This window comes from Chelonia mydas, chromosome 23 (genome assembly GCF_015237465.2).
Source record: "Chelonia mydas isolate rCheMyd1 chromosome 23, rCheMyd1.pri.v2, whole genome shotgun sequence".
NCBI classification, from domain to species: domain Eukaryota; kingdom Metazoa; phylum Chordata; order Testudines; family Cheloniidae; genus Chelonia; species Chelonia mydas.
Window position 1 is genome coordinate 7,811,000 of NC_051263.2, and position 137,224 is coordinate 7,948,223.

General features: G+C 61.9%; 5 protein-coding genes across 11 annotated transcripts; 3 read left to right on the forward strand and 2 right to left on the reverse strand.

Annotated features, from left to right (window-relative positions):
- The first annotated feature begins 21,686 nt into the window (after positions 1-21,686).
- On the forward strand, positions 21,687-40,624 carry GPR4 (G protein-coupled receptor 4). Of its 5 annotated transcripts, XR_006287254.1 has the most exons (4): positions 23,453-23,639; positions 28,971-29,049; positions 38,258-40,249; positions 40,577-40,624. XR_006287254.1 is itself a non-coding variant. In XM_043534784.1 (3 exons), the coding sequence occupies exon 3, from the start codon at positions 38,552-38,554 to the stop codon at positions 39,653-39,655; it is 1,104 nt and encodes a 367-aa protein (XP_043390719.1). In that variant the 5' UTR covers positions 21,687-21,933; positions 28,971-29,049; positions 38,258-38,551; the 3' UTR covers positions 39,656-40,262. The 5 variants fall into 5 exon arrangements, 4 of the variants coding, with proteins under 4 accessions (XP_043390719.1, XP_043390720.1, XP_043390718.1 ...); XM_043534784.1 differs by lacking the exons at positions 23,453-23,639; positions 40,577-40,624 and adding an exon at positions 21,687-21,933 and having other exon boundaries at positions 38,258-40,262; XM_043534785.1 differs by lacking the exon at positions 40,577-40,624 and having other exon boundaries at positions 28,971-29,124; positions 38,258-40,262.
- A 7,061-nt stretch (positions 40,625-47,685) lies between these two features.
- Positions 47,686-49,733, forward strand: OPA3 (outer mitochondrial membrane lipid metabolism regulator OPA3). The gene is made up of 2 exons (XM_037884476.2): positions 47,686-47,893; positions 49,181-49,733. The coding sequence occupies exons 1-2, from the start codon at positions 47,752-47,754 to the stop codon at positions 49,501-49,503; spliced, it is 465 nt and encodes a 154-aa protein (XP_037740404.1). The 5' UTR covers positions 47,686-47,751; the 3' UTR covers positions 49,504-49,733.
- Positions 49,734-56,839: 7,106 nt separating this feature from the next.
- On the reverse strand, positions 56,840-71,655 carry LOC119564388 (vasodilator stimulated phosphoprotein). Its single transcript, XM_037884638.2, is given in 14 exon segments — positions 56,840-57,795; positions 58,063-58,120; positions 58,671-58,746; positions 59,706-59,751; positions 60,070-60,121; positions 60,368-60,428; positions 60,768-60,895; positions 61,185-61,244; positions 61,246-61,421; positions 61,886-61,923; positions 62,473-62,536; positions 62,779-62,947; positions 63,779-63,950; positions 71,503-71,655. Coding segments are annotated over 14 exon segments (1,173 nt in total). The 5' UTR covers positions 71,538-71,655; the 3' UTR covers positions 56,840-57,757.
- Positions 71,656-93,152: 21,497 nt separating this feature from the next.
- Positions 93,153-98,593, reverse strand: PPM1N (protein phosphatase, Mg2+/Mn2+ dependent 1N (putative)). Its single transcript, XM_037884306.2, has 5 exons — positions 97,148-98,593; positions 96,141-96,258; positions 95,736-95,847; positions 95,456-95,516; positions 93,153-94,697 (listed from the first exon to the last, which is right to left on the reverse strand). The coding sequence occupies exons 1-5, from the start codon at positions 98,051-98,053 to the stop codon at positions 94,668-94,670; spliced, it is 1,227 nt and encodes a 408-aa protein (XP_037740234.2). The 5' UTR covers positions 98,054-98,593; the 3' UTR covers positions 93,153-94,667.
- A 3,025-nt stretch (positions 98,594-101,618) lies between these two features.
- Positions 101,619-123,856, forward strand: RTN2 (reticulon 2). 3 transcript variants are annotated; one of them, XM_037884494.2, is made up of 11 exons: positions 101,619-101,814; positions 105,811-105,855; positions 107,255-107,743; positions 109,655-109,909; positions 111,437-111,532; positions 115,975-116,182; positions 117,676-117,814; positions 121,161-121,230; positions 121,397-121,443; positions 122,055-122,113; positions 122,930-123,856. In XM_037884494.2, exons 1-11 carry the CDS (start codon positions 101,784-101,786, stop codon positions 122,970-122,972), a joined length of 1,482 nt encoding a protein of 493 aa, XP_037740422.1. In that variant the 5' UTR covers positions 101,619-101,783; the 3' UTR covers positions 122,973-123,856. The 3 variants fall into 3 exon arrangements, with proteins under 3 accessions (XP_037740422.1, XP_043390712.1, XP_037740424.1); XM_043534777.1 differs by lacking the exon at positions 111,437-111,532 and having other exon boundaries at positions 109,652-109,909; positions 122,930-123,696; XM_037884496.2 differs by lacking the exon at positions 111,437-111,532 and having other exon boundaries at positions 101,620-101,814; positions 122,930-123,709.
- Positions 123,857-137,224: the final 13,368 nt, after the last annotated feature.

Genomic DNA, 137,224 nt, shown 5'->3' on the forward strand with positions numbered 1-137,224 from the left:
GCGGCCAGATCAGCAGGGGAGGGACGGAGCTGGGGACATGAGCTGGTGAGAGCCCGGAGCCAGTGGGTGGCACTGGATGCCCAGCAGGGCTTGCACGGGGGCACTGATCTCCCAGGACTAGTGCACGGGGCGATTTGATGGGCGCCCAGGGCAGCAAATGGGGCGCCCACCTCTCCCCCCAAAGCCCTCGGTGGTGCTGTGGTGGAGTCCGATGCCCCTCCTGTCCCCAAGCAACTGGGCCCCCCTTGGGACCAGGCCCGTCCGGAACGTGAGGTGATTTCGGGGAGCGGGAGCAGGGACCAACAGCTGAGTGACGGTGCCACCCCCTCCTGTAGAGGTTTACGGCATTGCAGCCCCCAGGGCCTGCCAGGCCTTTGAGACACAAACCAGCAGGGCGGAGGGAAATGGCTCCTTCTGGCTGGCGCTGCCCAGAGACCCTGGTGATGGGCCCCGGCATGAGCCCCAGGGACCCAGAGAAGATCCTGGCTCCGAGCGCTGGAGAGGAAATGGTCCAAATGGTTTCGAGGCACAAGATCTTGGGACGGTGGCGATTTACTGTCTGCGCTGTCAGCCGGCTTCCAGCTCGCCCTGCCAGAGCCCTTCAGCGCACGGAGCAGGTGCCGCGTCCCCCTCTGCCCCCCAGGGAACATCTGCACCAGCTGCCCCCGTCCTTGGCAGTGCCACGGGCATTGGGCATGCAGAAGGGTGCAAGGGGCGCCGTGTAGCCCCATCCAGCCCAGCTCTCGCCGTCCCCGCCAGGGATCCACGAAGGGAATGGGGGCGCTCGGCTGGTGCAGCGCCGGCAGGGCTCCCCGTTCCCCCATGCTGGCAGTGCTGTGGCATGAATCCCAGGCTCGGGCGGGGGAACCCCCAGCGGGAGACCACAGGGCAGCCCGGCCCACGGCTGGGACTCGGGCAGCTTCCTCTCGCCGGCCCCTCCGAGAGGAGCCCCAGTGCCGCCGGGGGAGAGCTCCAACGTACGCGCACCCAGCTGGCCCTGGCACAGGGGCGTTCGTTCAAGGGTCCCTGCCTGTTCCCCTGGGCCACCATCGTCCCCCCAGGAGCAGGGCAGCCCCTCAGCCTGCTGGGAGGGGGAGGAGCCCCAGGAGTTAGAGCTGGGGCTGCGGGGCAGAAGCCTTTGCTGGGCAAGGGGGCAGGCAGCTGTGGGGGTGGTGAGGGACCCCCGACATTCAGACCAGTGTCCGATCTCCGCGGCCTCAAGCTGTGCACTCACCCGCCCTGCCCTGAGGGGCCACACGCCTGGAGCCCAGCTCGCCTGTGGGGGGTGGGCAGCTCTAGCCCCCCTCAGCCACCGCGTGAGCCCGGGCCGGGCTGTGCTCCCGAGGGGCAGCTGGCAGAGCCAGGCCGTGGCTGGCAGAGGTGCCGACATGCGGCTGGGGCAGTGACGTTGGCAATATTTCTAATGTGCCCCGATGGGCCGGTGACGCGCTGAGCTCGGGGGCAGCAAGGGCGGGGGGAGGGCTGCTTTCCCCCCCTCGTTCTGCATCAAAAGAGTGAATATTTTCAAATCAGCTGCGGGGCGTGACATGCCGCGGGGCTGTGTCTGGGGAAGCCTTGCCCCAAGTGACCCCTCTGGCACCAGCTGCTGCGACCTGACCGACCCGCTTGCAAGCCCGGCTACCGAGGCCACTGGCTTTGAGAGCACGGGGGCGGCTAACGCCAGCTCACCGGAGGGGGCTGGTTCCCAGGAGCTCCTTGAGCAACTGCCACAAAATTTGCTCCGCCCTGGGGTGACCAACCAATTTTCAAGCCCATCCCCCACAGCGTGGGAATTTTTGAGCCCTCCACAAGTTAAAGTGTCTGGGACAACCTGTGCACGAGGAAGCCTTTCGCCAAATCCGCCCCCCCCCCCCCCACATTACTGACACACTCACCCTGCCCTGACAAGGCCCACCCGTTGTCACACCAGTGAGGGGAGTTTAGAGCAACTTTCTGAGCTTGTCACTGCCACAGACCCCCCCTCGTCCCCCAGTCACAGCTGACAGTCACCTGCAAGGGCGGGACCCGAACTCGCATCCCTGGGGTGGCGTTTGTGTGCAAGGGCTACGGGCCGGCCACTTGCACCAGGACGTGCCAGCCGGCTGCGCTCACCCCCAGCGGGTCTCTGCAGCGCATGCCCCGGGCTGGAGGCCCGTCAGGGCAGCGCCCAGGTCTCTGCGGCCAGACTGAACAGCCGTGAAAGCCTTAGCTGTCAGTCACCCTGCCGGGGAGTCCCTGGAGTGAGGCCTGTTCCCTGCCCGCCCTCCACCCCCTGAAGGGCCTGGGCAGAGGGTCTCAGACATTTCATCTCACGATCGCCCCATTCCATCACAGGGCTTTGTTGCTGAGATGCAACCACTTCTGGAGTGGGGCTGTTTATATAGGAACCCTGCACCCCAATGCAGCCACCTCTGGGGTGGGGCATGGGGGCTGTTTATACAGGGTCCCTGCACCTAGACGCAGCCACCTTTGGGGCAGGGTGCATGGGGTGTTTATACAGGGCCCCTCGCCCAGCACCAGAACTGGATGGTGACAAGCCCGTATTCACCCGAAGTGGGTCCCATGGGGCAGCAGGAGGTTCCTGGCAGGGCATCCTCCCAGGGACACCCGTGATTTGTGGCCCATTGTTCCCAACCAGGAAGCGACTCGGGCTCCTACTTTCCGGCTCAGAGGGGCTGGCCGCTGCCTGGAGCAGGATGCTGTCCTGGCTCTTGGCTGCCTCCTGGATCCTCCCTGCCCCATACTCTGCCTCCTGCAACACCCGGCTGCCTCAGGCCCCGCCCCTAGGGTCCCCCCTCCCGCAGGCTCCACCCCCGCAGGGTCCCCCCCTCCCCCAAGCTCTGCCCCTGCAGGTCCCCCCTGCCCCAGGTTTTACCTCCACAGGGTCCCCCCTGCCCCAGACTCCACCCCTGTGGCCAGGCTCCACCCCCTCAGGGTCCCACCTGCCCCAAGCTCCCTCTGACTGTGGGGGGAGCCCGGCTCAGCCTGGGGAGGAGTCTGGGATCTAAGTTCTCACTTAGAGCCGGGGCCCAGCGTGTGGGATTTAGGGGCTTTGCTCTGGAAGTCGCTGGGGCATTGGGGTTCCTGGGGTGGGGCCTTTCTGAGATCACTCGGAAGGGGGTGGGGGGGCTGCCAGTATGAGAGGCACAGGGCCCATGCAGGGAGTGCACTGGGGGTGCAGGTACCATGAATCAGGGAGGTGCAGAGCGGGGTGTCACGGAGTCCCTGGGCGATGCTCTGGAACTGCTCCCTACAAAGCCAGGCAGGACTCTGGGGAAGTCTCCTTTCTGTGAGCAGCCTGTCTACAGGGCAAACAGCTCACACAGCTTCCACCTTCCTGGGTCTGACCTGGGAGCATTCAGCATCCTCTGCCCCTCCGTGTGCTTCCCACAGCGGGACCGCCCAGGCGGAGTCCTGGGGGGCCAGAGGGTCCTGATTCCTTTGTTCTCCAACCCTTTAGCTCTCACCTTGCAGGGGGGAAGGGCCCAGGCCATCCGTTGCCAGGAAAAAGGGTGTCTGCCATTCTCTGTGTCCAGACCCCTGCACGCACCTGCCCTCTAGGGCTTATCCCACCACCTAGAGACTTAAGAACTGCATAGGGGAAACTGAGGCACCCCCACACTATTCAGAGGAACCATTAAGAACAGTCCCACTTCGTCACATCTCTCCCCCCTTCAAGATCAAACTGAGTGGGGTCACTTTAGCCAGTGACCTGGGGAAGTTCGAAGCCACCAACGTTCCCATGGATGCCCCAGCATCTCTCCCATTCCTTGGTAGGAATTACACCAGGCCCTTCCAGTTTCACGCCCTCCCTTAGGTCGGAGGTGGTCGATAGCACTCACAGGCCGGATGTGGGAAGGTTTATGTGTCCTGTGCCCTTTGGCCACTCCCAAAACCCCAGGGGGTCAAACTGGGATTGGGTCTTCTCCCCAACAAGCTGGCCAAACACAGCCGCTTGGTTATAGGACTGTTTAACTTTCTTAACAGCTTTCACTTCATCTGAGACCTTCTCAAAGCTCTCCACACTGGATCCTTCAACAGGACAGTCAGTGGATCCATTCACAACAGAAAATTTCTTGACTGTTAGGAGCTGAAACTTGCTTGATTAAATCACTTTCACACCCTTCAGTTGCAGTAAACTGCTTGCAAAGACCCCGTGAGGATTCCTTTCCCTAGGGCTTTTCTATGCAACAATTCACCCCTCACAGAAATTCTGCTCTTACCCTCTTTACCTAGGGCTTGCTTTAGAGGAACACTTTCCTGAGCAACAACAGACTCTTTCTGGGTCTCCCTTACATTCAGAATTCCCTCTGGCCCATCCGGTGGATTCCTACACAATCCCCCTTCCAGGCAAACTTAAAGACTTCCTAGATAAAAGGTCAGAAGCATTCTCCTTCCCTTTGCCACACACAAGTTCAGGAATCTTTTCCTTCTTGCTACAGGTTTCCCACCCTCAGTAGGTAACACAATCACATCACCTTCATGCTCTGCTTGTGCCCTGGCTAGGATCTCACCCTGATTAGACAGAGTTGCTCCACCCTTTCCCAACAACACACTAGCAACAGGCAAAATACAAGCACCAGAATTGTCTGGTCTCTGGGATTTTACATAGACACTAACTGGATGCAACCTAGTTACAGGGCCATTCTCCCGAGCAGACACAAACTTAGGACCCTTCCCTTCCTGGGCTTTAGCTGAATCCAGAACAAACTCTGAGACAACTGCATCATCCTCAACCATCACAGGCTGAAAGACCCCTTCTCTCTGCTCCACAGACAAAGAAAAGCTGGACACACTTTCTCCTTTCCCAGACACACAGCTTGGGATCTCATTCCCCCTGTCCCAGCACACAGGGCTGGTCACAGACAACTGCTTGGAGACCGGGGTAGCTCCCTCCACAGGCAAGTCAATACCCTTGACAGACACAGGCACATTTCCTTCACTGTCCCAATTCTCCACCCAGCTAACAGGTAAGGTCCAGGGACACTCATCTTCCACTCTCCTCGCCTTCCCACCCTGCTGATTAGACACAGCCATCAGCTCACAAGGCTGCCTAGGCTCATCCAGACTTTCCTTACCAACACCTTGCCACTCCCAACAGATCCCCTGCCCTGCCTGTGTCTCCCCCCACTCAGCTGGGGTCTCAGCTCCCACTGTGCTCAGCGCTGCCCTTGCTGGCCCAGTGGGGTTAGGCAGCGAGCTCCCTGCTTTCCTCACTGCATCAGAGGCAGCCTGAGCCCCCTGAGCCCCCCTCTCCGGTGTGCAAGGGGGCGGGGAGCATCTCTCTGTCCCACCCCGCCCCAGGGGTCTGGTCACAGGCAGGCAGGTAGCCTGAGCCTAGCAGCTCCTCCCCCCCTGCCAGCCAGGTCATCTGCATTTTCACTGACCATTTCCCTCTCCACCGATTGGTTCCCTGAATTCAAATTCAAACCCTTGGGAGTTACAGGAGCAGGGCCTGGATCCTGTCCCAAAGAGACACAGTCATCCCACAACAGGGTCTCGCAGCTGGTGTCCTGGAGCACCCCAACGACCAGCCAGCCCCACCCCTCCTGGGTCTGCACAGGGATCTGGGCCATAGGCAGGGCGAGGGGCTTCATCCCTGGGACCCTCACACAGCCCCTCAGTATCTGAAGCTGCACCACCCAGGGCCTGACAACAGTTCTCTCTGTCCCAGGATCTCGCCATCCCAGGAATATCTCCCCATTGACCATCACCTTCCGCTCCCACTGGAGGTCCGAGGGGCCTGACCCCAGGAAACTCCACACAGACATATTGGTTGGGGTCAGGAGTGGGAGCCCGTCCACCTCCCCACCCATCTGGCTGACGGAGTCTATGGCCTTGGGACCCAGCAAGGGAGCTAGACACCAGGGCTTTTCCGCAGGGTCCCCCTGGTTCAAATTGCCAGCCTGCTCAAAGGCAGTGAGGTGGCATCCACATCCCCCCGTCCTTAACCGGGGGCAGCAATTTAGTCTCGAGGTTCCCTGTGGAATTGGCCCCCCGGGGTCTATCCCCACTCACCCCGGGGAGGTCCCCTAGGCCGCTCCGCTCCACCACCGTCAGTTCATGCTGCTGCTGCTTCTGCAGCTCTTTCTCGGGCTCAGCTCCAATCCCGTCCGTCTCCGATCCCCCGATGGGGAACCCCATCGTGAAGACCCTCGTCTGGTCGGGGACAGAAATCTTGGGGATCCCTGGCTACCACTCCAGCTGCTCCCAGATCGTGCTATTGCCCCATTTGGGGTCAGGAATCTGTTCCTTAGAGCGGTCATCCCCCTCCAGCTGCACGATGAACTGTGCTCTGGTGAACTTTCCAATGCTCAACCCTCTCTTTTTGCACAGGGTTACAGTGTCCTTCTTAAGGAGACGGTGACAGACCATCACTCTGCTCTTCCCAAGTTGTTGTGGACTCACAGGCCTGTGTGCTCTCAGCTCCCCACGGTCTCCAGGGAGAACCCCTAGTGTGCCAGCCCTTCTCGAGGTCACCACCTCTTTGCCAGGGTCGAGCGGCAGACTCCTCCACCCCTTGGACCACTCGCTGCAATCCCCCAGGGGACCCTGTTACTGCATAGTCCTTCTCTCTGGTCACACACTCCCAGGGGTTAACCGCCCCCTGAAACCGTCTCTCTCTGAATCTTCAGCACACCTGGTCCCCGTCAATCCCCCTTCGTTTTACTGCTCCCCAGTCACTTACTGCAGGAAGCGCCATCCACGGGGTGCAGTACATCCCACCTCTGCCACCAGTTGTCACGGAGTCCCCGGGCGATGCTCTGGAACTGCTCCCTACAAAGTCAGTCAGGACTCTGGGGAAGTCTCCTTTCTGTGAGCAGCCTGTCTGCAGGACACACAGCTCACACAGCTTCCACCTTCCTGGGTCTGACCTGGGAGCATTCAGCATCCTCTGCCCCTCCGTGCGCTTCCCACAGCGAATCCACTCAGGCGGGGCCCGTGGGGAAGCCAGAGGGTCCTGCCTCCCAACTCCGCAGTCAGACGTGACTCTCAGCCAGCCAGTAAAGCCGTGCGAGCTGTGTGTCCTGCAGATAGGATGCTCACAGAAAGGAGACTTCCCCAGAGTCCTGCCTGGCTTTGTAGGGAGCAGTTCCAGAGCATCGCCCGGGGACTCCATGACAACTGGTGGCAGAGGTGGGATGTACTGCACCCTGTGGACGGCGCTTCCTTCCGTAAGTGACTGGGGAGCAGTAAAATGAAGGGAGATTGACGGGGACCAGGTGTGCTGAAGATTCAGAGAGAGATGGTTTCAGGGGGCGGTTAACCCCTGGGAGTGTGTGACCAGCGAGAAGGACTATGCAGTAATGGGGTCCCCCTGGGGACTGCGGTGAGCAGTCTCAGGGGCAGAGGAGCCTGCGGCTTGGCCATGAGAGAGAGAAGGACTTTTGCAGAAACAGGGTTCCCCTGGGGATTGCAGCGAGCAGTCCAAAGGGCGGAGGAGTCTGCAGCTCGACCCTGGCAAAGAGGTGGTGACCTCGAGAAGGGCTGGCACACTAGGGGTTCTCCCTGGAAACCGTGGGAAGCTGAGAGTCCACAACAACTTGGGAAGAGCGGAGTGATGGCCTGTCACCGTCTCCGGAAGAAGAACATTGTAACCCTGTGCAAAAAGAGAGGGTTGAGCACTGGAAAGTTCACCAAAGCACAGTTCATCATGCAGCTGGAGGGGGATGACCGCTCTAAGGAACAGATTCCTGACCCCAAATGGGGCTATAGCAGGGTCTGGGAGCAGCTGGAGTGGTAGCCAGGCATCCCCAAGACTCCAAGGAATTGCTGCCCCTGGTTAAGGACGGGGGTGGGGGGATGTGGATGACCACCTCACTGCCTTTGAGCAGGCTGGCGATTTGAACCAGGGGGACCCTGAGGAAAAGCCCTGGTGTCTAGCTCCCTTGCTGGGTCCCAAGGCCATAGACTCCGTCAGCCAGATGGGTGGGGAGGTGGACAGGCTCCCACTCCTGACCCCAACCTATATGTCTGTGTGGAGTTTCCTGGGGTTAGGCCCCTCGGACCTCCTGTGGGAGCGGAAGGTGATGGTCAATGGGGAGCAATTTCTGGGGTGGCGAGATCCTGGGACAGAGAGAACTGTTGTCAGGCCCTGGGTGGTGCAGCCTAAGATGCCGAGGGGCTGTGTGAGGGTCCCAGGGACGAAGCCCCTCGCCCTGCCTATGGCCCAGATCCCTGTGCAGACGCAGGAGGGGTGGGGCTGGCTGGTCGTTGGGGTTCTCCAGGATACCAGCTGCGAGACCCTGTTGTGGGGCGACTGTCTCTCTTTGGGACAGGATCCAGGCCCTGCTCCTGTAACTCCCAAGGGTTTGAATTTGAATCCAGGGAACCAATCGGCGGAGAGGGAAATGGTCAGTGAAAATGCAGATGACCTGGCTGGCAGCAGGGAGGAGCTGCTAGGCTCAGGCTACCTGCCGGCCTGTAACCAGACCCCTGGGGCTGGGTGGGACAGAGAGATGCTCCCCGCCCCCTTGCACACTGGAGAGGGGGCTCACGCTGGCTCTGATGCAATGAGGAAAGCAGCGAGCTCGCTGCCTACCCCCACTGGGCCAGCAAGGGCAGCGCTGAGCACAGTGGGAGCAGAGACCCCAGCTGAGTGGGGGGAGACACAGGCAGGGCAGGGGATCTGTGGGAGTGGCAAGGTGCTTGGTAAGGAAAGTTTGGATGAGCCTAGGCAGCCTTGTGAGCTGATGGCTTTGTCTGGTCAGCAGGGTGGGAAGGCGAGGAGAGTGGAAGATGACTGTCCCTGGACCTTACCTGTTAGCTGGGTGGAGAATTGGGACAGTGAAAGAAACTTGCCTGTGTCTGTCAGGGGTATTGACTTGCCTGTGGAGGGAGCTACCCTGATCTCCAAGCAGTTGTCTGTGACCAGCCCTGTGTGCTGGGACAAGGGGAATGAGATCCCAAGCTGTGTGTCTGGGAAAGGAGAAAGTGTGTCCGGCTCTTCTTTGTCTGTGGAGCAGAGAGAAGGGGGCTTTCAGCCTGTGACGGTCGAGGATAGTGCAGTTGTCTCAGAGTTTGTTCTGGATTCAGCTAAAGCCCAGGAAGGGAAGGGTCCTAAGTTTGTGTCTGCTCAGGAGACTGGCCCTGTAACTAGGTCACATCCAGTTAGTGTCTATGTAAAATCCCAGAGACCAGACAATTCTGGTGCTTGTATTTTGCCTGTTGCTAGTGTGTGGCTGGGAAAGGGTGTCGCAACTCTGTCTAATCAGGGTGAGATTAGCCTAGCCAGGGCACAAGGAGAGCATGAAGGTGATTTGATTATGTTACCTACTGAGGGTGTGGAAACCTGTAGCAAGAAGGAAAAGATTCCTGAACTTGTGGGTGGCAAAGGGAAGGAGAATGCTTCTGACCTTTTATCTAGGAAGTCTGTAAGTTTGCCTGAAAGGGGATTGTGTAGGAATCCGCCTGATGGGCCAGAGGTGATTGTGGATGTAAGGGAGACCCAGAAAGAGTCTGTTGTTGCTCAGGAAAGTGTTCCTCTAAAGCAAGCCCTAGGTAAAGAGGGTAAGAGCAGAATTTCTGTGAGGGGTGAATTGTTGCATAGAAAAGCCCTAGGGAAAGGAATCCTCATGGAGTCTTTGCAAGCAGTTTACTGCAACTGAAGGGTGTGAAAGTGATGAAGTGAGCTGTAGCTCACGAAAGCTCATGCTCAAATAAATTGGTTAGTCTCTAAGGTGCCACAAGTACTCCTTTTCTTTTTGCGAATACAGACTAACACGGCTGTTACTCTGAAACCTGAAATTAATCAAGAAAGTTTCACTTCCTAACAGTCAGAAATTTTCTGTTGTGAATGGATCCACTGACTGTCCTGTTGAAGGATCCAGTGTGGATAGTTTTGAGGTCTCAAATGGAGTGAAAGCTGTTAAGAAAGTTAAACAGTCCCATAACCACGTGGCTGCGTTTGGCCAGCTTGTTGGGGAGAAGACCCAATCCCAGTTTGACCCCCTGGGGTTTTGGGAGTGGCTCAAGGGCACGGGCCGAATAAACCTTCCCACATATGGCCTGCGAGTGTATCGACCACCTCCGACCTAAGGGAGGGCGTGAAACTGGAAGGGCCTGGTGTAACTCCTACCAAGGAATGGGAGAGATGCTGGGGCATCCATGGGAACATTGGTGGCTTCGAACTTCCCCTGGTCACCGGCTAAAGTGACCCCGCTCAGTTCGATCTCGAAGGGGGGAGAAATGTGATGAAGTGGGACTGTTCTTAATGTTTCCTCTGAATAGTGTGGGGGTGCCTCAGTTTCCCCTATGCAGTTCTTAAGTCTCTAGGGGGTGGGGTAAGGGTGTATGATCATTGCAGAGCCCTAGAGGGCAGGTGTGTGCAGGGGTCTGGACACAGAGAATGGCCGACACCCTGTTTCCTGGCAACTGATGGCCTGGGCCCTTCCCCCCTGCAAGGTGAGAGCTAAAAGGGTTGGAGAACAAAGGAATCATGTGCCCTCCTGGCCCAGGAAAGGGACAAAGCCCAGAGGAGGAGGGGCTGGAGAGCGTTTCAGTTTGGGGCTGGCTGGGACATGGAGTGAAGTGCAGACGTGGTTGTCTGGCTCACTGCCCCCCAAAATGGACCCAGCTGAGGGGTCCTGTTCTCTGCACCGACAAGCTCTGTGTTAGACCATGTTCCTGTCGTCTAATAAACCTTCTGTTTTACTGGCTAGCTGAGAGTCACGTCTGACTGCGAAGTTGGGGGGCAGGACCCTCTGGCTTCCCCAGGACCCGGCCTGGGCGGACTCGCTGTGGGAAGCGCACGGAGGGGCAGAGGATGCTGAATGCTCCGAGGTCAGACCCAGGAAGGTGGAAGCTGTGTGAGCTGTGTGTCCTGCAGACAGGCTGCTCACAGAGAGGAGACTTCCCCAGAGTCCTGCCTGGCTTCATGGTGAGCAGTTCCAGAGCATCGCACAGGGAGTCCGTGACACCATGGACTTGTGCACGTCCAACTTTTCTAAATAGTCCTTAACCTGTTCTTTCACCACTGAGGGCTGGTCACCTCCTCCCCATTCTGTGTTGCCCAGTTCAGCTGTCTGGGAGCTGACTTTGTCTGTGAAGACAGAGGAAAAAAAAGGATTGAGTACTTCAGCTTTTTCCACATCCTCTGGCACTAGGTTGCCTCCCCCATTCAGTAAGGGGCCCACACGTTCCCCGACCTTCTTCTTGTTGCTAACATATCTGTAGAAACCCTTCTTGTTACCCTTCACATCTCTTGCTAGCTGCAACTCCAATTGTGCTTTGGCCTTCCTGATTACACCCCTGCATGGTCAAGCAATATCTTTATACTCCTCCCTCGTCATCTGTCCATGTTTCCACTTCTTGTAAGCTTCCTTTTTGAGTTTAAGCTCACCGAAGATTTCTCTGTTAAGCCAAGCTGGTCCCCTGCCATATTTGCTATTCTTTCTGCCTGTCGGGATGGTTTGTTCCTGCACCCCCAATAAGGCTTCTTTAAAATACAGCCATGCCCCTGGGCTGTGGGCTTTGTTTGGGACCAGAGGTGCTGGGGGTGTGGCCGCACCCCCGGACTTGAAGTGGTTTCCATCCTATCCAGGGTGTACAGTTTGGTTCAATGGCCCACATCACCCCCACTATACACGTTGTTCCAGCAATTTGTCCTGCTTGGGACAGTACATCCCTGCTAGGCATCCCCCCACCCTGCCCAGCTCCTCAGCCCCCCGGCTCTGTCCCACCCGGGGCACTTTCCCCAGCTCTGGTGGGGGGCGCCCCTTGCGGGCACTGCCCAGGCCCCCAGAGTGGGACTGTGCTGCAGGGGCTGTGGTGTGTGCTCAGCTTCTGCTCACAGGCCCCGAGTGGAGCAAACTCGCTCGGATGAGGGCGCTTGTCTGGCGCTGGGACTGGCCCCGCGCTGGCTGCAAAAATGCCCCTGCGCGCCGCGCTCCTTCTCTAGGGGTGCGTGGTCTGCCAGCCGCCAGCACCCACGCGGGGAGGGCCCAGCCTTGACCGAGTGACAGCTGCTGAGCTCTGCGCTGGGGTGGGCCCCACAGACCCTGCCAGCCGCCCCAAGGGTATGGCCAGACTGGATTTGATGGACCCAGGCATGGGGCTGCCAGGTGGTCCTCGGAGGTGATTCTGGGCTGGATCCATCCCCCTGCTGGGGAGCGATGGAGCCCCCAGCCCCACCCCTGGGTGTAATGGATGCTTAACTGTATTATACCGGGTAACCACCTGCTGGTGCTGTGTGCGACATACCATATTTACGCTAGCCTCAGTCATATGGTACGGGCAGAGCATTAGATACAGTGACCATATCTGGTCTGGCTCTCTCTGAGAAGGAAGCTCTGTAGCCAGCCCGTATCTGGTACAGGAACCTGACCTGCTACCAGCAGCCCTGTAACCGACCGTGTACAAGGTGTACGTGGCCTGGGTTGGAAGTTAAAACTAGCGCCCGAGAACAGAACCAGCGGGAAAACAGCGACAAAGGTTAGGACGGAGGAATCCCAGGCACCGCTACAAACTGGGGACCGACTGGCTAAGCAGCAGTTCTGCAGAAAAGGACCTGGGGATTACAGTGGACGAGAAGCTGGATATGAGTCAGCAGTGTGCCCTTGTTGCCAAGAAGGCCAGTGGCATATTGGGCTGAATTAGGAGGAGCGTTGCCAGCAGATCGAGGAAAGTGATTATTCCCCTCTATTTGGCACTGGTGAGACCACACCTGGAGTATTGCATCCAGTTTTGGTCCCCCCACTACAGAAATTATGTGGACAAATTGGAGAGAGTCCAACAGAGGGCAACGAAAATGATTAGGGGGCTGGAGCACATGACTTATGAGGAGAGGCTGAGGGAACTGGGGTTATTTAGTCTGCAGAAGAGAAGAGTGAGGGGGGATTTGATAGCAGCCTTCAACTACCTGAAGGGGGGTTCTAAAGAGGATGGAGCTCGGCTGTTCCCAGTGGTGGCAGATGACAGAACAAGGAGCAATGGTCTCAAGTTGCAGTGGGGGAGGTCTAGGTTAGATATTAGGAAACACTATTTCACTAGGAGGGTGGTGAAGCACTGGAATGGGTTACCTAGGGAGATGGTGGAATCTCCTTCCTTAGAGGTTTTTAACTCCCAGCTTGACAAAGCCCTGGCTGGGATGATTTAGTTGGTGTTGGTCCAGCTTTGAGCAGGGGATTGGACTAGATGACCTCCTGAGGTCTCTTAGAATGCTAATATTCTATGAAAGGTTGCAGGATGGCACCACCATACCACTCTTCAGCACCCCAGAGAACTTCAGCTTTGAGAAATCTTCACAGCGGACAAACCAGAAGCAGTATGGTGCAAGATTCTGAATTGCTACAAAGCGCCACCAGGAAACTAGAGATATTCGGGTGTCATCTTTAATTTACGCTGTGGAAAGCAGACAGAACATATCTTTAAACCCTTCGGTTTTACAGAAGACAATCACAAAGATGACAATGAAAAGGCCTGGCAATGTTTGACAGTTTCTTTATACCTCTGAGAAATGGGGGGTATGAAAGAGCATGTTTCCGCCAGCGAATTCAAGAACAAGGGGAAAATGTTGAATGTTTTATAAGAGCTCTGCATGTGTTGACTGAAAACTGTAATTTTCAGAATGAAAAACATGAAAATATCAGAGCCAGGCTGGTTAGTGGACAAAAACGGACAAAAATAAAAAACAGACTGACCCCTACGCACAGCTAAGCAGTGCGCAGGAGCAACGTGAAAAACCTGAAACTTGCATAAAAGCTGCAAACAGCATGAAGGCTAAAAATAACTGTGGTAAGATCTCTGACGCTAAAAGGGACAAATTCCAGGCAACACTGAAAGACTTTCAGCCTATGGGCCCGAGGTGTGGAAAAAGCCATAGCCCGACGGATGGATGTATCGCCAAAGGCACGAGTTATAAAACGTGTGCAAACTAGCGACGTTTGTCAGCCATTTGCTGTGCCGAAGCAATATTCCAGACAATCACAGGTGGTTGTTTCTGGGATCTATCACATGTGAGGACACAGAGCTTTCCCGGAGAGTGAAACTGAATATTCATGGCAAGGCTATTGACTTTAAAACTGACTCAGGAGCTGACGTCAGTCATCTCAGAAGGAGCTCACAGTCACCTCCAACGCCTCCCGGAGCTGGGATCACCTGACGCAGCCCTGAGTAGCCCTGGAGGGATCCTGAACTGCAGGGGCCACTTCACCACAGAAACAACTTCCAAGGACAAAAGCTTTGCATTCGGAGTGCATATGACCAAAGAACCACGGAGCGACCGCTCTCTCAGCCACAGTGCGGCAGCCAGGATGGGCCTAGTGAGACAGGTGGAAGAACTCAATGGGACCCGAGAAGCCGGGGGTGCCAAGGGGCCATGGACTGTCCACTTTTCACTACGAGCTAGGCCCCCTGCCCCTCCTCTTCCTTCCGAGACCCCGCCCCATGGCCAGGCCAGAAGTGAAGCCTGACTCAGGGAGCCTGGGCAGCTGTGGGAAGCTGTGGACCCTCCACCTGCTCTGGGTGGAGGGACTAGGGGCCAGGGACACGGGCCAGGGGTTGTTCTTGGGGCCCCCACCCCGGTTCTGGCTTCCAGCTTATCCAGGGGACGTGGCCTCGGGGGAAGAGGAGGGGCAGCAGGGCCTCCCACTTTTAGGCAGAATCTGTCATCCCGATGGTACCTTTGGACTTCTGAAAGGAGATCAAGCACCAATCACCTGAAGAGACAGTGCTGAGCCATATAGCCTGCACACACCTCCTAGCCCATTACTTCATCAAGCAGGCACTGAGTTAAAAAGAAGGGAGCAGATTGGCATAATGGTGCGTGCCCCCATGGTACCAGCTATATGGGGAAAAAACAAATCTGTTCTTGGTGAAGCCGTTGTGAGAGGAAGATGTAGCTTCCCCTCACTGGATGACTTCCTCTGCAAAGTGGCAGGAGCTGCAGTATTCTCCCAGCTCAAGTGGATTTTGGCAAATTCTTTTAGCCGAGGAGAGTTCTAAATTGACAACATGGATCGCAGCCTTTGGGAGATTTTGCTTTTGAAGGTTACCTTTCCGGATTATCAGTGCACCTGAAATTTTCCAAAGAAAGATGGCGGAACTGCTAATGAACACAAATGGAGCTGCAGTTTGTATAGACAATATTCTGATATGTGGATCTTTGACGGAAGAACGCAACAAAACCCTCAACAAATTCCTAGCCCTCCTCGACTAGTCTGGACTGACGCTACGCAAGGAAAAGTGCAATTTCTGCCTACCCCAAATTGAGATTTTGGCACAGACAATAAAGAATGGAATCAGCCCGAGCCCTGAGAAAGTAAAAGCAATTTGAGAACGGAATGCACCAAGGAATGGAACCAGAAGTGAGACATGTATTGGGGATGGTAAACTACCTTGGTTGCTACCTACAAGACCTTTCTACAGTGACAAAACCCTGGAATGAACTGTTACGGTGCAACTCATCTTGGCTATGGGAGGCCAATCAGGAAACCGGCTTCTGAAAGGTGAAAGAACTGATCGCAACAGCTCCAGCTCTCCAGTCCTACAAGGTGAACAAACCCACACTGGGCAGTGTGGTCACAAGCAGCTGAGGCCTAGGAGGTGAATTGTGGCAACAACATGGCTCGGGGTGGAAGCCAACCGTGTTTTGCTCTCGCACCCTGCCACAAGCAGAAGAGCGACATGCACCGATGGAACGGGAGTGCCTGGCAAGCGTATGGGCAGGTGAGACCTTTCACAGAGATCTGTGTGGACAGGATTCCTTTCACTGATAACAGACCATAACCCACTGGTAACCCTCATCAACGGGAAAGACCTGGATCAAGCTGAGATGCCAACGTCTATTGCTAAAGTTAATGTGATTTAATCCAGTTGTTAACTGTGTTCCGGGGGAAAACCATACAATATCAGGGTTGGAAGGGACCTCAGGAGGTCATCTAGTCCAACCCCCTGCTCAAAGCAGGACCAATCCCCAATTTTTGCCCCAGATCCCTAAATGGCCCCCTCAAGGATTGAGCTCACAACCCTGGGTTTAGCAGGCCAATACTCAAACCACTGAACTATCCCTCCCCCAGCTGGTAGCGGAGACTGTCACGGAGCCCGGCATCTCACTCAGCTACTCGTGAGCTGGAAGAGGAGATCAGGGTGTATGTGGATGCTGTGGACACAGACGCACCGGTGCATAGGTGCTGACTTTCTAATGTGCCGGGGGGCGCTCCCGCACAGCTCCACCTCAGGCCCCAGCCCCGGCCCCCCTCCTCCCAAAGCCCCACCCCCACCCTACCTCTTCCTGCCCCATCTCTTCCTGCCCCACCTCTTCTCACCCCATTCTGCCCCCTCCCCCAAGCGCACCTGGCCCTTGCTCCTTCCCCCTCTCCCCCAGCGCCTCCTGCACACTGCAGAACAGCTGATTCGTGGGAGGTGCTGGGGGAGGGAGAGGTGCTCATAGGGGGGCTGCCGTGGGTGCAGCCCCCCTGTTTCCGTGGGTGCTCCAGACCAGTGTCAGAAAAGAGACGACTCCAGCTATAGAAAGCCACCGTGACAGACACACAACTTCAGGAAGTTCTAAATCACGTGAGGCGCGGTTGGCCCAGGTGTCTAAAGGGCACCAAGGAACTGCTTTGCCGTGCATGGACGATCAGGCAAGTCAAATGGACTCATGATTAAAGGCAATTGCAGCGGAATTCGAAACGAAACGAGAGGAGAAATGCTAAACCTCAACCCTGAAGGACATCAAGGATTATCTGAATGTCATGAATGGGCCAACCCGTCAGTACGGTGGCCGGGCATTAGCGAGGACCTAAAGAAATAGTGTCTGCATGTGAACATTGCAGAACGAACAGACCAACCCAACCCAAAGAACCTTGAATAACCACACCACTACCCCGGACAGGCCTTGGAAAAGACTAGCTGCCGATTCAGAGACATCATTACCCCGTCATCAATTCCAGGTAAAAGGAAGTAATGTACTGAAAGACATAACATGTTGCAGTGTTTTCGAGAAGCTGGGGTACACTTTTGCTCACTCTCGTACTGAAGGACAGCTAGTGACAGACCCGGCCCACAATTCACTGCAGCAGAATTTAAGTCATTCTGAACGAAATATGATTTTGACCACATTCTTAGCATACCCACAAGCGAATGGAGAGGCTGAGAGCACTGTGCAGACAGCCAAGGACATCCTACACCATTCCTTGTTCTTCAACCCTAATAGCAGCTACTGGCTGATGGGGAGACAGCTGATCCAGTTCTGGAAAAGAATCTTTCTCCAAAGTCACCAGACACGAAGAGACTAGTAGCCAAATCGCATAAAAAGGCAAAAAAAAAAAAGCTTATGAACTCTTGTATAAGAGACGTCACTCATTAGAGACCTGCCCAGTGTAGAACCCGGTGACTGTGTTCAGGTCAAACTGGATGGAGAAAAAAACTGACAACTCCCATTGTTATAAAGACAAAGAATTCAGGGCCCGGATTGAACATGATGGAGACCAATAGTGGAGAGGTCAACAGAAACCATCACCATCGACAGCAAGAGCGATCGGCAGAGCAATGTGGATAAAAAGATCTAGATAAGTTCATGGAGGATAGGTCCATCAATGGCTATTAGCCAGGATGGGCAGGGACGGTGTCCCTCGCCTCTGTTTGCCAGAAGCTGGGAACGGGTGACAGGGGATGGATCACTTCGTGATGACCTGGTCTGTTCACTCCCTCCGGGGCACCTGGCACTGGACCCTGGGTCTGACCCAGTCTGGCCTTTCTTATGTTCTAAACTCTACCAATGGCAGCTGCAAACAAGACGACGATGCTTCAAGGATCCCAAACCGACCACAGCCCGCCGATGGCCTCATGGCCAAGTCGTTACGCGTTCAGGTCGTGTAATTAGAAAACCAGCATGATTCAGAGACACGTGACAGACTTGAGCCACAGTGAACTTCACAGACAGCGTGAAAATAGAGCGGATGGTAGGAAGGTGGAACTTAAAGGAGGAGATGTCAGGGCAGCCATGAAAATCACGTCACACACTGTGAAATCTGGTCTCCCCCATGAAATCTGGTCTCCGGCTGCCCAGCTCTGAAGGCAGAGCGGAGAGCAGCGGCTGCTGGCCGCGTGGCCAGCTCCAAAGGCAGTACCGCCCGACAGCGCCGGCACAGAAGTAAGGGTGGAAATACCGCCACCCCCCTACGAAAGGTTTGCCGGTCCCCTTTTGGGTCAGAGCCCCCTGCGGTGACATCACACCTTTTTCATGGGTTGATCACACGTCCGCGAAATTTGCAATGTATGTCACGACCAACCTGCAGAAAAAGGGTGATTTCTCCACGACCTAATCGACCCCAGTATGGGATGTTAAACTGTATTGCGCAGCTCAGCCACTAGGTGGCGCCGAGTGCCACAGGCCGTATCGTAGGGAACCCCAGCGGAGCGTTTCAGGGGAACCTCCGGGGGCATCCCTCTGGCAAGGCAGCTCCGCGGCCCAGGGCCGGGAGCCTGCAGGCTAGTGCCAGCCCAGCGATCTGTCATGTCAAGAAGTACATGGCACGGGGTGATTCCCGGCTGGATCTGCTCCCCATTGGGGAGCGATGGGGCCCCCAGCCCTTCCCCTGGGGGCGATTTCTGGCCAGGGCCTCAGGGCTCTCTGCCCAAGATGGTCCTTTGCCAGGCTGGGTGGCAGGGCCCCCGCACGATTCCATTTCAATGGGCAGGAAACACATGCTGGGATCACTGTGAATGGGGGGCAGGAGGGGAGAGGGGATCCCCTGACCCAGCCCCCGGGCCTCTGCTCAGCACTGGAGGGGCTGGACAGGCAGGAGCTGGCTGGGGAGGGGATTCCAGCCCCTGGAGCAGCTGGGGAATGGAGCAGGCCCGAAGCAGGTGCTTCCCCCAGCCAGGCACAGTCCCACCAGCAGCGGAAGGGGACGATGAGTCAGTCCCCCCGGCCTTGTCTGCACAGGGTCCAGCCACGCTGCTGGAGCCAGCCCAGTGCCAGCGCTCTGCACTGGGGCACCCAGCGAGCAGGGCTGGAGTAGCCACCCCGACACAGCATGTCCCTGCTGGGCCCGCGTCGCTCCAGCTCCCTCACGGCCTGCAGCCCACACATGGAGCAGAGCCCGGCTCAGCACAGCCTCTGGGAACTGTGCCCCCACTGGGCCCCCGCCCCACTCCCCACAGCTCAGTGCCCCCCTCTGAGCACCCGAGCGGCTCCCCGCCGCCCAGCGCCCCCCGCTGAGCCCCCGCCCGGACCCCCACAGCCCAGCGCCCCCTGCTGAGCCCCTGCCCCTCTCCCTACAGCCCAGCGCTCCCCGCTGAGCCCCCGCCCCGCTCCCCGCAGCCCAGCGCCCCCTGCTGAGCCCCCGCCCCACTCCCCGCAGCCCAGGCCCCAGCACCGCACTGACTATGGAGGCAACGCACCCCTGGCTACGTCACTCACCCGGCTCTGCCGCACTCTGTGGTTTCCAGGGAGGCGCGTCCTTTGCCCCCTTGTCACTTCCAGGCCGGGAACAATCTACTCATTGTTGCAGAAACTTTGTTTATAGATACTTTATGAGCTGGAGGAAATGAATCCTCCATGACCCGATGGCTCATTACCCGGCCTCCAGCCCAAGCCCCTCTCACCCACCATCAAGGTTCCTGCTGCACTGCTGAGCACCGACCAGCTCATGGCACAGGGGGCATGGTGGAGGCGGGGAGCTGCAGGCGGGAACATGTTTGTCTTGTTGACCATGGGGAAATGATGTACGTGCGGTTAACCAAGACTCCTGGCAGCGGGTAGGGATCTAGTGGTCAGAGGAGGGGGTCTGGGCACCAGGATTCCTGGGTTCTATACCTGACTCGGGGAGGGAAGTGTTCTGTAGTGGTTGGAGCAGGGGGGCCGGGACTCCTGGGTTCTATCCTTGACTGTCACTGACTCCCAATGTAGCCTTGGGACCCTCCTAGCACATGTGTGTGTGAGGGGGTGAAGCTGGTTTCCTTCCTGTCCCCACAGCTCTGGGGCTCCTTGGCTGAGAAGAGGGAACAGCCCCCCTCCCCCCCCCCCATGGCAGCTGCTTTTCTGAGAGACTACCTCCCATGGGGGGGGGGGGGGGAGATCGGGGTTACTAAGGCGACGGAGGGTCTGCCTGTCACAATGACTCAGTCCCCTAATTTACATAGCCCCACCCCTTCAATCAGTGGGCGGGGCCATGGCAGGTAAATCCATCAGTTGAGCAGTGGGAGAGAGACCCCACCTTCCTCTAGGGCTGGGGCAAGAGGGTCAGTTCCCTCCCCACAGGGCTCTGGCAGCAGCATGGTTAACCCAGCCTCCTTGGGCAGCACTAGGCAGAGACCACGGCTGTCCCCAGAGGCTGCGATGGGTTAGTGCTGTGGATGGGACCCAGGCAGGGGTTGGGGGAACAGCCTGCTCCTCACAGCCTGGCACAGAGAGGGTTAATTCCTGGAGCCCTGCAGAGCAAGGGTTCATCCCAGGACAGGTTGCTTGGCAGATTGGAGCTTAATCCCTTCTCCTCAAAGTTCAAACCCCATGCCTGGCGCTGAGGGGGTTAAACTTGGCGGTGGCGTCAGAAGCCTGGCACTGCAGCGGTTAACCCTGCCCCGCTCCAGGAGGCTGGTGCCAGGAGGATTAACTCCCCAAGGATGGGCTATTTCGCAGGACAGAGGCCCTGAGTTCATCCCTGTATGAACTAGGGCCAAGCTCACCATCCCATGGTAATTCTCCTCCTTGATACCGACATACCCCATCTTTCCCATTCGCATGTGGCCAGCTTCAGCTGCCAGGCATCAGCTCGTGTTCCACCTGGCTCGGCTAGACTGAAGAACCCAGGGTTAAATATTTGTGTCATCCCCCCCCCCCCCCCCACAAGGGGTACTTAGAGACTGCGACCAAGTTGCCCCTTCATCTTCTCTCTGTTAAACTGAAGAGATGGAGCTCCTGGTGTCTCTCACTGCAAGGCAGGTTTTCCAAGCCTTTGATCATTCTGGTGGCTCTTCTCTTCTCTCTCTTTATCAATGTCCTTCTTGAACTGTGGGCGCCACCACTGGGCACAGGATCCCAGCCACACCAACTGCAGAGGGAAAATCACCTCTCTGCTCCATATGCATCCCAGAATCCTGTTAACTCTTTTGGCCCCAGCATCGCCCTGGCTCAGCTGATTGTCCACCACGATCCCCAAATCTTTGTCAGTCGCCGCTTCCCAGGATAGAGTCCCCCGTTAGGTAGGTATGGCCTATCGCCGTTGTCCCTGGGTGGATCCATTTATATTTAGCCATATTCAATGCTTGCACCCCGTTGACCAAGCGGTCCAGACTGCTCTGTATCAGTGACCGGCAGACGGACACTATTTCCCCAAGCTTTGCGCCATCTGCCGACATGATCACTGGTGACCTTATGTTTTCTTTCAGTGCTCTGATAAAAATGTTAAATAGCTTAGGGCCAAGAACAGGACCCCACTTGATACCCACCTGCTAAGTGACAATTCCCCATTTACAGTTACATTTTGAGGCCTGTCGGTTAGCCTGGGTTTAAGCCATTTAATGGTCCCCATGTTCATTTTATATTGTTCTAGTTTTTTAATCAAACTGCCAGATGCCTTACTGACATCTAAGGATATGACATCAACACTGTTACCTTTGTCAGTCAAACTTGTGATTTTGTTTTTAAAAAAGATATCAGATTAGCTTGACAGGATCCATGATCCATGTTGATTGGTATTAATTACATCACCTTCCTTTTATTCTTTATTAATAGGATCCTGGATCAGCTGCTCCATTATCTTGCCTGGGATCAGTGTCAGGCTGACAAACCAATAACTACCCAGGTCATCTCACTTGCCCTTTTTAAATATTGGCACAAGATTCACTTTCTTCCGGTCACCTGGAACTTCCCCAGTGCTCCAAGACATATTGAAAATCCACATTAATGGCCCAGCAGGCTCCTCAGCCAACTCTTCTTCAACTCTTGGATGATATCCAGACTTGCTGATGTAAAACTTTCTAACTTTAGTAAGTGCTATTTAAATTACTCATTGGCACAGGAAGCTGTCACCACATGGGTTAGATCACTTCAAATTGGGGAGGCTGGCACAGAAAAGGATAACCCTGGTCCAGACCAGGGAAGCTGGTATGGAAGTAGTTAACCTGGCTCGCTGGAGAGGCACTCCAGGAGTTAAATCCACTTGCTTACTCGGGGAGGCTGGCTGTGAAGGAGGTTGATCCTGCTGGCGCTGGGAGTTTGGCATTGCAGGGGTTAACCTCGTTCGGGAAGGCTGGCAGTGAAGAGGTTAACACCACTCGCTGGGGAGGCTGACAGTGAAATGGTTAACCCCGCTTGTTGGGAGTCTGGTGCTGAAGGGGTTAATCACGTTTCCTCGCCATGCTTGTGCTGAAGGGGTTAAACCCGCTCACGGGGGGGTGGGGGCGGCGCTGCAGGGGTTCACACTGCTCATCAGGGGCTGACGCTGCAGGAGTTAACCCACTTGTTGGCGAGCTCGGCAACACGGGTTAACCCGGCTCACGGGGAGTCCAGCAGTGAAGGGGTTAACCCGCTGGAGGGAGGCTGGCAGAGACGGGGTTAGCCTGCTGGCGGGGGATCGGCAGTTCACGGGTTAACCTGCTTGTGAGGCCAGTAGCGCAGGGGTTAACCCGCCGGCCGAGGGGGGGGGGGGATCCGGCAGCGCGGGGGTTCACCCCCCGGGGGGTGGGGGGAGTTGTCCGGCAGTACAGGGGTTCACCCGCCGGCTGCGGGGTGGGGGGGATCCGGCAGCGCAGGGGTTCACCCGCCGGCTGCGAGGGGGGGGGGGGGGATCCGGCAGTACAGGGGTTCACCCGCCGGGGGGGGGAGCCGGTAGCTCAGGGGTTCACCCGCCGGCTGCGGGGGGGATCCGGCAGTACAGGGGTTAACCCGCCGGGGGGGAGTTGTCCGGCAGCGCAGGGGTTCACCCGCCGGCTGCGGGGGGGGGGGGGGGGATCCGGCAGTACAGGGGTTAACCCGCCGGGGGGGGGGGAGCCGGTAGCTCAGGGGTTCACCCGCCGGGGGGGGGGATCCGGCAGTACAGGGGTTCACCCGCCGGGGGGGGGGAGCCGGTAGCTCAGGGGTTCACCCGCCGGCGGGGGGGGGGATCCGGCAGTACAGGGGTTCACCCGCCGGCGGGGGGGGAGTTGTCTGGCAGTACAGGGGTTCACCCGCCGGCTGCGGGGGGGGGATCCGGCAGTAAAGGGGTTAACCCGCCGGGGGGGAGTTGTCCGGCAGCGCAGGGGTTCACCCGCTGGCTGCGGTGGAGGGGCGGATCCGGCAGTACAGGGGTTAACCCGCCGGGTTGGGGGGGGGAAGCCGGTAGCTCAGGGGTTCACCCGCCGGCGGGGGGGGGGGGATCCGGCAGTACAGGGGTTCACCCGGCGGGGGGGGGGGGAGCCGGTAGCTCAGGGGTTCACCCGCGGGGGGGGGGGGTCCGGCAGCGCAGGGGTTAACCCGCCGGCGGGGCCGGGCTGAGGCTGCGGCTCCCTCCCTGGGTCCTTCAGTCGCGCGGAGCCGGCGCCTCTGGACGCCGCCCGGACCCGCTGCTGCCCCAGGATTGACCCACGGAGGGCGAGGGGCTGGGCTGGCACGAGGGGCCCCATGGCACCAGGCGGAGACGGCCCAGCTGGGGGTTACGGACCCTGCCCCCTGCGCCCCACCCCCCGGTGACCCTCTGTCCTGGGAGTCCTGCACGGTGAGACCACGTCACGGGCTGATGGGGGCGCTGACATGTGGGGCTGAGGGTGCCCAGGAGGGGGGCACAGGGTGGGGGTGCTGACATGTGGGGCTGGGGGTGCCCGGGTGTGGGCATGGGGGGAGAAAGGGGTGTCAAGACATTGGGTTCAGGAGAGATCATAGCCCTGCACCGTGTGGGGATGGCCGGGGGGCAGGGAGTTGGGGAATTGTCCTGGGAGGGCAAAGTCCCCCCTGTCCTCCTCCCGCTCTGTGCCCCCCTCCTGCCCCCAGGAGATCCCCTCCCTTCAGGGTACCCCTGCTCCCCCTGCCCCTCAGGATACCCCCATGCTCTCACCTGCCCCTTTCATGCCCCCACCCATCAGTCCATCTCCCCTGAGGCAGGTGTCCTTCTTGGCTCCTGAATAGGGCAGAACCCGCCACTTTGGGAAGGGAGTTGGTGGGGCTGGGCAGGGTGTCCCCTCCTGGGCTCTGGGGGTTGCCCCATGGCTCAGTCCTCTGCCAGTTTAACCCCTCCCAGAACCTGTCGGGCTAAAGGCTCGGAGTCAGGTTTGGGGCAGCATCGCCCCCTGCTGGTCAGGTGACCCCGATGCCTGGGCCACTTCTCCCCGGGAGTAAGGGGCACTGGCAGTGATAGGGGGAGCCTAGGGCTGGGGTAGCAGGGTCTGCAGGTCGGGAGTGAGGGGCACTGGCAGAGATGGGGGGAGCCCAGGGCTGGGGTAGCAGCGGCTGCGGGGCACTTGCAGTGATGGGGTGGGAGCTGTCCTGCCCCATGTAGCTGGTATGAGTTTGGGTGGAGCCATTCAGAAGAGCGGGAGGGGTTGGGAGGCAGCTGGCAGGTCGAGTCGGGGTCTCACTGGGGGCGGTCACAGGGTGTAAGGCCGGGTGGGGAGGAGCAGTGGCACCATCTGAGAGTGCTGCCCGCTGCAGGGCGAGCGCCCGCGCTGGGCGGTAGGCAGCCACGCCCAGGATCCCACCCCCGCAGACATCCCCAGCGGGCTCTGGCCTGAGGGGCCGCAGGGAAATGAGGCCAGTTTTTGTGTTGAGCCCCAGACAGGGAACAACACTGGGTCCTGGCCCGTGTGCCATGACAAACGGCCAGCTCTGCCAGGGGCCTGGCACCGGAGTCCTGGCGCCAAAGCCTTGGTGTGTGGGGCCCAGAGTTCTCCCTGCGGAGTTCTCTGCAGCTCGCCCAGCGACGGTGGCCGTGCCGCACTATAACGCCGGCACTCAGAGCAGGCATCCATGGCTGGGCTCCCTCCTGCACTGGCCTGCCCCCCGGCAGGTACTAGCGTGGAGCGAGGGGGGTCAGGTGTGGACAGGGCAGGAGCTGGGGGACGTGGGTTGTAACTTGACTCAGCTCTGCAGGGGAGACAAGGGGCCGGGAGGGGTGCACAGGACAGGAACCAAGGAGGCACTGACAGCCCCTAGCACATGTGCCAGGCCCCAAGGGCAGCATAGGGGCGATGCTGGGGGAGGGCGTCACTCACTGCGCGAAGCAGCAGAGGAGCCCAGCACCCCCACACGGAGACCTGGGCTGGGGCTCCCAGCAAGCGGCCAAAGCCGGGTCGCCTTGGACACTGGAAATAAACAGTGAATTTGGGAGCCCTCCCCAGAGCTGGGCGCAGCCTGGGCAGGTGGTGCTGGACCGGTGACTGGGATAAATTGGAGCTAGGGTGCTTTCACCTGGGGCCGAAGTTTCCCAATGGGTTGGGGGGGCTGGGGGCATTGCAGGCACTGGAGGCACAGCAGGGGTTGGGGGCGCTGGGGGCCTGGCCCCAAATATGAGTGCAAAGTGAGTGAAAACGTGGCTGTTCCCGGGCTGCTCTTGGCTCACCCCGCAGCTGGGTTTGGCGTGGAGGGGCCCTGGCCAGGTTTGGGGCAGGGGGGTCCCGCTGAGGATTGAGGGGTGTTGGCCAATGCTGCGGGCGGGATGGGCAGGTGCCATGTCTGTGTGACAGGCCAGAGAGGAGATTTCGGAGCGGCAGCTGCAGGGGGTGCCCAGGCTTGAGCCATTAATTCTCTGTGCTGCTGGCACACCAGGGGCCCCAGCCCTGCCCAAGTGCCTTTCCCACCAGGCGCTGCCCAGACACGGCCAAGATGGGCCCTGCCCGGCGGGGGCTGGAAGTAGCCCAAACCCGGCTCCTCGGGGTGCCGGGAAGGTAGGACGAGCTGTGACGGCTGTATCCAGCCCCTATGGAGGGGCGAAGGGATGAGGGCTGGCAGGACATGACCCCTCACTCTAGGCCCCTGGCCCCCAGAGGAGGGGCCCTGCCCTATTTCCCAGGCCACCTCTGCAGCCTGCAGGAATCCTGGTGCCAGACCCCACCCCTCCAGCCACATTCCCAGCACATTCCCAGCAGGGAGGAGTATCTGGGTCATTGGGGGAAACTGAGGCACCAAGCCGAGGGGCAGGGGCTGGCCCCAGCCCACAGAGCCAGGGACATGGCTGGGAACAGGACCCAGGATGGACTCTGGTTGGGAGGGGACCCTGGGCTCAGGTCCCATTGCCAGGGTTCCCCTCCCTGCCAGCGCAGACCCCAGGACTTGTCTCTGCCGACGTTGGTGCCAGGGGGCAGTGACCCAGCACCTGGGGGGTTCGGGAGAAGCTAGCTGCCCCCAAACCCCACCTCAGGCTCTGACTCCCAGCCCCCGCAGGGAGCTCTGGTAGCCCCAAACCCCCCAGCCTCTGGGCTCTGACCCCCAGCCCCTTCAGGGAGCTCTGCCAGCCCCCCCCCCCCCCCGACCTCAGGCTCTGACCCCCGGCCCTTGCAGGGAGCACTGCCAGCCCCACTGCCAGCCTCTGACCCCCAGCCCCTTCAGGGAGCTCTGCCAGTCCCTCCCTGCAGCCTCAGCCCCTGGGCTCTGACCTCCAGCCCCTTGCAGAAAGCTCTGCCAGTCCCTGGGCTCTGACCCCTAACCCTCCCCCATGCTGGGAGCTCTGCCAGCCCCCCCAAGACCCAGTTCCTGGGCACTGCCTGCCCGGTGGCTGTTCAGAGGCAGCACCCGTAGCCCCCACCTCTCCCCATAATCCCGCTGCCAGGGGCTGGTCAGAGCAGGGGTTGGTCGCCCAAGGGGCTGGGATGACATCTGGGCACAGGGCCTGGGCCGTTGGGGTCTGTCGGGGGCCTGGCTGGTCTCGGCCCTTCATCCCCATTGTGGGGCATGGTCAGGGCTGACCCAGAACTGCCCACGGTGACGTCGCCTGAGACAAACTGCCCCCTGGGGAATATTAACCCCTAGGGTGCCAGCCGCGGCTGAGCGGCCAGGCCTCGGAGCCTGGGCATTGGCTGGAATCCCCCCAAGGGGGTTGTCCTGTCCCCGGCCAGGGCCCTGCTGCCAGCCCCACGGCTCCCCCTCCCGGCAGGCAGGGGAGGGGCCAAGGCGCTCCTGGGGCACAGGGCCAGGTTGGCAGCAATGCACTCTTGGAAGCTATCCCGCAATTCCCAGCTTCGCTCTCAACAGCACTGGGGTGCAGATGATTTCGCACAGGCCCCAGGGCATTGTGGGATAGCAGTGGGGTGCGGCACGGGCCCCAGGGCCTAGTGGGGTGTGGCACAGGCCCCAGGGCATTGTGGGATAGCAGTGGGGAGCTGCACGGGCCTCAGGGCATTGTGGGGAGTGGCATGGGCCCCAGGGCATTGTGGAGTGTGGCACGGGCCCCAGGGCATTGTGGGATAGCTGTGGGGTGCAGCATGGGCCCCAAGGCATTGTGGGATAGCTGTGGAAGGACCACTAGAGCCATTCCTAGAGCACCCCCGATGCCAGTCTCCCTGGTTCCTCCCCGCACACACCCGTGCTCCTGGCCGGCGGAGCTGGGGCAGGGCTAGGAGCCAAGTTTACAGTCGTGGGCCGCCCGCTGGGCTTGGGCTGACACGCCGAGACTCTTGCGTGGTTTTTGCAGGGCAGCGGTTGGCCCGTGGCAATGAGGCCCATCGTGCGGGTAGCACCCAGCCCTGCTGCCCTCTGCCTGGAGCAGAGCTGGGCGGGTCAGGTTGCGATGGCGGGGGGCTGTGTGTCGGGATTGAGGGGCACCCGTGTGGGGAGGGGTCACAGCAGGAGACTAGATAGTTTGGCACAATTGGAGTTGATCTGCCCACCCCCATCTCTTGCCTCCCAGCTTCCGGAAAGTGATCCCTGAGAGTCCCCTGCGATAGCCTCATGCAGGGACTGGGATAGCTGGGGGCTCCCCGCAAGCCAACTCCTGCCCCACTCCCCACAGCGCCCCCTGCTGGCAGAGGCCAGGCCTGGCATAGCCGCAAGCTCCCCTGCCCAGACTCCAAGGACAGGCTGGTGCGGCTCTGTCCTGGTGCGTGGCCGCCGGGGCCCAGCTGGGCTGCAGCGCGAGACCCTGGCACATCCGGCCGCGCAGACGGGCAAGCAGGTTATAAATAGCCCCGCACTGGGGTAATCGAATTGGGCTGCGAGTACAGGCTGCCGCAAGTGCACCAGCTGGGGGGCTGGTCCCGGCTGGGCCAGGCTGGGGGGACACTTTAACCCCTTCACGCCTGGGACTGCTTGCATGCTCAGAGGAGAAGGGGGTGGGACCCCAGTCCTCACCGCCAGAGGGCAGGAGGGGGACTCAGGTGCTGGGGATACCAGCAGAGGCCCAGTTCATGCCCGTGGGGTGTGTGTGTGACAGGGTGGGTCTGGCTGGCTGGGGTTGGCTGGGGGGTTAGGTCGGGGGTAGCTGTGGGGGGGCTGGGGGGGTTGGGGCGGGGAGTCGATGTGTGGTATATGGGGGGCTGGGGAAGGGGTGGCCGTGGGGAGATATGGGGCTGGGGAGGGGGCTGGGAGGGTGAGTTGGCATGGGGAGGGGGTGGCCGTGTGGGGGATGAGGGGGCTGGAGGGCGGGGGGGCTGTGTGGTATATGGGGGGCTGGGGAAGGGGTGGCCGTGCAGGCAGATAGGGGGCTGGGAGGGTGAGTTGGCATGGGGAGGAGGTGGCTGTCCGGGGAATGAGGGGCTGTGGAAGGGGCTGGGAAGGTGGGCTGGCATGAGGAGGGGGTGGCTGAGGGGGGCAATCAGGGGGCTGGGGAGGGAGTGTCTCTCCCTCAGGCCCATCTGCGTGGGCAGCAGGTGGGCAGCGGGCCCTGGGCTGGGCTAATGTCATTGCAGCTGGTAATGGGCAGACAGAGGAGCCCTGAGGGAGGGAAAGGGGGGCTGGGGCTGGACACGCTGCCTGCCTCTGGGCCCCCACCCTCAGGGCGCTGAAACCTACCGGGGATGGCCTTGGGGGCCCGCTGGTGGGGGGCTGAGGACAGGAGCCCCCTACCCTGGGGTGATGCCCCCCAGGATCTCATCCACTGTCTCTCTCTCTCTGTGTCCGGCAGCGTCCCTCGTCCTCGCACCATCCCGCCTCCCTTGGGACCTTGTGGCCCCACTGACAGGCCAGTCGGCAGGACCCTCCGGGTGAGCCCACGGGGCAGGGGCCCCCCCTTCCTTCCCCACACACTTCGGGCTCCGGGACGCTGCGCTCGGGGCAGGGTAATGTTAGCTCTGCTCAATGGTACTGGCACAAATACCAGTGGGGCTGCGGGTCAGGAGTGAGGGGCACTGGCTGGGTTGGGGGGAGCCCAGGGCTGGGCCAGCTGGGGGCTGTGGGTCGGGAGTGAGGGGCGCTAGCAGAGGTAGGGAGGGGGTCAGGGCTGGGTTAGCAGGGGGCTGCGGGTCGGGAGTCAGGGGCGCTGGCTGGGTTGGGAGGATCCCAGGGCTGGGCCAGCCGGGGGCTGTGGGTCGGGAGTGAGGGGCGCTGGCTGGGTTGCGGGGAGCCCAGGGCTGGGTTAGCAGGGGGCTGTGGGTCGGAAGTGAGGGGCATCATACAGTCGCACTGGCCCAGCCACAGCTCCCGGCTGAGCCGTCGTGCCCCTGGTTTCATCCGAAGGAAAGGGCCCCCTGGAAGCTGTGGGGCAGGTCCCTGGGCCCGCTCCCGGGCATGGCACTGGGCCCTCTCTGGCCATGCCAATGCGCTGCCCGCTGGATCTCATGAAATGGTGGGGAGACGGGGCCCAACGTGCTGCATGATGGGGAGGGGCCCACAGTGACCAGGATATGGCCCCAGGTGTCGGGTGGGCCCAGCCCCCCTTCCCCAGCCCGGCGCCGCTCGCCAGCTGGTTACACAGTAACGAGGCTCTGCCGGCATCACTAACACACCACAGCTCCGGCCTCACCTGGCTCACACAGCGCTGCTCGGCCCCGCCAGGCTCCAGCTCGGGGAGGGGAACGGGGCTTACTGGGTATTGCTGGGGGCTGGGAGCCGGGACTCCTGGGTTCTATCCCCAGCTCTGAGAGGGGAGTGGGGTCTAGTGGTCAGAGCAGGGGGCTGGGAGCCAGGACTTTTCGGTTCTACCCCCAGTTCTGAGAAGAGAGTGGGGTGTAGTGGGGATTGCTCGGTCCTGGGAGCCAGGACTCCTGGGTTCCATTCCAATGGCTCCGAACGACTCCCCATAGACTTCGGTTACGTCCCTTCCACTCTCTGTGTTCCAGGCCACTTGGCCTGTGGGGCTGGACTGGGCAGAGTCCATCCAGCCAAGTCTCTGGAGGGACGAATTCCTGGGCTCCTGCGGGTGGGGCAGGCCTGGGTTAGCGCTTTCGCTGGAGCAATGGGGCAGGCGGTCCCCAGCTGGAGAGCAGGCCTGGGGGGCAGAGCGGGGGCCGCAAGTTCTGGCTCGTCCTGGGAGCCCAGAGGCTTCCATCCTCAAGCAGCTTCCTGGCTAGCCCAGCCCAGAGCCGCCAGCTTCCTGCTTCCTCTGGGTGACCTGAGAAGGGGCAGAGCCAGCCAGGGCCCCCCTCAATGCTCCCCAGTGCTCAGCCACCTCCCTTCTACCATCAGCTGTGTGGGGGGGGAGGAGGGGAGGTGTCGGGCTGCTGAGGGGCAGGGAATGTCAGGCAGCGGGGAGGTGAAGGGGGGTGGGGAGCGTCAGGCAGCCGGGTGTGTGTGTGTTGGGGGGGGGGTTTGGCAATGGGGGGTGGGGTGAGAGTCAGGCAGCCAGGGGTGTGTGTGGGGGGGGTGTTGGGCAGTGGGGTGGGGTGAGAGTCAGGCAGCCGGGGGAGTGGGGGGGTGTTGGACACTGGCGGGTGGGGAGTGTCGGGCAGCCAGGGGAGTGGGGGGATGTTGGGTACTGGGGGGTGGGGAGTGTCGGGCAGCTGGGGGAGTGGGGGGGTGTTGGACACTGGCTGGTGAGGAGTGTCGGGCAGCCGGCGGAGTGGTGAGGTGTTGGGTACTGGGGGGTGGGGAGTGTCGGGCAGCCAGGGGAGTGGGGGGGTGTTGGACACTGGTGGGTGGGGAGTGTCAGGCAGCTGATGGAGGGGGGGTGTTGGGTACTGGGGGGTGGGGAGTGTCGGGCAGCCGGGGGAGTGGGGGGGTTGTTGGACACTGGCGGGTGGGGAGTGTCAGGCAGCCGGAGGAGTGGGGGGGTGTTGGACACTGGTGGGTGGGGAGTGTCAGGCAGCTGATGGAGTGGGGGGGTGTTGGGTAGTGGGGGGTGGGGAGTGTCGGGCAGCCGGGGGAGTGGGAGGATATTGGACACCGGGGGGGTGGGGAGTGTCAGGCAGCCGGGGGAGTGGGGGGATGTTGGACACTCGGGTGGTGGGGGGTGTCAGGCAGCCGGGGGAGTGGGGGGTTGGGCAGTGGGGTGGCGGGATGGGTCTGACTGGGAAGGAAGTGGACAAGTGGCCAGTTTCCTCCCAACCCTGGAAAGTCCCAAAATCTCCAAGGAAGGCGGCGGTCGGGGGTGGGGGGAGAACCAGAATTCTGGAGCAGCAGCTCAGTTACCCCCTCCTCCGCAGGGCTGGGGGCTGGAAAAGGGTGCGGCCAGACCAGAGCCCCCAGCCCTGCGGTTCCCCGTCCTACAGCCTCCACTGGCCAAGCCCTGCATCCCACAGCTTCCCACCCCACTGGCCAGGCCTAAGCCGGGCCGCTGGGGTCAAGGGCAGAAGGTACATGTCGGCCCCTAGCTCAACCCAAGGGCACCCCCTGCCTTCGCCCCAGGTGTCCCTGGCAATGTTCCCAGGGAGTCTCCCACCCAGCAGGGTCCCCCTTCGTCCCACAGGGCTGCCCCCAATGCCCAGGTGGGGGCATCAGGACCCAGGCGTCCTAGCCCCAAGATGCGGTCCCTCCTCAGAAATGGGTCAGGGCTCCCCATCTCCTCCAGTCAGCCCAGAGCCAAACCATGGGCCTCACTGGCCCCATGGCCAATCCACCCCTCGGGAGCTGTCTGCCTGGGGCAGGCCAAGTGCACTGTGGGCCATTCCCTCCTCCCCTTGTGTGGGGGCAGGCCAGGTGCATTGTGGGCCATTCCCTCGTTGGGGGGGGGCCAGGTGCATTATAAGATATTCCCTCCTCCCTTCATGTGGCGATGAGCCAGGTGCATTGTGGGATATTCCCTTGTCCCTTCGTGAGGGGGCAGGCCAGGTGCATTGTGGGATATCCCCTTCATTGCTCTTGTGCCCAGGGCCCCCAGCCCTCCTGGGAGGCCTCTGTATCTGGATATCCGCGTTCTATCCCCAACCCCCCTTTACAACCCTTGTTAGTGGCGTTGGGGCTGCAGCCCCTAGGGGGGTCTGGCCATGAGATGGGGGATTGTTACTGCTAACAGCCCAGCTGGCACCAGGGCCTGAGCCCAGGGATGGAGCCCGGGGGGCACCTGCTCCGGCCAGTGGGTGAGGGGTGAAGCATTCTCCTTTGTTTCGGTAAAAATTCGGTGTTTTTATTGGGATCTGACCAGCAGCTTCCCTGAGGCCCAATCACCAGGTCCTTTTAGAGACACCCCAACCCACTGGGTGCCCCTCTCCTCCCTGAGCTGGGACTAGAACCCAGAAGTCCTGACTCCCAGACCCCCCAGCTCTAACCACTCACTTTAACCCCCCTGCTTGCTTTATGCCACAGGAGTTTGGGAGCCATGACTCCTGGTTTCTAACCCAGCTCTATCACCCACTCACTTGATGTGGATACCTTCCTGCCAATCAGTGCCTCAGTTTCCCCATCTGTGATGTGTGGAGAAGGACGCTGCCCCCCTGCCTGAATTTGGGTACTCTAAGATCCCCCGCTGGAGGAGGCCAGCCTGGCCAAGATCCCAGCCTGCCCTACCGCAAGGCCCCAAACAATGGGAGGAAAGGCCCCGCAGCCCAGCCCCACAGCCAGTAACCGGGATCAAAGGTACAGCATGTGCGGAGATGGCGCTATCTAATCAGGCATGAATTGCGATGCAAATAAAGCGCCCATTGCCAGGGAACTGGGTCTGGCCTTGGTTGGCAATAAGAGGGCTGGGACTGGGGGCAGGGACAGATGGAACCACCCCTTCCCCTCACTCTGGTGCTGCTGACCCCTGATCCCCACCAGTCTTCACCCTCCGGTCACTCCATGCTATGAGGAGGGGAATTTCCCCTTCCCAGCCAAGCCAGGTCCATTGGCTTGTGCCCCCCCACCCCCCTCAGTGCAGATGCTCTCAGACATGAGCTCTCTGTCCTTAGCCCCAGCCAAAGGAGCCAGGTCTTGCCACTAATTTTTATTCTATCAACCCTGGGTGGGGATAGAACCTGGCACCGAGGAGCTGCCAGCTGGCAGCAGTAGTGGGCTGTTACCCACCCCAGGGAGCGGCCCGGGGCTGCCGGGCCCTTGGAGAGGAGCCAGGACAGAACCATCAGGGCTGTTGTTAGGATGGGGGGGTGGCGAGGGGCTCTGGCGGGATTGGGCCCTGCTGGGGGTGTGTGGGGCTCTGGCAGGATCAGGCCCTGTTGGGGGGGGGATCCGGGGCTCTGGCAGGATTGGGCCCCATTGGGGGGGCTCTGGTGGGATCAGGCCCCGCTGTGGGGGGGGGTACGAGGTTCTGACAGGATCAGGCCCTGTTGGGGGGGATGGGGGGGCTCTGGCAGGATCGGGCCCCTCTGGGGGGGTACTAGGCTCTGGCAGGATTGGGCCATGTTGGGGGGGGCTCCGGTGGGATTGGGCCCCTTGGGGAGGATGCAGGGCTCTGGTGGGATCGGGCCCCGCTGGGGGGGCTCTGGTGGGATCGGGCCCTGCTGGGGGGGGTGCGAGGCTCTTGCAGGATTAGGCCCTGTTTGCGTTGCGGGCTCTGGTGGGATCAGCCCCCATTGCGGTGGGTGCGAGGCTCTGGTGGATCAGGCCTCTCTGGGGCGGGGTACTAGGCTCTGGCAGGATTGGGCCCCGTTGGGGGGGGACTCTGGCAGGATTGGGCCCTATGGGGAGGATGTAGGACTCTGGTGGGATCAGGTCCCTCAGGGGGGAGGGATACGAGGCTCTGGCAGGATTGGGCCATGTTGCGGGGGGCTCCGGCGGGATCGGGCCCCATGGGGAGGATGCAGGGCTCTGGCAGGATAGGGCCCCGTTGGGGGAGCTCCAGTGGGATTGGGCCCGGCACTGGCGCTCTGGGGCCAGGGGGTCCCGTTGGGGCTGCGCTGGGCCCTGGCATCTCGTCTCACGTGGCCGCTGGCTCGCTTGCCTTTGCCCTTTGGCGCCCGGCAGGGGCGTTCCGGGCCGGCCGGGGGGATTAGTGGATTAGGGGCCTGGAAAGGTCGCGCTCACCTGCCCGTGGCTGCCGGCCCAGCCAGCGCCACGGGGCCCCTTGCGCTTGGCCTCAGCCAGCCCCGCCCTCCTGGCCCCCGGCCACCACCCTCCAGCCTCCTGGCCCCCAGCCCCTGCCCCCAGCCATCACCCTTCAGCCTCTTGGCCCCAGCCCCTGCTCCCAGCCATCACCCTCCAGCCGGCCCCCACCCTGCCTGGCCCCCTGGCTCCCAGCCTCCACCCACCACTCCCCAGCCCCCTCCCCCCCCACCCACTTCCAGCCAGCTCCGGCCCCAGCCTCCTGGCCCTCATCAACACCCCTCATTCTCCAGCCATCACCCCCCAGCTCCCTGGCCTAGTCCACAGCCTGAAGCCCCATCCCCTCTCAGCTCCCATCTATTGCCCCTCCTGACTCCTGGCCTCCAGCCTCCCCCCCGCCCCAGCTTCCAGCCATCGCCCCTCCCAGCTCAGCCCCTGGCCCCACCCTCGGGTGAAATTCACTTCCCCCTCCATTAACTCCTTCTCCTGCCTTGATTCTGAACAGGCACAAGCCGGAGCCTCCCAGCAGAGCTCTTTGCAGCCTTAACTCTGCCCTGGGCACCATCCCCAGCCAACCTTAACTTTGCCCTTCCTACTCCACCCTTACTTCTGCCCCTTTGCCCCCCTGGTTCCACCCTTAACTCTGCCCCCTGGCAGCTGGCACCTTCCCCAACTGACCTTATCTGCCCCTTCTCCCCGCTCCATCCCACTCTTAACTCTGCCCCCTTCACTCCTCTCCCTGTCACCCCTTGACTCTGCCCCTTCATGCCCCCCCCACCCTTGACTCTGCCCCGGCACTGTCCTGTCAGTCGGATGTGCTGTGGTGACATGGCTCCTGGTTTCTGGCTGGTGCTGGTGCTGCTCCCTCGCGGGGTGCCCCCACCCAAGGCGCAGTCAGGTGCCAGCGGAGGGGGATCTGGAGCAGGGTGGGGGTGTCGGGGTGCCCGGGGGGTGCCAGGGCCCCGGGGAGGCAGGAAGCCATTGGCAGGGCAGCCCCACACTGCGCCCAGCTAATCCATGCTAAAGATGCTCGTGCCCATGGCCAGTGGTTCCGGTTTTCCTCCAGCAGCCACACAAGCTGCACCTGATCAGTCCCGGTGGCTCCCCCCCCCTCCCCCACAGTAAGGGGGAGCTGTGGGCAGGGAGAGCCCGGCTGGGGGGAGGACGCTGGCTGGTGGAGGGGGAGGGAAGCTGGGGTTGCTGATGTTACTGGGTGAGAGGTGGTGTTGGCTTGGGGGTGGAACTGGCAGGGGCGGGGGGGACTCAAGCTGGGGGTCTGTCTGGAAGGTGGCTTGGGGGGAGGAGGAGCTGGTGGGACACAGGGGTTGGCAGGGGTGAGGGGTTCTGGTGAGGGACAGGGGGCTAGCTGGGAGGTTTCGTGGGGTAGGGGGGAATCTAGCTGTGGATTTAGGGAGATCTGGCTGGAGGCAAACTATGGGGTGGGGGGATCAGGCTAGTGGGGGCAGGGGCATCTGGCTGAGGATTTGGGGGGTCTGGTGCAGGGCAGGGGGTCTGGCTGTAGGGTTGAGGGGGTATGGCAGGGTCAGAGAGGGCGCTGGCTGGGGGGCAGAGGCAGCTGGCTGAGGGTTTAGGGGGGTCTGGGAGGGGGTCTGGCTGGGGGGCAGGGGGAGGTTGGCTGGCGGGTGAGGATCTGGCTCGGATCCCCGGCCCCAGCCACGCTCCGGGATCCCGTGCAGTGATCAGGTCATTAGCTGCCAGGCCACTGAGGAGAAAGGAGGAGCGGGGAGGCGCCACAGCCAGGGGGGGCAGACGTTTGAGTCGTGCCCGGCCCCAGCCCTGCCCCTCTGTTTGGCCCCGGCGTGGGCTTGCCATCACCTGCCCCAGTGCCCCTTCCCTGCCTCAGTTTCCCCTCCATGGCTCACGGGACGCCCCCAGCCCCGAGAGCGACTGGCCTCCGGCCTGGCCCCGACCACAGCTGGGACACGGGACAGGCCCAGACCCGCTAGTGCCATGTGGCAGCAGCCCGGCTTGTGGGCCCGGCGAGCGGGTGCCATGCTGGGGCTGCTGCGCCATCCAGCCTGCCCTGCGGGGGTGCGCTCCCAGCACAGCCAGGGGGCTGGCGACTGGCCGGCCTCCCACCCTGGCAGCCGGGTCACGCTGACCCATGGGACCGTCCTGCCACGCTCGCTCCCAGGCTGTGTGTGAATGGGCAGTGGGCCAAGGGGGCCGGTTGCAGCCTGAGCCCTGGACGTCGCTGCATTCCTGCTTGTGTAAATAAACCCGGGAGGGCTCCACCACAGATCTGCTTCCGAATGGAGAGTGGCTCTGAGGCTGGGGCCCTGCAGTGCTAGGCAGGGCTCAGCTTTGTTATTGTAGGGTCTTCCACGAGCGCTGGGCTCCATGCTGCTCTGTTATTGTAAGGTCTCTTGGGAGTGCTGATTGGTTATGGTCGGGTGTCCCACGAGTGCTGGGCTCTGCTATGGTTTGTTATTGTAGGGTCTCTCAGGAGCGCTGGGCTCCGTGCTGCTCTGTTATTGTAGGGTCTCTCAGGGGCGCTGGGCTCCACACTGGTCTGTTATTGTTGGGTCTCTCGGAAGCGCTGGTCTCGTGGATCCACAGGGTCGGGGCTATGGTCCAGCTTTGGAACAGTCTCTGGGAAGCCCCATCAGTGCACCAGAGCCCCTGGGGGTCTCACTCTTCCTCCGGGGCAGGCCCCACGGCTTCATGGCCTCTCTAGGCTGGACCCCTGGGCCGCCAGCCCCCTGCTTCCCTTTGTGAGCTCCGCTCAGCAAGACCCACTGAGTCAGGCCCTGGGGGAGAGTCGTACAGACTTGGGGAGCAAGGGGCCAGCCCAGAACCCTGGCCCTTTGCCCGCCCCGGTCCAATTCAGGTGTGTGCCCCCGGCTGCTTCCTGCAGCCCACACTTCACCCCTCCCCGCCCCAGTCCAGTGTCCCCCAGCTGGGCAAACCCGGCCAGCATCCCACCAAGAGGGGCCAACCCTGGTGGTCAGTTGCAAGGTGTCAAAGTCCCGGTGACTGGGTTTGCCATTGTCTTCATGGATTCTCCACTGACATGGGGATTAAGGCCCATGTAGTCCCAGCCAGCTGGGTGCCGCTCAGACCTGGGTTTTAGCCTGCCCAGGGAGCCAACAGACCTCCACACCCTCCCCACTCCCCCCTACCCCAACTAGGTAACAGTGCAGCTATAGGGAAACTGAGGCACACAGAGGCTTCATAAAATATTACAAAATTCCCACTTCATCACAGCTGGACTCTGTGCTGGTCCGTTATTGTTGAGTCTCTCAGGACTGCTGGGCTCTGTGCTGGTCTGTTATTGTAGGGTCTCTCAGGAGCACTGGGCTCTGCACTGATCTATTATTATAGGGTCTCTCAGGAATGCTGGACATGGTGCTGGTTTGTTATTGTAGGGTCTTAAGTGTCTGCCTGTGGGGTAGCCATACCAGTGCAGTGCAGGGGACGACCCTGGGGGTTGGCTGTGGGATAGCGGGTAGGGGATCTGCTCAGAGACTCCCAGGTAGATCTGGGGGGTGAGGGGTGGGCAGGCAGTGATTAGTGCGGGGCACATGCCAATTACCAGGCAGAATCACGCGTGACCTGGGAACCCCCAGCCTGGGGGGTCAGGGCTGCCAGAGTGGGGGTGAGGCATTTCCCAGAGCGGGGCAGGGTGACCTCTCCCATGCACAGGAGGGCTGGTAGGGGTGGGGACCCTCGGGCATGGGGCACAGTGCAGCCTGACCCTCGCTTCCTGGTCAGGGTCTGGAACCCGCTGGGGATGGCTGGTCAGGGGGCTATCGGGGGTCATTGACAGGGGGTGGGGAGCTGGAGTAAGGCCCTATGAGGGGAGGATGTGGGCAGCTGGTGATGGTTAGGGGGTCATGTGGGGGGGTGGCTGGGGGCAGGGGGTCTGGGGGGGCCAGGAAGCTGGCTGGGGGGTCATGTGGGGGGCTGCAGACAGGATCCCCTGGGGGGCTTGGCAGGGGGTGTTGAGTGAGGGGCCATGGGGAGCTGGCTGGGGCTATGTGGGGCTGCACATGCCCTGGTTGGTACTCCCCCTATCTCTCTCTCCTCCTTTCCCAGGAGCTGTGTCCCAGGCTCCCCACCCGTGGGGCAGGCAGCTCCTCTGACCCCCTGGATCATCCCTGCCAGCTAGACCTCCCACGAGCACCCAGGGCTGCTTCTCTGAGGAGGGCGGATGGGGTTGGGGTGAGGGGGCCCCACAGCAGGGCCCAGCCTGGGGCTATGGAGACCCTGCCCCAGTGCCACCCCTGCAGGACGATCCGCTTGGTCCTGTGGGAATTGCAGCCCCTGCTCTGAGCGGAGCCCCCCCACGCCCGCCGGACTCTCCACGCCGGGGACCCGCTGGCACTGAGAATGTGCAACACCACCCTGGTGAGCTGCAACGTGGATTCCAAGATCGACCACCTCTTCCCCCCCACGCTGTACATCATGGTCATCACCATGGGGCTGCCCACCAACTGCATGGCCCTGTGGGCCGCCTACCTGCAGGTCCGGCAGCACAATGAGCTGGGCATCTACCTGCTCAACCTGTCCGTGGCCGACCTGCTCTACATCGCCACCCTGCCCCTGTGGATCGACTACTTCCTGCACTACGACAACTGGATCCACGGGCAGGAGTCCTGCAAGCTCTTCGGCTTCGTCTTCTACACCAACATCTACATCAGCATCGCCTTCCTGTGCTGCATCTCCGTGGACCGCTACCTGGCCGTGGCCCACCCGCTGCGCTTCGCCAAGGTGCGCCGGGTCAAGACGGCCGTGGCGGTGAGTGCCGTGGTCTGGGCCATCGAGATCGGGGCCAACTCGGCCCCGCTCTTCCACAACGAGCTCTTCCACGACCGTTACAACCACACCTTCTGCTTCGAGAAGTACCCCATGGAGGAGTGGGTGGCCTGGATGAACCTCTACCGGGTCTTCATCGGCTTCCTCTTCCCCTGGGTGCTCATGCTCTTCTCCTACCAGGGCATCCTGCGGGCCGTGCGTGGCAACGTCTCCACCGAGCAGCAGGAGAAAGCCAAGATCAAGCGGCTGGCCCTCAGCCTCATCGCCATCCTCCTCTTCTGCTTCGCCCCCTACCATGTCATCCTGCTCTCCCGCAGCGCCGTCTACCTCAGCAAGCCCTGCGATTGCAGCTTCGAGGAGAAGGTCTTCGTGGCCTACCACAGCTCGCTGGCCTTCACCAGCCTCAACTGCGTGGCCGACCCCATCCTGTACTGCTTCGTCAACGAGGGGGCCCGCAGCGACGTGGCCAAGGCCCTGTCCACCCTGCTGCGCTTCCTCACCAGCTCCAAGCCCCAGGAGATGGCCACTGCCTCGCTCACCCTGGACACCCCGCTCTCCTCCAAGAAGAGCAGCTTCTGCCGGCTCCCCACGCTCCCCCAGCCCCCGCCCCCGCCCCCGCCCCCCCTGGGCCCACCCGACGAGGAGCTGCAGATGAAGATCTTGACTTTCAACCCGTGAGCGCTCCCCAGTCAGCACCACGGCCCTGGATGCAAACGAGATGTAAATACAGTATTGTTCTTAATGATAATAATGCAGGGGCCCAGTGCGGTACGGCCATGCCCAGTGAGGCCCCGGGGGGACGGCGCGGGAGGGGGCTGCTTGGCCTGACGGGGGCTCTGCCAGGACTGCCGGACACCTGGGTGCTGCAGGCACGTGAGAAAGGGGGAATGGCCGAATTACGGCTAGGTCCTGGGCAGGCTAGATGAGTGTCAGGGTAGACAGATGGACAGACAGAGAGGTGGGGGGGGGGGAGGATGGAGGGATGATACAAACGGATGTTTGGCGATGGATGACTGTATGGGGATAGACAGATTGACAGAGGTGTGTGTATAGGGATGGATGATGCAGGGTGTGTATGGCAATGGATGGAGGGGTGGGGGGGGGGGCTGGAGGCATGGATATGTGGGGGCTGGAGCAATGGATGGAGGGGTATATATAGGGCTGGGTTGACCCAGAGGCTGTGAAGAACGATGGGTGGACAGAGCCACTGGATAGATGGAGGGTGTGACTGGGGCTGGCTGGATGGATGGAGAGTGTGACTGGGGCTGGATGGTGTCACTGGGATGGGGAGGGTTGGAGGGGGTGACTGGGGCTGGATGGCGTGACTGGGGATTGATGGATGGAGGGTGTGACTGGGGATGGGGCGGGATGGAGGGTGTGACTGGGGCTGGATGGAGAGTGTGACTGGGGATGGATGGCGTCACTGGGATGGGGAGGGTTGGAGGGTGTGACGGGATTGATGGATGGAGGGTGTGACTGGGGATGGGGTGGGATGGAGGGTGTGACTGGGGCTGGATGGAGAATGTGATGGGATGGGGAGGTTGGAGGGTGTGACTGGGAGGGATGGATGGATGGAGCATGTGACTGGGGATGGGGCAGGATGGAGGGTGTGACTGGGGCTGGATGGAGAATGTGACGGGATGGGGAGGTTGGAGGGTGTGACTGGGAGGGATGGATGGATGGAGCGTGTGACTGGGGATGGGGCGGGATGGAGGGTGTGACTGGGGCTGGATGGAGAATGTGACGGGATGGGGAGGTTGGAGGGTGTGACGGGATGGGGCGGGATGGATGGGGTGGGATGGATGGTGTCACTGCAGCTGGGGAGGCTGGAGGGTGTGAGTGGGGATTGATGGAGGGATGGATGGATGGAGGGTGTGACTGGGGATGTGAGTGGGGTTGGATGGAGAGTGTGACAGGATGGGGAGGTTGGAGGATGTGACTGGGGAGGGATGGATGGATGGAGGGTGTGACTGGGGATGAAGGAATGGGGTGTGTCACTGGGGATGGATGGGGTGTGTGACTGGGGATGGATGGAGGGTGTGACTGGGAAGGAGTGGATGGATGGAGGGTCTGAGTGGGGATGGAGGGATGGGGTGTGTGACTGGGGATGGATGGAGGGTGTGACTGGGGATTGAGAGGAGCCGTCCCGCCATATTTCAGGGCGAAGCTCCTGGCCCCTTCCCATTAATAACCCCAGACTCAGCCCCACCCCTGCCCCCGTGCCCAGGCTGGTATGGGATGGGGCACTGCAGAGCAGAAGCATCTGGGCAGTGCCCGGCTCTGCTGTGGCTTTTCCTAGTGCCCCTGCCTGGCTGCATCCCACCCAGAGCCGATTTCTCCTACCCCTGCTCTGGAGGCAGGGGCTGGGGCTGCCCGCCCGACGGGTACAGTGCCCCCTGTGGCCAGCCAGGTGAGGGCGCTGCTGTGCAGCAGGACGAGCTCCCAAACACGCACCCCAGGGAAACTGCCGAGGGCACCATGCAGAGCCCAGCGATGCACGGACCAGGGCTGCTGATCAGCCTAGAGACTACCCTGGCATGGCAGACGTCCTCAGCTACAGGAACTGGGCCCTGCTTCCCTGCTGCCAAGGGGGCTCTTCGGGGACGGATGAGTCCCCCTGGTGTGGCTGGTCCACAGAAGAAAAGAGCCTACTACTGCAGCCGGCTGAAGGTGCACCTAGGTGGCAGGCCGTGGGTTAGCGGGGAGCCCTGTCCGCAGCGTGGATAGCAGAGGGTGCCCATCCTTGCCGATGGGGCTGTCCCGTGCCAGGCAATGCTGCTGACCTGATGGTTAATTAGGGTTATTTATTTCCTGGGGGGAGGCTGGAGGGGCCCCACTGAAGGATAGGGGGCCTCCGTGGGGGGATCAGGGCCCAGACGTGCCAGGCACTGTACATTTCTGGAGCAAATAGTCCCTGCCCCAAAGGGAGCAATTTTGCTGCTAGATCTGGCCATGCCAGGGGCAGGCAGCGCTGGCCGGTGTGTGGAGGGATGAACAAAGTGGTGTTTTAATTGAACACTTTCAGACTCTTCCTCCCTCATAAAGAAACCAAAGCAAAGGGCACAAGCCCCAAACCTCCCAGAATCCCTTGCAGGTTCGGCTAGCTGGGCGCGAAGGTGGGTCATTAAGGTCCCCCAGTCTGTCCCAGGGATCCCACTGCTACCACCAAAACCCCACAGCTAAAAGTCAGCATGTGGACGGGAACAGCTGCCCCGTTGGCATTCAGTGGGCACAGAATCTCCCTGGGCAGAGCCAGGGTCGACCCAGGCACTTCTCCAATCTACCTGAACTGGGTTTCTAGCTGCCCTGGGGAGCCAGGACACCTGGGTTCCATGCCTGGCTCGGCCCAATGTGCTGGGTGACCTTAGACCTTCCCTTCTGTGAGTCTGCCCCGTGTCCATCCAGCCTGGGAGCTCTCCTGAGCCAGGCTGTCTCCCCCTTAGTGTCTGGGCAGCGCCCGGCCCATGGGGCCCCATTTGGGGTTGGTGCTACTGCAGTCCCCATGGCCTGAGGGCAATCTGAGACAAAGCTGAGGAGGGGTCTCGAGTCTGCCACAGGCGTCTCTCGGTGCCCCATGCTGGCGTCTCCCCATGGCCCCAGCCAGCGCCAAGCCCATGTTGGCAGCAGACGTGGGAACCTCGCGTTGGCACTGGGCGGGCGCTTTCGTCAAGGCCCAGCGAGGGATCACGCTGGCATCAGGCTGTTTCCGGCTCTCCCGGCTGGGGAGAAAAGCTGGGAAAGGTTGGGGGGCTCAGGCCCTGCAGGGAGAATAAAGACCCCCCCCACACACACACACACAACGGTTTGTGGCTCTCCTGATTTCGGAGGCAGTCTGGCGAATGGGGGGCCTGGCTCTGCTCTTCGGGCACCAGCCGGGAGCGTCCGCTCGGCGAGGCCCGGTGGGAATTGGGAGCCTAAAGAGCTTGGCGGAGCTGGGCCTGAGCTCCCAGAATGCACCACAGTTGGCAGCATCCCTGGCGTTGGGGTTGGAAGGGGGCTTGGGAACGGGAGGGGCTAGGCGGGGGGGGAGGCAGCTGTGCCCACGCATGTCCCCCGGAGTGGAGTGTGCGGCAGGCCACGGGGTTGGCCACTCGTGGGATTTCAGGGGGTGGCTCTCTGCAGCGCTCCCCCAGCACACCTGCTCAGCCCTCCCCTGAGAGAGCCCTCCACTGGGTTGTTATTGTAGGGTCTTTCAGGAGCGCTGGGCTGGACACTGGTTTGTTACTGAGCAAGGAGGCTGCAGGTCTGGCCCATCTGCCCTGGGTGCTGCTCCTGGTGGGGGCAGGGGGATCCCTGCTCCGACCCTGCTCCAGCGCCTGGCTCCAGGTTCCAGCAGCTGGGTCGTTAATGCGACGGGGAAGGCAGATGGATGCTGGAGGGGCAGGACGCAGCTCTGCAAGGGATGAGAGGGGGGCACCGTGTGCCCAGGCACCAGCCCCGCACCACAAGGTTTCGCATCCTGGCCCCGGGCTCTGAGAGTCAGGTCAAAGGTCACACAAGAGTCCTGGCCCCCAGCGCCCCCCCACTAAACCCTACTCCTCTCCCAAAGCTGGGCATGGGAACCCAGGAGTCCTGGCACTCAGCCCCCGTGCTCTAACCTATATTTCTATATTCTGTCTAGACCCCACTGCCATCCAGGAGTCCTGGCTCCTCCAGCGCCAATTACCAGCCCTCAGGCCTCTCTCATAGAGGGGACTGAGAACCCAGGAGTCCCGACCTCCAGCCCTCCCCTGCTCTACCCCCTGGACCCCAATCCCCTCCCTCCACTGCCTTATACGTTGAACGAGGCCCGTGAGCCATCCTGCCTGGTTCTCCCTTCGCTGGAGCAGCCCAAGGAGCTAGTGCAGGAGGTGCAGCGATGGCCCCCCCCACGAGGCTGCTCCCTACCCCACCAGTGGATGGGGGCTCAGCCACCGAGTGGGACCCAGCCATTGTCATGGGCTGTTCACCCCACGTGAGCCACTCAGCCCCGGCTATGCGCAGGGGCCAGGCCAGAGCCCTCTTTGTCAGAATGGGGCAGAGGGGGGCAGAAGAACCAGGGTCCTGCACAGAAGTGGGGGGCAATGGCTGGGTTGGGCCAGGGTTCTGGTCCCAAGCCTGTCCCAGATGTTTCCTTGCCCTGCTGTTGGGAATCCTACACTGCCCACAAAGGTGCCACCCTGGTGCTGGCACTCAGCATGAGCTGTGGGTCATGCCCTCCACGCTAGACAGGCAGCTGTATCTTGGCACTAGGCACAGAGCCCCTGTATAAACAGCCCCCGTGCCCCACCCCAGAGGTGGTTGCATCTCAGCACTGCATAACAAACCATTCTTCGGTCTAATCTTAATAAATCCTCCTTGACCTTGAGCTGACTGGTAAAGGTGCCCCCCGTGCCCCCCGCTGCCTCTCCCGGGGGCGGGGGCGAGAGGGTGACAGGCAGTGACCGCTCAAGCAGCGGCTGCCTGACCCCGGCGCTGCTCCCCACGTCACCAGGCAGGGGGCTTCGCAATGGGAACATTCCCAGGAATAAACAGGAAGCGCTCAGGCCCAGGAATCTCCCACGCTCCCCGTGCCAGGTGAGGCGCCCCCTGCTGCCTGGTGAGGGGAGTTACCCCACCCCCCTGCTTGCCCCCCATGACCCCTTTGCAGCCGCGGTTTCTCCCTGCGTGGTCCTGAGTTGGGGGAAGCGCGGCTGGGACACCGGCGACCTCGGCGCTGCTTCAGCCAGCGTCTTGGCGGTGGAGTCAAAGGGGGAGATTTTCCCTTTGCCTGTTTGTTTAGTTTTCTCTCTTGCCTAATTCCACTTGATCCCACCACCCACCCAGCTTCCCTAAGGTCAGTGCCCTCCCTCGCCCCCAGAGAACCCAGGAGTCCTGGCTCCCAGCCCCCACAGTCGGACTGCCCTGTATGGCAGACACACTGCCGGGTCTCCAGCTTCTGTTGGTGCTGCCCAGATCCGGCCCAGGGCAACGGTGACCCCATCGTCCTCCTCCCCAAGCTGTTCCCCTCAGAGCTCTGCGCCCCACCCAGGAGGGCAAGGAACCCCACACAGGCCCTGACGGATTCCTGCAGCCACAGCAGAGAGCCCAGCCGCCAATGGGCCATGGAGCCTGAGCTCCCCACCCGCTCCAGGGGACCTCCAGGGCTGGAAGGGGGGCACTGGCCCTGCCACTTCTCCGCCCAGACCTCCTCTGGGTTCTATTCCCAGCTCTGGGGAGGGAAGGGTGTCTAGTGGTTAGAGCAGGGGGGGTTGGGAGCCAGGATTCCTGGGTTCTACCCCTGGTGTGGGGAGTGGGGTCTAGTGGTTAGAGCACAGGGCCTGGAAGGCACAACTCCCGGGTTCTATCCCTGGTTCTGGGAGGGGAGTAGGGTCTAGTGGTCAGAGCAGGGGGGGCTGGGAGCCAGGACACCTGGGTTCTATTCCCATTTACCCTGCCTGTTTCCCTTCACGCACTGGGGGCTGGGGAATTTGTTCAGTGCTTGGAGCTCCCCCGGGGAGAAAAAACCTGGAGCTGAGCCAATGGCTGCGGCCAGCTGGGGGCGGGGAGCCCTGCCCTTCTTCACTGCAACCCTGCTTCCGCCCAGCCCTGCAGCTCTCTCCAGGCTGTTCGCACGGCCCTGGTGACACGGGGCCGGCCCTGAGCAACCCCCGGCTAGGAGCCACCTGGCCTGGCTGGGCCCTTGTCCTCACACGAACTCCGTGACCCCAGAAAGGGGGTGAGCAGCTGGTGGGGAGCCTGGGTGAGACTGTGCAGCGCTGAGCACAGCTCATCCCCATGGATAGCCAAGCCCCACATCCTGTGCTGGGGGTTCGGTCTGGGGGAGGGCCCGGCTCCGTTCTGATCAGCCCCAGCAGACTCCAGGCTGCAGCAGCCAGGGGCAGCGGAGAGGGACCCTGTGATGGGGGTGATGGATGGGAGCAGCATGCCCCAGGGAGGCCGGTCCGATCCGGGGCGAGACTCGGGCCGGGAGGGGGCCCATGAGTGGGGGGGTGAGAGGGGAGTCAGGACTTGGTGGGGCAGGGGGCAGAGTGGTCAGTTGGGGGCAGGAGCTTAAGAGGATAAACCCACCAGGGACCCTCCTTTTCCTTTTGTCGCCCTGGGCCCCCAAGGTCAGGGAAGCACCGGGGGGTTCATTACAGCTCATCAGAGGAAGAGACCCCAGCCATAGCTCATGGGCCTCCCCCCATACTCCTTCCCGAATCATAGGGAAACCCCCGCAATGCCCCGCAACCCTCCCCAGCCACCAGCGGGCAGTCAGGAGACACAGACCCCACTGCGCCTGTGGGGAGACACTGTGAGTCCAGGGTCCTTCCCGTCCCTGCACACTAGGGAAGGGCCCCAGAACGCCTCCCGCACCACCCCCGGGGCCCTCACCCAGCACCCACATGCAGCCCCCTCTGGGCAGAGCCCGGCAGCGGCTCAACAGCCCGGCCCGACAAGGAGTTAGGGAGAATCTCGAAGCCAGGGGAAGTGGCCGAAGGCGGGGTGGGGGGGGAAGAGCCGTGGGAGGGGCCTCTGCGGGGCAGAGTCAGGAGCTATTCTACGGCTCTTATCAAACGCAGCCCCCAACTGCACAGGGCTGGCGGGCTGCGTGGAGCAAGGGGGCCAGCGCTGACAGCCGGGGAGACGCCCCCTACCGAGCCCCCGGACCCCGGTCCATGGCGGCCCCCCCCAGTCCCCCTGCCGAGCCCCCCGCCCCGCTCCACAGCGTCCCCCAGTGCCCCTGCCCTGATCCACAGCGCCCCCCCAGTCCCCCTGCCGAGCCCCCCGACCCCGATCCACAGCGCCCGCCCAGTCCCCCTGCCGAGCCCCCGGACCCCGATCCACAGCACCCCCCCAGTTCCCCTGCCGAGCCCCCGGACCCCGATCCACGGCGCCCGCCCAGTCCCCCTGCCGAGCCCCCGGACCCCGATCCACGGCACCCCCCCACTCCCCCTGCCGAGCCCCCGGACCCCGATCCACGGCGCCCCCCCAGTCCCCCTGCCGAGCCCCCGGACCCCGATCCACGGCGCCCCCCAGTCCCCCTGCCGAGCCCCCGGACCCCGATCCACGGCGCCCCCCCAGTCCCCCTGCCGAGCCCCCGGACCCCGATCCACGGCACCCCCCCAGTCCCCCTGCCGAGCTCCCGGACCCCGATCCACGGCACCCCCCCAGTCCCCCTGCCGAGCCCCCGGACCCCGATCCACGGCACCTCCCCAGTCCTCCTGCCGAGCCCCCGGACCCCGATCCACGGCGCCCCCCCCAGTCCCCCTGCCGAGCCCCCACCCCGCTCCACAGCACCCCCCCAGTCCCCCTGCCGAGCCACCACCCCGCTCCACGGCGCCCCCTAGCGCTCAGCCCTGACTGCCGGGGACACGCCCCCTGCCAAGACCCCGCCCCGCTCTCCTGGCCCCGCCCCCAGGCTCTGACAAGCCGCCAGGCGCCGCGCTCCACCTCAGCTCCTGGGGGTGGGCGGGAAATGGGGTGGGAGACACGTGGGGTTGCGGCCCGTGCTCTAATTTGCATATCCATGAGCTAATTTACATACTCGGGCAAGGATTTGCCTATACTCGGGCGCCGCACGTCTGGAATGCATACCCAGCTATTGCATATTCATGACTTCTTTTGCATACCCACCTTCTAATTTGCATATTGATTAGACTTCTCCGGCGGACGCACTGCGCAAACTCGCATATTCATGAGCATCGTTTGCATATTATGCGCCCCGCCCCTTCAGTCGCGCTGCAGGCGGCGGGGGCGGGGCTTGCGCGCTGACGTCACGGCGGCGCGGCGCGGGGCCGCCGGGAGGGAGGATGGTGGCCGGCGCGTTCCCCATCGCGAAGCTCCTGTACCTGGGCGTGCGGCAGCTGAGTCGGCCCCTAGCCGCGCGCATCAAGGCAGGGGCTCGCGCCAGCCCCTTTTTCCGGGCCTACGTCTGCGGGCCGCCCGCGCAGCGTGAGTGACAGGCCGCGTGCGGGGCGCTGAGCCAATGGGGCGGGGCTGCAGGCCAATGGGGCTCCGGAGGGGCGGGGCTGCGAATACAGAGAGCCAATGGGGCGCATGCGGGGGCGGGACAGAGAGGTTTGCGGGCCAATGGAGGCGGTGCGGGGGCGGGGCTGGCTCTCTGCAGGCCAATGGGATTGTTGCGGTGACGGGGCAAAGAGCCTAGCTGGGCAATGGGGGCGCGGGGCGGAACCGGGGTCCCTTGAACCAATGGTTGGAGACTGAGGGCGGGGCGTGGGTCCAGAGGGCCAATAGGCGGAGCCCATGGGCGGGCCCACGGCTCACAGTGAACAGGCACCCACAAAGCAAAGCCGTGAAGTGACCCTTGACACGCCCCCGCACAGCTCCCTGATTGGGCCGGGCCGGCGGGGGCTGCGGGTCGGGAGCGAGGGGCACCGGCAGGGCTGGGGGGGGGCCGGGCCGGCGGGGGCTGCGGGTCGGGAGCGAGGGGCACCGGCAGGGCTATGGGGGGGGGGGCCGGGCCGGCGGGGGCTGCGGGTCGGGAGCGAGGGGCACCGGCAGGGCTATGGGGGGGGGCCGGGCCGGCGGGGGCTGCGGGTCGGGAGCGAGGGGCACCGGCAGGGCTATTGGGGGGGGCCGGGCCGGCGGGGGCTGCGGGTCGGGAGCGAGGGGCACCGGCAGGGCTATGGGGGGGGGCCGGGCCTGCGGGGGCTGCGGGTCGGGAGCGAGGGGCAGCGGCAGGGCTATGGGGGGCCGGGCCGGCGGGGGCTGCGGGTTGGGAGCGAGGGGCAGCGGCAGGGCTATGGGGGGCCGGGGCCGGCAGGGGGCTGCGGGTCGGGAGCGAGGGGCACCGGCAGGGCTATGGGGGGGCCAGGCCGGCGGGGGCTGTGGGTCGGGAGCGAGGGGCACCGGCAGGGCTATGGGGGGCCGGGGCCGGCCGGGGGCTGCGGGTCGGGAGCGAGGGGCACCGGCAGAGCTATGGGGGAGGGCCAGGCCGGCGGGGGCTGCGGGTCCGGAGCGAGGGGCACCGGCAGGGCTATGGGGGGGGCCAGGCCGGCGGGGGCTGCGGGTCGGGAGCGAGGGGCACCGGCAGGGCTATGGGGGGGGCCAGGCCGGCGGGGGCTGCGGGTCGGGAGCGAGGGGCACCGGCAGGGCTATGGGGGGGGGCCGGGCCGGCGGGGGCTGCGGGTCCGGAGCAAGGGGCACCGGCAGAGCTGGGCAGAACCCGGGGCTGGGCTGGGCTGGCAGCCCCCCCACTCATGCCCCTCCCCCCTGCAGTGTACCACTGGGTCGAGATGCGAACCAAGATGCGGATCATGGGCTTCCGTGGCGCCACCATCAAGCCCCTGAACGAGGAGGCGGCAGCGGAGCTGGGCGCGGAGCTGCTGGGCGAAGCCATCGTCTTCGGCGTGGGCGGCCTGTGCATCTTCCTGGAGTACGCGCGCCAGGCCTCCAACACCCGGAGGAAGGAGGAGGAGCAGAGCAGCACCCTGCTGGGCCTGCAGGAGCAGGTGGCCGAGCTGGGCCTGGCCGTGGAGACCCTGGACGCGCAGCTGCGCGAGGTGAACCGCCTGCTGCTGGACGTCTCCACCAAGAAATAGGGGCCCCCCGGGGCGGGCTGCCAAGGAGGAGCCTGGCACGTGTGGGCCCTGCCCACCGGTGCCGGGGCGCGGAGCTGGCTGGGGCCGGGAGGAGCCTGCGCTGGACCAAGCGAGCGAGACAAGCCCCCGTGTGGGCTGGGGGGTCCCGGCTCATGACCAGCCTCGGCTCCTGCAGAGTCTGAGTTTTCTACAGTGTAAATAGTCATCCATTAAAACCCACCTGCTGCTGAGGAGGCGGAGCCATGATTGGGGCGGGGCTGGGGAAAAGGGGCGGAGCCATAGGTCTGCCAGCAGCACTCCTTTGCGCCCGGGGCTCCCCTAGAAAGTGGAGCTGGTCCCAGCTCATCCTTCCCCGGGCTCTGCGATCGGCCCCTTCCCTAGGGCCTGTCATGGCTCGGGCAGCAAGGGGCCCAGCCAGAGCCACCTCCCTTCCGGGAGCCTGGCCGAGGGTGCACTCCATGGGGCGGGGTCCATGGGGCAGCCTGGCCAGAGTGATTCCTAGGGGGAGCCACTGGGCGGGGCTGCATGGGCAAAGCTGATTAATGCAGCGGGGCAGGGGTTGGAAGGCTCTATGCACCCCCCTTCCATGCAGGCCCAGGGCCCCCCAGCTCCTCCAGTCCAACAGGACCCACATGGCCAGGCCCTGCTGCTGGTCTAGCAGGGGCAGGGGCTGCCCTGGACACTTTCTGCCCTAGCCCAGAGAGGTGGGGCTGCTCCCCCAGGATTCCCCCGTGGCTGGTGTTAGCAAGGGCATCCTTGGCTTGGTCTAGGGATTGAACCAGCCTGGGCTGGCTGCTTCCTTAGTTTGGCTCTGCCCGGAGGGGGAGGAGCCACGGGGAGGGAGGCTGGGAGGCCTGGTTCTGGGAGTTAGGTGGGGAGGGGGCAGGGATGTTGGGGAGGCCTGGTTCTGGGGCGGGGGGAAGGGGTGCTGGAAAGGCCCACACTGGCCCTGGATGGTGCGGAGGGCTTGAGCAGTGTGGGGCCTCAGCCCTGGGAACAGAACCCAGGTGTCCTGTCAGCCCCACCACTCTGGACCTTAGCGAGAGCCCCCTGGCGCTGCTGACGGGGAGCCATTTGCTGGCCATGCAGCCCATGTGGGGGGCAACACCTGCTCACAGGGCCTTGAGCAAGAAGGGTCCTGCCTGATGGGCAGCGTGGGGTTGAGAGTTAGAGGGAGGGATGTCAGTCCTGGTTGCAGTTGATTCAGAGGCCTGGGGCTAGTTTCCAAGCAGTTATTGGGGGGGTGCCATGCCCAGGGCATGTGCCCCCCATGGGAGCACCCTGCCCAGGGACCTGCCCTGCACGTCAGCCCTGCTGGCCCTCCCCCGCAGCTGCAGGGAGCAGGGCTGGGGCAGGCAGATTTAGGATAACTTTATGCCAGCCCCTCCGCCCCCGCCATGGCTGGGCCTGGAGAAACCGGCCGACAGCTGCCCTGCTCGAGTGAAGCCCTAGGGTTTGCCACCCGCTCCCCATCCCCCCCAGTCCGGAGTCCCTGAGCGATGCTCTGGAACTGCTCCCCATGAAGCCAGTCAGGACTCGGGGCAGTCGCCTTCCTGTGAGCAGCCTGTCTGCAGGACACACAGCTCACCCAGCTTCCACCTTCCTGGGTCTGCCCTCAGAGCATTCAGCCTCCTCTGCCCCTCCCTGCGCTTCCCACAGCGAGTCCGCTCAGGCGGGGCTCCTGGGGAAGCCAGAGGGTCCTGCCCCCCCAACTTTACAGTCAGACGTGAGACTCACCCAGCCAGTAAAACAGAAGGTTTATTAGATGACAGGAACATGGTCTAAAACAGAGCTTGCAGGTGCAGAGAATCGGACCCCTCAGCTGGGTCCATATTGGGGGGCAGTGAGCCAAATAACCACGGCTGCACTTCTCTCCATGTCTCCAGCCAGCCCCAAACTGAAACTCCCTCCAGCCCCTCCTCCTCTGGGCTTTGTCCCTTTCCGGGCCAGGAGGGCACCTGATTCGTTTGTTCTCCAACCCTTTAGCTCTCACCTTGCTGGGGGGAAGGGCCAGGCCATCAGTTGCCAGGAAACAGGGTGTCGGCCAGACCCCTGCACACACCTGCCCTCTAGGGCTCTGCAGTGATCATACACCCTTATCCCGCCACCTAGACACTTAAGAACTGCATAGGGGAAACTGAGGCATCCCCACACTATTCAGAGGAAACATTAAGAACAGTCCCACTTCGTCACATCTCTCCCCCCCCTTCGAGATCGAACTGAGCGGGGTCACTTTAGCCAGTGACTTGGGGAAGTTCGAAGCCACCAGCGTTCCCATGGATGCCCCAGCATCTCTCCCATTCCTTGGTAGGAGTTACACCAGGCCCTTCCAGTTTCACGCCCTCCCTTAGGTCGGGGGTGGTCGATAGCACTCGCAGGCCACATGTGGGAAGGTTTATGCGGCCCGTGCCCTTTGGCCACCCCCAAAACCCCAGGGGGGTCAAACTGGGATTGGGTCTTCTCCCCAACAAACTGGCCAAACACAGGCACTTGGTTATGGAACTGTTTAACTTTCTTAACAGCTTTCACTCCATCTGAGACCTTCTCAAAGCTATCCACACTGGATCCTTCAACAGGACAGTCAGTGGATCCATTCACAACGGAAAATTTCTGGCTGTTAGAAACTGAAACTTTCTTGATTAAATCACTTTCACACCCTTCAGTTGCAGTAAACTGCTTGCAAAGACTCCATGAGGATTCCTTTCCCTAGGGCTTTTCTAGGCAACAATTCACCCCTCACAGAAATTCTGCTCTTACCCTCTTCACCTAGGGCATGCTCTAGAGAAACACTTTCCTGAGCAACAACAGACTCTTCCTGGGTCTCCCTTACATCCAGAATTACCTCTGGCCCGTCAGGCGGATTCCTACACAATCCCCTTTCAGGCAAACTGACAGACTTCTTAGATAACAGGTCAGAAGCATTCTCCTTCCCTTCACCACACACTAGTTCAGGAATCTTTTCCTTCTTGCTACAGGTTTCCACACCCTCAGTAGGTAACAAAATCACATCACCTTCATGCTCTGCTTCTGCCCTGGCTAGGATCTCACCCTGATTAGACAGAGTTGCTCCACCCTTTCCCAACAACACACTAGCAACAGGCAAAATACAAGCACCAGAATTGTCTGGTCTCTGGGATTTTACATAGACACTAACTGGATGCAACCTAGTTACAGAGCCATTCTCCCGAGCAGACACAAACTTGTTAGGACCCTTCCCTTCCTGGGCTTTAGCTGAATCCAGAACCAACTCTGAGACAACTGCACTACCCTCAATCATAACAAGCTGAAAAGGCCCCTTTTGTCTGCTCCACAAAGAAGAGTCGGACACACTTTCTCATTTCCCAGACACACAGCTTAGGATCTCATTCCCCTTGTCCCAGCACACAAGGCTGGTCACAGACAACTGCTTGGAGATCAGGGTAGCTCCCTTCATAGGCAAGTCAATACCCCTGATAGACACAGGCACATTTCCTTCATTGTCCCAATTCTCCACCCAGCTAACAGGTAAGGTCCAGGGACACTCATCTTCCACTCTCCTCGCCTTCCCACCCTGCTGACTAGACACAGCCATCAGCTCACAAGGCTGCCTAGGCTCATCCAGACTTTCCTTACCAAGCACCTTGCCACTCCCAACAGATCCCCTGCCCTGCCTGTGTCTCCCCACACTCAGCTGGGGTCTCAGCTCCCACTGTGCTCAGCGCTGCCCTTGCTGGCCCAGTGGGGGTAGGCAGCGAGCTCGCTGCTTTCCTCACTGCATCAGAGCCAGCGTGAGCCCCCTCTCCAGTGTTCAAAGGGGCGGGGAGCATCTCTCTGTCCCACCCAGCCCCAGGGGTCTGGTTACAGGCAGGCAGGTAGCCTGAGCCTAGCGGCTCCTCCCCCCTGCCAGCCAGGTCATCTGCATTTTCACTGACCATTTCCCTCTCCGCCGATTGGTTCCCTGGATTCAAATTCAAACCCTTGCCCGTCACACGAGCAAGGCCTGGATCCTGTCCCAAAGAGAGACAGTCGCCCCACAACAGGGTTTCGCAGCTGGTGTCCTGGAGAACCCCAACGACCAGCCAGCCCGACCCCTCCGGGGTCTGCACACGGGTCTGGGCCATAGGCAGGGCGAGGCGCTTCGTCCCTGAGACCCTCACCCAGGTCACACAGCCCCTCAGCATCTGAGGCTGCACCACCCAGGGCCTGACAACAGTTCTCTCTGTCCCAAGATCTCGCCACCCCAGGAACATCTCCCCATTGACCATCACCTTCCGCTCCCACTGGGGGTCCGAGGGGCCTGGCCCCAGGAAACTCCACACAGACATATAGGTTGGGACCAGGAGTGGGAGCCTGTCCACCTCCCCACCCATCTGGCTGACGGAGTCTATGGCCTTGGGACCCAGCAAGGGAGCTAGACACCGGGGCTTTTCCGCAGGTCCCCCTGGTTCAAATCGCCAGCCTGCTCAAAGGCAGTGACGTGGCATCCACATCCCCCCCATCCTTAACCAGGGGCAGCAATTTAGTCTCGAGGTTCCCTGCGGAACTGGCCCCCCGGGGTCTATCCCCACTCACCCCGGGGAGGTCCCCTAGGCCTCTCCGCTCCACCACCGCCAGTTCATGCTGCTGCTGCTTCTGCAGCTCTTTCTCGGGCTCAGCTCCAATCCCGTCCGTCTCCGATCCCCCGATGGGGAACCCGATCGTGAAGATCCCCGTCTGGTCGGGGACAGGAGTCTTGGGGATGCCTGGCTCCCACTCCTGCTGCAGCCCCATTTGGGGTCAGGAATCTGTTCCTTAGAGCGGTCATCCCCCTCCAGCTGCACGATGAACTGTGCTTTGGTGAACTTTCCAACGCTCAACCCTTTCTTTCTGCACAGGGTTACAATGTCCTTCTTAAGGAGACGGTGACAGACCATCACTCTGCTCTTCCCAAGTTGTTGTGGACTCACAGGCCTGTGTGCTCTCAGCTCCCCACGGTTTCCAGGCAGAACCCCTAGTGTGCCAGCCCTTCCCGAGGTCACCACCTCTTTGCCAGGGTCGAACGGCAGACTCCTCCGCCCCTGGGACCGCTCGCTGCAATCCCACGGGGAACCCTGTTACTGCAAAAGTCCTTCTCTCTGGTCACACACTCCCAGGGGTTAACCGCCCCCCCGAAACCGCTCCTCTCTGAGCCTTCAGCATGCCTGGTCCTCATCAATCCCCCTTCGTTTTATTGCTCCCCAGTCACTTACTGCAGGAAGCGCCATCCACAGCGTGCAGTACATCCCACCTCTGCCACCAGTTGTCACGGAGTCCCCGGGCGATGCTCTGGAACTGCTCGCTACGAAGCCAGGCAGGACTCTGGGGAAGTCTCCTTTCTGTGAGCAGCCTGTCTGCAGGGCAAACAGCTCACACAGCTTCCACCTTCCTGGGTCTGACCTTGGAGCATTCAGCATCCTCTGCTCCTCCGTGTGCTTCCCACAGCGAGTCCGCCCAGGAGGGGTCCTGGGGAAGCCAGAGGGTTCTGCACCCCAACTTCGCAGTCAGACGTGACTCTCAGCCAGCCAGTAAAACAGAAGGTTTTTTAGACGACAGTAACATGGTCTAAACCAGAGCTTGTAGGTGCAGAGAACTGGACCCCTCAGCTGGGTCCATTTCGGGGGCCAGTGAGTCAGACAACCACGTCTGCCCTTCACTCCATGTCCCCAGCCAGCCCCAAACTGAAACTCCCTCCAGCCCCTCCTCCTCTGGGCTTTCCCCTTTCCTGGGCAAGGAGGTCACCGGATTCCTTTGTTCTCCATCGCTTTAGCTCTCACCTGGCGGGGGGAAGGGCCCAGGCCATCAGTTGCCAGGAAACAGGGTGTCGGCCATTCTCTGTGTCCAGACCCCTGCACACACCTGCCGTCTAGGGCTCTGCAAAGAACATACACCCTTATCCCAGCACCTAGAGACTTAAGAACTGCACAGGGGAAACTGAGGCACCCCCACACTATTCAGAGGAAACATTAAGAACAGTCCCACTTCGTCACACCCCACAACTGTGTGTGATGAGGGGGTGCTGGCTGGGGCAGGCCTGGCCAGGGGGCAGAGTTCAGGTGGCTGGGTGTGGGCCTTGCTGGGGCCAAGCAGGGAGAGGTTGGCAGGGGGTGGGACAGGCCTGGCCAGGCGGGGAGAGGTTGGCGGGGGCTGGGCTGTGCGTCTCTGTCAGCTGGCATCTGGTGAGGGCAGGCACGAAAATGGCATCACCCCTGCAATTTGCCCAGCAATGGCAGCTCCTGGGCAGCAGGAGGTGCTGGACCCCAGTCAGGGTCCTGCGCCCTGCTCCCCCCCCAGCCCCCGAGGGAGATGGATTCCCCCACCCCCCCACCAAGTTGGTCCAGGCCTGAGCCTGCCTGCAGGTGGCCACGTTCGGGGAGTGGGGGGGACACAACTCCAGCAAAAGCCCAGCTTGTGTCCCTTGCAAAGCCCCAGGGGGGGGGCCCTACACCCCACCACCCCCACCTGGAGCCAGGCCAGCCCACTCCCTGCTCCCACTCCCCAACCCCAGTTCCGTCCTTCCTAGTGTTTAATGAATAGGCCACGTGGTGACAAGGCACCCGGCTTCCCCTGGCTCCGAGGCGGAGGGTGTTGGGGGGCAGGACCCCTCCCCAGGCCTTTGCCCGGGCCACAGCTGGGTTGTAGTGGGGCCCCCCCATCTCCCGCCCCTGTTGGTGCTGGGGGTGGTTCCAGGCACAGCGGAGATCCCCTTTATGGCCGTTACAACCCCGCAGCCTCCTGGGGCTGCCCTGACCCCCCTCCCCACCCCCACCCCAGGGCACCTGGAATTTATTCTAGTCCCAGCCTTTGTGGCCTCCCTGCCCCATGCACCCCGGCCTGGCTGGAGGCAGCAGCAACGCCCCAGGTGCACCCCCCAACCCCTGCTGGCCCCCTCCTCTCACCCCGCCAGGGTGAGTGGGGCTCCGAGGCAGGCACCTGGCATGGGCAGCCCTGGGAGGGCCCAGGTGCCCAGCTTGGCCCTGCTGCCAGCCCAGGGGGATGGGTACAGCGGGCAGAGGATGCTGAGGGGCGTATGGGGGACCCAGGCCCAGCCCTGGCTGATGGGGCTGGTGAGGCACTCGGTGGGGGATAATTGGGGTGTCGCTCAGGCAACGATGCTGGACTCCAGCAGCCCCTCTGTCCCCCCTCGGCACAGGCTGGGAGGGAGGGTTTGATGCAACCCCCCCACAAAGGCACAAACTATCTTTGAGTAGAGCCTAGTGGCCCTGCTGTGACCCCTGAACCCCCTTCCCACACCCCACTCTAACCCCAGCCCCCACTCCCCTCCCCAAGCCAGGGATAGAACCCAGGCGTCCTGCCCCGCAATGAGACAGAGGGAGGAGTGTAACTTACAAAAAGGAAAGGTTTATTCCAGAACTGGGTACCAAGGGTCCATGCCCGGCGCCAGGCGGGGGGGCCCGGCGCCAGGCGGCACGGCGCAGGGGAGGGGAAAAGCATCTCACCCTGGTACTGGGCACAAATGCCCCAGAAATCAGTAAAAAACCAACAACCCAAAAAATAAAGTGAACAGTAACAGCCGCATAGAAAAGAGCGGAGAGTCTGCCCCTCCCCAGCCAGGGGTAAAGGATCAACCCCCCCTCAGGACAGTTCCTGTCACTGCCCAGCTGGGGGCCCCCACCCCCAAGATAAAAAAACTCCCCCTCCCCCCCGTGTAAAAAAATATAAAACAAGCTGAACCCAGCAGAGCTGGGGGCCAGGAAGCAGTGAGTGGGCGCAGGGCGGGACTGGGGGGGGGATCCCCGGGGGTGGTGTACAGCTGGGGGGGATCCCTGGCCCTCCAATTCCTGGCAGGGCAGGGGTGTTTCAGGGAATCTCTCCATCATGCCAGGCCCCCAGGGGGAGGCAGCTCTGCGGCTGCTCCTGGGGGGCAGGAATGACGCCAACTCCTCCCGCAGACCCCCCAGGCCCTGCTGTCTGGGGGGGAGGGCCCTTTGGTAGGCAGCAGCCTGCAGGGGGTGCTATTGCTCTGCTCCTGCCCCAGGGGTAAGGCACAGCCTGGGAGCTCCCGGGGCAGCCCCAGAGGGATTGGGGGCGGCGGGGGGGGGGATCTCCAGGAATTTGGGCCACCCCCTGGAATTGCACAGTGGGGCTGGCGCCCCGGTAACCATCGGCCGGAGGAGGGGGTGCATGGGGGAGGGGCTTCAAGTGTTAGGGGGCGGGGCGCGTGTCAAAGACGATAAACCCGTGGGTGGCGCTGGAGCCTCGGCAGCCCTGGGACCGCCGGCCAGGTGGGATGGGGGGGCTAGGGCGAGCCCCGCTTCCTCAGTTCCAGGACGAACGCTGCAGAGAGAGAAGGGGGAGGTAAGTGTCCAGGAGCCAGATGTGGGGGGAGAGGGGGAAGACATGCCAGGCCAGGCAGCCCCACGGCCACCGGGAAGCAGCCAGGGGGCTCCAATCTGAAGCAGCCCTTGCTCAGGAGCTGGGGCATCTGCAGGGGACTGGGGCCGCGCACAGAGAACACCCCCCTCCCCCTGGATCCCTCATGCCACGGGCCCCCCGCACCAAGCAGGCAGGAACCGAGCTCAGCGACCCCTACAGGTGGCTCACCCTCGATGATCTCCTCCTTCAGCTTCTGCAGCTCCCGGCGCACCTCCTCCAGCAGCTCCTGGGTGAGGGCGCAGCGTTAGGGGGCGCGGCCCACCCTGCACCCCCTCGTGTACAACCCTTCCCCCACCACCACCCCTGCGTGCAGCCCTGCCCCTCTCCCCTGGCACCCCCTCACATGCAGCCCCACCCCCAGAACCTCCCCAGCACCCCCTCCTACGCACAGCCCTGCCCCCTCCTCTGGCACCCCTCCCCCCCAGAACACCCCCCCCGCACCATCCCCTGTGCACAGCCACTCCTGCCCCCGGCACCCTCTCTTCCCCCCAGTGTCCCCCCATCCCCCCCACATAGTCTTGCAACAGCCCCCAGCATGCCTCCCCCCCAACACCGGGCACTTGCACAGCTCCCCCCCACTGCTCCCCCATGCAAACCCCACCTCCAGCACCACCACCCCTGCACCCCTCCCCCCAGCAACAGCCCAATCCAGACCCCCACCTCCATGCTCAGGGTCATGGGGTCCTGCTCCAGTCACCGAGCAGAGTCCCAGGGTTAGGAACGAACCCTATGTCACCCCAGGGCCGGGTTTCCTGGCTCCTCCCCCACCCTGGTACCTGTTTGATCCGCTCCAGGTCGGACTCATCTGTGCTGGCCGGGGGCTCTGTGCTGCTAGGGGCAGCTGATTTCATCCTGGGGGGGGAGGGGGGGAAATGGAGCACGGGTTAGGGGCGAGAAGCGCCACGAGGCTCTATGTCCCTCTTTGGCAGGGATCCCACCCCTGTCCGAGAGCCTTGCCACTGAGGGGGCTCCACAGCTTGGGGTGACACACAGACAGCATTAGGTTCCAGAGTTAACAGGCAGCCCACTTACGGGAGGGGCATCAGGATTCCTGGGCTCTTTCCCCATCTGTATTACTGTGCTCTTTGGCAATTCCCTCCCAAGCCTGGTGCCTCAGTTTCCCCACGTGCAATTGGGGTCGGGGGGGGGGAATATTCACGGTAGGCCTGAGGTATCACGCCGTGGCTATAAGGTCGCAGCAGGGCGAGGAGATATTCAGAAGGATCAGGGGAGGCCAAGCCCGGCGGTGTGGCTGTTTGCTGCCCAGCGGGTACGGTGCCAGGGAGCCGCAGCCCCACCCAGCCCTGCGCCCTTGGGCTCTGCATCGCCCCTGCCCCCAGCAGCACATGCGCCGCCCCCCAGCCAGCCCCATGCCCAGCTCCACAGGCTGGAGCCTCAGGGACAGCTCTGGGCCCTGGCACCACTGCCCAGCCGGAAAGCCCCTGGCCATGGGGTCCCCATCCACCACCCCCTCACACACACACACTTCCCTCTAGGGGCCCACCTGCTCCACCAGCCCCTGTGTCCAGGATACCCGCCTCCTCCTCCCTTGGAGCAAGGCCTAGTGCCCCCCCACCGCTCAGTCTGCCCCATATCTGCCCTATGGCCTTGGTGCCCCAACCTATGCTCGGGCACTACCCCGAGAGGCTGGTGCTACTCCGGGCGGGACTGGGGGATTCTCTGCTCTCCTGGGTCTCACTACACCTTGGGGGGAGGAGAGAGGCAGACAGACCCCTGGCCTGGCCTGGCCCCTCCTGGCTCCAGCCGCCTGGACCCCCACCCTCCCCGTGGCCCAGCCGGGCAGCACCCACCTGGGCAGGGTGGAGCTGTTCTTCTCCCAGGGCCTCCGCACCGAGTCTGCCAAGAGAGGGGAGAAATGGGTGCCTGGCGCTTTCACTAGGGAGGTCCATGGGGAGAGGAATTTGGAGGGGGGGGCCCTCAGACACCCAGCCCCCCCACCCCAGCAGAGAGTCCAAGGTGTGAACCACCCCCCCATCCGTGGGCCCCCCCTAGCCAGTGCCAGGCAGCACAATGCCCAGGTGAAGGGCTGCCCGTCCCCTGCTCCCCTGCCCCCCCTTCAGTCAGCTCCCAGCATGCCCTGCTCCACCTGTCCTCCCCCTGGGCATGCTGGGAGACAGGGGTCTCTGGGGCTGGCCGGGACCCCCCCACACTCACCGCTCTGCAGGCTCGAGGTCCTAGTACCTGAGGGTTCGGCGGTGTCTTGCTGCTGGGGGCAGAACGAAGGGGGGGGGGGGGTGTCAGTGGGTCTTGTGGCCCTGGGCGAGCTCCCCTTTCTCCCCCCAAGGAGCCCCAGGGGAATCTCCTTCCCCCCAAGAAGTGGGGCCAGCTCCCTCCTGCACTGCTGGGCAGATCCAGGACTCAGCACAGACCCCACCAAGCCTGGCCAGGCCCCAGCCCATCTGCCCCCTCCCCAGGAACAAGCCGCGGGACGGAGAGGGGGCAGGACACTCACGCTGGAAACGTCCTCATCTTTCTTCGGCCCAGGCTTCTCGCCCGGCAGCGTGGCTTTCCGCCTGCGGGGGCCGACAGGGAGAGCGGGGTTAGCGCCCACCCAGGCCTGCCCCGCCCCGAGAGCCACCCCCACCCCCGGCCAGGAGCCACAGATCCCACTCGGGCGAGCCCCTGACCCTCTGGCAGGGCCGAGTCAGCACTGGGGACACGTCTGGGATCTCCCCCCCATGCCCCAGCCCCACACCCACAGGGCAGCCCTCCTGCCCCCCGGCACAGAGCCCCCAGCCTCCCAGAGCAGAGCCCCGTCCCCCACCACCACCACCCCAGCCCCACAACACAGAGCCCCCTGCCCCCCCCCGACATGGAGACCCAGCACACACACACACCCCGCCGCCCCTCACCGTCTGGCCAGCATGGCGCTCATCTCCTCCATCAGGCCCCCGCCCCCCCCGCCACGGCTGGCCTCGTTCTTTGGGGCCGTCCCGGGGCTGGGGCTGCCCCCCGCCGGCCCAGCGCCATCCTCCTGCTGCTGGGGGACAGGGAGCAGAGTCATTACCAGGCCCAGCACCGCAATCCCTCCCCCACCACCCCACACACACACACACACACACTCCCCGGTTCTAGCCCTGCTCGATGCCTTGGGCCCCCCTTCCGCAGGGACCGCCGCCCCCCAACAGGCCAACCCACCTCCAGTGCCAGACCCAGCCTGGGCTGGGGCCGCCTGACCCCTACCTTCTTCCAACCCCCTCCACCCCTCCCCCCACCTCCGCCCCCACCCCACTCCCCCCCCCGCCCCAATCCTGTCCCTCCCCACCCACCTTGGCGATTTTCCTGAGTTTTGCGCTTGCGATGGCAGCTGCCAGGCCAGAGGCCCCCCCCGCCTCCCGCCCCCGGGCCCTGTGCAGCAGGCAGAGGAGGGGCGGGAGGTGGCCCCCCAGTCGCAGGGGGTGGCCCCCCAGCAGCGGCGGGCAGGCCAGGCGGCGGAGGCGGCCCTGGCGGGGGTGGCGGTCCTGGGGGCGGCGGGGGGCCTCCCCCCGAAGGGGTCGCTGGAGCTCCTGCCACACAAGACCAAGGGGGGTTAGAAGGAGCTGGAGCACCGGGGGGGGGGGGGGGGGGGGCGGGGGGGGGAGGAGAAGAGGTCTAAGCAGATGCCACTGGGACCCTCTTAGCCAGGCAAGACCACCCTGGGGACTGGGGGCCCCACGCAGCCCCCCTCCCCCGGCACCCAGAACTAATCCCCACTACGTGAATTGTTGAAATCCCTGAGGCACCCCCCTGCCACCGACACCACCACTTGCAGCTACCCTGCTGGGCTGAGGCAGAGGTGGGGAGACACCCCCCACGCTCCCATGGGCACGGTCCTGTGGGGCTAGAGATATGGCGGGGGGGGGGGGGAGGGGGCTGATCGTGTGCGACAGACCAACCCCGACTCCCAGTGCCGGAGCTGGGCCACCTGCCCCCCGACTCCCCACCGCCTGCCCCCCAACTCCCCCCCGCCTGCCCCCACCGCATTACCCACCTGCACTGGCCACCCGGCGCTCCTGCTCCTGCTGCTGCCTGGGAGACAAAGAAGGGTGAGAACTGGAAGCAGGGGGGACAAATACCAGGGACCCCCCAGGGCATCTCCCCCCCACCCCAAGTCACTCACGTGCGTGGCGAGGCCTGGGGGGACCCCGGGTCCAGGATCCCTGACACCACGAACCCACACATGCTGGGCAGCCGCTCGCCCCGCCAGCCGCAAGCCGATTAGGGGCTGAGCCGGCAGCGCCCGCTCCAGCCGCTCGGGGGCTTAGCCGGGGGGTGGAGGGGGAGGGGGGAGAGGTCACTTCAGTAATCACCTGGGGCACGGGCGTCAGCGACTGGGCAGCCCTCACCGAGGGGCCCAGGATGGGATGGGGGAAGGGGAGAAGGTGCCTTGTACCCCTGACCACCACCCCGGGGCCACCCTGACTCCCCTTCGCCCCCCAAGCCTGAGAGACCCTTCCTGCTAACAGCTCCTGCAATTGCCCACCCCACCAAGCCCACCAAGGGTCTGGGAAGGGGGTGGGGGACCTGGTGGGAGGGCGCAGGTGGGGTGGGGGCAAGGGGAAGAGAGAGACACCATACCTTTTCTGTTGCTCCATCTCATCTGGGGAGGGGCCGTTCTGGGGTGGCCCGGACGGAGCCAAGCCTGCACCGGGACACACAATGGGGGTGGGGGTCAGCAACAGGTTCCACCCCCCAGCTTCCCCCCACAGAGATCCGAGCGCCGGCTCCCCACCCCCGGCCACAGCTCCAACAGGGCGACCCGCCCTCCAGCCCCCCAAACCCTGGCACTGCGGTGGGACCAAGCCCCCGCATCTCCAGCCTGAGCCCCCACCCACGGCGCACCCAGCCCCCTGGGCGATGGGGGCAGGGCCGGGCGCCGCTCACCCGACTCCAGCTGGTCCAGGGCGAGCAGCATCCCAGTGGCGAACTGGCTGGCGTCGTCCTTGGTGCCGAAGTTGAGGCCCCAGACCTGGCGGGCATCGCGCCACTGGTGGAAGTTGGGCGTGGCCTGGTTGTACTTCATCCCCTTCATTACTGCACAGTTAATGACCACCTGGGGGGCGGGGGGGTAGAGAGACGGGTCAGCAGGGGGCCCATGGGATCCCAGCCCCCCCAAGGACCATACCAAGGCTACGGGGGGGCGAGGGGAGGTGAGACACAAACAAGAGCAGCTGCCACCCCAGGGACTGGCCTGGGTATGGGGATGTCCCTGTTCAGAGGGCAGGAGGGGCTGGGGCCAGGACCCCGGGTTCTTCCAACCCCAGCTCGGGGGGGGGGGGGGGCTATGGGGGGCAGGACCCCTGGCTTCTCACCTGAGTTTGGGGGGGCGGGGGAGAGCATCAAGGGTAGGATGATTTGGCCTGCCCCTGCCCAGACTGCCAGCCCTGGCACCGGCTCTGCCAAGCACAGCACGAGGGGCTGGCAGTGCCCTCCAGCACCAGAGGGAAGCCTACAATTCCCATAGCAGGGGGCTGCAGAAGGTGCCCCCCCCACCCAGCTCCTGGGCCACCCAGTCCTCAGCTCTGCGGGGGCGGTTCCCAGGTTGAGCCCCAAACCCACACGTCAGGGCCCAGCACACATTTCCTGAGGGGGAGGCAGCCTAGGGGACAGGACAAGCTGCAAACTCTGGGGACAGGGCACTTGGGGAGAACCGGGGGGGACGACTGGAACACTGGCCAGGAGAGCCAGCCCCACAATGCCCAGCTTTGCCTCACCCTAGGGGGATCCAGTCCCCCTCCCCCCAGCCAGGACCCCCACAAGGGCAGATCACAGGGGGTGCAGAGCCCTGGGGCCACCCTTTCCGACAGCCCCTCTCCTGGGGCGCACCCTGAGCCCCTGATGCCTGGCTGGTCCCAGGGCCCCCCTCCCAGCCCAGCCCCCGCACCTGCTGGTCCGACTGCATCTTACGGCCCACCACGCGGAAGGTGTTGGTGCCCGGGTTGTGGAAGATCTGCACCCAGCTGACAACCTGGGGGCCGCTCCCCGCCGTCACCCACTTCTTGTTGGCATCGTCGTACAGCATCACCGTGGCACGGGTGGCGCAGATGACCGTCTCACTGCGGAGGGAGAAGGGGGTGAACGTGGGGGGAGGAGCTCCTGCAGGCCCCTCCCCGCGCCAAAGTGAATCAGCTGAGCCCCCCCCAAACCCAGCCGGCAGCTCACCTTTTAGCACCAGGGGAACCCCCAGTGCACTCCAGGCCCAGACACTCAGGGGGGCACCGCACCCCAGGGGACAGGGATCAGCCCACTGTACAGGGGAAACTGAGGCACGGGGAGGGGCATGGAATGGCAGAGTCAGGCACAGAACCCAGGAGTCCCGACTCCCACCCCCTCCCCACATTAACCCCTAGACCCCCCCCCCAGAACCCCAGCATCCTGGCTCTGCCCCCCCAGCTCAGAGTTGGTGGGATCAGTCACAAAATCCCAGGAACCTTCACAGCCCCCAAACCCCAAAGTGTGTGGGTGGGAGCCAGCTGGGGGACCCCTCTCTGGGGAGGCTGGGAAATAGCCCTCTGATGTAGTTCAGCCCCCCCCTTCCCCCAGTAGGGCTTCAGGTCCCACTCCCAGCCCAGGGTCCCGGCTGGGCCGCCAGGGGATGTTTGGTTTGGGTGTCCCTGTGCCTGCTGGGTCCTGGGGACGGGAGGTGTCGAAGGCAGCACAGGTGCCAGTGGTGGGATCCCAAGGGGGAGAAGCCCCCCCCCCCCCCCCCCCGTGAAACCCCTTCCCCCCCCACACACACACTGGCTGGGGGGTAGAGAGAAGCAGGCCCAGGTCCCTCCTGACTGAGGGCAGGGAGCAGAGAGACCATCCCTGAGGTCGCAACCTCAAAGCTCCTGGCCCCGAAGCCAGGCTGCCCAATGAGGAGGGAACGTCCCATCCCTAGGCAGAGAACTCCCCCCCCCCCCCCCACCCCCAAGATTGCTGCCCTGCCCCCGGCCCACAGCAGTGCCCAGGGGAACTAGCGGCACCTCCACCTTCAGCCGTTCTCCCAGCCCCACACCCCCAGCCCCGCCGGGCACCGAGCGAGGGTGTCCGCCCAGGATGTGCATCCTGGGGCCCTGGGCCTCCCCCACTGCTGAGCAGCTCCCCACCCCCACTATACACAGAGCGTGCCCCCCCCCCCCAAACTCCCTGCCATCGCTGGTATCACTCCAGCAGGCAGCAGGGGGCAAGAGCCTCACATAGGCCCCCAGCCCCGTGGGGCACTGGCTGACCCACCAGGAGACACCAGCCGCTAGGGCGGGGGCTGGGGGTTTCCTCTGCAGGAAGATTACGCTAGGCACAGGCCACCGCACAGGAACCGAGTCACGCGAGGCCGGCCGCCCTGCACATGGGCCCTGCTGGCAGGGGGGGCACCAACAGCCAGGGAAGGGGCCGCAGGGAGCAACTGAGGGGGAGCACCCAGCATCCTGCCTGTGGCCTGCCCAGCCAGCTCCAGCCTGCCCCACCTACCCCGGCTCATCTATGGCCCCGTCTCTGAGAGGGCTCGGCAGGCAGGGGGCTGCGGGTCAGGAGTGAGGTGCGGTGCCAGAGTGGGGGAGCAGGGCTAGGCTGGCAGGGGGCTGCAGGTCGGGATTGAGGGGCACCAGCAGAGTCAGGGGACAGGGCAGGGATTGCAGGAGGCTGCAGGTCGGGATTGAGGTGCGCTGGCAGAGTGGGGGGGCAGGGCTAGGCTGGCAGGGGGCTGCAGGTCAGGATTGAGGGGCACCAGCAGAGTCGGGGGGCAGGGCAGGGATTGCAGGGGGCTGCAGGTCGGGATTGAGGGGCGCCGGCAGAGGCGGGGTGCAGGGCAGGGATTGCACGAGGCTGCAGGTCGGGATTGAGGGGCACCAGCAGAGTCGGGGGGCAAGGCAGGGATTGCACGAGGCTGCAGGTCGGGATTGAGGGGCACCGGCAGAGGCGGGGGGCAGGGCAGGGATTGCAGGAGGCTACAGGTCGGGATTGAGGGGCACCGGCAGAGTCAGAGGGCAGGGCAGGGATTGTAGGGGGCTGCAGGTCGGGATTGAGGGGCGCTGGCAGAGTGGGGGGGCAGGGCAGGGATTGCAGGAGGCTACAGGTCGGGATTGAGGGGCGCCGGCAGAGTGGGGAGGCAGGGCAGGGATTGCACGAGGCTGCAGGTCGGGATTGAGGGGCACCAGCAGAGGCGGGGGGCAGGGCAGGGACTGCAGGAGGCTGCAGGTCGGGATTGAGGGGCGCCGGCAGAGTCAGGGGGCAGGGCAGGGATTGTAGGGGGCTGCAGGTCGGGATTGAGGGGCACCGGCAGAGTCAGGGGGCAGGGCAGGGATTGTAGGGGGCTGCAGGTCGGGATTGAGGGGCGCCGGCAGAGTCAGGGGGCAGGGCAGGGATTGCAGGAGGCTACAGGTCGGGATTTAAGGGTGCTGGCAGAGTCAGGGGGCAGGGCAGGGATTGCAGGAGGCTACAGGTCGGGATTGAGGGGCGCCGGCAGAGTCAGGGGGCAGGGCAGGGATTGTAGGGGGCTGCAGGTCGGGATTGAGGGATGCTGGCAGAGTGGGGGGGCAGGGCAGGGATTGTAGGGGGCTGCAGGTCAGGATTGAGGGGCGCCGGCAGAGTCAGGGGGCAGGGCAGGGATTGTAGGGGGCTGCAGGTCGGGATTGAGGGGCACCGGCAGAGGCGGGGGGCAGGGCAGGGATTGTAGGGGGCTGCAGGTCGGGATTGAGGGGCGCCGGCAGAGGCGGGGGGCAGGGCAGGGACTGCAGGAGGCTACAGGTCGGGATTGAGGGGCGCCGGCAGAGGCGGGGGGCAGGGCAGGGATTGTAGGGGGCTGCAGGTCGGGATTGAGGGGCACCAGCAGAGGCGGGGGGCAGGGCAGGGATTGCAGGAGGCTGCAGGTCGGGATTGAGGGGCACCAGCAAAGGCGGGGGGCAGGGCAGGGACTGCAGGAGGCTACAGGTCGGGATTGAGGGGCACCGGCAGAGGCGGGGGGTAGGGCAGGGATTGCAGGAGGCTGCAGGTCGGGATTGAGGGGCACCAGCAGAGGCGGGGGGCAGGGCAGGGACTGCAGGAGGCTACAGGTCGGGATTGAGGGGTGCTGGCAGAGTGGGGGGGGGGGTGACACCAATTCACACCCTGAGTCGCTGCTACTGGAGGCCCCTAAACACTCCCGCTGCCCCCAGGAGCTGGGGCACCTCCCCCCCACCCATGTTCTCTGAGCCTGACAGGGGCACCTGGGATCTTGGCATGTCTCCCACAGGAAGGCCAAGGGGAAGCTCAGCCGCCCTGGGGGCCCAGATCTGCCCCCACCCTTCCCACAAGGAGCGCCAGGGTGCCTGACAGCTGGGGGGGCGGGGGGGGTGGTGGCCAGACACATGTCGCCAGCTCCCAGCCCCTCCCCAGCACCCGCAGGCCAAGCGGAAGCAGCTGCCGCTCCCACAATCCAAACAGGGCGCGGCAGCCCCAGGCCTGGCCCAGCTGCTGCGGGGGAGGGGAGGGGAGGCCAGGCCGTGCCCAGGCTGCTGACTCCTCCCTGTGCCCCAGGCCCTCCCTGCCCGGCCCGTGACACCCCAACACTGGGAGCCTGGCAGCTCCCCAGCCAGCAGCACCCCGAGAGCTGCTAGGACCCCCGGGGCTCCCTGAGACCCGCCCCCCCCCCCCGGACTTCCAGACTCCCTCCCCCGGCACTGCCCATCCCAGAGCGCTTCGCAGGCTGTCTGCCGGGCGGCAATTGACCAACAGGCCCTGACCACGAGCCACTTCCGCCAGTCACCGCTCTTTCCCAACGTCCTGCAGGCATGGGAGGGGGAGGGGTTGGCAGCCAGGACTCCTGGGTTCTATCCCCACTGGCTGCGTGACCTTGGGCTAGTCCCTGCCCCTCTGTGCCTCAGTTTCCCCCATGCCAAGAGGAGAACACCACCCCAGCCGCTGGTGGCGGGGGTGGACGCAAGACCCATCTGCAGCAGGATCCTATGGGGTGCCCAGCTGCCCTGGGAGTGGTGGCAGTGGCTGCCAGGCAGCGGGTCCCAGTCAGCTGCAGCGCCCGACCAGCCGGCCCAGAGACTGAGGCAGCGCTGGCTATGGGCCAGGGACCCGGCTCAGACAATTCCCGCCCCCCCCTTCGTGCTTCCCTGCCTTCCTGACTCCGCAACCACCACCACCACCAGGCTTCCCTGCCTAACCTCCCCCAGGCTCCTCCCAGCCCCCCCCCCCCCCCGGACACCAGGGGGTGGGGCACCAGCCCTGGAGGCAGCACCTGGGGGGGGCCAGACTCTGGAGCAGGAAGAGGTGGGGGAGCGGCTATCTGTGACCATATAAGGGCAGGTTTGAAGGCCAGAGCCTGTTTGTCTCAGATGGGGTGGGGGGGAGGAGTAGGAGGCGGGGGGGGGGGGATGGGAAACAGGCACAGCCCCCCACCCCCATCACCCTGTTCGTGGGGGGTCAGGAATCCACCCACCCCTAAAACAAACTAGAGGAAGGGCTGAGATCCTGCAACCCCCAACCCATCCCCTGGCCCCCCCCACAGGCAACTGGTCACTGGTAGGGTGGGGGGCTGGGATCAGGCTTGGCCTGACCTTCAGGGAGGCACCAAAGCTGGAGGCAGAGGCAGCTGCCTCTGGGGAGGAGCATGCCAGTGTGCGGAAGTCAGGCCCAGGGCAACCTTCCCTGCTCCTGGGCTCCCACCCTGCAGCCCCTGCTAGCCCAGCCCTGTGGGGTGGGGGCAGCCGGAGGCCCCATCTCTGCATCTGGGTGGGTTTGGGGTGAAGGCATGCCTGGGTCTTTTGGCTTCGACCACCCCCAGAGTCCAGAGGCTTCGGCTTTGGTCAAGCTGGGGCCTGAGTTCAGGAGCCGCCCCCCACCCCCACGGGACTGTCCCTGTTCCCCAGCCCCCACCCACTTCCTGGGTGAGACCCTGAGTCACTTCCTGCTCACTGTGGTACAGTGTCTGGGGGAGGGGGCTTTCTCCCCAGGCTGGCCATGGGGGTCAGGGGACAGAGGGGACCCACTTGGACAGACCCCAGAGCTGCATCAGGCTGCTCTGGTGTAACAGACCCTCCCCACCGCCACCCACAGTGCCTGCTCTGAGAGCACCATGGGGAGAGCCCCCATCTGGGGTCCCGCTAACCCCGCAGTAGGGCTGGGTGTGTCCGCAGGCACCAGGGGTGGGGTGGGGGAAGGGAGACCCCCATTCACCCTTCAAATACCCCACGAGACCCTCCTGGCAGCATCTCCTGCCCCAGGCCAGACAGCAGCCAAGGGGTCCCACCCCACACAGTCTGCTGCTGCAGCAGCCAGATACCTGTGGCCCAGGTGGGAGCAGACAGCCTGGCCAGGCCCCCGGAACCAGCACTGGCCACTGCAGCTGCTCCCAGCACCAATGCGACCCCCCCCACCCCATGCTCCCAGCAGCCTCTGCTCCCAGCACACGGAGACAGGAGTGCCCAGGATCCCAGCATGCACCGGGTGGGGGTCGGGCCCTGGTGTTCACGAGCAGGGCCCCAGTGCACCGGGGCAGGGAAGTGCCAGGGCTCGGCCCATCTGGGGGGCACAGCCCCAGGCCCTCCCGAGATCACCCCTCCTTTTGCTCTAGCTCAGGGGTCAGCAGCCCAGGCTGCCTCCAGGCCCGTCACCGATAGGCCAGCCCCAGGCCAGGGGCCTGTGGAGAGCCCCCCACCGGGACACCCCCACACACACAAACGGGAAGGGAAAGCCAGAATGTGCCTGTGGCCATTTCCTGCTTTTTAGCAATATGCAGACGCTGCGGCTCCGGCACCCTCCAAGCCAGACGGGCCCCACGGTCGGCCCCACGGCCCCTGCACCGCCCCGGGCCAAACCACAGGACAGAGCTGAAGCACCAGACCTGGGAAAATACCAGTCTGACCTCCCCCCGCTGCCCCTCACTGCCGACTCGCAGCCCCCTGCCAGCCCAGCCCTGGGTCCCCCCCCGCCAGCACCCCTCACTCCCGACGCTCCCAGCCCTGGGCTCCCCACCTCGAGCTCTGCCAGTGCCCCAACCCGCAGCCCCCCCCGGTTTGTCCAGCAGTTCCAAATCACTCTAAGCCGACTTGGGGACTCTGCCCTTTGATCTCAGGGGGGTCAGGACCCTCAATCTCGTCAGCTGCTGGAGCCCAGGCCTGGTGGTCAAAGGGCAGCTCAGGAACGGGTCCACCCCCTCCCACCCAACAGAGCAGGAATTTCAAGCACCAGGAGCATTTCTCCCCCCCTCCACCCATGCTGGGTCCCCCCCCCAGCGGCTTGGGAATGTTTAACACCAACAGCTGAGCCCAGCCCCCAGGTGCAGGAGTGAGGGTCACCCTCCAGGCAGCCCCAAACCCCCCCTTGGCACAGACAGCTGGGGGCACGCTTAGCTGCGGAGCACGGGAATGGGGGGGGGCTTTCCTGGGATGACCCCCCCCATAAGCACAGTTGTGAGCACGGGGGGGGGGGGGGGGGCTGTTTCCAAAGGCAGGGAGGGGCTGCCCTGCACAGGGGTTGCAGGATCCTCATCTCTCCCCCCCCCCAGCCGTAGCCAGGGTAGGGTAAGTTCCAGCAGCTGGAGACGCAGCTGTGGCCCCTCTCCACCCACCCACCCACACACACACACACACACACCGTCCCAACCACCTGCGGGGGGGTAGGGGGGGCTGCATCCACAGCCAGCATCACGGGGACAATGAGGTACAGGGCTAGACTCCAAGTGCAGGCAGGGGAGTGGGGTCTTGTGTGTGGCGGGGGTGCTGGGAGTCAGGACTCCTGGGAGCAGGGTCTGGAGGTTGCGCGGGAAGATGGGAGCCAGGACTCCTGGGTTCTGTCCCTGGTTCTGGGAGGGGAGTGGGGTCTAGTGGTTGGAACGCAGGGGGGGCTGAGAGCCAGGACTCCTGGGTTCTATCCCCAGCTCTGTCAGTCGTTAACCATGACATCACAGCCCTGGGCAGGTGATGTCATTCACTCCCACCACAGCGAGCTGTGACATCAGAGACAAGCCAGCCCCTGCCCCACAGGATCCAGCTCAAACCTCTCTAGGTCTCCTGGGGGGGAGGGACACAGGGAACCAGGCAGAGGCTGCCCCAGGAGCGATCCGGGGGGGGGCCCGCAGCTGCCCGCCCCCCAGACACGCTGGCAGCACAACACCCACCCCACCCCACCCCGGACGCCTGGGTTCTATGCTCCCCTTGGGCCAACCTCAGGGCTCTCAGCTACTGGGCGGGGGGGGGGGGGGGGGGCCCGGGGATGGGCGCAGGGGGGCCAAGTCCCTGCCAGGAGCGCTGGGGGCTCGAGGCCCCACGGGAGGCGTCTCCCGCCCCCCACGGTGGGTGCAGGAGAGAGGCCGGGGGAAGGGGGCACCTGAGTGATTCCCACGGGACCCCCCCGCACCCCCACCCCGCCGATCTGGTGGCTCCGGGCTCCGCTTCCGGCCAGGGCCGCGTCCTCAGCGCCGGGACCCCCAGCCCCCCCCCCAGCCCCCCCCCCTCCGGGACCCCCAGGCCGCGGACAAAGCGCCCCGGGCGCACGACCTGGCTCTCACCTCATGGTGCCGCTCGGAACCGGGCCGGGGGGCCGCGGAGCGGGCGGGGGGCGCGAGGGCCGGGCTCGGGGCGCTCACTCCCGGCCGCAGCGGAGGCGGGGGCCCATGGGCTGACTGCGGCTCCCGCCTACCTGGGCCCCTGGCTGCCCCGGCTCTGGGGGCGCATGGTTCCGGTCCCGGCTGCTGCGGGCTCCAACCCCCTGCTGCGCTCCGGCGCCTCCACAATGCACCGCTCGGCTCGGCTCGGCTCGGCCCGCCCCCAGCCGCCGCCCTCTGCAAAGGGGAAGGGGGGGGAGGGCTGGCAGCCAGGACTCCTGGGTTCTCCGCCCTGCAGAGTGCGCGGGGGGCTGGCAGCCGGGACTCCTGGGTTTTCTGCCCGGCTGGGAGCTAGGACTCCTGGGTTCTCTGCCCCGATTAGTGCTGAGAGCGGGGGGGCTAGGAGCTAGGACTCCTGGGTTCTCTGCCCACCTTAGCGCTGAGCGTGGGGGTCTGGGAGCCAGGATTCCTGGGTTCTCTGCCCACCTTAGCATTGGGAGCCAGGACTCCTGGGTTCTCTGCCCGGCTTAGCGCTGAGAGCGGGGGTCTGGGAGCCAGGACTCCTGGGTTCTCTGCCCAGCTGAGAGCGGGGGGGCTGGGAGCCCGGACTCCTGGGTTCTCTGCTCAGCTTAGTGCTGAGAGCAGGGGACTGGGAGCCAGGCCTCCTGGGTTCTCTGCCTGGCTGGAGGCTAGGACTCCTGGGTTCTCTGCCCAGCTTAGCGCTGAGAGCGGGGGTCTGAGAGCTAGGACTACTGGAATCTCTGCCCTGCTCAGAGAGGGGGCGGGGGCTGGAAGCCAGGACTCCTGGACTCTTTGCCCTGCTGAGAGCAGGGGAGCTGGCAGTCAGGACTTCTGGGTTCTCTGCCCAGCTGAGGGGGCGGGGGGCTGGGAGCCAGGCCTCCTGGGTTCTCTGCCCGGCTTAGCACTGAGAGCGGGGGTCTGAGAGCCAGGACTCCTGGGTTCTCTGCCCTGCTGAGAACAGGGTGGGGAGAGGGGCTGGGAGCCAGGACTCCTGGGCTCTCTGCCCAACTGGGAGCTAGGACTCCTGGGTTCTCTGCCCAGCTTAGCGCTGAGAGCGGGCAGCTGGGAGCTAGGACTACTGGAATCTCTGCCCTGCTCAGAGAGGGGGCGAGCGCTGGGAGCCAGGACTCCTGGACTCTCTGCCCTGCTGAGAGCGGGGGAGCTGGCAGCCAGAACTCCTGGGTTCTCTGCCCTGCCGAGTGTGGTGGGGGGCTGGGAGCCAGGACTCCTGGGTTCCCTACCCAGCTTAGCACTGAGAGCGGGGGGGGCTGGGAGCCAGAACTTCTGGGTTCTCTGCCCAGCTGAGGGGGGGGGGGGGGCTGGGAGCCAGGACTCCTGGGTTCTCTGCCCAGCTTAGCGCTGAGAGCGGGCAGCTGGGAGCTAGGACTACTAGAATCTCTGCCCTGCTCAGAGAGGGGGCGGGGGCTGGGAGCCAGGACTCCTGGACTCTCTGCCCTGCTGAGAGCAGGGGAGCTGGCAGCCAGGACTTCTGGGTTCTCTGCCCAGCTGAGGGGGCAGGGGGCTGGCAGCCAGGACTCCTGGTTTCTCTGCCCGGCTGGGAGCTAGGACTGCTGGGTTCTCTGCCCGGCTTAGTGCGGAGATTGAGGGGTTGGGAGCCAGGACTCCTGGGTTGTATTCCCAGCTATACCTATTTTTAACTCAACATAAGACTGTCCACACTGGGTCAGACCAATGGCCCCACTGGCCCGGCATTTTGTCTCTGAGAGTGGCCAGTGCCAGATTCTTTACAGGGAATTAATAGAACAGGGCAATTATTGAGTGATCCATCCCTTGTCCCAGCTTCTAGTAGTCAAAGGTTTAGGGACACCCAGAGCATGGGGTTGCGTCTCTGCCCATCTTGGCTAATAGCCATGGATAAACCTACCCTCCATAAACTTATCTAGTTCTTGTTTGAACCCAGTTATAGTTTTGGCTTTCGCAGCATCCCCTGGCAGCAAGTTCCACGAGGTGACTATGCATTGTGTGGACAAGTACCTCCTTGTGTCTGTTTTAAACCCGCTGCCCGTTAATTTTATCAGCTGACCCCTAGTTTGTGTGTTATGAGAAGGAGTAAACAACACTTCCTTCTTTACTTTCTCCACACCAGTCATGATTTTATAGACGTCTATCGTACTCCCCCTTAGTCGTCTCTCTTCCAAGCTGAAAAGTCCCAGTCTCCTTAATTTCTCCTCGTACGGAAGCTGTTCCATCCCCTTCTCTGTGCGGTTTCCAATTCCAGTACACCCTTTTGGAGATGGAGTGACCAGAACGGCACACGGTAGTGCAGGAGTGGGCAATAGGATATGTACTGTCTTATCTATCCCTTTCCCAACACTGTTCGCTTTTTTGACTGCCACTGCACATTGAGCGGGTGGTTTCAGAGAACGATCCACAATGACTCCAAGATCTCTCATTGCGACCCCGTCATCTTGTAGGTACAGTTGGGAGGATGTTTTCCAATGTGCATTCCTTTGCATTTGTTAACATTGAATTTCAGCCACCATTTTGTTGCCCAATCACCCAGCTTCGGGAGATCCCTTCACATGCTGCTTTGGACTCGTTACATCACAGCCCCGACCAGATGACACCATTTCCTTCCACTGCATCACACTGTGAAATCAGAGGCCCATGCTGGGTTTGTCCCTGGGGAGCAGCTGTCAGGACCCCACAGTGTGTCCCTGGGATTTGAATCCAGCTCCACTGGGCAAGGGCTAAGGGGGCAACCCCGTGAGCAGGGAGCAGCACCCGCTTCTCACGAGGGAGCTGTGTGTATCGTGACAAAGTTCCTCAGAGACCTTGGTGGGTCTCGCGCTTATTGGCGGATTTGCTCGCCTTGGAGCTTCACGGCAGCCCTCAGCTTGGCCATTTTTCTGAACCCACAATCCAGGTCGACGACTCCTGCGTCTGACCAGGAGTTGGGAGGATTTGGGGGGAACCCGGGCCCGCCCTTTACTCCGGGTTCCAGCCCAGGGCCTTGTGGAATGCAGCTGTCTAGAGTGCCTCCTGGAACAGCTGTGCGACAGCTACAACTCCCTGGGCTACTTCCCCATGGCCTCCTCCCAACACCTTCTGTATCCTCACCATGGGACCTTCCTCCTGGTGTCTGATGATGCTTGTACTCCTCAGTCCGCGTTCTCACTCTCAGCTCCTAGTGCCTCTTGCTCCCAGCTCCTCACATGCACACCACAAACTGAAGTGAGCTCCTTTTTAAAACCCAGGTGCTCTGATTAGCCTGCCTTAATTGATTCTAGCAGCTTCTTGATTGGCTGCAGGTGTTCTAATCAGCCTGTCTTAATTGTCTCCAGAAGGTTCCTGATTGTTCTGGACACTTCCCTGTTACCTTACCCAGGGAAAAGGGACCTACTTAGCCTGGGGCTAATATATCTGGCTTCTATTACTCTCCTGTAGCCATCTGGCCTGACCCTGTCACAGTATGCGTACACACGGGCGGGGGATGTGCACGCACACACACCGTACAAGGGGACATGCGCACACAGACACATGGAGAGGGGGGATGTGCGCACACATACACAGAGTGGGGGTTCTAGATTTTATTCTAGAGGAGGTTCTCGATTTGATTATAAAAGTTCTAGAGGCTGTTCTAGATTTGGTTTTGACAAATAGGGAAGAACGGGTGGAGAATTTGAAAGTGGAAGGCAACTTGGGTGAAAGTGATCATGAAATGGTAGAGTTCGTGATTCTAAGGAATGGTAGCAGGGAGAACAGCACAATAAAGACAATGGATTTCCAGAAGGCAGACTTTAACAAACTCAGGGAGTTGGTAGGTAAAATCCCATGGGAAGCAAGTCTAAGGGGAAAAACAATTGAAGACAGCTTACAGTTTTTCAAAGGGACGTTATTAAGGTTACAAGAGCAAACTATCCCACTGCGTAGGAAAGATAGGAAATATGATAAGAGACCACCCTGGCTTTACTAGGAGATCTTCAATGATCTGAAACTCAAAAAAGAGTCCTACAAAAAGTGGAAACTCGGTCAAATTACAAAGGATGAATAAAAACAAATAACAAAAGTCTGTAGGGACAACGTTAGAAAAGCCAAGGCACAAAACGAGATCAAACTAGCTAGAGACATAAAAGGAAGCAAGAAAACACCCTACAAATACATCAGAAGCAAGAGGAAGGCCAAGGACAGAGTAGGCCCATTACTCAATGAGGGGGGAAAGACAATAACAGAAAATGTGGAAACGGCAGAGGTGCTTAATGACTTCTTTGTCCCAGTTTTCACCAAGAAGGTTGGTGGCAATTGAACGTCTAACATAGTGAATGCCAGTGAAAATGAGGTAGGATCAGAGTCTAAAATAGGGAAAGAACAAATCAAAAATTACTTAGACAAGTTACGTTTCAGAGTAGCAGCTGTGTTAGTCTGTATTCGCAAAAAGAACAGGAGGACTTGTGGCACCTTAGAGACTAACAAATTTATTTGAGCATAAGCTTTCGTGAGCTACAGCTCACTTCATCGGATGTATTCAGTGAAGTGAGCTGTAGCTCACAAAAGCTTATGCTCAGAAAAATTTGTTAGTCTTTAAGGTGCCACAAGTCCTCCTTTTCTTTTTTAGACAAGTTAGATGTCTTCAAATCACCAGGGCCTGATGAAATGCATCCTAGAATACTCAAGGAGCTGACTGAGGAGATATCTGAGCCATGAGCGATTATCTTTGAAAAGTCATGGAAGACGGGAGACATTCCAGAAGACTGGGAAAGGGCAAATATAGGGCCCTTCTATAAAAAGGAAAATAAGGACAACCCGGGAAATTACAGACTGTCACGGAATGTGGGGGAGTCCGGGCCCTGCACCCCTCTTCCTGGGTTTCACCGTGACTCTCAGCCAGCCAGTAAAACAGAAGGTTTATTGGACAATAGGAACACAGTCTAAAATAGAGCTTGTAGGTACAACCAGGACACCTCAGTGAAATCCTTCTGGGGGGCAGGGAGCTTAGACCCCAGCCTTGGGGTTCCCTGCGTTCCACCACCCAGCCCAAAACTGAAACCCAAACCCCCGCAGCAGGCTCTCTCCTGCAGCCTTTGTCCAGTTTCCTGGGCAGAGGTGTTACCTTCCCCTCCCCCTCCTGGCTCAGGTTACAGGCTCTCAGGTCTCCCATCCCCAGTGAAACTCCCCGGCCACATTCCCAGGTCAACACTCCCCCCTCCCTGCTGCGTCACACAGACCAGTCAGCTTAACTTCTGTACCCGGAAAGAAAATAGAAGAAATAATCAAGCAATCAATTTGCAAACACCTAGAAGCTAATAAGGTGATAAATAACAGTCAGCACTAATTTATCAAGAACAAATTGTGTCAAACCAGCCTGATAGCTTTCTCTGACAGGGTAACAAGCCTTGTTGAAAGGAAGGAAGTGGTAGACGTGGTATATCTTGACTTTAGTGAGGCTTTTGATACTGTCTCCCATGACTGTCTCACAAACAAACTAGGGAAATGCAACCTAGATGGAGCTACTCTAAGGTGGGTGCATAAATGGTTGGAAAACCGTTCCCAGAGAGTAGTTATGAGTGGTTCACAGTCATGCTGGAAGAGCATAATGAGTGAGGTCCAGTGGGGATTGGTTCTGGGTCTGGTTCTGTTTAATATCTTCATCAACAATTTAGATAATGGCATAGAAAGTACACTTATAAAGTTTGCGGACAATACCAAGCTGGGAGGGGTTGCAAGTGCTTTGGAGGATAGGATTAAAATTCAAAATGATCTAGACAAACTAGAGAAATGGTCTGAAGTAAATAGGATGAAATTCAATAAGAACAAATGCAAAGTACTCCACTTAGGAAGGAGCAATCAGCTGCACACATACAAACTGGGAAATGACTGCTTAGGAAGTACTGCAGAAAGGGATCTGGGGTCATAGTGGATCACAAGCTAAATATGAGTCAACAGTGTAATGCTGTTGCAAAAAAAGCAAACATCATTCTGGGATGTATTAGCAGGAGTGTTGTAAGCAAGACAGGAGAAGTAATTCTTCCGCTCTGCTCTGCGCTGATTAGGCCTCAGCTAGAGTATTGTGTCCAGTTCTGGGCGCCACATTTCAGGAAAGATGTGGACAAATTGGAGAGAGTCCAGAGAAGAGCAATAAAATGATTAAAGGTCTAGAAACATGACCTAAGAGGGAAGATTGAAAAAACTGGGTTTGTTTAGTCTGGAGAAGAGAAGGCTGAGACGGGATCTGATAACAGTTTTCAGGTACACAAAAGGCGGTTACAAGGAGGAGGGAGAAAAATTGTTCTTCTTAACCTCTGAGGCTGGGACAAGAAGCGATGGGCTTAAATTGCAGCAAGGGCGGCTTAGGTTGGACATTAGGAAAAACTTCCTAACTGTCAGGTTAGTTTAGAACTGGAATAAATTGCCTAGGGAGGCTGTGGAATCTCCATCCTTGGGGATTTTAAGAGCAGGTTGGACAAACACCTGTCAGGGATGGTCTAGAATAGATAATACTTAGTCCTGCCTTGATTCATGCAGGGGACTGCACTAGATGACCTCTCAAGGTCACACACACCCACACACCCACACACACACACTGCCCTGCACCCCACAATGCCAGGGCTCCTGCTCTGCTCCCCCAAAACTGCCTACCCCATCCCCTAAAGCAGTCCCTGCCCGACACCCCACAGCGCCCCCTCCCACATCTCCTACAGTGCCAGGGCTTCTGCCCCTCCCCCTGCCCTGCACCCCACAATCCCAGGCTTGTGCCCCACACCCTACAGTGCCTGCTGTCTACCCCCCAACTCTGACTATGCCTGGCTTGCACCCCCCCAGTTCTGACTGTGCCTGGCTTGTGCCCTTCCCAGCTTTGACTGTGCCCAGCCACTCCCCCCAGCTCTCACTGTTCCCTCCCTGTGCCCCCCCAGCTCTGACTGTGCCTGGCCTGTGCCCCCCCCCCCCAGCCCCAATTGTGCCCCCCCAGCTCTGGCTGTGCCTGGCCAATCCCGCTCCAGCTCTCACTTCTGCCTGGATTGTGTCCCACCCAGCTCTGCGTGTGCCCAGCCTGTGCCCCCCAGCTCCAGCTGTGCCCAGGCACCCCCCACCCCGCCCACCAGTTCTCAGGACCACCCAGCACTCCCAGGGGTCTCCAGAGCTAGCGGCTGCTGGACTGGGGGGGGGGCACCAGGTTCCCCCCCCAACTCCTCTCCCAGGCTGCCCCAGGGCCCTGTTCTGAGCCTCCCCTGGAGCTGAGCAAACCCCTCCCATTGCAGTGTTGGGGGCTCCCATCTCCCCCCACTACCACCTGGTTCAGACCCCTCCCACAGCAGGGGTCAGGCGGGGGCTTCCCCAAACCAGCCCGCCGGTCCCGCACCGTTCAGTTGGGCCAGCCTATGGGGAGCCATAGGCCAGGCTGGGCCTGGGGAGGGGGTGTCGGCTCCCTCCAGGACGGGGCCCAGCACCAGGGCCTGAATCTGCAGCCCCTGCAGCCAGGCCAGGCGGCCCCACACACCTGGGGAAGAGCAGTGGGGAGAAGGCAGGGACTAATGGGGTGCTGGGGTTCATGGAGGGCCGGAGCTCATGGGGATGTTGATTGGGGGGCCAGGAGTTGATGGGAGGCTGGAGTTCAGGGGAATGTTGATTGGGGAGCAGGAGGTTGATGGGGGGACTGGGTTTCATTGGGACACTGATTGCGGGGCAGGGAGTTGATGGGAGCCAGGGTTCATGGGGACGTTGATTGTGGGCGAGGGGCCTGATGGGGGGCCGGGTTCAGGGGGATGTTGATTGGGTGGCAGGGGGCTGATGGGGAGCCGGGGTACTTGGGGACGTTGATTGGGGGACAGGAAGTTGATGGGTGGCTGGGATTCAGGGGGACATTTATTGGGGGTCAGGGAGTTGATGGGGGCCAGGTTTTATGGGGATGTTGATGGGGGGCAGGGGGTCAATGGGGGGCTGGGGTTCAGGAGAACATTGATTGGGGGGCCAGGAGTTGTTGGGGGCTGGGGTTCACGTGGATGTTAATTGGGGGGCAGGGAGTTGATGGGACTGCCGGGGTTAAGGGGAATGTTTATTGGGGGGCAAGGAGTTGATGGGAGATGATGTTCCTGGTCACATTGATTGTGGGGTAGAGAGTTGATAGGTGGCCGTGGTTCAAGGGAACGTGGATTGGGGGGCAGGGGGTGGTTGGGGTGGGGCCGGGGTTCATGTGGATAATAATTGGGGCCCAGGGTTAATGGGGACGAGTTCAGGGGAATGTTGATTGGGGAGGCAGGAAGTCGATGGGGGACCGGGGCCACGCGAAAGTTTATTGGGGGGCAGGGGATTAATGGGAGCTGGGGTTCAGGGGGATGTTGATTGGGGAGAAGGAAGTTGATGCAGTGGGGCCGGGGTATATAGGAATATTTATTGGGGAGCAGAGGTTTGATGGGATCGGGGTTCAGGGTAACAATGATTGGGGGTTGGGAGTTGATGGGGCCCAGGGTTCATGGGGACATTGACTGGGGGGCCGGGAGTTCACTGGGGGCAGGGTTCAGGGGAACATGGAATGTGGGGCAGGGAACAGTTGGGGGGGGCGGGGTTCATGTGGATGATAATTGCGGGCAGGGTGTTGATGGGGTGGGTTTCAGGAGAATGTTAATTGGGGGACGGACGTTGATGGGGGGTCGGGGTTCAGGGGAACATTGATTGGGGGGCTGGGAGTTGATGGGGCCCAGGGTTAATGGGGACATTGATGGGGGTGCATGGGATTAATGGGGGCCAGGGTCAGGGGATGGGGAGCTGAGTTCAGGGGAACATTGATTGGGGGCAGGGAATTGATGAGGTTCTGGGGTTCAGGGGAACGTTGACTGGGGGACCGGGAGTTCATGGTGGGGCTGGGGTTCAGGAGAACGTTATTTGGGGGCCAGGAGTTGATGGGGGCTGGGGTTCATGTGGATGTTAATTGGGGGACATGGGCTTAACGGGGGCTGGGGTTCAGGGGAACATTGATTGGGGGCAAGGGGTTGATTGCGGGTCGCGGTTCAAGGGGATGTTGATTGGGGGACAGGGGTTGATGGGGGCTGGGGTTTAGGGGAACGTTGATTGGGGAGCAGGGAGCTGATGGCGGGTTGGCGTTCCTGGGGACATTGTTTGCGGGGTAGGGAGTTGATGGGGGCTGGGATTCATGTGGATGTTAATTAGGGGGCAGAGGGTTAATGGGGGTGGGGTTCACGGGAATGTGGATTGGGGGCCATTGGGCAGTTTGGGGGGGCAGGGTTCATGTGGATGATAATTGGGGGGTAGGGTGTTGATGGGGTCTGGGTTTCAGGGGACTGTTAATTGGGGGTCAGGGAGTTTATGGGTGGGTGGGATTCAGGGGAACATTGACTGGGGGAGCAGAGAGCAATGTGTTCCAGAGGAGAGCCCAGAGAAGGGGCCGGGGACCTCAGAAGCCACTAAGGTGGGTGAGGATTCCTGTGACTCTGTAACAGAGGGACGCAGGGGGCTTCCCAGCATGGGAGGGGCCGAGACTAGCTCCTTTCTGGCAGAAGGCAACATGCCCTCGGGCGCAGGGGCAGGAGAGGTGTTGTCAGTGGTTAAGGAAACTGTCCCAGTTGTTAGCTGGGAGATTATTGCAGCTGAACAAGAGATAGAGCCCTTCCTCGGGAGCACAGAGAAATGTGTCTCAGGAGGGGGCCCAGGGGCATAAACTGGGGAAGGAATAGTGGGTGTACAGGAATGTCTCCTCACTGGTCACTTGGGGCGGGATGCCCAGGACTTTAGGAGGATGGCTGGGTCAACCTCTATGCACCCAGGCACTCAGCCTGTGACCCAGGTTTTGAGAGGGAATTGTGTAACCGGCCTCCTGGAGGGGAGCAGCTGACTTCTCGGGGATAGAGAAAGGGGTGGCGGAGGGTACCCCAATCCAGGTCCTAGTTTTTCAGGATGCTATTTCTGATAAGGTTTTGGAAGGTAACTGTGTCTCTTTACATCAAGATGCAGCTCCAACGCCTGTGACGGCAGAGGAGTTGAGACCAGGACGTTGCCAGGTGGTGGTTTGTGAGAACACAAATGACTCAACTGACAGAGAGGGGGGTGTTTCCCCCCAAGCTGGTGAGAGGCAGGGAGCAGTTATGGGAAAGCTGCCGGGAAAAGGTGAATCTGATCAAAGGGTAAACACCTAGCCCAGAGAGCACCGATCACAGCCCTCTAGGGGGCAGGGGAGGACTCAGTGCTGCGGGGGAGAAATACAGGGTAACCCCAAAAGGGGAGCTGGATTTTCTACATATGTACAGTCCTGGGGTTGGGAGACTGCTCCCCAAAGGGCCAGCCAATGTGCAGGATCCCCCTGGACCCTTATCTTGCCAGCCCCTGAGATATCAAAATGCCAGAAACATGATTAAATTAACAGCCCACACAAAGGGAAACACTGGAGGGAAAGAGAAGTGATTATTCCCCCCTATTCGGCACTGGTGTGGCCACACCTGGAGTATTGCATCCAGTTTTGGTCCCCCCACTACAGAAGGGATGTGGACAAATTGGAGAGAGTCCAGCGGAGGGGAACAAAAATTATCAGGGGGCTGGGGCACATGACTTATGAGGAGAGGCAGAGGGAACTGGGGTTATTTAGTCTGCAGAAGAGAAGAGTGAGGGGGGATTTGATAGCAGCCTTCAACTACCTGAAGGGGGGTTCTAAAGAGGATGGAGCTCGGCTGTTCTCAGTGGTGGCAGATGACAGATCAAGGAGCAATGGTCTCAAGTTGCAGTGGGGGGATTCTAGGTTGGATATTAGGAAATGCTATTTCACTAGGAGGGTGGTGAAGCACTGGAATGGGTTACCTAGGGAGGTGGTGGAATCTCCATCCTTAGAGGGTTTTAAGGCCTGACTTGACAAAGCCCTGTCTGGGACGATTTAGTTGGGGGATTGGTCCTGCTTTGACCAGGGGATTGGACTAGATGACCTCCTGAGGTCTCTTCCAACCCTAATCTTCTATGATTCTATGATTCTAAGCCAGTGACTGATTACATGGGAGAGAGTCAAAGGACACCATGAGTAATGAACAAAGTAACCTCAAATTACACTAACTGAACAGAGAGTGTGGTATCATAAAGATACTTGTAAACGCACAGCTGGGATAAAAATTTTGGTGTTAATGTTAAGTTGGGGTAAGTATTTTGACACAGATGTTAATCTTTATGATAATGCTACTTCTCAATTAGTACCTATAAACAGGTTTAAAGCTTATCACGGTAGAGAAACCATAAAAACCTGTTTTACTGTGTGTGAATGGGGAATATGAGGCATGCTGCCTCATGGCCTTAATGGCTGGATGCCAAGAGAACCATAACAACAAACTGCCTTCGAGATTGTCAGTGACTAACCCTCTTGCAGTAAACTAAGAGGGGAGGTGTGATGCTCTGTGCCTCGGGGGAACACCCTGCACCCCATGTCCATCTTCATAAAATGATTGTGTGGTATCCAATGCAAAGTTAGTCATGTCAGGTGTCTTCGGAAGGTTCATGATGCCCGGAGCATGGTTGTTATAGTGATGTGATAGTAATTGTTACAGTAATGTTATAGTGAGGTTATAGGTTATAATTTAACATATATAGTTATAAGGCTGAAAATGTATCCTCATGGCCTAAAGCGAGTCCAGACGAAACTCTCCAAGAACAGAGAGGCAGTTCACAACTCATCAGGGCATGGATGGGACAAACCCAGCCCAGCCTCACAGGAACAATGGACACTGGCTTAGGCAGCAACAAAAGAATCTGTTAGACCCTTGAGCGAGTCACCCCCGTCCTTTGGGCAGTTTGGGACTGCGATGAGGTAATACTCACCTGACTCTGGAAGGGGTGGGGGGCAAAGCCAAGAGGAAAGAAAGGGCATGACAAAAGGGAGAGACTTTTGCCATGCTCTCTCTTCCACCTACATCTACAGACATCACCACCACCAAGTGACTGAAGCGCTGATCAAAGGGGAGAGCCTGACTGAAGAGCAACCAGCCAGCCTGTGGTGAGAAGCATCTAAGTTTTTAAGGACATTGAAAGTGTTAAGGTCAGCTTATTTCATTTGACCAAATCTGACTTGTTATGCTTTCATAGATTCATAGATACTAAGGTCAGAAGGGATCATTATGGTCATCTAGTCTGACCTCCTGCACAACGCAGGCCACAGAATCTCACCCACCCACCCCTGTAACAAACCTCTCACCTGTGTCCGAGTTATTGAAGTCCTCAAATCATGGTTTAAAGATGTCAAGGTACAGAGAATCCTCCAACAAGTGACCCATGTCCCATGCTATAGAGGAAGGCGAAAAAACCCCAGGGCCTCTTCCAATCTGCCCTGGAGGAAAATTCCTTCCCAACCCCAAATATGGCGATCAGCTGAACCCTGAGCATGTGGGCAAGATTCACCAGCCAGATACCCAGGAAAGAATTCTCTGTAGTAACTCAGATCCCACCTTATCTGGTGTCCCATCACAGGCCATTGGGCCTATTTACCATGAATCGTTAAAGATCAATTAATTGCCAAAAACGCTTTGACTCATAATCACTTAAAATCTACCTTTATAGTTAATAAATTGGTCTGTTTATTCTACCTGAAGCAGTGTGTTTGGTTTGCAGTGTGTCAGAGGCTCCCCTTGGGAGAACAGGCCTGGTACATATCAATTTCTCTGTTAAATTGATGAACTTATATAAACTTCCAGCGGGCATAACTGGACCCTGCAAGACGGCGGTTCCCAGGGTTGTGTCTGGGACCGGAGATATTGGCTAGTGTCATATGGTTGCAAGCAGCTGGGAGCAGCTGACATGCCAGGGGCTGTGCGTGAACAGCCCAGGAGTGGGGGTTCTCACAGCAGAGCAGGGTCAGGCTGGCTCCCAGAGTCAAGGATTGGAGTAGCCTAGCAGATCACTGGTCCAGATAACCCCAGAGAGGAACGTCAGAGCGGTGCAGTGAGCAGGGTATGTGTGTGGCTTGTTACTCCAAGTGAAGTTCCCCTTTAAGCACTGAGTCCTAAGTGAGTCTTAAGTACAGTGGCTAAGAGCAGTCAGGAGGAGGTCACAGATTTGTTATTTGCTGTTTGTTTATTTCGGGAAGGGGAAGTAGGAAGAGAAAAGCAGGAAAATGACAACCAGTGAGGAAGCTACAAACCTAGAGCTGGCCAGACTGGAGGCGGAAGAGAAGGCAAAGGACCGGGAGTATCAAATGTGGCAGGCAGAAACGAGGCTCAAAGAAGAGGAAGCTGCATGCAGAAGGGCCATGGAAGAAAATGAGAGAAAGCAGGAAGAGAGAGAGAGTGAAAATACCAACTGGACCTGCTAGAGAAGCAGAACCAGAACCCCCCAACCCCGACGACTCCCATCACTCCAAAAATTCGCAAATGGGAACACTTATGCCCCGCATAGAGTGAGGACGATGATATTGCTGAATGGGGGGCAGAGATTTGATGGGAGGGCCAGGGTCAAAGGGAACGTTGATGGGGGGAAAGTGGGTTGATGGGGGCCAGGCTTCTGGGGAACGTTGACTGGGGACAGGGGGTTGATGGGGGATTGCGATTCTGGGGAGTGTTGATGGGGGGGCCAGGAATTGATGGGACAGGGTTCATGGGGACGTTGATTGGGGGGGGCAGGAAGTTGATGGGGGGCCGGGGTTTATGGGAAAATTGATTGGGGAGCAGAGGTTTGATGGGATCAGGGTTCAGGGTAACAGTGATTGGGGGGTTAGGAGTTGATGGGGCCCAGGGTTCAGGGGGACGTTGATTGGGGGGCAGGGAGTTGATGGGAGGCCAGGGCTCAGGGGGACATTCATTGTGAGGCAGGGAGTTGGTGGGGGGCCGGGGTTCAGGGGAATGTTAATTGGGGGACTGGGGGTTGATGGGGGTCTGGGTTCATGGGGACATTGATTGAGGCACCCGAGCCCCTTCTGTGATGCCCCCCTCCCCCTGCCCCCCAGACTCTGCTGGCTCTGGGCCTGGCCTCCCTCAGCCCCCCTAACCTGGCGGGTCCCTCCTGTTGATCTCTAACACAGTGAGCAGTAGAGAGCAGCCGCGGGCCGACCCCTGCCTACTGCCCCAGGCCCCCCTCCCCGCCAGCTGCACCTGACTCCCCCACTCACCCTGGCTCTCTGCGGCATGAGGAACAGCCTCCCCCCTTCATCTACCGTTTGGGGGCCCCCACCCTGATTCTCACCCCTCCTAGAAGACAGCTCCTAGGGTCCCCCAGGACCCACCACCACCTGGCCCCACAACTGTGACTGGGGGCTTCCCACCTCCCCCCCCAATCCAAGATGGTCCTGCCACTGTGGCCTGGGTCATTAGGGGGGATGTCTGCGCCCTCGCTGCTTCCCAATTCCTTAGTGGGGTCAGTGCTGGGACATTGGTCACCCTGACCACCCACCCTCCGCTCTGGGGCCATGTGGGTCCCTGTCTGCGCCCCCCCCCCCCCCCCCCGGCAGGCCCACACTCACCCCCCCAGCTCCCCGCAACCCTCACCACCCAAGTCAGGGGAGATGGGGGTGTGGAAGGCTGGGGGGAGGGATAGCTCAGTGGTTTGAGGGTTGGCCTGCTAAACCCAGGGTTGTGAGTTCAATCCTTGAGGGGGCCTTTAGGGATCTGGGGCAAAATTTGGGGATTGGTCCTGCTTTGAGCAGGGGGTTGGACTAGATGCCTCCTGAGGTCCCTTCCAACCCTGATATTCTGTGATTCTGTGACTCCTGACAGCAGGGGGGGCAGGGCAGATGGGTGAAGAGGATGGTGCCCAGCAGGAGGTGGATGAAGGCCCCTATTGGTTCCCCCCCCGGCCCGAGACAGAGTTCTGTCCTGCGAAGACCAGCCTGACCCTCCCCCTGATCCCTGCTCAGCTGGTGGGGCCCTGCGGCACCTGGCCCAGGGGCACCTGCTCCAGCCACACTCCGGCCTGGCTCAGAGGGGGCTGAATCCTGCACCCCCCAGCCCCCAGCACAGGGCTCGGCCCAGGGACGTGGCCAGCAGAGTGCCCCTCCCCAGACACAGCTCTGCTGATGCCTTTCACTCCCCACCCACAGCCCCCTGCCAGCCCAGCCCTGGTCTCCCCCCAGCTCTGCCAGTGCCCCTCACTGTCGACCCGCAGCCCCCTGCCAGCCCAGCCCTGGAGTCCCCCACTCAGATCTGCCACTGCCCCTCATTCCCGACCCGCAGCCCCCTGTCAGCCCAGCCCTGGGCTGCCCTCCTCCAGCTCTGTCGGTGCCCCTGTGACAAAGTGGATTTTTCCTCCTTATTATGTTGTATGGGAGCCTATGTGAGTCTTACTGTCTTGCATGATTACTGTGGGTGCCTCAGTTTCCCTGTGTGCTGCACCAATGCCTCGGTGGTGGGCATAAGCGTGGGTGACTTTTGCTAAGACCCTCGGCGCCAGGCGAAGAGGCTCCAGCTGTTGCTGGCTGTTATGGCCCCACAGCGGCCTCTGGTGGGCAAAGGCGGGTTTCCCCGTGCGCTGCGTGCGTCACGAGGTGGTGGCGGAGGGTTTGTTGTTGCAGGGGAGCAGGTGTGACCTCGCCTGGCAGCCGGGACCCCGGACAAACGGCCTGGAGACTGGGGACCCCAGCGACGGGTGACTGGGAGGCCCAGCCCAGACCCGCTTGGGAGCCAGCCGGTTCTGGCCAGTGGGAGGACAAAGGGCTGAGGAGAGAGGGCCCCAGGGCCCTGTTTACCTGGGACGGAGGACAAAGGACAGGGGAGGAGCTGTTGGGGGAGATGATATAGGATGGTCGGCTGGAAGGAGGGGGCTGCTGGCCTGGGAGAGAGCAGCCAGAGCCCCCCTGGAGGCTGGACGGACCTAGATGTATGGTGCTGAGGGAGGCCCTGAGAGTTTCCTGTGCTGGGTTCAGATGCTCAATAGACCCTCCTGTTTTACGCTGGCTGAGAGTCGCTCCGGTCTAGAGAACAGGGGGGCATTATTCCCTCTGGGAGTGGAGGCCCCCCGGGGTCCAAAGCAAATGGACTCCCTATGGGGGCCCACGGCGAGAGACAGGCGCGCTGAAGGCTCAGAGAGGTGCAGTTCCAGGAGGCGGAGGGGCTTAATCCCCGAGGGAGAGTGGACCCCCGAGAAGGGCTGTCGCACTGAAGGGGGTTCCCCCCAGGGACCGCACGGAGCTGAAAGAGCACGAGGGCCTGTGAGTCCGTGACAGCCAGTTCGTCAAAGGAAATTCCCCGAGCACGTCAACCGAAAGCACGCTGTTCTAGGTAAAATATAAAACAGATTTGTTAACTCCAGAAAGACAGATTTTAAATGATTATAGGTAGCAAGTGAGAGATCCAAGTTTGTTACATAAGAAAAAACTAATTTGCAGTGTAAATTCTACAGACTAAGCAAGATTTGAATTAAGCAGTGTCTTGCCCTCATAGATGTTAAAGGCAGCTCACAGGTCTCAATACACAGGCTGGGTTCCCTGCCAGCCTGGGACCAATCTCCCTAGTTCAAAGTCCCTGTCTTCCAGGTGTTGAGATGGGGGAGGAGAGAGGCCAAGTGGTGATGTCATCGATCCTAACACCAGCTCTGTGTCTCCACCACTTGATGATCCCAGCACCTTCACAAAACTGTCTCTCCAACGGACACCCCGAAGCTGGTCCAATTCCTCGAGCTGGACATGCCTTGAATATCGCTGCAGATATAGGTTCCCTGTCCTGGTGCTGCGAGTCACACCCTCTGGGGAAGGCCCTTTGGTGCAGCGCCGAGCCGGAGTACGCGCCCCAGGTGTGCACCCCAAAACTTTAGAATGCGCAGAACATATCGACCCTCCTGTGTTCCTGTCGCTTTGTCTCTGGCCCCCCGGCTCAAATGGACCCCAATTTGACCCACTAACCCTCCCCTTGGCCCTGGTGCTGCCCAGCAATTTGCAAAACTGTCTGCATCAGCGGATGAATGTTAGAGCACCATGAAGCATGGGTTTGTACCCTAAGGCTGGTGCAGTGAGGGCCAGCCCACAATTTCTCTGCTCAGGTACCCCAGGGAGCTCAAGGTCAGTTGGTTCACCGGGACACCCCCCCACACACACACACACTTCCAGAGTCGCTACTCCTGAGGGGGTGATCCCCATCCCGGCCGCGTGACCGACAGCCCCGGCTCCTAGATGTGACCTGCCATTTGGCGGTGAAAACGCAGCTTGGCCCCGTGTGATGCCATCATTTACTGCCCCAGCTACTGTGGCATCTGCAGCTTCCCCCAGCTACGGGTTGATATTTTCCTCCTGATCATTGATAAAGACACTGACATGCGTCCGGCTGACACCCAGTCCCCTAGTAGACGTGCCCCACAGGGGACAATTCCCCCTTTCCCGTGTCTTTTTGAGCGCTAGCCAACATATAATCTGGACTCTGTGGCTCCCGGAGCGTGGAAATTTTCCATCATATGGAGTCAAGTGCCTGACACAGGCTGACCCTCTTCTGCCAACACAGTCACTTTTAGCTTTTAGCACATTTATAAGCTCATCAAAAAGCCATAGAAGCGTTTGCCAAGCCCTATGTCCCATGTGCTCCATGTTCATTACACTGACGCCCTTCAGTGCAGTACTGATCGTCTCCTGGATTTTGCCCAGGATCAATGTCCCACTGTGACGAAGTGGGACTGTTCTTAATGCTTCCTCTGAATACTGTAGGGGTGCCTCAGTTTCCCCTGTGCAGTTCTTAAGTCTCTAGGTGGTGGGGTAAGGGTGTATGATCGTTGCAGAGCCCTAGAGGGCAGGTGTGTGCAGGAGTCTGGACACAGAGAATGGCCGACACCCTGTTTCCTGGCAACTGATGGCCTGGCCCTTCCCCCCTGCAAGGTGAGAGCTAAAGGGATGGAGAACAAAGGAATCCGGTGATCTCCTGGCCCGGGAAAGGGACAAAGCTCAGAGGAGGAGGGGCTGGAGAGAGTTTGGGGCCTGCTGGGGACGTGGAGTGAAGTGCAGACATGGTTATCTGGCTCACTGCCCCCCAGAATGGACCCAGCTGAGGGGTCCTTTTCTCTGCACCTACAAGCTCTGTGTTAGACCATGTTCCTGTGGTCTAATAAACCTTCTGTTTTACTGACTGGCTGAGAGTCACGTCTGACTGCGAAGTTGGGGGGCAGGACCCTCTGGCTTCCCCAGGACCCCTCCTGGGCGGACTTGCTGTGGGAAGCGCACGGAGGGGCAGAGGATGCTGAATGCTCCGAGGTCAGACCCAGGAAGGTGGAAGCCGTGTGAGCTGTTTGCCCTGCAGACAGGCTGCTCACAGAAAGGAGACTTCCCCAGAGTCCTGCCTGGCTTCGTAGGGAGCAGTTCCAGAGCATCGCCCGGGGACTCCGTGACACCCACTAACCGGCATATTAGGCAAATCACCCCAATTATAATCATGGCATTTCCCCAGATCCCTGGACCTTCCCCAAAAGGTCAAAGATCTGTTAGAAAACCCCACTAATGGTTATGAGAGCTCCTCAGCCAATTCTCTGAATACTCTTGAGTGCAAGTTATCTGGTCCTGCCAATTGAAACAGATGTTTGACTTCAGTTCCCGCTGGAATAGGATGGTCTCCTCATCATTGTAAGATAGGGAAGCCCCATACTGATTCTTCCCAAACCACAAAATATGTACGAAACACATCTGTTTTTCTGTGTCAGGGCTGAGAATGTCAGTCCCCAGGACCCCTTCAGTTCCAGGTCTAAGCTCCCAGATGGAGCAGGAATCCACCCACTCCCTGCCCCCAGACAGGCAAAGTCCCAGAGCCCCCACCCCGCCCTCCATGGCATGAGCCCATCTCTCTCCAGTCTTGTATCCATCCCAGAGACCCCTGGTGCCCCACACCCCCTGTCTATTCCACTGTGGGGAGCTTTGGGCTGGGTGACAGACACCCATGGCTGGGAGCTCTGGGTTGGCATGTCAGGAGCCATGGAGCCAGCGCCAGAGTCCAAACAGGTCCTGTACCCCATGCCCCAGCACCAGCTGCGTGGCCCTTCTGCCCAGACCTTCCCCTCTCACAGAGCAGGGAAAGGACCCACCACCCTGGGCTGCTGCCAGCTGGCCTGGACCCTCCTAGGAGACAGTGCCGGCCCCTGGCAAAGGGAAGGGTACGTGGGATGGCCGAGCCAGGTGAGCTCAGCCCTGCGGCCCCAGGGCCCCACCCCGCGGCCTCCCCAGGCCACGAGGTGGGTGGGTGTGTGACCCCAGCATATGCTTCGGAGCACAGGACTATATGTTACAACCCCCCCATCACACAGCCCTCCTGCCACACACACATACCCAGCCCCCCCCCCATGCATACGCTGCCCCCCATGGGCCCATACACACACACATCCAATCCCCCACCATGCACGTGCTGCCCCCCACAGCCCCATACACACACGTCCAATCCCCCCCATGCACGCGCTGCCCCCCACGACCTCCATACACACACACACCCAGCCCCCCCCAATGCACATGCTGCCCTCCACGGCCCCCATACACACACACAACAAGCCCCCCCATGCACGCGCCTCTCCCCACAGCCCCATACACACACACGTCCAGCCCCCCCATGCACACGCTGCCCCCCACGGCCCCCATACACACACACACACAGCCCCCCATGCACGCGCCTCTCCCCACAGCCCCATACACACACACGTCCAGCCCCCCCATGCACACGCTGCCCCCCACAGCCCCCATACACACACACACACAGACCCCCATGCACGCGCTGCCCCCCATGACCCTCATACACACACACACCAAGCTCCCCCATGCACGTGCTGCCCCCCATGGCCCCATACACACACATGTCCAGCCCCCGCATGCACACACTGCCCCCCCACAGCTCTCCACTCACACCCAGCCCCCCCACATGCACGCGCTGCCCCCCACAGCCCCATACACACACAGAGCCCCCCCGTGCATGCACTGCTGCCCATGGCCCCCGTACACACACATAGCCCCCCGATGCACTCCCCATTACCCCCGTGCACACACGCCCATCTCCTGACATGCACACACTCCCTCACATGCCCCCAATACACACACATCCAACCTCCACGTGTACACTGTGCCCCCCCCCCAGGCCTCCCCACACAGACACCCAACCGCCCCCCCCCCCCAGCATGCTCAGACATGCTCCCCCACAGGCACCCTCCCCCGGTGTCACAGACGTCCCTCAGTGGGTCATACCACACCTCGCGCTCGGCTGTCCTGATTGTTACTCAAAGGGCAGCATGTAACATAGCAAAGGGAAACTCACCACATACCAGTGCTTCGGGGGGGGGGGGGGGTATAGGATTTATACGTGTGTGTGCGTGCGCAGGGTGTGTCTGTAGGTGCGTATGGTGTGTGCATGTATATGGTGTGTGGGGGTGTGTACATGTGTGTATTTGGGGTGTGTGCAAGGGTATGTATAGCATGCTTGTGTACAGGGTGCCTGTGTATTGTGTGTGTGTGTGTGTGTGCGTGCGTGCATACAGGGTGTGTATATGTGTGTGTGTGGGGGCGTGTGTGTATGGGGTATGTATGTGTTTGTGTGTGGGTGTGTATGTATAGAATGTGTGTGTGTGTATACAGTGTGTGTACAGGGTTCATGTGTATTGTCTGTGTGTGAACGGGGTGTGTACGTGTGTGTGTGTGTACAGTGGGTGTATGTATACAGTGTGTAGGTGTGTGTGTGTGCGGGGGGGTGCATGTACAGCCTGTGTAGAAAGAGTTCTGTATATGGGCTACAATCACATGCTTCAAATGTGTTTGGCAACCAGTGCGCGAGCCCAGGCTGCCCGAGCCCCAGGAACCTGAATTTGCTTCTCTGACCAACCCGCTCGTCAAGCAGAGCTGCCGAAGGCCTATTCTACCGCTGAGGGAAATCTGAGCCACTGCGTGTGCGCAGAATTCATGTCCCCTGCAGATTTCTTTGCTTCCCCACAGAATAATGACTTTCTGATGGGGAGGCAAAGGGAATCCATAAGAGCGGTCATGTGACCCTCTCCAGCAGTATGTTTTGGGGGCCCAGGGCAGCCGGCAGAGAGGTAAATCACTGTGGGGGCAGAGGGCAGGACTGGGGAACACCTGGCAGGTGGTTCTTACCCTGTGCCAGGCTCAGCTGCTAGTGCCGGCTGGGCTGGGGAGGATGGGACTTCCTCTTGCCCCGCATAGCATCTGGGACCGGGTCAGACCCACCCCCAGATTTCTCCCCCGGCTGCAGGAAGCTCTGCAAACACTCCCCCCCCCACTTCCTTCCTGTCCCCATCGCTCGTCAGCTGCAGGGGGAGGGATCCCTGTACAGGAAGCTGCTCCTGCATCTGCCCAACCCCCGTGCATCCAGACCCCCTCATGCCCAGACCCTCCTGCCAAGCCTCACCCCCCTGCACTCAGAAACCCCCCTGACGAGCCCCACTCCCTCTACGCCTGGATGATCCTGACGAGCCACCTGCACCCGGATTCCCAACTTCACTGAGCCCCGACCAGCTACACCTGGATCCCCACCCCACTGAGCCCCACTCCCCCAGCATCTGGACCCCCCACTAAACCCCCCACACCCAGACCCACTTACCAAGCTCTATCCCTCCACTCTAAGCCCCTCCACACTTCGATCCTACCGGGCTGAGCCTGCCTGCTCACACCTGGTGCACCTGGCACAGAGGGGCAGGGCCCTGGGGTGTTTCTGGGGCAGGCCCGGTCCTTGCGCTGTGTCAGGGTTGGGTACAGCAGAGTGATCTCCCACCTCTGTGCAGGCAATGGCCTGTGCTCCCCAATGCCATGCTGGAGCTGCCATATTTGACAAATAAAATTTGCAGAATCTTGCAGCATTTTAAAATATCATGCCTAGAATTTTTATTTTTGTGGTGCAGAAGGCCCTCAGGAGGACCATTTACACAGCAGGTAACCAGAGCTCTCGAACCGGGGAGGAGCCAGCCGGACATCGACCCAGCCAGAGAGAACAGCTTGGTCTGCATTTTCCTTTCCAAAGAATCCACTGCAAAGGGTCACTGGGCTATAAAGCCAGGGACTGACTCTCCAGCGACCAGCCATTGCAGCAGCTGGCTGCGTGCAGTGTTACTGGGCTATAAACCTGGGGGCAGTGTTATCGGGCCGTCAAGCTGGGGGCAATCCTGGCTGGGGGGGGCGGCGTTACCAGGCCGTCGAGCTGGGGACGATCCTGGCTGGGGGGCGGCGTTACTGGGCTGTCAATCGCAGCGAGTGCGGTCGGTTTCGAAAGCCGGGGCAGCTGGTGAGGAATATCCCTGTGCCAGGGCTGTATTCCCGCTGCACGGGGAGCTATGGACACTCACCGACACTGCTTGGATGGCTGTGGCCGAGCCCAGGGAGGACCAGGCAGGAGGGATGGGCGTGGCTGGCGACCTGTCCCCAGTGAGACTGAGCAGCGTGGGATCAAGGGAAGCCCCCGTCTCCATATGATTCAGCAGTGGGATGGGAAGGCCACAGCCAGGAAGAGGAGCCCTCCTGGGCTCTCCAAACAGAGACAATCCACTCTGGGGTGCCAGGTGGGGGGCACAAAGCCGCTGGAGCCGTCCATCATGGAGGGGGGATTCGAGGGACCAGAGTCCCTGAAACCACAGAACTTTGGGGCCCCTCAGCCAAAGGGGGCTGGAGTCTCGAGGAGCCGAGTACAGGGGAGAAACCGGTTCACGCTTCGCTCCTCGGGCTGGGGATCCCGGGAGGCCAGGACTTTATGTTGGGCTTTTCCTGCACACCAGGGCTGGGCTGGGCTTGAGCTCAGAGCATGTGTCAAGCCCCCATTACAGCGATGAGCTCTAGGTGCAGCGACCGGATTCACTCCCGGGAGCGTCCGGGTGAGGGCTGGGCATGGCCAGGAGCTGGTCTGGGGGGATTCGGGACAGGGGGACACTGGGGTCGCTGCAACAGCGACGGGACGGCGGAAGCCAGCAGGTGACGTTTCTGTTGCTCCACCTGTGAGCAGCCCCTTTGGGGGCACCAGACGGGGAGAGATCTCTAGCTGCCCTGGAGGGAGGCTGCGGCAGGATCCAAGGGCCTGCCAACGAGCATCGGTCTTTGCTGGGGTGGAGGAGTCCTTTGCTCTCAGCCCTGCTCCTGCCTTTGAGCCCCGGGCTGCCCCCTAACCTCCAACGCCCCTCCCTGTGCCACGCACTCCCGTGCGGTGATGGGGGGACCCACGCAGGCCCCGGCAGCATCCATCCCCTTCTGCTGCGGCCTTTCATCTGGAGCCAGAGCAGAGCCAGGCAGGGAGCCCTGGGCCTGGCAGAGCCGTCGGGGCTGGGGAAGGTCAGGGGGCCTGGCAGAGCCATCCGGGGGGGGGCACGTGGAGCTGTCAGGGAAAGGGGTGGTCCAGTATCCTCTTCCCATCCTCTGCCCCAAGAGGTCTGCTCAGCAGGGGGCACCACTCTCACAGCGTCCCTGCAATGGAGCAGACAGCAACAGGGATGTCACATGGGCCCAGGCCCGGGGTGGGGGCTATGGGTCGGGGTTTACAGGGGATGCTGGGAATGCGGGGTGGGGGGGGGGGGAGAACAGGATAGGGGACAAGGTAACTGGGGTGGGGAGCAGAGGGGCTGGGTTGGAGGCTGTGTGGTGGAGAGAGAAGGGGATCATGGGGTGAGCAGAAGGGGGCTCGGCTGGGGGCTGTGGGCTGGGAGCCCTGGGGCAGAGAGGGCAGGGAGCTGGGCTGGGGGCCCTAGGGAGGAGGGAGCAGGAACTGGGAGATGTAGGGCAGAGGGAGCAGGGGCTGGGGGCAACAGGGCGAAGGAGGCAGGGGCTGAGGGCCATGGGGTGGAGGAGATAGGGGCTGGGGGAGGTAGGGGCTGGGGGCTTCAGGGTGGAGGATGTAGGGGCTGGGGGAGGTAGGGGCTAGGGGCCATGGGGTGGAGGAGGCAGGGCTGGGGGCTATGAGGTGGAGGAGGTAGGGGCTGGGGGAGGTAGGGGCTGGGGGCTGCAGGGTGGAGGAGGCAGGACTGGGGGCCGTGGGGCAGAGGGAGCAGGGGCTGAGGGCCGTGCGGCGGAGGAGATAGGGGCTGGGGGAGGTAGAGGCTGGGGGCGATGGGGCGGAGGAGGCAGGGCTGGGGGCTGTGGGGCGGAGGAAGCGGGGGCTGGGCTGGGGGCCGTGGGGTGGAGGGAGTGGGGGCTGAGGTGGGGGCCGCAGGTTGCTCAGTCCTTACTGACAGCTGGGCCTCATAGCTCCGACGCAGGCGCTCGTAGGCCTCCATGATCACGGCTCTTCTGCAAGGGGATAGCAGGGGTCAGCCCTGAGGCAGTGCCTGGCCCCTCACTACCCCACCCCCTCGGGGTCCCCTAAGGGCCCGGGGGTTCTCACCCCCTCCCCTCCCATGGAGCCACATGGGACTGTGAGCCAGACCCCAGCCTGGGGCAGAGGCACTGTGTGCCGGGGGCTCCATGTAGTGGGGGGTGCTCGCTGGGGGGGGGGCGGTCTGTACTCACTTGCTGGCCAGACCCCCGCCGGGGGGCAGGCTGGGGTTCACCTCGGACGCCAGGCACCGGAAGATGGCCACGAGGCTGGCAGCCCCCTGCTCCTGCAGCTCCCCATACAGCTCTGTGGGGAGAGGGGCTGGCTCATGACTGGCTCTGCCCAGGCACTCAAAGCCCCGCTCTGCCCCTGCACTGCACCTGGTTACCCCCTCCCCACTGCCCCTGCCCCCCCTCCCGTTCTCACCCCATCTGCCCCTGCCCTCCCCCTACTCCCCTCCCTCTTGTCCCTGCTCCCGCCCATGACCTGAGGGGCAGTAGCTGGCACAGGCAGGCGTGGGCGCCTCCCGCTCTGGGTCCCTTTGTCTAGCTGCCCTGTAGCCAAGGGCCTGGTGCTGCCCAGGGCTCGACCTCACCCACCTGCCACCCGGCTCTCCAGGTGGGCGTCCAGCTCCCGCTCCTTCTGCAGGGCGGCCTGGGAGGTGCCGGGGGCCCCCCGGAAGCACACCACCATGCAGGTCATGTTGTCGCGGCTTCCCTGGGCAGGGGAGAACCAATCAGGTCAGGGGGCAGCGAGCGTGGGGACAGGCGGCTGTAGGGGGCCCTGATGGGTCATTAGAATGGTGGGAGCCCAAGGGGGCATTATGCCCGGATACGGCCCAGCATGGAGCCTGAGGGCCCATACAACAGCCAGACAAGGAGAGCAGCCCGATCTGTACCACCCCAGCCCAGGGCAGGAAATCCATCGAACCAGACAGTGTTGGGCAGGGGGGTCCCTCATCTCCCCCCAACCCCTCCGCCCCAAACATCTGGCCAGGCAAAGATAACAGAACCACTGTCTGCTGGAGGGAAAGGCCCTGTGTCCCACTCCCTGCCCCCTGAGCCAGCCAGTCCCTGCCCTGGGGTGATATGGGAGCCGGCACCCCCTACAGGAGACAATCCCTCCCCTCCACCTCCTCGCACCAGCCAGTCCCTGCCCTGGGGCCGGATGGGAGTCAGCGCCTTCTAGAGGGAACAGGCCCCATGTGCCATTCTCCCCGCGCCCCCACGCTGTGGCTGGCTGGCTGGGAGCAGGCAACTCCTAGAGTGGAAAATCACCACGTCCCATTCCCCACCCCACCTCCCCACACTAGCCAGTGCCCTGCCCTGGGGTCAGTGCCCCATAGACAGTAAAGGTCCTGTGCCTCATTCCCCGCCCCCCTGAGCCAGCCAGTCCCTGCCCTGGGGCCGGATGGGAGCTGGCGCCCCCGAGAGGAGACGGGTCCTGTGCCTCATTCCCCGCCCCCCTGAGCCAGCCAGTCCCTGCCCTGGGGCCGGATGGGAACCGGTGCCCCCTAGGAGAAAGGTCCCATGTCCCGTTCCCTGCCCCACCCCACCCTGCAGCTGGAAACCAGCGACCGCTAGAGGCCAGTGGCCCTGCCCCCCACCTTGTAGAGCCCGGCCTCCAGGACCTCCTCGCACACGGCCTGCGGGTCCCTGCCGAGCTGCAGGCGGGAGCGGACGAAGGCGCAGAGCCCCTCGGTGTCGAAGGCGTCCCAGACGCCGTCGCAGGCCAGCACCAGGAACTCGTCCTCGCCCGGGCAGCGCGCCAGCTCGTACACCTCGGGCTCGGGGGACACCAGCTGCTCCGTCTGGCCCCGCCAGGCCACGGCCTTGTAGTCAAAGTCGCCCAGGGCGCGGGAGACGGCCAGGGAGCCGTTGACGCGCTGCAGCAGGACGGTGCCGCCGGCGTTCTCGATGCGCTCCCGCTCCCGCGGCCGGCTGGGCTTGTGGTCCTCCGTGTAGAAGGTGAGGCGGCCGGCCCGGCACAGCAGGGCCCGCGAGTCGCCCAGGTTGATGAAGTAGAGGTGGCGCGGCGAGACCAGCACGGCCACGGCGGTGGAGCCGGCGTGCTCCCAGCCCTCGGCACGCGCCAGCACCTGCATGCGGCTGTCGATGTGCAGGAAGCCCTCCCGCACCGCCTCCTTCACCGCCTCTGGAGACTCCACGCCCCCCGTGAAGGCCTCGCCCACCACCAGCTCCCCCAGCAGGTGGTGGGCGCAGAACTTCGCCACCGTGCCGCCCGCGTGCCCGTCGTACACGGCAAAGAAGGCCCAGGTGGCCAGGCTGCCCGGCAGCTGGGGTTGAGCCGTGTGCGCGTCCTCCATGTGGGCCCGCCAGCCCTGCATGGCGCCCAGCCCGTAGCGCAGCCCGCCCCCCTCGCCCTGCTCCAGCAGCTTCTCCGTCCGCGGCGCCTCCAGGAAGGAGCCGGGCCCCTCGCCACGCTCCGCCTTGAAGAGACGCGAGAACATCCGCTCTGCCTGTGACACCAGCAGCCGCACAAAGGTCGCCATCCTGTGCCCCGGGTACTCACCCTATTCCCAAGCCTGGTGCCCCCGACCAAGTGCCCTGGGGAATCGCCCGGTCACCGCTTGGCACCAGCCCTCTGATCTCCGGCAGGTTTCAGTGGCTCAGACCCAGGGGCTGCACCCTGCCCCTGCCGACTCCCCGGGGCCTTCCTGGTGCCCCCATGATGCTGTGCGGCCGGCTTGCCCCCTGGCAGCCCCAGGGACACATGCACTGCAGGGGCTGTGGCGGCTCTGTCCTCCCTGGCACCATAATTCCTGATCCTGCAGCTAAATATGGAATGTTAAATCTCCTAATCCCTGCCCGGTCATGGCCCAGCAGGCAGCATGGGCCATGCGAGGCTGGGGTGTGGGTAGCGGGACCCAGGGCCAGCCCCGCCCTAGCCACTGTGGGTATTCTGCAGAGTGCAGCCAGACTGGCAAGCGGGACCAGGCCCACGGTGCCATCACGAAAGTGTCCATTTGGGGCCCATTGGTCGAGCTGTCTGGGGGTTGTTCCTTTCTGGGCAGGGGGAGCAGCATGGCCCAGCTGGGGGTGGGGGGAGCAGCAGGGGAGCTGCAGGGCGCCGCTGGGGTTGTGCGCTGGGGGCAGCAGCAGGGCCCAGCTGGGGTTGGGGGGTTGGGGGGAACAGCAGAGCCCAGCTGGGATTGTGGGATTGGGGGGAACAGCAGAGCCCAGCTGGGGTTGTGTGTGGGGGAGTAGCAGGGCCCAGCTGGGCTTTTGGGGGGGAGCAGCAGGGCCCAGCTGGGGAGGGGGGAGCAGAAGGGCCCAGCTGGCATATGCTGCTTTTCTCCCAGGTTGAATTCAGGGCTTCTCCCCACACGGCTTCACACAGAAACTTGACTTGTTTTCACTTCCTGTCCCAAATTGCTGGGCAGCGTTGCCGGGCGACTGTATTTCTATATCCTACCTCTCCCCAGAGGTGGCTGCATCTCAGCACCAGCCGACAGATCCCTGTATAAACAGCCCCACGCCCCACCCCAGAGGTGGCTGCATGGCATGCTGGGAGTATCCGTGGGGAGAGGCGCTAGAGAAGCGTTGGGTCATTACTAATGTAGTGACTCTGTTATGCCCAGAAGGGAGCGGTGCTGTTCCCTGATGGTCCCAAGGTGGGGGGCGGGGGCAGCACAGGGTCTGTGCCCCCCGCTCAGCCTGGTGAGGGGCAGCGCTGAGTCCTGGGCTGGGCTGCACCTGTGACGGACGCTCAGCTCTGGCCTCACCCTCAACCCACCATGGGGAAGTGATGCCTGGGGTCCCACCGTCTCCATGGAGATGCCCTGTCCCCACAGGCCCTACTGTCATGGACTCACAGGTCGTGCCCACTCTTGGCCCTGTGCGGTCCATGGGGGGTGCCCCTTTCAGTGCAACAGCCCTTCTCGGGGGTCCACTCTCCCTCGGGGATTAAGCCCCTCCGCCTCCTGGAGCCGCACTTCTCTGAGCCTTAGCATGCCTGTCTCTCGCCGTGGGCCCCCTCAGGGAGTCCACTCGCTCTGGACCCCTGGGGCCTCCACCCCCCGAAGGGGATGATGCCCCCCTGTTCTCTAGACTGGAGAGACTCTCAGCCAGCGTAACACAGGAGGGTTTATTGAGCGTCTGAACCCAGCACAGGAAACTCTCAGGGCCTCAGGCCTGGCCTCCCTCAGCACAGCACATCCAAGTCTCCCCTGCATCCAGGTGGGCTCTGCCTGCTCTCTGCCTCCAGCCCTGAGCCCCCCTGCTTCCCAGCTGGGCATCTGCTATAACCGGCCCCAACCCTGGCCTCTGTCCATTGTCTTCTCTCCAGGTGAACGGGGTCGCCTGAGCCTCCTCTCCTCTCTCCGCAGCCTATTGTCCTCCCACGGGCCAGAACCGGCTGGTCAGGACACCGGGGTCCTCTCTCCGCAGCCCATTGTCCTCCCACGGGACAGAACCGGCTGGTCAGGACACCGGGGTCCTCTCTCCGCAGCCCATTGTCCTCTCACTGGCCAGAACCGGCTGCAACTGCTGAGCTGGGCCTCCGGGTCACCAAGTCACCGGTCGCTGGGGTATCCATTCTCCAGGCTAGTGGTTGGGGTCCCAAGTTCCCTCGCCGGTCCTCTGTAACAACAAACTCCCTCTCCCATCACCTTGTTAAACCTGTAGCACCTAGGGAAACTGAGTCCCACCCCCTCTGCATGCAAACCATAGGAAAACCAAGAAAATTCCCCCTAGGCAACAAGGAAAAACAAGAAACTCCCCCACTTCATCACAGTTGCTGGGTGACTGTATTTATACATCCTACCTCCCCCCAGAGGTGGCTGCATCTCAGCACCAGCCGACGGATCCCTGTATAAACAGCCCCACGCCCCACCCCAGAGGTGGCTGCATGGCATGCTGGGAGTATCCGTAGGGAGAGGCACTAGAGAAGTGTTGGGTCATTACTAACGTGCTGACTCTGTTATGCCCAGAAGGGGGCGGTGCTGTCCCCTTGTGGTCCCCAGGCTGTATACCCCCAGGCAGGAGGTGGGGCAGTGCAGGGTAGGGTGACCAGATGTCTTGATTTTATAGGGACAGTCCTGATTTTGGGGTCTTTTTCTTATATAGGCTCCTATTACCCCCCACCCCTGTCCCGAGTTTTCACATTTGCTGTCTGGTCGCCCTAGTGCAGGGTCTGTGCCACCCCACTCAGCCTGGCGAGGAGTCCCAGGCTGGGCTGCACCTGTGGCGGGGGCTCAACTCTGGCCCCACCCTCAACCCACCGGGGGAAGTGATGCCCGGGGTCCCACCATCTCCATGGAGATGTCCCGTCCCCACAGGCCCTACCACCTGCACCCAGGGTGGTGAGCCAGGCACTCCGGCCCCCATGCCCAGGAGCTGCAGGTCTGGGTGCTTGGGGTGGCATGAGAATGAGTGAGGAGGGGCTCAGAGTGCCAGGGGGGCATGGCATGGGCTGGGGGGTAGCGGTTTGGGATGACCAGGTGGAGGAGGGGCTCCTACCCTCGCCCAGCATGGCCCCTGCGACTACCCTCCCACCACTCCCATCCCATCACGCCGTTAACACCTCTTTCCCCAGAGTGCTCTCAGACACGTCCTACCCCCACCCCTCCCTCTGCACCCACCCCAGGACCTACCCCCACCCCTCCCCTGCACCCACCCCAGGACCTACCCCCACCCCTCCCTCTGCACCCACCCCAGGACCAACGCCCACCTCTCCCTCTCCACCCCTCCAGGACCTACCCCCCCCCCCGTACCCACCCCAGGACCTACCCCCACCTCTCCCTCTCCATCCCTCCAGGACCTACCCCCACCCCTCCCTCTCCACCCCACCAGGATCTGCCCCCACTCCTCCCTCTGCACCCACCCCAGGACCAACGCCCACCTCTCCCTCTCCACCCCTCCAGGACCTACCCCCACCCCTCCCTCTCCATCCCCACCAGGATCTGCCCCCCACGTTCTCTCCCTTCCCCTGCGCCTTTGTCTCAGTCCCCCTTTGTCTGCGTCTCTCCCCCCCCCCGCACACACACACTCCCCGCCCCTCGCCTTTGTGAGCCGCCGCCCTCCCTCCTCCGCAGCCCCCCCCAACCCCCCCGCAATCGCTCGCAGGCCGGCGCGGAGGGGGCAGCGAGCTGCAGAGCCGCGGCTTCCCCACCAGGCCGGCCGGTGACAGCAGCATGGGGCCGGGGAGATGAGAGCCGGGGGGCGCCGGGGGGCAGCGCCGCCGCAGCGCACCGCGAGCCCCATGAAGGGAACTGCGGGGCGATGGGGCAGGTCCTGGGGTTCGCCCACTGCAGTACGTAGCGGGCGGGGCGGGGCGCGGGGCTCGGGCCCGGGCGGGGGGGGGGGGGGGGGAAGGAACCAGGGTCAGGCCGGGGGATCGGGCCCGCGGGGGGGAGGATCGGGACAGGGAGGTGGGATGGGGCCTGAGCGGGGGGCGACCAGGGGCAGGCTGGGCAGGCTGGGGGATCGGGCCCCGAGCCGGGAGGGTGGATCGGGACTGGGCGGGGGCATCGGCCCGGCCGGGCGGGCGGGACCAGGGTCAGGCTGGGGGATCGGGCCCGGGCGGGGCGGGGGGTGGGGGGCGTGGGGAGGATCGGGCCCGGGCGTGGCGGGATCGTGTCCGGTGCCCCCGTGCGCCCCCCGCCCGGCCTAGCGGCTCCAGCTGCGGTGCTCGTGGGGTCCCCGGACGGAGCCGGGCCGCTGGGGACCCGACGCCGGGGAATCTCTCTCCGGCTCCGCGGGCAGCTGCTCTGCGCCCCGGGGCCTGGCCGTGGCCCGGGCGCGGCGGCAGGCGGCTTCCCGGGGGCTGCAGGGCCCCTGGGCGGGGCGCGGCGCGGGCTCCGGGCCGGTTCAGCACCTGGGCTGGCCGGAGAGCGGCAGCCGAGGGCCTGGGGCGGAGTCAGGCCCCTGCCACAGCTGGTGCCCCCAGGGGCGCTGCTCCATCCGCATCCCCAGGCTGGGGCCGCTCCCCGCCGTTGCTCTGGGGGGCCGGGGGGACAGTGCTGAAATCCGATGGCGGGGCCGGTGGGTGACCCAGCCACCCCCCACTCCGGCCCAGGACGCAGGGCCGGGGGCGGTCGGGGCTCCGCGGGAGCTGGGGGGACTCCCAGGCCTGAGGCTGCTAAGGATCAAGCCGCAGGATACAAGAGGCGCTGGGAGGAATGATTATTGTTTATTAGGTGTATTAGGGTACCATCCATGAGCCCCAGCCATGGGGCAGGCCCCCATTGTGTCAGGTGCTGTACATTTGTATTGCTATTGGGTGTGTTACTGTAGCAGCTGGGAACTCCAGCCATGGGGCAGGCCCCCATTGTGTCAGGTGCTGTACATTTATATTGCTATTAGGTGTATTACGGTAGTGCCTAGGGACCCCCCCCCCAGCCATGGGGAAGGCCCCATTGTGTCAGGTGCTGTACATTTGTATTGCTATTGGGTGTGTTACTGTAGCAGCTGGGAACTCCAGCCATGGGGCAGGCCCCCATTGTGTCAGGTGCTGTACATTTGTATTGCTATTAGGTGTATTACGGTAGTGCCTAGGGACCCCCCTCCAGCGATGGGGAAGGCCCCATTGTGCTAGGTGCTGTACATTTTACAGCTATTAGGTGTGTTATGGTAGGGCCTAAGACCTGCAGCCATGGGGCAGGCCCCATTGTGCCAGGCCCTGCACACACACAGAGCCCAACGTCCCTGTCAGGAATTTACTACTGAGACTTTCTGAAGGGAAATTCACTTTCTGCAACATTGAACATTTCTCAGGAAAATTTCAGTTTTGCTGTAAAATTTCCCTTTTCTGTCAGAAAATCGTTCCCAGCCCCCAGGCTTCTCTGGCCCTGGGTGGCCGAGGCATCATGTGCTCGGTTCTGGGCAGCTCCCTAGATGCGCCCCGGCGAGCCGACCTCATTCCTGCTTCAGGAACATGCAGGAGGGGTTTGGTCCCAGTCACGGATTAAAAACAAATTTCCAAAAACTCTTTAAGTATTTGGTAAAACAGGAATTTCATTTCCCTGCCGTTATTCACCGGGACTCGATCGGCGGCGTGGTCAGGGCTAACTCCATTCCTGCAGTTTGCACTAGGGGGCGCTGTGCTATAGGCACAGGCAGGGTTGACCCATTCCCACAGTCACACTAGGGGGCGCTGTGCTGTGGGGCACATTTGCAGGCAGGGCTGACCCCAGGCACCAGCGTTACTGGCTGTTCCCCAAGCGAGAGGCTGGCCAGTGCCCTGGGGTTGGGGCTCAGCCTCACAGCGCCCCCTACTGAGCCCTGCCCCTGACCACAGGGCTGAGCCTTGCCTCAATTGCACAGCGCCCCCTGCTGAGCCCTGACCTGACCGCATGGCGCCCCCTACTGAGCCCTGCCTCTGCCTGCACGGTGCCCCCCTCTTGAGCCCTGCCCTGACCACACAGCGCCCCCTCCCGAACCCTGCAGCACAGTGCCCCTCCCTTCGCCCCCGGCCCTTTCCTCTCAGCAGCTGGGCTTTGCCTTAAGCCCCCCTGTCCTGACCAGACCTGCCAGGAAACCGGACAGTTTGGGGCAGGAGGAGGCTCCTTCACCTGCCATGGCCCTGGCACCGGCCCAGCTCCTGCATTAACCCCCTGGCCTCCACATGGCGGGGCTCTGAGCAGCCGTGGGGAGGGGATGAGGTCAGTTCCCGGAACAGACTGTGGTGGGAGGTGGCAGCACCTGCCCGACCCTCTGTGGGGAGAGACCTGCCTCAGCCAGTGGGGCTCGCACAGTGGTGCCCCCTGTTGGGCAGCCTGAAATAGGCCCCCTGGGTCTGGCTAGGGCAGGGGTGGGCAAACTATGCCCTGGATCTGACTCGCGGGATTGCCAGCCCCGTGGCGCAGCGGGGGTAAGGCAGGCTCCTTGCCTGCCCTGGCCCCATGCTGCTGCTGGAAGTGGCCGGCACCATGTCCCTGTGGCCCCTGCGGGAGAAGGGGGCAGATGGCTCCATGTGCGGCCCTTGCCTCCAGGCAGTGCCCCCCGCAGCTCCCATTGGCTGGGAACAGGGAACCGTGGCCAATGGGAACCATGGCCAATGGGTACCCACAGGGGAGGGCAGTGCGCAGAGCCCTCTGCCCCCCCCCCCACCCAGGGGCCGCAGGGACATGGTGCTGGCCGCTTCCTGGAGTGGCGCAGGGCCAGGGCAGGAAGGGAGCCCGCCTTAGCCCCGCTGCATGCTGCTGCCATCCTGGAGCCACTCCAGGTAAACGGCGCCAGGCCAGAGGCTGCACCCCGAACCCCTCCTGCACCCTGCACCCCAACTCCCTGCCCTGAGCCCCCTGCCGGCACGCCAACCCCCTGCCGCACCCTGAACCCCTCCTGCACCCTCTACCCCAACCCCCTGCCCTGAGCCCCCTTGTAGCCCTCACACCCCTCCTGTGCCCCAATCCCCTGCCCTGAGCCCTCTGCCGCACCCCTCCTGAACCCTGCATCCCAACTCCCTGCCCTGAGACCCTTCCTGCATACCGCACCCCCTCCCACACCCCACACTCCCTCCCGCACCCCAACTCCCTGCCCCAGCCCTACATTCTTGGCACTGCATGCACTTTCCCCATCCAGATGTGGCCCTCCAACCAAGAAGTTTGCCCCAAGGGGCTGCCCCAAGAGTCAGTGTCCCAATAGGGGGTTGCAGGGTAGAGCCACCCCAAGGACCCCAGCTCAGATCAACCTGTCTCTGAGTCTCCCCAGCAAACTGCCCCTGCATATATTGGGGGGCAGTTAGAGCAAGGGGGGTGGTGATGGTTGGGAGGGGCTGGGGGAAGGAAGGGGAACAGAGTGGGAGACAGCATGTGGGGGAAGGATGCAGCTTGGGTGCTGGAGAGATCCCCTGGGTCTTTGCATACAGGTACTTATATCCTGCAGCTGAAGGGGGCATCCTCCCCTGGGGTTAGTGAGGACGCTGGTCAGCAGGGCCGGGAACAGGAGAGAGTTTGTTGCAATGGATGTTCTAGTCGGCACCTGCCCGCAGCCTGGGCATCGGGTGAGGCAGTGGGTTAGATTGCGCTGCTTGGAATCACTGCTCAGGGTTTGGTCTGGTAGTAAAAGATGCAAAATGGTTGAGCCCCCAGGAATGCTCAGTGCCTGGCAGGGAGTGGGTTGAGGTGCTCAGTAAAGGGTGCTCTCCCCTGGCAGTCAGTGTTGGCCCCGATGCGCCAGTGTGGCGCTAGGGGGCGCTGGGCTGCAGGGAGTGGGGTGTAGGGGTTGGGGGCTCAGGGGTGTGTGGACTCATTGCTGGTCTGGGGCTTTGGAGTAGACTGACCCCCATGCCTCCCTCTGTCTCTTGCAGAAGAATCTCCTTCTACTGTCTCCACCACACCTGACTCCACAGATGGTGAGTCTCTGCCCCCCATGCCCTGTCCCCAGAGCTCCCAGCACAGGGGGTGGAGCCCCTCACAGTCCCATCCCTGATGGGGTTTGGATCCCCCACAGCCTGGAGGATGGGGGGCAGATCCCCTCCCAGCCTGGTCCCCCATGAGGGTTGGGGGGTTGGATCCCCCATGGCCCAGTCCCCATTGGGAGGTTGACGGTGTGTGGGGGGCAGATCCCCTCATAGTCCCGGTCCCTGATGGGGTTTGGAGGGTTGGATCCCCCATGGCCTGGTCCCCATCGGGGGGATGACGGGGTGTCACGGACTCACAGGTCGTGCCCACTCCTGGCCCCGTATGGTCCCTGGGGGGAACTCCCTTCAGTGTGACAGCCCTTCTCGGGGGTCCACTCTGTCTGGGGGGTTAAGCCCCTCCGCCTCCTGGAACCGCACCTCTCTGAGCCTTAGCACACCTGTCTCTCAGCGTGGGCCCCCTCAGGGAGTCCACTAGCTCTGGACCCCTGGGACCCCCATGCCCAGAGGGAATAATGCCACCCTGATCTCTAGACCGGAGCGACTCTCAGCCAGCGTAAAACAGGAGGGTTTATTGAGCGTCTGAACCCAGCACAGGAAACTCTCAGGGCCTCAGGCCTGGCCTCCCTCAGCACAGCACATCCAAGTCTCCCCTGCATCCAGGTGGGCTCTGCCTGCTCTCTCTCTCCAGTCCCGAGCCTCCCCCCCCGCCCCTTTCCAGCTGGGCATCTGAAGCCCCACCTCTGTCCAGTCTCTTCTATCCAGGTAAACAGGGTTGCTTGGGCCTCCTCTCAGCCAGTCCTTTGCTGGAACCAGCTGGTCAGGACACCAGGGTCCTCTCTCCGCAGCCCATTGTTCTCCCACTGCCCGGGCCCGCCTGTGACTCCCGAGCTGGGCGTCCTGGTCACCAGTCGCTGGGATCTCCATTCTCCAGGCCATTGGCCAGGGTCCCAAGTTCCCTCGCGGGTTCTCTGTACCAACAAACTCCCTCTCCCATCACCTCGTTAAACCAGTAACACCCAGGGAAACTGAGTCCCACCCCCTTCTGCATGCAAACCACTGGAAAAAAACAAGAAAAAAACAAGGAAACCCCCAACTTCATCACAGGGGGGCAGAGCCCCTCACAGCCTGGTCCCTGGTGGGGTTTGGGGGGTTGGATCCCACACAGTCCAGTCCCCCATCGGAGGCTGAGGGGGGGCAGAGCCCCTCATAGCCCGGTCCCTGGTGAGGTTTGGGGGGTTGGATCCCCCACAGTCCGGTCTTCATCAGGGAGTTGCGGGGGGAGGGGGGTGGGGCAGATCCCCCACAGTCCAGTCCCTGGCAGGGGTCTGAGGTTCCTTTTCCCTCCTTGCCCGGCCTCTCTGCCCCAGTAACCCCCGCGCCTCCCCGGCAGGCGGCAACGACGAGTCGGATTTCCCGGAGCTGCAGACGGCGCGGGAGTTCTCCGAGGACGAGGAGGAGGAGACGTCCCTGGACTGGGGGACCCCGAGGGAGCTGACCTTCTCCTACATCACCTTCGCGGGTGGCCCCGACGCCATCCCCCCCAGCGAGCCTGGCCCCCGGGGGCGGCGGGACTCCCTGGCCCGCCGGATGAGGGGCCCCCTGCCCCGCCCCGAGACCTGCGAGACCTTGGTGCCCGCGCTGGGTGACAGCCTGGAGAACATCCCCAGCCTGTGCCAGTCGCCCGAGGGCGAGCAGGGGCTGCTGGCCGGGCAGTGCCAGGGGCTGGAACCCTTCTCGGCCTGGGATGCCCCGCTGAGCTACGCGGATGAGCCCAGCTCCCTGGGGTGGGAAGAGCCACAAGTCATGCCAGGTGGGGGTGGGCCCTGCCCCCGCCCTTTTGGGGCAGCAGAGCAGCCGGGAGTCCTCGCCGCACACTCAGGTAGGAACCATGGGAGAGGGGCTCTGTTGTGGGGGGGGGAGGGAGGTGGCGGATGGGGGGAAGGAGGAGGGGCTCTGTTGGGGGGAAGGGAAGGGAGGTGGCGGATGGGGGGATGGAGCAGGGGCTCTGTTGGGGGGGGAAGGGAAGGGAGGTGGCAGATGGGGGGATGGAAAAGGGGCTCTGGCGGGGGGAAGGGAAGGGAGGTGGTGGCTGGGGGGATGGAGGAGGGGCTCTGTTGGGGGAAGGGAAGGGAGGTGGCTGGGGGGATGGAGGAGAGGCTCTGTTGGGGGGGAAGGGAGGTGGCAGATGGGGGGATGGAAAAGGGGCTCTGGCGGGGGGAAGGGAAGGGAGGTGGTGGTTGGGGGGATGGAGGAGGGGCTCTGTTGGGGGAAGGGAAGGGAGGTGGCTGGGGGGATGGAGGAGAGGCTCTGTTGGGGGGGAAGGGAAGGGAGGTGGCAGATGGGGGGATGGAAAAGGGGCTCTGGCGGGGGGAAGGGAAGGGAGGTGGTGGTTGGGGGGATGGAGGAGGGGCTCTGTTGGGGGAAGGGAAGGGAGGTGGCTGGGGGGATGGAGGAGAGGCTCTGTTGGGGGGGAAGGGAGGTGGCAGATGGGGGGATGGAAAAGGGGCTCTGGCGGGGGGAAGGGAAGGGAGGTGGTGGTTGGGGGGATGGAGGAGGGGCTCTGTTGGGGGGGAAGGGAAGGGAGGTGGCAGATGGGGGGATGGAAAAGGGGCTCTGGCGGGGGGAAGGGAAGGGAGGTGGTGGTTGGGGGGATGGAGGAGGGGCTCTGGCGGGGGGAAGGGAAGGGAGGTGGCTGGGGGGATGGAGGAGAGGCTCTGTTGGGGGGGAAGGGAAGGGAGGTGGCAGATGGGGGGATGGAAAAGGGGCTCTGGCGGGGGGAAGGGAAGGGAGGTGGTGGTTGGGGGGATGGAGGAGGGGCTCTGTTGGGGGAAGGGAAGGGAGGTGGCTGGGGGGATGGAGGAGAGGCTCTGTTGGGGGGGAAGGGAGGTGGCAGATGGGGGGATGGAAAAGGGGCTCTGGCGGGGGGAAGGGAAGGGAGGTGGTGGTTGGGGGGATGGAGGAGGGGCTCTGTTGGGGGGGAAGGGAAGGGAGGTGGCAGATGGGGGGATGGAAAAGGGGCTCTGGCGGGGGGAAGGGAAGGGAGGTGGTGGTTGGGGGGAGGGAGGAGGGGGCTCTGTTGGGGGAAGGGAAGGGAGGTGGCTGGGGGGATGGAGGAGAGGCTCTGTTGGGGGGGAAGGGAAGGGAGGTGGCAGATGGGGGGATGGAAAAGGGGCTCTGGCGGGGGGAAGGGAAGGGAGGTGGTGGTTGGGGGGATGGAGGAGGGGCTCTGTTGGGGGAAGGGAAGGGAGGTGGCTGGGGGATGGAGGAGAGGCTCTGTTGGGGGGGAAGGGAGGGTGGCAGATGGGGGGATGGAAAAGGGGCTCTGGCGGGGGGAAGGGAAGGGAGGTGGTGGTTGGGGGGATGGAGGAGGGGCTCTGTTGGGGGAAGGGAAGGGAGGTGGCTGGGGGGATGGAGGAGAGGCTCTGTTGGGGGGGGAAGGGAGGTGGCAGATGGGGGGATGGAAAAGGGGCTCTGGCGGGGGGAAGGGAAGGGAGGTGGTGGTTGGGGGGGATGGAGGAGGGGCTCTGTTGGGGGAAGGGAAGGGAGGTGGCTGGGGGGATGGAGGAGAGGCTCTGTTGGGGGGGAAGGGAAGAGAGGTGGCAGATGGGGGGATGGAAGAGGGGTTCTGGCAGGGGGAAGGGAAGGGAGGTGGTGGCTGGGGGATGGAGCAGGGGCTCTGTTGGGGGGGCTGGAGCAGGCTGTGTTGCTGGAGGGGACCGCAGCCGGGCTCGTGGGGTGTCAGGCAGGTGATGACCCTGGCAATGACCTCGCACCCCCCTGTCTGTGGCAGAGGTTGCTCCGGATACAGCACCAGGGGACCGCCCGGGACCCAAAGCCCTAATGCCGTGTCCTGCAGGGGGCACCCCCGGGCTCGCTTACCCCGAGGGCAGCCAGCACCCACCACAGACCTCAGCCGCCCCCAGCCCAGGGGAGGAGGAGCTGGAGCCACAGGAGGAGGGGGAGCCGGCAGATATGGAACCAATCACAGAACAGCAGCTGGATGGGCTGGACCAATCCGGGAGCACTCTGGGAGTATACATGATAGGTGAGCAGCCAATGAAGACGCAGAAGCTGGGAGCCGGGTGGGGGGCAAGGGACAGGTGAATAACAGGGCTGTGGCCGAATCTCACAGCACTGGAGTTCCAGGCAGGGCACTGCTCTGGGGAAGCTCACCGCACTGGTGTTCTGGATGGGGCATTGCCGTGGGGAACTCGCAGCACTGGAGTCCCCAGCTGGGTGCTGGCAGGGCTGCCTCAGCCCCCGCCCCCAAGAGCTCCTCCCAGCTTCTGGGCTGGTGCCAGAGCAGGATCCCAGGGCAGGAGAGTCAGCGGGTAAACATAGCTCCGATGCTGACAGCAGCACGTCCCGGAGCAGTAGAGGAGGGACTGGGGCTGGCACATGCCTCCCAGAGAATGCCACAGCTGGAACGGGGACGCTCCAGCCTCCTGCAGGGCCAGGCTGGGCTGGGGCTCAGGGGCTGGTTTTACAGGGAGCCTTGCCCAGTGCTGTAATGCAGCCATCTCTGGGGTGGGGCGCAGGGGCTGGTTATACAGGGATCCCTCGCCCAGTGCTGTAATGCAGCCATCTCTGGGGTGGGGCGCAGGGGCTGGTTATACAGGGATCCCTCGCCCAGTGCTGTAATGCAGCCACCTCTGGGGTGGGGTGCAGGGGCTGGTTATACAGGGATCTCTCACCCAGTGCTGTAATGCAGCCAGCTCTGGGGTGGGGTGCAGGGGCTGGTTATACAGGGATCCCTTGCCCAGTGCTGTAATGCAGCCACCTCTGGGGTGGGGCGCAGGGGCTGGTTATACAGGGATCCCTCGCCCAGTGCTGTAATGCAGCCAGCTCTGGGGTGGGGCGCAGGGGCTGGTTATACAGGGATCCCTTGCCCAGTGCTGTAATGCAGTCACCTCTGGGGTGGGGCGCAGGGGCTGGTTATACAGGGATCCCTCGCCCAGTGCTGTAATGCAGCCAGCTCTGGGGTGGGGCACAGGGGCTGGTTATACAGGGATCCCTCGCCCAGTGCTGTAACGCAGCCACCTCTGGGGTGGGGCGCAGGGGCTGCTACACAGCTGTGCAGCACTGAAGAACAGGGTGTATCCGAGTGACCCTGCAGGGGAAAGGGGGTTCCAGTTAGCAGAATCCTTCTCAGCTGGAGTCAGCCCGGCATTCTGTGGTTCACACTGATCTGTCCACAGAAGAGCACGGAATAGAACCCAGGAGTCCTGATTTCCCCCGTCTCACCCTTGGACCCCACTCCCTTCCCAGAGCTGGGGACAGAACCGAGGAGTCCTGGCTCCCAGCCCCCCCGCTCTGGTCACTGCACCCCACTCCGCTATAGATCCAGGGGCAGAACCCAGGAGTTCTGGCTCCTAGTCCTGTGCTTTAGGCACTGGACCGTCCTGCCCCCCCAGCTATTACCTGCCCCCCCACCGCTGCCCATCGGCACCGTCCCTCCCATCCTTGGTGTGGCCGAGCCCCCGTGCAGGACAGGAAGGGGGATGGGGTGATGGGAGACGGCAGCTGGCATTCGTTGGCTATAAATAGCCCCCGGGCTCCCCCCCTTGTGCAGCCCTGCAGCCCCCAGCCCCCACCCGGAGACGGTGTGCCGAGGCGACGGGATCCTCGCACCGCGCTGCAGGGAAAGGACTCGCGATGGGTAGCGCAGGTTAGAGATGCCCCATCGGAGGGGGGGGAATCACAGGGCTGAGGACGGCTGGGGGCATTGGGGGGCTGGGCTCAGACAGGGACTGGGGCTGGGTCATTCTTGGGGGCCAGGGAGTGGCTGGGGGGACGTTGCGGGCAGGGCTGGGCTGGGAGAGCAGGGCAGATGGAAGCTCTGTGGGGGCCGGGATCAGAGCTGGGGGTCATAGTGATTACTGGGGGGGCCCCAATCCTCAGGGTTGTGACCACCCCTCCCCAGTCCATGCCTGTGAGCAACGTGCCCCCCGCCTGGCATTTGGGCCTGTCAGTTACTAGATGGGGGAGGGGGAGCGGCACCATCCCGACAGCTGCAGGCCAGCAGCTAAACTTAGCCACGAGTCGTCCACAAAGGGGTGACCTCCCCCAACCCACTGGGAAGCAAGGCCCCCCCACTACCATGTAAAAGGGCAGGGCTGGGGTGGCACTTAGCCGGATGGGCGATGGGGGTGGGAACAGGGTGTCCCCAGCTCCTGGGCATCTCGTGTTACAGAGAGGGGCATCTGCCTGGGGAGGAACAAGGGCATTGGGAACATACATGGAGTGGGCACTGATGTGGCACGGGCACAGGAGGGGAGTGGGCACTGGCAGGGTGTGGGAGGGGAGTGGGTACTGGCACAGGAGGGGAGTGGGCACTGGTGGGGGCAGTATATGGCAAGCCCTGAGGGGTGGAAGCTGGTACATGCAGCCTTTCAGGGAGTCAGGCGTTACCCCGGTACACGCAGGGCCAGTGGCCGGGGTACTCTCATGCCTTGGTGTGACGAAGCGGGACTGTTCTTAATGTTTCCTCTGAATATTGTGGGGGTGCCTCAGTTTCCCCTAGGCAGTTCTTAAGTCTCTAGGTGGTGGGATGAGGGTGTATGATCATTGCAGAGCCCTAGAGGGCAGGTGTGTGCAGGGGTCTGGACACAGAGAATGGCTGACACCCTGTTTCCTGGCAACTGATGGCCTGGCCCTTCCCCCCTGCAAGGTGAGAGCTAAAGGGTTGGAGAACAAAGGAATCCGGTGACCTCCTGGCCCGGGAAAGGGACAAAGCCCAGAGAAGGAGGGGCTGGAGGGAGTTTCAGTTTGGGGCTGGCTGGGGACATGGAGTGAAGTGCAGACGTGGTTGTCTGGCTCACTGCCCCCCAAAATGGACCCGGCTGAGGGTCCTGTTCTCTGCACCTACAAGCTCTGTGTTAGACCATGTTCCTGTCGTCTAATAAACCTTCTGTTTTACTGGCTGGCTGAGAGTCACATCTGACTGCAGAGTTGGGGTGCAGGACCCTCTGGCTTCCCCAGGACCCCACCTGGGCGGACTCGCTGTGGGAAGCGCACGGAGGGGCAGAGGATGCTGAATGCTCCGAGGTCAGACCCAGGAAGGTAGATGTTGTGTGAGCTGTGTGTCCTGCAGACAGGCTGCTCCCAGAAAGGAGACTTCCCCAGAGTCCTGACTGGCTTCGTAGGGAGCAGTTCCAGAGCATTGCCCGGGGACTCAGTGACACTTGGACATTGTGTGGGGCGCGGCTGAGCATGAGGAGGGTCTGGGCACTGGCTGTCCAGGAGCGCTGAGATGGCCCTTCTGGGGCATTGGCACTGTGGAGTGCTGAGCTGTGGGCACTGCAGGGGGCACTGAGGTGTGGGTCCTGCAGGGGCACTGAGGTGTGGGCACTGCAGAGGGCACTGGCTCTGCAGGGGGTGCTGAGATGTGGGCACTGGCTCTGCAGGAGGCGCTGAGATGTGGGCACTGCAGAGGTTCTGGCAATGCACGGGGAGCTGAGATGTGGGCACTGCAGAGGGCACTGGCTCTGCAGGAGGTGCTGAGATGTGGGCACTGCAGAGGGCACTGGCTCTGCAGGAGGTGCTGAGATGTGGGCACTGCAGAGGGCACTGGCTCTGCAGGGGGAGCTGAGATGTGGGCACTGCAGAGGGCACTGGCTCTGCAGGGGGAGCTGAGATGTGGGCACTGCAGAGCGCACTGGCTCTGCAGGGGGAGCTGAGATGTGGGCACTGCAGAGGGCACTGGCTCTGCAGGCAGAGTTGAGATGGGGGCACTGCAGGGGCACTGGCTCTGTTGGAGTTGGGGTGGGGGAGTTTCCTGTATCTGGCCCCAGGGGGTCCTGGTTTCAGAGCTGGTGTGAGATGCCTGGCCCAGTGTTAGGGGTTTTCCTTTCACCCTCTCCTCTGGTTGTCACGCAGACAGCAAGCAGCAAAAGACCAGAAGTCCGAGGCGCAGACAATGCGATGTTTATTGGGGTTAGTTTCCAAGCAAGCATATTCCGAAGCCCTTCACACTACTCGGGCTTATCTCTATATATGCCGATAGAGTCTGTTCCCCAGTGTGCCCTTCCCGGCTCCCACGCCGCAGAGAGTTCACCCGCACCCCCCTTCCTGGCTCCCACGCCGCAGAGCCTTCCCTGTGTCCCTGTTCCCATTCCCCCCCCCTTAGCAAACACGATTCCAATTTCCCGTCCACTCCCTTTTTGACCCGTTTATATAGTAATAGTCTCAGCTATTCCTTAACCAATCATTTTACTGAAATTTAACTAGCCAATCCTAAAATATTATAACATAATTCTCTAACCAGTTATATCCCACTACCCTCACTAACTTACACCTAGCAAAATTAATTATACAACAGACAGAAACAATTAGAGAACCAGACAGATTAACAATAGAAAAGTGAGGGCCATAAAGATAAAACAATACAGAAATGAGGGTTTCACAACCACTGATAAGTGATTGCTTGCCAGACAGGATGCTGTCAAACTAAGTTTTCTTTAACCATCTTAAGATCTTTTTCTTTATCTGGTGGTGATGGGCACTATCAGGACAGGATCTGGTTTGGGATGTGACTGTCGCGTCCCAGCTTCTGGCTGCCCCTGGTGCTTAGCCAAAGGCCTTAGCCTAAGAACAAGGCCTCAGACTATCCTAGTGAGACAAGACCCGTACACAAGCGGACTGTGATTTTGATTCTTTGTTTTAAACCTCGATAACTAACTAAGTGATAAAAACACACCTAAGTTCTATATTCGAAGGGAGTCTCCTGTCTCTGGCCCTGGGGCGGGGGGTCCTAGTTTCAGAGCTGCTGTGGGATGCCTGGCCCAGTTTCAGACCCCCTGTGCGACGGGAGCCCAGAGCAGATGGCGCCTTGACTCCCCATGCCCCCTTATTCCTTTTCCCCAAGCGTATCCTGTAGCCTGGCCCGTGGGGAGGACTGGAACAACCCAGTCAGGGCTGGGCATTGGATCTGGGCTAAGCAGCAGCTACCAGGGTCTGTCACCCCCTTCCCCCAGTCTGTGCCCGCAGCCTTCCCTCGCTCAGAGTGCCTGCCCCAGGGCTGTGCCCACCAGAGCAGAGCCCAGACCCCTATGGGGGCCTCGGCCCATCCCCAGATCCCTGACCCTTTGGCTGTTCCCAGTGGAGCGCCTGAGGCCCCAGGCCTGCTGCAGAGCCCGGCCCCAAGGATGCCACCGCACCTCTCCCGGCCCCAGGACACCCCCCAGGCCCCGCCAGAGACCCAGACCCAGCCTCTCGGACTCGGCCCTGCTGCTGTGGGTCCTCCCCGCAGCACCCCTGCAGGGACCGGGTGTGGCTGAGGGCCCCTCCTGGCGCGGCGCTGCTGGGGGGAACCCCAGCAACCGTCCAGGCCTGGGTCTGGCTGGCTGGGCCCTGCTGGCGGCTTGTGCCCTGGCCTGGCGCTGCCATATCCAGGGGGCGGGGGACTGATGGGGGCACAGGCTGGAGGGTCTGTGCCCAGGAGCTGGGCAGTCACTGCATGGGGCTCTTCGTTGTTCTGACCCAGCATGAGATGCAGTGTTGGGCCAGGGCCTGAGCCAGGGACCCAAGCTTGGGGAGGGGGCTCAAGAGGGGGGACTGAGCCGGGTGTCCCCAGGTCAGGGAGGAAGGGTTCCCTGAGGGGCCAGGCGGGGGGAGGGGGTCCCAAGGGACTGAGCGGGACGTCCCCAAGTGGGCAGGGGGTCCCTGAGGGGCCAGACAGAGGGAGAGGGTCCTGAGGGATGGAGCCAGTGTCCCCAAGTGGAGAGCGCTCCTGAGGGGCCACGCAGGGGGAGGGGGTCCCTAGAGCCTGAGCGGGATTCCCCAAGTGGGCAGGGGGTCCCTGAGGGGCCAGGCGTGGGGGTGAGGGTCCTGAGGGACTGAGCGGGATGTCCCCAAGTGGGCAGGGGGTCCCTCAGGGGTCAGGCGGGAGGTGGGGGTCCTGAGGGACTGAGCGGGACATTCCCAAGGGGGGCAGGGGGTCCCTGAGGGGCCAGGCGGGGGGTGGGGGTCCTGAGGGACTGAGCGGGATGTCCCCAGGTGGGCAGGGGGTCCCTGAGGGACGGGGACAGGGTCCCCAGGGGAAGCCCCAGGCCGTGGACACATCTGGCTGCAGGGCCCCCCGTCACGCCCCGCTAACGCTCTCCCCCTCAGTGGCGGACCTGGTGCACTGGCGGGACACCCGCACCTCGGCGCTCGTCTTCACCGGCATCATGGTGACTCTGCTGAGCCTGCTCCACTTCAGCATCGTCAGCGTGGGCTCCTACGGCGCCCTGGCCGTGCTGGGCATCACCCTCACGCTGCGGCTGAGCCGCAAGGGGCTGCAGGTCCTGCACCGCTCCGACGGCGCCAACCCCTTCCAGTGAGTGTGAGCCCCCCGGGGCCCTGCCAGGGAGTGTGACCCCCCCGGACCTTCTGTGCGACCCCCACCCGGGGCCCCGCCAGGGAGTGTGACCCCCCCCGGACCTTCTGTGCGACCCCCCACCGGGGTCCCCCCAGGGACTGTGACCCCCCAACCCTCTGCCAGGGAGTGTGACCCCCCCGGACCTTCTGTGCGACCCCCCCCTCCCCCGGGGCCCCACCAGGGACTGTGACCACCCGACCCTCTGCCAGGGAGTGTGACCTTCCCCCGGGGACCAGCCAAGGAGTGTGACCCCCCCCGGACCTTCTGTGCGACCCCCCCCTGGGGTCCCGCCAGGGACTGTGACCCCCCGACCCTCTGCCAGGGAGTGTGACCTTCCCCTGGGGCCCCGCCAGGGAATGCAACCCCCCCCGGGGCCCCGCCAGGGAGTGCGACCCCCCCCGGAGCCCTGCCAGGGACTGTGACCCCCGACTCTCTGCCAGGGAGTGTGACCTTCCCCCGAGGCCCCGCCAGGGAGTGTGACCTCCCCCCTCAGGCCCTGCTAGGGAGTGTGACCCCCCCTCAGGCCCTGCCAGTGAGTGTGACCCCCCCCGACACTCTGCCAGGGAGTGTGACCCCCCCAGACTCCAACCACACACCCTCCGCCCTTTCAGTGAGTACCCCCATCCCGACATCCTCCTTCCAGAGAGTCACCCTGGTCCCCCAGCACACCACTGGCCAGCCCCCTAGTCTTCTCCCCTTCAACTGAATGATCCCCCCACAACCCCGCACCCTCCCAGCCAGAGATTAACCCTCAGAGCCTCCCCTCTTTGGTGGGTCTAACCCCACCCCCAGACTCCCACTTTAGTGGGTACCCCCAACACCCCCTCCGCATGAGTACCCCCTCCCCTTCCAGTGAATTCCTCCCTCAGCAGCCACCTGACTATGCCAGCCCCGGCCTCTCCCAGCAGGGGGCACTGTGGGGAGCGTGGCGGGGCACTGGCTGTGTGGGGAGCCCCCAGGTATGCCAGCCCCGGCCTCTCCCAGCAGGGGGCACTGTGGGGAGCGTGGCGGGGTGCTGGCTGTATGGGGAGCCCCCAGGTATGCCAGTCCCGGCCTCTCCCAGCAGGGGGCACTGTGGGGAGTGTGGCGGGGCACTGGCTGTGTGGGGAGCCCCCAGGTATGCCAGTCCCGGCCTCTCCCAGCAGGGGGCACTGTGGGGAGTGTGGCGGGGTGCTGGCTGTGTGGGGAGCCCCCAGGTATGCCAGCCCCGGCCTCTCCCAGCAGGGGGCACTGTGGGGAGTGTGGCAGGGCGCTGGCTGTGTGGGGAGCCCCCAGGTATGCCCGCCCCGGCCTCTCCCAGCAGGGGGCACTGTGGGGAGTGTGGCGGGGCGCTGGCTGTATGGGGAGCTTCCAGCTACACCATCCCTGGCCTCTCCCAGGGGATGCTGTGGGGTGGGTGCTTGGCTGGGATCCCTCCCACTTGCTAACCCCCCACTCCCCCATGTGCGCAGGGCTCAGCTGGACGCTGACCTGCCGCTGTCCCAGGAGCAGCTGGAGCGCCTCACCGCGCAGCTCAGCCGGGACATCCTGGCGGCCGCACACACCCTGCGACGCCTCTTCCTGGTGGAGGATCTGGTGGACTCGATCAAGGTGGGTGCTGCCCCCCCCCCCGCAGGGTCACCCCAGCTCCCTGTCCCTGCTGGTGTAGGGGGGATTGGGCCCCCTGTGAGCATCCCAGAGCGGGGGTGGGAGAAGTGTTGACCTCTGTTTACCCCCCCTTCCCATGGGGCTTGGGGCACAGTGGGGGAAGGTTTTTTGCCTTCTCCCCTTGGATTTATCTAGCCCCGCATTATATGCTCTCCTTGGCCATTAGGGAGTCATGGGTGGGGGGCTGGTACCTACCCCGGGGTCTGGCAGGAGGGAGCAGGAACTGGGGGGGGGGGGGTAGTCAGCAGTGTGGGACTCCTTTCCATGGGGGTGGGGGTCAGTGATTAGCAAGGGGTGGTGGGGAGCAGGTGAAGGGCTTCCCGTGCCTGCTGGAGGGCGATGCCCACTCTGCAGAGTTTTTGGGGGTCCCGGGAGAGCCAGAGCCTGAGGCTGGGGACATGGCCCAGCAATGCTCAGGCCGTGTGGCCAGTCGGGAGGCGGCCAGGTGATGGCCACGCCAGGTGGGTGGGACCGGTGGGGAGGCGGCCAGGTGATGGCCACGCCAGTCGGGCGAGGGAGGTGGCCCGGTGATGGCCAGGCCACTTGGCTGGGGCTGGTGCAGGGCGGGCGCCAGGCCAGGGCACTGGGAAGACGCAGGCACAGCCCGAGCCCCAGAGGGCCACACACTCACAGCCGGCCTTGAAGCACCAGAAGTGACCCCCACGGCTTCGCACGCAGGGATCAGGCCTCCAGCTGCCCTCCCCATGCCTCTGCCTGAGCTGGAAGGCGCTGGGGCTGCTCCTGCTCCGGCACTCAGGCCCAGCGCAGAGCCAGCTGAGGCCGGTCTTTCCCCACTCCTCCCCGGGCTCTGACCCTGCCTGCGTGACAGATTTCAGTTATCAATTTGCCTGAGGCATCAGGTGATGAGGCTGAGGCCACAGGGTTGTTAGGGGAGGAGATGATGGAGTACACCAAGGGTTTAAGTTTTAAAGTTTATTGATAAAATAATAAAATAACAGCGGAGAGCACTGGGGGGTTCCCCACGTCACTCAGAGGAAGGAAGGAAGCGTTAGTGCCCCAAGCCCTAACCCACTTTCATACCTACACCCGTACTACCCGAGGCTGGCCACGCCGGGGTGTAATGTAAGAAGAAGGGGAGGGGTGGATGGGTTGTTTAGGGTCTGCTGTTGATCTCCGATTTGCCTCAGCTCTTGGGAGGGTTTTTAAGACCCTGGGGTTTTTTGGGGGCATTTTTTTTCGGGACCTTTGGTTTTTAAGCTCTGTGTGCCAGTTTAAACCAGCCTTTTGAGGCTTTCTTGGTTTCCCCAAAACACATTGGCTTCAGGGTCGTGAGACTGTTATATTCCCAGTTGCTGAGCTTTGCATTTTTACTAGTTTTGCACCCCCTTTTTAGGTCTGTTTGGTTCAGTTGTTTTTTTTTACAGGCTTTTGGCTGTTTAGCAGCAGGGAGCTTGTTTGTGTGTGCATTGGCCGTGAGCTGCAGTTTTGCCCCTCATTTGCAAGCCTAGCTGAATCGTTGAGTTAACCTGTTCCTGTCTTTCTCCCTCCCTCTTCGGCCTTTTGCAACCTGCAAAGGAATTTTCCACTCCACACTTACACCTTTAACTCTTCCCAAAATGCTTTGTGATGCCTGCAACAGCATTAGCAACATACAGTGCTGATCTGTCTCCCCAGGGGACCCCCTGAGGGAGGGGGCCATTGGGTTGTGACACCTGGTACCCTGCAGCAGGCTGTGCGGTGTTCTGGATCCCAGCGCTGGCCTGTCTGCGCACAGCCCTCCCCTGCCCCTGCTGTCGGGCAGCGACTCTCGCGTGCCTGCAGCACCTGGGGCCCTGGGACTCTGAGAGTTGGATTTAGGGTTGCCAATTTTCTAATATCACAAAATCAAACACCCTTGCCCCGCCCCCTGCCTGGAGGCCCCGCCTTTTCTCCAAGGCCACACCCCCTGCCCACTTCATCCCCACTCCCTCCATCGCTTGCTCTCACTTTCACTGGGCTGGGACAGGGGGTTGAGGCTGGGGTGTGGGCTCCGGTTGGGGTGCAGGCTTTGGGGTGGGGCTGGGAATGAGGGGTTTGGGGCATTTAGGAGGGGGCTCTGGGCTGGGTCCAGGAGTTGGGGTTGGGAAGAGGTGAGGGGTCTGACTAGGGGTGCAGGCTCTGGGGTGGGGCTGGGGATGAGGGGTTTGGGGTGAGGGGGGCCAAGGGATTTGGAGTGCAGGAGGGGGCTGTGGGTTGAGGCAGGAGGTTGGGGTGTGGGAAGGGTGAGAGCTCTGGGCTGGGGGTGCGGGCTGGCGGGTTGGGCTGAGGATGAGGGGTTTGGGGTGCAAGAGGGGGTATGGGCTCTGGGCTCAGGGTGTGGGGTCTCGGCTGGGGCTGGGGATGAGGGGTTTGGGGTGCAGGAGGGGGCTTCGGGTTTGGGTGGGAGCTCAGGGCTGAGGCGGGGGTTGGGGCATGGGCTTACCTCGGGCGGCTCCCGGTCAGCGGCGCAGTGGGACTAAGGCAGGCTCCCTGCCTGTCCTCTCTTTGCGCTGTGCCCCAGAACCGGCCAGCATGTCCGGCTTCTAGGCAGGGGGGGCAGGAGATTCTGCGTGCTGCTCTCGCCCGCAGGTACCGCCCCAAACCCCAGCACCCATTGGCCACGGTTCTTGGCCAATGGGAGTGCAGAGCCGGTGATCGGGGCAGGGGCAGCGAGCGGAGTTCCGTGGCACCCCTGCCTAAGAGTCGAACCTGCTGGCTGCTTCTGGGGCACAGCGCGGTGCCGGGACAGGTAGGGCTAGCCTGCCTTAGCCTTGCAGTACCGCCACCCGGACTTTTACCGGCTGGTCGGCGGTGCTGACCGGAGCCACCAGGGTCCGTTTTCGACCTGGTGTTCCGGGCAAAAACCGGACACCTGGCAACCCTAGTTGGACTCCTGCTACTAGCATCCCTGGCAGGGAGTGGGCACGCGGGGCCAGGTGGGGCTGCCGGCTTGGACGGATGCGCACAGGACAGAGTGGGTGGCAGCTGGACGCTGGTCTCTGTGGGTCTCAGGCGTCAAGCCAAGAGCCGTGGCCATGAACCCACAAGACTAGCAGGGAACTGCTCCCTCTCCCCAGCCCTGCCGTGCACCTGCCAGCTTCCCTGGGCAGGAAGCCCTGGCTGCTCAGCGACCCCTGCTGGAGGCTGGGAGCAGGGACCCGCATGAGTCTCTGCTGAGCAGAATCAGCCCAGCTCCTTCCCCCTACGTGGGGCTGCTGCTCCCTGGGGGGCTGGGGCAGGCTGCAGCCCCTGGACGGGCTGGGGGAAGGGAGGCCTGCCCCACTCTCACCATGCTCTCTCCTGCTTGCAGTTCGCCTTCCTGTTCTACATCCTCACCTACGTGGGAGCCGTGTTCAACGGGCTGACGCTGCTCATCCTGGGTAAGGGCGGATGGGGGTGAAGGGGGGTCGGGGAGGGCGTGTGTGCGGGGCAGGACCACCGTGTAGGCAGCAGGTGGGTAGTGCTGGCTGTGGGGGCCTCCCCCAGCAGGGGATGCTGGGAGCGGCAGGGGGTGTGTGTTTCTGACCTGCCCCTTTCTGCCCCCAGGTGTGATAAGTGCATTTACTTTCCCCCTGCTCTACCGACAGCACCAGGTGAGTGGCCGGGGGGTGGCTCAGGGCCACGTGCGCCATCGGGAGGGGCTAGCCTGGCCAGCACACCCCAGCTCTCGGGCTGCTGCTGGCAGTTCTGCAGCCCCAGGAGCCGTCTGGCTCTGCACCCGCCCCAGGGCAGGAGAGACACGACACCCCCTAGGGGGGAAAGGCCCCATGTCCCACTCCCCACCCCCTGAGCTAGGGAGTCCCGCGCCCTAGGGCTGGCTGGGATCCAGCGCCCCCTAGATGGGAAAGGCCCCATGTCCCATTCCCTACCCCCCTGAGCCAGCTATTCCCCCGCCCTGGGGCTGGATGGGAGATGGCGCCCCCTAGAGGGGACAGGCCCCATGTCCCATTCATAGAATCATAGAATATCAGGGTTGGAAGGGACCTCAGGAGGTTCGAGTCCAACCCCCTGCTCAAAGCAGGACCAACCCCAACATTCCCTGGAGCTCTCACCTTTGTTCAGGGATCCCCGGAGGCGTCGGGGGGACCCCAGGCAGTCCTGGCTCTCCAGGGACCCCATAGTTCTGCGATGGTCTCTGGTGGGGGCTGTTGCCCAGACCCCCCCCCCCCCAGCCCCCGTTTACCTCTCACTTCATCTGTTCCAGGCACAGATCGACCAGTACGTTGGGCTGGTGAGGAACCAGCTGAGTAACCTCAGAGCCAAGTAAGGGCCCCCTGCACCCCTCGTGTCTAGGGTGACCAGACAGCAAGTGTTAAAAATCGGGATGGGGGTGGGGGGTAATAGGAGCCTATATGAGAAAAACACCCCAAAATCAGGACTGTCCCTATAAAATCGGGACAGCTGGTCACCCTACCCGTGTCTGCCATGGTGGGAGGGGACGAGCTCCTGGCTCTGCCAGGAACCACACAGGGGCCACAGCTCATCGTCTCCCAGGCAGCTGTAGTGAGCCCACAACACAGCCTAGAGATGACACCCCCTGCAGTGCGGCACCCCCCGCCAAGCCCCCAGTCCCGGCAGTGCGGCACCCCCCGCCGAGCCCCCAGCCCTGCTCCCCGCAGCACAGCGCCCCCTGCTGAGCTCCCTGCAGCACAGTGTCACCTGCCGAGCCCCCAGCCCCTGGCCCTTGCACTACAGCACTCCTTGATGAGCTCCCTGCCCCACTGCTGGGGTATTGGGGTCAGCACTGAAGGCAGGGGGAGAGGGCCTGCAGCACAGTATCCCCACGGTATTTCCCTGCGGGGCTGCTGGGTTGAACGCCCTGCAGTGACTCCTTTGCCCATCCAGCCCTGCCCAGCCCAGGTGTCCTGCGGGATGTGAGCATGCTCCCCTCTAGGGGCTGGCCCAGGGGGGCTGAGTGCCAGGGGGTCAGACCTGGGGAGACAGGGCTGGAGCATGGGTAACCCAGTGACTCTGTGCCCGCCTTGCCACGCGTGGGTGCCGAGGAGGCGGGGGAGGGGCTCCAGCCCAGGCCAGGGGGTATTAAACCGCCGTGGTGATGTTTCTCTTTCTCCCTTTTAGGATTCAGGCCAAGCTCCCAAGTGCCAAAGCGAAGCCAGAATGAGCGACTGCCCCAGCCCGACTCACAGCAATGATGCCCCTGCCCCCCCCCCCCGCTGCTCCCCCCGGACCCTTCCCTCGCTGGTGACACCTCCCGCCTCAGGGAAAGGGGCCGAGGCCCCTCTCCTGGTCAGGAACCCGCCTACACTTCAGCCCCTGCGCTGCCCCCGTGGCCCTGTGTGTTGTGGGGCTGGGGCAGGAGGCAGCTCCCTGGACATTCAGGGCTCCGGAGGTGGTGGGGGTGACTGAGAGGGGCCCCTGTGATTCGGCCACCACCCTGGGCTGTAGCACCGGGTGCAGCCTGCCCTAACAAGAGGCCCCTGCATGCCACCCACTGCCTTGGGCCAAGTGGCACGGCGTGCTGGGCCCTGCCTGCTTCCTGCCTCCAAGCCGCAGCCCCAGCATGAGCCCAGCAGGGCCTGGCCCTGCGGGATGGGGGTGGGGAAGGGGCAGGCCCCTGGCTCCTCAGGGCTGGAGGGGTCTGGTTTCCCCGGGGGGCAGGGGGGCTTGGACCTAAGTGAATTCAGGGTCTGTGATTGGTTGGGAGCCCAGGGGCTGGCAGCCTGTTGTGTCCGAGCCCCAACCCCCCCCCCCCCCCCCGGCGCCTCCCCACACTGTTTTTAGTCCGGTGGACCCTTCTTGGACTTGGCCTGGGGCCACCCCCTGGCGCCGTGGGGCAGACGCAGCCCTGGTGCCCGCAAAGCTCCACTCAGATTTACACTTTAATAAAAACGCTGGTGGAAAAATCCGCTGGGCAGGGTCCTTCACTGCGGCCACAACTGGGTGCAGGGGGTGGGAATGGCTCCCAGCCACCAGCAGGGGGAGCTCCCGAGGCTGGGAGAGTAGGTGGAGGGGGTCACAGCAGGGGCCCTCCCACCCCGTAATCACTGCCCACCCAGCCCCTGAGCAGTCGGGGAAGGGAGGGGGATGCTCAGCTTGGGCACTGGTCCAGGAGCAAGACACAGGCAGGGGAGGGGGGCTGCATGGAGCCCATCCCACACTGTCTGGGCAGCGGCTGCCCCTGGGGTGCCCCCCTAGATGGGATCCCTTAACCCAGCACAGAGTTGGGTTCCCCTGGCACCAGCAGCTGGAAATAAGAAACTGCCCCCCGCCAGGCCAGCTGGGCAGAGCGAGGGGAGCAGGGAACCGGCGGGAGGGGAGGTGGGGGCCAGCTGGACAGAACAAGGGGAGGGGGGAACCGGAGGGAGGGGAGGGGGGGCCAGCTGGGCAGAGCGAGGGGAGGGGGGAACCGGAGGGAGGGGAGGGGGGGCCAGCTGGGCAGAGCGAGGGGAGCGGGGAACCGGCGGGAGGGGAGGTGGGGGCCAGCAGGGCAGAACGAGGGGAGGGGGGAACTGGTGGGAGGGGAGGTGGGGGCCAGCAGGGCAGTGCGAGGGGAGGGGGGAACCGGCGGGAGAGGAGGTGGGGGCCAGCAGGGCAGAGCGAGGGGAGGGGGGAACCGGCGGGAGGGGAGGTGGGGACCAGCAGGGCTGGGTCATGGCCCAGGGTCTACACCATGGTCTGTATCTCAGGTGCCCCCTGCACTTGGCACCATCAACCCCAAGGCAGCTGGCACCCTGAGCTGAGAACCTGGCACCCCAGAGCTCCCCCTGCTCCCAGCCGGACCCCAGGCCAAAGGCCATCTCCAGATGTTGCTCAGTCCCTCCTGGGACTCTGGACCACTATCCCCATGGCCAGCAGGGGAGCCCGGGCCCACCCGCTACCCCGGGTTCCAGCCCAGGGCCCCTACAACGAGCAGGCCAGGTCTGCTCAGGCCCCATCCCTGTTGCTGTTTCCCTGGACTGCCTCCTACCAGCCTCTCCGTCTTCTCCTGCCTGGTCCTGGGTCCCAGGGGCTCCCTCACCCCGCCCAGCTTCTTGCCCACTCCTTGCTCCAGGGCAGCCTCGCAGGGCTTGGTCGCCCCCTGCCCTCCCGCCTCCTGAGGACCTCCCTTGTCCCAGGCAGTGACTGCAGCCCCCTCCTGCTCGCGCCTTCCTGGCCAGCTAATGCCGGCCCAGCCCAGCTCCATCTCCATGAACTTGGGCCTTCCGCCACCCAGGAGAGGCCAGGCCCTAGTTAACCCTCTCAGGGGAGGTGGGGGCCAGCAGGGCAGAGCGAGGGGAGGGGGGAACTGGCGGGAGAGGAGGTGGGGGCCAGCAGGGCAGAGCGAGGGGAGGGGGGAACCGGCGGGAGGGGAGGTGGGGACCAGCAGGGCTGGGTCATGGCCCAGGGTCTACACCATGGTCTGTATCTCAGGTGCCCCCTGCACTTGGCACCATCAACCCCTGGGCAGCTGGCACCCTGAGCTGAGAACCTGGCACCCCAGAGCTCCCCCTGCTCCCAGCCGGACCCCAGGCCAAAGGCCATCTCCAGATGTTGCTCAGTCCCTCCTGGGACTCTGGACCACTATCCCCATGGCCAGCAGGGGAGCCCGGGCCCACCCGCTACCCCGGGTTCCAGCCCAGGGCCCCTACAACGAGCAGGCCAGGTCTGCTCAGGCCCCATCCCTGTTGCTGTTTCCCTGGACTGCCTCCTACCAGCCTCTCCGTCTTCTCCTGCCTGGTCTTGGGTCCCAGGGGCTCCCTCACCCCGCCCAGCTTCTTGCCCACTCCTTGCTCCAGGGCAGCCTCGCAGGGCTTGGTCGCCCCCTGCCCTCCCGCCTCCTGAGGACCTCCCTTGTCCCAGGCAGTGACTGCAGCCCCCTCCTGCTCGCGCCTTCCTGGCCGGCTAATGCCGGCCCAGCCCGGCTCCATCTCCATGAACTTGGGCCTTCCGCCACCCAGGAGAGGCCAGGCCCTAGTTAACCCTCTCAGGGCTGGTGTGGGGTGCACACCCATCACACACCCTGCCCGCCTCGTGGGGGAAGATGTCTTAGGCTGGGCCCACAGGACAACTCATGTCTGCTCCAGGTTGCCTGCCACAGGCTGCCCTTGCTCCTTTTCTTCCTTCATGGCCGGTCCTGCTTCCGCAGGGACTCTTGGGCCTCTGCTCACAAGGCCTGTGCTACGGTGACTAGTGTCACCTGAATCCTCCGCGCTCGCTCCACTGCCCCCCAAGTCCCTCCCCGCCGGGGCTGCGGGCCCACCGGAGCCGGTCCCGTGTCTGGGCCAGACCCAATTGCAGCCTCTTCTGTCTCGCCCACCCTTGGTTTTTAGCCCTCTGTGTCCGAGCGACTGCGGGGTGAATGGCGAGGTCCACGGGCGTCGCCGCCACTTCCACGTTGCCTGCGTCCTTCCTGGTCCTGCGAGAGGCCACCCCTCCTGGCCCCTTGGGTCCATGCTGCAATGGGGTGCTAAACTGCACTGTACGGTTCTGCCACCAGGCGGCGCAGCGCACCCAGACCTTATTTCAGCGAACCTGGCCATACCTGGCAGAGCATTAAAGGGTCTTACAGCTGGGGTCTGTCTTTGAGGGACGCCCTGTAGCCCCTCCCCACAGGGGCCTGGCCTGGGCAGTGTCTGGGAGGGACGCCCTGTAACCCGTCCGTATCCACAAAGGAGCCTGCCCTGGGGGGTCTGTCTGGGAGAGATGTCCTGTAGCCCGTCTGTATCTGCACAGGAGCCTGCCCCGGGGCGTCTCTGGGAATCACACCCTGTAGCACGTCCGTATCCCCACAGGGGCCTGCCCCACTAGTTGCAGCCCTGCAGTCCTTCCGTTGCCCACTCTCTGTTTCCTGCGAAGTCAGCATCTTTTGACCTGGCTTCTTGGCATCCAAAACACACCCTCAGGCTTGCCCTGCCGGCAGGCCGTTCTTCGACGTTTTCACCCAGTTGCCCACCCCCACCCCACCAGGGCTGGCATGCTCCTCGTGGTTCATATAAGGGCCTGCCACAGGCCAAACATACTCTAGGCTGTGCTTTTGGGCTCCTGGACCCTGCTGCTGTTCCCTTCCTGGATGCCCATGGCCTTTGGGGGTTTCCCTCCACAGGATCCCCATCAGCCACTGATGTTGCACCTCCAAGAGCAGCAGGTGTCTCCGCAGGTCCGCCTACCCCAGCCTGTGTCTGTGCTGGTTTTCCAGGGGCTGTGCCTGGGCCTGCTCCGGCTGCTCCCCAGAGCTGACCAGGGGACTCAGGTAACTAAGCCTGCCCCTCCGTTCGCAGCTTGGGAGCGCAGCCCTTCCTCCCATGAAGGCTTCCACGTACGGTGGCTCCATATTCTAACTGATGACCCCTAGTCTTCCCTCGTTTCATGGTGAACCTTTGCCCGCGTTCCCCACCTATTGTCACGGGGTTGATATCCACCGCTAAAGAGCCTCTTTGGGTCCAGATCAGGGAATGGGGCTCTTGCTGCGGCGGTTGCCCCCTCGCTGTTTGCTCTGCAATAGCCTTATTCCCAGGCACTTGGCCCTCCGGCCAGCGCAACATGTAGTCCACCCCTTCTGGGGTTACAGAGTCCAGCAGGACCCTGTCCAAAGGCCATCTCCATATGGTGCTCAGCCCCTCCTTGGGCTTTAGGCCACTATCCCCATGGCCGGCAGGGGAGCCTGGGCCTGCGTGCTACCCCAGGTTCCAGCCCAGGAACCCTACAACAAGCAGCCCAGGTCTGCTCAGTCCTAGGGTTACCAGGTGTCTGGTTTTTGACTGGAAAGTCTGGTCAAAAGGAGATGCATGAAGTGTCCAGGCAGTTATGCTGACCGGACACCAAATGTCCGGTTCCCGCAGTAAATGCCATTGACCTCCGCCACTGGGAGGGTGGGAAGAGCAGCTGCTGCTGGAGGAGGAGGGATGCTGACAGTGCCTGGCTTTTGAGGAGCAGGGTCGGTAGTTGGGTTTGCCTCCCGTGAGGGCCCGTCCCGCCTTCTCAGCCTCCCGGGACCTTGGCTCTCTCCCCGCCATGCCCCAATTGGGCAGGCAGGTAGGTTCTGCGTCAGCTCCTCCCAACCCAGCTCTGTGGGCGGCAGGTGAGTCCTGGTGTTACCCACACAAAATTCTATGTTCCTCGCACATTCTAGGGGCACCCACCTTTACCCAGTTCCTAGGGCTCAAAGTGTAGCCCTCTTAATTTAGGCACCACCCTTACCCAGTTCCTAGGGCTCAGGCGTAGCCTTACTCTTTGCGGGTTTACGGGATCTTTTACCAGTGAAAGAGCCTTACACACTAATATCCTTATCCTCTATTTATTAACAATCACCAAAAACAGACTGTACACGCTACACATACAGTGCTCACCACGCCCAATAAGACACATGAACTTTTCTTGATGGCCAGTCAGGATCAGGTCAGCTGGGGAACTCCCACTTTTGCATGGTGTGGCTGGCAGGGTGTTGAGGTCTGGGAGCTCTGTTCTTGGGGCTGTGTCCTGGAGTTGGTTCCCAAAGAACTTCCGTTTGGACCCCAGTTTATATAGTGAAATTTGAGTCCTGCTTAGCTCTACCTTAACCACTCATTTTACTAAAATATTACTAAACAATTTTCTAATCAATCCTAACATAATGTGAAACAATTCTTCAACCAATCATACCCCGCCACCTTCATTGATCTACACTTAGCAAAATTAGTTATGCAACAGACAGAAACAATCAAAAAACCAAACAGAGACCATACTGATAAACAATGGAGAAGTGAAGACCATAAACACAAAACAATAAAGAAATGAGGATTTCACAACCACGACTTGTTGAAACATGATTTCTTGCCAGACAGAATGCCAAAAAACAACGTTTTCTTTAACCACCTTAAGATTTTTCTTTATCTGGTGATGATAGGTACTATTAGGACAGGATCACCTTCTTAACAGCCCAATATTACTGTGTCAGGCTTCTCCCTGGGGTGCCACCTGGAACTGGAGTACAACTGAGCCCCCTGACCCATCACCCTTCTCACATTGTACTGCTGTGACAAGCTGCAAAGCCCTCCAGCCTGCACTTTCACCAGCATTCACACACACAGCTGCATTTACATGCAGACTCTGACAAGCCCCTACATAAAAAGGCTACAGCCAAGGCAACCCCCAGGTCCCCAGGCACGCACCACCTCTGGAGTATAAACCCAAAATTATACTATCTTGCACTGCACAAGGAACTGTACAGTGTAAGCTCATAAAGTTCACCCCCTCCCGCAATGTGGAGAGGAATATGCAACAGCCTTTGCCACTTGGGCTATGATTCCCACACACTTCACTCCAAGTCATTGGTTTAGATAAAGCAAAAACAAGTTTATTAACTACAAAAGATAAATTTTAAGTGATTATAAGTAACACCGTGAGTTTGTCACAGAGGTCACGGATTTCATGACTTTCTGTGACCTCCGTGACTTTTGCAGCAGCCAGTGCACCTGGCTCAGGGGCAGCTCAGGCAGCCCCTGCACCCGTCGCACTGGCCGCTGCTGGGACAGCCTCAGGCCACCCCCACCCCCACCCCAACCCAGCAGCAGAGTTTGGGTGTGGGAGGGGGCACGGGGTTGGAGCATAGGATGGGGTGAAGCAGGCTCTGGGCAGTGCTTACTTGGGGCGCTCCCTGGAAGCGGCAACATCCCCCTTGCTCAGCACCTCGGTGGAGGCAGTTCCCAGCCAATGGGGAGCTGCAAAGCCAGCGCTCTGGGCTGGCCACGCCTACACCTGAGCCTCCTCTGCTGCTGTTGGGGAGCGGGAGGCATGGAGCCAGGTAGGGAGCCTACCGTCCCCACCAAACCCCACCCCGCAGCACCAGCAGGGGTCCCAGGCCACATGCCACTGCCTGCCTCCTCCCCAGCACCAGCGGGAGTCCTGAGCCCACCCGCCCACGTGCCATTGCCGCCCACCCGCCCCCGTCCCCGGGCTGCCCTCTCCCAACACCCATGGTGCCCCCGGGCAGCCCCCCAAGAGTTTTAGCCAGGGGTATATAGGAAAAGTCATGGATGGATCACGGGCCACGAATTTTTGTTTACTGCCTGTGACCTGTCTGTGACTTTTACTAAAAATACCTGTGACTAAAATGAAGCCTTAATTATAAGTGATAGCAAACAAATCAAAGCAGATTACCTAGCAAATAAACAAAAAATGCAAACTAAGCTTAATATACTTGCGACGCGGTGGACTAGGCCCTGAGGCCCCCTGCTGGAGGCCTTATGGCCCTGCCACACCCAGCCCCAGAAAAGGGCAGTATAGAGGTCCTCCAAGCTGCCTAGAGTGGCTGTGTGGGAAGCAGCCAATCAGGGTCCAGCAGGTCAGTATAAGAAGAGCTTCAGGGCCAGTGCAAGTTCAGTTCCTTGCTAGAGCTGGAGGAGGGTGGTTGCTAGTCCAGGCTGGCTGCTGGGACTCTGCCAGGACAAGGCCCTGACTTGGGGGGGGGGGGGAGACTGTGGGGAAGTGGTCCAGGGATTTATAGCAGTAACGTAGTTTATTTAAAGGGACATTATGGATGGCTGCTATCTATAAGGTCCCTGGGCTGGGACCTGGAGTAGAGGGTGGGCCTGGGTCCCCCACTGACCACTAGGAAAGTGGCCTGGACTTTGAGGCACCCAAGAAGGGGAACTGACCTGTAGTGGCCCAGCTGAAGAGCTGGGGCCTGAAAGGCCCTGAGAGGGCGAAGACACTGCCTCCAGGGAAGGAGTTATAGGGCACTGCTCTAGTCCAGAGCAGGGAGAAACTGAAAGACTCCTGTTGGACTTGTACCCTGAAAAGGGTTTGTGTTTTTATCCCAAACAGACTGTGTATAACTTGGCCGGAGGGCTGAGTCACTGAAGACCCACCACAATCAGAAAGTGTGGACTTGGCCAGGGGGCGCTTACAAGAGGTGAGTGTGACCCTGTTATAATACTAAATAGGATATGAATTAGCAGATTCTCACCCTAACTGATGGTACGGACACACGTGTAGCTTGTGCCTCAAGGATCTACAATTGCTTTGCAGCTTGGAATCTCAGGTGTTTCATACACAGGCTGGAAATCCCTTAGCCTGGGTCCAGCACTTCCCCCAGTTCAGTCTTTGTTCCTCATGTGTTCCCCAGAGTCCTCTTGTGTGGGGAGTGAAGAACTCCAGATGTCACTCCCTGGCTTATATAGCTTTTGCATATGGCAGGAACCCTTTTTTCCAAAGCTTGGTTCCCAGACCAGTCAGTGGAATAATCCTGACATCCCAAGATGGAGTCCAGCATCATGTGGCCTGATCACATGTCCTTGTAGTGTCATAGCAGCCATCACTCGCAGGCTGTTTGGAGTGTTCTCAGGAAGGCTCATCACCAGGTGAGGGATGAGATTCTCCTAAGGTCTGTTCTTCCTAATGGCCCATTGCCCTGAATAGGCCCTTCCCCACCCATTATCTAGACTGAAAGCATCTTGTTACCCTGGGTAGTGCCCACTAGACTACATTTGAAATACAGATACATAGTCAATATTTATGACTTCAGATACAAAAATGATACATGCATACAAATGGGATAATCAAATTCAGCAAATCATAACCTCTCCAAGGACACCTCACATGACTTGTACAAATGCATCATAATTATGTCATAATCCTGTCATACTATCACCATGGAGAATGAGGTGCAGTGTCACAATTACATTGTTTTAATGTAATTTGCTGATTTCCTAATAGGGCTGCAGATAAAGGTCTCGGACCATACAATATGGCTACAGGAAAAGGCCTTATCCTTATGGTGGGAGAGGGAGGACCAAGTGACGGGAGAGGGGGAGTGAGCGACAGGAGGGGGAGGCCTGTACCAGCCAGTTTTGAAAAATTGGAAAGTTGGCAATCTTGCTCAGTCCCTGTCCCTGGTGCTGTTTCCCTGGGTTCCTTCCTTCCTACCCAGCCTCTCCATCTTCTCTTACCTGGCTCTAGGTTTACCTCAGGAGATGCTCTGCTCCCCGGGGCTCTCTTGCCAGCTCCTTGTTCCAGGGCAGGCTCTTAGGGCTTAGACCCGGTCTACACTACAGAGTTAGGGTGACATGCGTACGTCAACCCAACTCCATAAGCGTCTACGCTCCAATGCTGCTCCTGTCCATGTAAGCATAGGCACCGACTTCTCCTGGCGCCCATGGGTGCTTGACCGCCCTCCTTTGCCCCTGCCCTGACTCTGTGCCTGCCCCGCCCCCATTCCAACCCCTTCCCCAAGGTCTCCACCCCCTTCCTGCCCCTATTCTGACTTCTTCCCTATATCCCTGGCCCGCCTCCTTCCCTGAGCGCACCATGTTCCCACTCCCTCCCGGAGCTTGCTACAGCTGTTTGGCAGCAGCAAGGGCTGGGAGGGAGGAGCGGAGACAAGGCACGCTCAGGGGAGGAGGGGGAGGCTGAGGAGGGGGGTGAGGTGGGGTGGGGAGCTGGGCTGCCAGTGGGTGCAGAGCACCCACTAATTTCCCCCCTGGGTGCTCCAGCCCTGGAGCACCCATGGAGTCGGCGCCTATGCATGTAAGTCACCCACTGCACTGCCCAAGAACTCCACCTCGGTGAGGTCAGGTTCTTGAAAGCTTGGATCATTTTTGTTGCGCTTCTCTGGACTCTCTCCCATTTTCTTCCAACATGGTGGCACAGCATCCAGCCGAGGTCCTGCAGGGCTGAGTAGAGCAGGCAACTACCTCCCGTGTCTTGATACACCCTAGAGTGATATTTGCCTCTTTCCCAACAGCATCACACTGACTCCTAGTCAGTTCAGCTCCATTATAACCCCCAGATCCTTTCCTGTGGTACCCCTGCCTAGCCAGTTAGTCCCCCCATTTTGTAGTCGTGCGTTTGAGCGTCCCTTCCGACGTGCAGTGCTTTGCACTTGTCTCTACTGAATTACATCTGACTTTATTTCAGACCATTTCTCCAACGTCTCAAGGTCACTTTGAATTTGAATCCTGGCCACTGAAGTGCTTGCAACCCTCCTGGCTTGGCGTCGCCGGCAGCATTTATAAGCGTACTCTCCATTCCCTCCTCCAAGTCGCTAATGAAAATATTGAATAGCACGGGATGCAGGACGCCTAGAGACGCTTTCCCGGTCTGACACCACACAATTGACAACTCTTTGAGTAAGGTCTTCCAAACAGTTGTGTACCCACCTTATAGTAATTTCATCTAGGCCACATGGCCCTACTTTGCCCTTGTCAAGATTCCTTCCCCACTCTGAACTCTAGGGTACAGATGTGGGGACCCGCATGAAAGACCCCCTAACCTAGGCTGGTAAGAATATGCTTAAAAACTTCCCCAAGGTATAAACTTTGCCTTGTCTTCGAACAGTATGCTGCCACCACCAAGCATCTCAAACAAAGAACAGGGAAAGAGCCCACTTGGAGACCTTTTCCACCCAAGCCCTACACCCCCTTTCCTGGTGATGATCTTCATGAGCTTGATGATGATCTTCACCAATTGGTACAGGTGAACACAGACCCAAACCCTTGGATCTTAAGAACAATGAGAAAATCAATCAGGTTCTTAAAAGAAGAATTTGAATTAAAGAAAAGGTAAAAGAATCACCTCTGTAAAATAAGGATGGTAAATACCTTATAGGTTAATCAGACTCAAAACATAGCAAATCCCTCTAGGCAAAACCTTAAATTACAAAGACACAAACAGGAATCTATATTCCCTCCAGCACAGCTTATTTTACCAGGCATTAAACAAAAGAAAATTTCTCGCATTTTCTAGCTAGATTACTTACTAACTTAACAGGAGTTGGAAGACTGCATTCCTGATCTGTTCCTGGCAAAAGCATCACTCAGACAGAACCCTTTGTTTCCCCCCTCCAGATTTGAAAGTATCTTGTCCCCCCATTGATCATTTTGGGTCAGGTGCCAGCAAGGTTACCTGAGCTTCTTAACCCCTTACAGGTGAAAGGGTTTTGCCTGTGGCCAGGAGGGATTTTATAACCCTGTATACAGAAAGGTGGTTACCCTTCCCTTCATATTTATGACAGCCCTAGAGAATGTCGTGGGATTGTATCAAAAGCCGCACTAAAATCAGCTCTGCTTCCCCCAGCCACTGGGCTGGTTACCCTGTCAAAGAAGGAAATTAGGTTGGTTTGGCATGATTCATGGGTGCCAACGTTTGGTGGCTTTTTTTTTCCCCCCCCAGGGCTGCCCCACCCCGAGGCCCTGCCCCCCCACTCTGCACCCACCTCCCACCATTCTGCTGCTCTCCACCCTCCCTGAGCAGCCAAACAGCTGTTTGGTGGCACCCCTGATTAGCTGATATGGGGTGCTGCTAAACAGCTGTGGGTGCTGAGTCCCCACTATTTTTTCCATGGGTGGTCCAGCCACCGAGCACCCCTGGAGTCTGCGCCTATGGCATGGTTTGCTTTTGACCAATCCATGTTGGCTGTAACTATCACTGAATTATCCTCCCACTGTGAACAGGGTTTAATACCTGGAACAAGTTATCAGAGTTAGGTTGCCTGGTCTAGAATTCCTGGGGTCTTTGTTCCCCTTTGGAAGATAAGTATGATGTGTGTTTCCCTTCTCCAGTCGTCTGGGACCTGACCCACCCTCTAGGAGCTCTCCAAGAGAATTGCTAAGGGTTCTGAGCTGGCTACGGGTGAATAGCCAAGGGTGAATTTCATCCAGTTAAGGGATCTGGGGTGCACTGGGTTCAAGGGGCTCAGGGATCTGGGGTGCAGTGGGTCACTTCCCAGCAGGGTCAGGCCCCTAGTAAACAGAGGGGGCTGGAGGCACAGAGATGGGGTTGGTCAAGAGGCTGTGTCAGAGCAGGCAACTGAGCCCAGGTCTCCCGAGGCTGGTGACCAAATGTAGAGGGGGGCGTCACTGTCCATGAGGGGCTGATTCTGAAGTCCAGGACTGGGCTTAGCCTGGACATTGGGTCGAGCTGGGGGTTGGGAGATACTCCCTCCCCGCAGCCAATGGAGCGTCTCAGCCACCCCTGTCAGGCGTGCATCCAGGTGTCCCTTTCCACTGTGCCCTGGCTGCCCCCTCATCCACCTGCCTGGCTCCATCAGGGCCCTGGGTGGAGTCTGGGGTGCCAGGATTGGGCAGTGCCCCATTCACCCCCATTGGAAGGTGCAGCCAAGCCCTTTGCCCAGGGCCAAACCCTCTAGACAGGTGCTGGGAGGGGGGAAACCTCATCAGCTCCTTACAGTGGGAGATGGGGTCTGTACTGCTGCCAATTTAACACCTGCCCAAGACCAAGGAGAGCCCCATGAGGTCAGTGCTTCTGCCCCACTTTTCAGAGGGTGGCAGAGGCTCCCCCACCCTGGGTGCCCAGCTGTCCTGTTTGTTGCCCTGTGTGATGCCCAGCTCTTGTGATCCGGGTGCTAGGGCTTGGGGGCTCAGTGACAGGGCTGAGCCCCCTTCCATGGGGGTGGGGTGGTGGGCGGTTCTGGGTGAGTGGGAGCTCTCTGCACTCCTAAGATCCACCATTAGGTGGCGACACCACACCAGCCAATTCCCAACACCTCTGTCACCATGAGCAAAGGGTCGCCTCCCGTGGGAGGGTCCTGGGGGTGGGGGCTGTCAGCACTTCCTCTAGTGGCCCCTTTCCTCCAAGTGTCTCTCAGCAGAGTTAATCAAAGGGCAGTGGGGTCTAGTGGTTAGAGCAAGGGGCTGGGAGCCAGGCCTCCTGGGTTCTAGCCCCAGCTCTGCGGGGGGGGCCTAGTGGTTAGAGCAGGGGGGTCTGGGAATAAGGATTCCAGGGCTCTAGCCCCAGCTGTGACACTAACAAGGCCTTTCCCGTGCCTCAGTTTCCTCCCCTACACCGTGGGAGCCATGGCACAGTGCAGGCTGCGGCCTGTTGGGTCCTGCGCCCAAGTGAAATGGGTTGGGGGGGGTTGGTTTTCCACGCTGTATTGTTCCAGAAGTGTGTGGGCACGTGCACCACTGCTGCCCCCTGCTGGAGGGGGCTGGGCACTGCTGTCGCTGGGTGCAATAAGCTCCTAAGCAAAACACCCTTTTGAAACACTTAAAAACCCTGTTTAGTTTTTTGTCCAAAGCTAGTTGCCAGGTGTGACCGGAATTCGTAAATCAGTTTGAGGCCATGAAACCTGCATTTTTCAGCAAATTTGCTAGTTGCCCAAAAAAGTCATCGTCTCTCTCTCCCCCCCCCCCCCCCCCCACCCCAGCCCCAGGTCTGACAGAGGGCTCAGGAGACCCTCTAGCCTGGCCTCGGGCATGATGCAGGGCATCACATCTCACCCTCCCCCTCCGTACTGGGGCCAATCACTCGGGCTTGGCTGAAGCATCTTCTCCAAAGGAGCCAGACTGGCCTGGGACCACCAGGAGATGAAGCCTCCACGCGGGGCTAATCCCCCTCCCTAGTGAACAGCTGCAGCCCCCAGCCCTGGGCTCCTGTCCTGCCTCCCCTGGGTCAAGAGCCCTTCGGGCCCTGGGGTGAGCAACTGGTTGTAAAACCACGCTCCGGGGGCCACTGTCAGCCAGGGATGCAGCGCGAGTGGGCCCCGCAGGGCTCTGGCGGGGTGCGGGGCTCCCCGAGAGGGTGAGGGCGGAGTGGGGAGCGTGTATAACATGCCGCAGGCAGCACCATGCTGGGAGGGGCCTGAAGCGCCATGGGAGAACCTCAGGAGACTTCAAAATGATCCTGAGACATTGGAGAATTGGTCACAGGGGAGGGGCAGAGGGCTGGGGAGGGGGAGATGGGGGGGCAGATAGCTGGAGGCGGGGGGAGGACATATGGGGAGGGGGCAGCAGGCAAGGGAGGGGTGGGGGGGCAGATAGCTGGAGGCGGGGGGAGGACATATGGGAAGGGGGGCAGCAGGCAAGGGAGGGGTGGGGGGGCAGAGATCTGGAGGCAGGGGAGGGGGACACATGGGGAGGGGCAAAAGGGGAGGGGCAGAGGGCTGCGGAGGGGGAGATGAGGGGACAGAGGCTGGGCAGGGGAGACATGGGGAGGCGGAAAAGGGCTGGGAAGGGAGCCTGCCTGGGGAGGGGGCGGGGAGGGGGAGACATGGGGGGGCAGAGGGCTGGCGTGGAGGGGCAGAGGGCTGGAGGCAGGGCAGGGGAGGGGGGCAGAGGGCTGGCGTGGAGGGGCAGAGGGCTGGAGGCAGGGCAGGGGAGGGGGCAGAGGGCTGGCGTGGAGGGGTCTGGCAGGGGAGGGGGGGCAGGGGTCTGGCAGGCGCAGGGTTCCGCGGCGGGGGGGCGCCGGCCGGGCCCGGAATAGCTGCGCTGACGAGGCCCCGGCCCTGCGCGCAGCGGCCCCAGCGCTATTCCTGGCGCAGCCCGGCTAAAAATAGCAGCGAGCCAGAGGCCGGGCGATGACGGCAGCGGCGCAGGGGCTGAATCAGCGGCTGGAGGGGCCGGGGCTGGATCCTCCTCCCAGAGCCTGGGCCCAGCGGCAGCCTCCAGGCTCCCCGCTGTAGGGCAGGGACGCTGCAGAGCAGCTGCCTGGGACTGACCG

Bases quoted from the DNA above. Each gene is read 5' to 3' on its own strand.
- GPR4 (XM_043534784.1), top strand. From the start codon at position 38,552: ATGTGCAACACCACCCTGGTGAGCTGCAACGTGGATTCCAAGATCGAC.
- OPA3 (XM_037884476.2), top strand. From the start codon at position 47,752: ATGGTGGCCGGCGCGTTCCCCATCGCGAAGCTCCTGTACCTGGGCGTG. The intron at 47,894-49,180 runs GTGAGTGACAGG...TCCCCCCTGCAG, and splicing joins CTGCGGGCCGCCCGCGCAGC to TGTACCACTGGGTCGAGATG.
- RTN2 (XM_037884494.2), top strand. From the start codon at position 101,784: ATGGGGCAGGTCCTGGGGTTCGCCCACTGCA. The intron at 109,910-111,436 runs GTGAGCAGCCAA...CCCCTTGTGCAG, and splicing joins TCTGGGAGTATACATGATAG to CCCTGCAGCCCCCAGCCCCC. The intron at 116,183-117,675 runs GTGAGTGTGAGC...CCATGTGCGCAG, and splicing joins GACGGCGCCAACCCCTTCCA to GGCTCAGCTGGACGCTGACC.
- PPM1N (XM_037884306.2), bottom strand. From the start codon at position 98,053: ATGGCGACCTTTGTGCGGCTGCTGGTGTCACAGGCAGAGCGGATGTTC. The intron at 95,848-96,140 runs GTGGGTGAGGTC...CTCTCCCCACAG, and splicing joins CCTGGAGAGCCGGGTGGCAG to AGCTGTATGGGGAGCTGCAG. The intron at 94,698-95,455 runs GTAAGGACTGAG...GCTCCATTGCAG, and splicing joins GCTATGAGGCCCAGCTGTCA to GGACGCTGTGAGAGTGGTGC.